Below are 144,179 nucleotides of genomic sequence, written 5' to 3' on the forward strand. Positions count from 1 at the left end.
ACCCAAATAAAATGTATGTTTTTTTTCCCCACAAATGGAGCTTTCTTTTGGTGCTAAAGACCAGCAATTTTGACATTTTTTTTTTTTTCCTTTTTTCTATAATAAAGCTTTTCTTTATCAGTTTAGGCCAATATGTATTCTACTACATATTTTTGATTTAAAAAAAAAAATCACAATAAGCTTATATTGATTGGTTTGCGCAAAAGTTATAGCGTCTACAAAATAGGCAATATTTTTATAGCATTTTTATTATTCGTTTTTTTTACTAGTAAGGGCGGTGATCAGCGTTTTTTAGCAGGACTGCAACATTGCAGCAGATACTTTTGACACTTTTTTGGGACCAACGACATTTATACAGCAATCTGTGCTATAAATTTGCACTGACTACTGTGTAAATTTCACTCGCAGGGAAGGGGTTAACACTAGGGGGCGATCAAGGCATTAAGTGTCCCCTAGGGTGGTGTTTCTAACTGTGGGGGGATGGGACTGACTGGAGGAGGAGAGAGATCGCTGTTCCTAATGCCTAGTGTAGCACTAACCCCCGAAGGAGCTGCTGGTTTAATTGGGCTTACCGTTACCTTCTTCACCTCGATTTGTGTCTAGGGGTTCCCTTGGTAGATGGCCCAGTAACTTTAGAGACTGGCGACAGATCCGGTTAAAAGGATTTTTATTTGCAAAAACTAACAAGGTGCTTAACTCAGGAACAAGTCTCTGCCACAGATGTTGTTGTAGAACATGTAGAAATAAGTCTCTGCCACAGACGTTGTTGTAGAACATGCAGGAAACTAAAACTTGTAGAACACTCGTGTAATACCTGGATCTTTCAGCCAGTTTGGCTATACCCACGAGATTGGATTCATTAGGTACTTCAGCCCCACCAGGCTCTTGCTAAAAAGCCAACCCGTACGTGGCCTTCTTCTGAAGAGTCCTCCCCTGTATAGCCACAAAGTTACTGGGCTTCTCCACGACCGGAGACAGTACCGAACCACCTCAGAATCCCTTCTTTAGTTTCCTTGCCTTGGGCTAGCCAGCCCCGAGACATAAAGACGGGTGGATCCGCAACCCAGGCCATAGCCTTCCTGGGGGCTGGTCAGGAGGACCAGGAACATGGAGTCAGAACATACTTCTGGACCGGAACCCCAAACCACGTGACATCCGCATCTTAAGTACCCTCTCCCAGAAAGCACAGCAAGAGTGACAATCCCACTGGATGGGCTCCGAGAGAAAGTAACCTTAAAGCACCCAACCAAACTGTGGTTCCATGCCTGCCATAAGAGACAGTGCCCCCCTATGGCCAGGCTGAACATCCTATAGTCCAGTCAGACTGAGACTGAGGTCCAAATTTGGAACAATTTTACCCAAACCAAACTGCAGTTCAGGTGTAACAATAACTTTCAAAACATATAGCGCATGCTCTTCAGGAGCTGGCGTTACACTAGGAACAGCAGATCTCTCTCTCCTCCCCTGTCAGAACGGGGATCTGTCTGTTTACATTGACAGATCCCCGTTTTGTCTCTCTGTGGAGCGATCACGGGTGGCCACGCGTACACTCCTAAACCTTATGGACAGCCTTTACAGAAAAGTTGAAGCTGTTATAGCTGTAAAGAGTGGGCCAACTCAATATTAAACACTGCAGACAGAGATGGGATGCCATTAAATTTCACGTGCGTGTAAAGGCAGGCGTCCCAATACTTTTACAATATAGTGTATGACATAATTTTGACCTAGGTTAGAAACAGGAAGCAATTGAAGAAATTACACTTAAATAAAAAAATATTAAATTTATTTACTAATGCTAGCAGCATAAAGGTTAAAAAATAATAAGTGTTGATTGAGAGACTTTAGTTCTGCTTTAGGTATCTCTATGAAGTAGATATAAACCCTAAAGCATGATTTAGCCTGCACAGAAAACCAGTGTTTAACCATGTAGGATAGTGTCAGTGTTTGCGTTCAGCGCATTACACTGCTTACCTTTTTTAACTTTAACTTTATTTGAAGCATAACATGTCTCCTTCATTCATTTCACTACACAGCAACATGGAGGGCAATTGTTTTCTATGTGCCTAAATGGTGGCCTGCGTTTATCCAATGCATCAACGTTTTGTTGCTAAAGTACTAAGTATCCAAAAAAAATAAAATTTTTGTTAATCAAATACCATTTTAGCTCACCATAGATGGGTAGAATTTCAAACAAAAACTCTTAGTCCCTGTACACACGCTCGGAAATTCCGACGGAAAAGGTCCGATCGGACCATGTTGTCGGATAATCCGACCGTGTGTGGGCTCCATCTGACTTTTTCTGTCGGAATGTCCGACCAACAAAGTTTGAGAGCTGGATATAAAATTTTCCAACAACATGATCCGATCAGACTTTGTCCGATCGTTTGTAGAGAATTCCGATCGGACAAAGTGCCATGCATGCTCAGATCAAATTACGAGACCAAAGCTATTGGCTATTATGCAACAAACGTTCCAAACAATCAGATTTTCTGACAACTTTGTCCAACCGTGTGTATGCAACACCAGTTTCAGGCAAAATCCGTTGGAAAAAATCTGATGGATTTTGTTGTCGGAATGTCCGACCGTGTGTACAAGGGCTTAGGAAAATAATGTTCTATGAAAGTTTGTAAATTTTTAAAATCATTAGTGGGGTCAAAATTGACATTCGTTTTCGACCACAGCGATATGAAAATTCCAAGGAGCACAATTTAAAGTTTTTCTCGAACAAACAAATTTCTAACAGTGTATGTGGTCTTCATCCGGTAAAGTGCATTAATTCCAAAATGAAACGTTAAAAGCAAACAAAATCTTTGGTGTGAGTATTTTTGGAAAAATTTTCCCAAGACTTTTTTTTTCCACCCTACGATGAGCCCACAAAAGGCATTTACTTCCCTATATGGGGTATATATAGACTTATTAATTCCAAAGGTCCCATCCTTGTATTGATGGACCATGGATTTGAGATCTGATACCCTTGTTTTTAAGTGAGCTGACAGCCTTTGGAAGTAGCAACCTCTAAACTCGATACACTTTGATTAAGCATTTGTTGCTCACAGACTGGCCTTCTGTCCATATTTTTTTTAATATAGACTTGTATTTTTTCCCCATTATTACTATATGCTATTTCCAGAGGGGAACACTCTGCCTTGAATGAAACTTGGCTGTTGAAAGCAAACTCTCATTTCCAGTCTGAGATTCCCAACACCTCCAGTTTTGGTGTGAAACATGTGTCTTATTTTTACATAAAAGCATAAGGTAATTGCATTTTAAGATATATTTATGCCATCCTACATCAATATATGCCTGTATTAACATAATTATATGATGCTTTACTAAGCTGAAAGCACCATTAGTCTTAACAATATGGCACACCTACCTTTTGCCTATTTGTTTAATCCCCCACCCAACATTGTGGTGATAATATTCATGGGGTTGGTAAGCTTGGACTGCCAGAGGCATCTCACCTATAAGAAATCAAGTGAAACCCACCCACCTGGGTGAAGACAAAGTGCTGCTAGCCCAAAATAGGATTCATTTGAAAAATTGCTCCCAAGGGCCTATAGGCAGCTATTCCATTTGTACTGTCTGTAACACTTGGGATGTTCTTTAGTAAACAAGTATTTTAATGGATCTTGGAGTGCAGCCATTTCTTCAGTGTTGCCTATGGGCAGCTAGAAAAATTTGGACTAAATAAAATATATAAAAAAAAGTTATTTATTGCCTACAGATATACGAAAAAGAAAAAAACATGAATTAAAAAACTAGATTGCCCTGTCCCGTTCCCCTCTGCACGCAGCCTAGCATGGCCTCCTGTGGGACTGAAGTGGGTCACCTTGCTGTCTCCATGTGATCATCAGCCAAGAAACAGTCCTAAATTTTAATTTCCTTTGCTCTGGTTGTTTCTTAGTTTATTTACCTGAAAGGTATGATATTTTATGGATAATAAAGAGACGCTATATATTGTATATTGTTACATGCTTATTTTAACATCATAGTTTTCCAATGTAGATGTCCTATTCCCCCAGGGGAAGATTTTTATCATTGCATTCGAAACACCTTGAGGCTTTTTGCGCAGGAAAATACATTTGGAAATTCCTATATAAAAAGTTTATTCACCTGCCACCATTTAAGGACATCATTGGTTGTATTTGGGGTTTGATATATAACAGAGCTCATATTTTAAAATGTCTTGGAAATAGAATTTTTAATAGTTTGTATCAATAAAAATATTTTTTGTATATTTTTTTGTGTAAATTTTCGAATCTCTTCTCTACTGCAATATAGTCCTTGGGACAAATCTTGTTCCATTTTGTGTATTTTGCCAATAATTTTCCTAAGAATTTTCATTCTAAATTCTATCCAGCTATGGCCAGTTTATACCCCTTTTCCATCCTTTTGTTGCACATATGCACTAATGATCTTTTGCAGCGTCTTCCTGTCTTCATGAGCTCCAGAGACTTCTGTATAATACTTCTAAGCTGGGAGACCAGGACATAGCATTTCCATCCCTATAACAGGGACTGAATGAACAAGGACCTTCACTGCATGGTCACCAGGAATTATTTCATTATATTTATGACGACTTTTGAAATTACATGAATTTCTTAATACTTATATAACATTTTAGTTATCGGATTTACATACAGTTTAAAGACCACACATCAACACTGAGCTAAAACATTATTTAACATTGTTATGAATACAAACTAAATTTTAGTGCACAGCACCTATCATGTATGGTATCTGTGTGGTATGGTAATGTATGGTAACGCACACATTATGTAACACATGCTCCAGAGGATGACCCTTACTCTCTAAGTGGAAACAGAGGTCTCTCTATAGAGGTCAGACACCCCCCTAGTGAATCAAACCTATGACTCAGCATAGGGTGTTTAGGGGTATTAACAAATGTGCCACTCAGTATATGACCACTTAAAGGTTAAGGAAATATTGTTTATGTATGGTATCAAGACACTAGGTTGGTGGCTTCTGCAAACCAAAGGCCTCCTTGGCTATCTTGGACTGTGTCTAGAAAGAGTTAATCTAGGACTGATTATCACACTATAATGTTATAGCCCAGATACAAATGTATTCCAATTTAAAATCAGATGTTCTATCTATTTTACATTGGAGCACTTTATTTCTAGATCAATTCTTTTCATCTTGGGGTGTGTCAGACCTCTGCAGAGAGACAACTGCTTTCACATAGAGAGCAAAGGTTCTTCTCTGCAGCAAGATGCAGCGGACAGGTTTTTCTACTTAGGCTGTGGCTGCTTTGAAAAAGGAAACAGACTTTAAGACTTTGTACCCCTTTTGTTTTGGTGCACCTGGAATGTATTTGCAGATTTAATCAAAGTTCAACTTGATACCAGCAAACAGTACAAAGTGTATGAAGCTGCCTGCACAAAAAAGTGATTGTATGAGCTTGATATGTTTTAAATCACTTGATGACTGACGTATTATAATGTCCTGTCAGCAAGTGGTTATACCAGGATGAGTTATACCAGGTACCGTTTTTCTCAGCCGGCAATTTACTTTTTTGTATAAGTGATCCGGGAGGCTGTAAACTTGATCCGGGTGGCTTTTGCAGCTCTGCGGAGAACCTCTCCTCTGATGGTTCCCAGGGAGCCTGGGATCAAGGTAAATGGCTGGTACAACTGCCCAGAGAAGATAAAGGAGCATCCATCTTCTGTTCTTCTCTGTTTTGAAAGAACCCAGAAGAGACAGTGATTTTGATACTTCCAGCTTCAGAGCTGCCATTACCTACGGTATCTGTCACAGCCAGGGAAGTGGCTAACAGAGCATGTTCTGTGCTCTGTTAGCTGCTTTTGAGGGTAAGGAAGACATCAGGGGTTTATTAAACCATAAAGGGTACCTGCTACCTGCCAAAGCTAGCACAAGAGGGCTTGTTCTCCCCTTTTGATATTAATAAAGTTTAATGAAAAAAAGAAAGTGTAAAAAATAAATAAATAAAAGTAATTTAAAAGCACCCCTATCCCCCTGACACATACAAACAAATATAAACACATATGTAGGTCCGGTGTAATGACATATTCGGCGACCCATCACAGTTTCCTACGGAAGTGACGTTCCGTCGCCGCCATCTTGCTACACACCACACTCGCCCACAGTAAGAATACACTAAGAAGGGGGAAAGTGGACATGTTGTTACACCCACCGGAGTTTTGCACTTCCGTAGCAAACTGCGATGGGTTGCCGAATATGTTGTTACACCGGCACACAACTGATTGCACCACATGTATGTGGTATCGTCCTGAACGTCTTGAGTGACAGCAATAATTGTAGGGTCTGAATTCACAATTCATTCTAAACTGATAACTTGGAAAGGCTTTTAAACCACCATCTATGAACAAGTTTAGGTAGGTACTGTAGTTTGTTGCCATTTCACACGGGTGTGCAATTTTAAATCTTGACATATTTAATATCTATTTATTTGATGCAACATCATCTATTATCTTTTACCAACATTTGGGTGTTATATTGTGTTTGTGTGCACTTAGATTCATTTAAGTGTATTTTTTCCTGAAAATTAGCATTTGATAAATGTCTGTGCAAATATCGTGTGACATAAAAACCTGCAAAAGCTACATTAACCACCATCTCCAGGGCCTCTGCTTTCAGAAAATATGTAATGTTTAAGGCCTCTTTCACACGAACGATCCGCTCAGGTCCGCCTGTCAGTTTTTCAGGCGGACCTGAACAGATGCTCCATAGACCTCTATGGAGTGTCGGATGTCAGCGGTGACATGTCCGCTGACATCCGACCCGCTCCGATCCGAAAAAGTGTGACTGAGGAAAAACCTACTTTTCCATCCGTCTGCAGATCGGACCGCAGAGTCCGTCGTCATCCGATCTCCCATAGGGGAGAGCGGCGCTCTGACAGGTCCGTCCCTGCACAGTGTGCAGAGACGGACCTGTCATCTTCCTGCTCAGCGGGGATCGACAGAGCGATCCCCGCTGAGCAAGCGGATGTCCACGGGGCGGATCATCACGGATCGGTCCCGTGTGGAAGAGGCCTAACAGTTCTAAGCAATTCTCTGGCAAAAATGCTGATTTTAATTGTGTAAAAAATGACAATATTACTCTGGTCAGCATGTGGTTATTAACCTGTAGAAGTCACTTGGTTTGTTGTACAGTTGTGGAATTCCTAGATGACTTTAGCATGATTACCTAAATCAACCTGATGACTTTAGGTCATCATGATGACCTAAATCGGGTACAATATCCTCATTTGAGCTGAAAAATTCTGGTCTTCTGAGAATCAGATGCGGATAAATTGTATGTGTATCACAGTGACCAATGAGTGCCACTATGCTTCTGCATATTCTGAGTCATTATATATGTCACAATTAAGTTCCATTTAGAAAACCTCAACCTTTCCTTATGCATGCCACCAAGATCTTGACGAACAGAAACTGGTATACAGTACAGCGAGTGAGACAGATTTATAATTTATGACCGAATTATTAAAACACACAGCCCTTTTTCACCTCTGATTTCACAGAAATAATAAGTGCCATGCTGATACAACAAGATCACAGGGACAGTATCAGAACAAACTGACATAAAAAATAAAAGGCTCACATGGGCACAATCAAAACTGTACTAACAGAAACAGATTCACAAAGCTACAGCTGCTGTCACATTTAAAGTTTGTGCAGATGTGTGGGGCTTGTGCCGAAGTGTGTGGCCAGCGGGCGTAATGACCGCCACCCGCGCGCGATCGTGGGCTTGAGAGCCAGAACAGGGACATGTGTGTGTGTGTAAACACAAATCCCTGTTCTGTGAGCTGAGGAGAGGCAGATTGTGAGTTCCTACTAGCTAGGAACAGCGATCTGTCATCTCCTCTAGTCAGTCCCATCTCCCTACATTTAGAACACACGCTAGGGAACACAGTAAACCCCTTGATCGCCACCTAATGTTAACTCCTTCCCTGCCAGCGACATTTACACAGTAATCAGTGCATTTTTATAGCACTGATCTCTGTATAATTGTCCATGGTCCCAAAAATGTGTCAAAAGTGTCCGATGTGTCCACCATAATGTTGCAGTCCCGATAAAAAACGCAGATCGCTGCCATTACTAGTAAAAAAAAAAAATAATAATAAAAATCCCATAAAACTATTCCCTATTTTGTAGACGATATAACTTTTACGCAAACCAATCAATAAACGCTTATTGCGATTTTTATTACCAAAAATATGTAGAAAAATACATATCGACCTAAACTGAGGAAAAAATAGCTTTTTTTAAAAAATTGGGGATATTTATTATAGCAAAAAGTACAAAATCTTGTGTTTTTTTTTTTGATCCACTATATTTGTCCTGGTTATCATTATCATTGAAAGTGCAAGTTAAAGAAAATTCCAAATTTTGGGTTGTCCCCTGAACGCTATTAGAGGGTAAATCTTCCAGTGAGGACATTAGTTCTGGTGACCTTGGTCACCAGTATTTCCTCACTTTGGAGAGATTTACTCTCACTTCCTGTTTTGGCTATGGGACAGAAAGGGAACAGAAAATTCCTCAATGGGTGTTACAACCCTATTCAAAATAAAAAAAAAAAAAAAAAAAAATTTGCCTTTTGTTACACTTTAAACCACTTTAAAATTTTCTTTTGGAAAAAAACATTCATAGTTAAAATAGACAGACGATACACTGCTAATCTGTGTATATAAATAGACAAACTACTGCAGTGCTTTCATTACAGTAACACTCCTCATAGTAATACTCTGATGGTGGTGGTGGGGTGATCTGTGTCAGGCTTACTATGAACAAAAAACAATCTTTGGGACTATTCATTTTATGCAATGAACAGAATAACACAGCTGCTTACGTTAACACTGTACTACTCTAGCAATCTCTTAGGACCTGTACACTCATTCCATGTCACACCATCCTATAGCACTCACTTTGTGTTTTGCATTTAAAGAAATGATTGGTAGGTGGACTATCTTTCTGTCTTTGCTCTTTCACATCTGAATCCAGAGGCCTTCACACTGGCAATTACATGCATTCACCCCATTCCAGCATCAATAATCAGTGGATTCTTGTGGCTGGAAAGGACAGTTGTATGCAAATAGAGGCAGCGCTGTACAAAGCAATAACATGCTGACAGGTGAATGTAAAAAAAATAGAAAAATGCAAAAATGCAAAAAATAAAATCATGCCAACCCCAAGCCTGGTATGAATTTTAATGACCTCCACAGAAAAAACAAAAACAAACAAACAGTGTTTGTGTGGTTCCCCCACAAAATCTATACAAGGCCCTTATCTGAGCGTGTCTCCTGCTTTCCCCCAAACCATATCAGGGCACATGCCCTCAACCTGGGGGAGGGATCCCCCTGGCAAGGACCTTGGCTCGGTGGTTGTGGGAGGTCTGCAGGCAGCAGTATCTGGAAGACCCCTTTAAAAATAAAGGGACCACCCAGGCCCATACTGATCCACAAAAAAAAATCAATAGTAAATAACACACAATTTTTCAACAAGGCCTTTAATAAAAAAAAAAAAATGTGCTATGAGACCTAGCCCCATTTAATGGCCAAATGCAATATTTTCTGTATAAAATCAATCATTTGCATTGGAAGAGCACAGAATATAGCCAATGTACATTTGTTTTTTGCCCCATTTACACAGAACGAATGTACATGCACTTTCACTAGGCAAATAACAAGGCAATTTTTTTATAAATGCATCCACATGTTGCTACAACATGCATTACTGTGATCTTTACCGCAATACATATTAATTGCATATGTGCAACCAAGGCAGGACTTAGGGTGCCCCTGGGCTTGAGTCACTTTCGGGCCCTACCTTCTATAAATTACTGTATATATCAGCCTTTAACGCGCGCCAGCATATAACACGCACCCCAAGTTTAGGAGGGAATTTTAAGGAAAAAAACTTTTAGGAGGGAAGCTTAAGGAAAAAAACTTAAATTTAAATGCCCATCAATTCAGCCTTATTAGTGTCCATCTGCAGCCTTGCCCATCCATCTGCAGCCCTGTCAGTGTCATTTGCAGCCTTGTCATTGCAGTCTTGAAGTTTAAAAATGGCGCCGCCAAGTTACAGAGTCCTGTGTATCTCGGCGGCTCTCGGGTTCTCTTGGCGGTGTAACGACATATTCGGCGACCCATCGCAGTTTGCTACGGAAGTGACGTTCCGTCGCCGCCATCTTGCTACACTCCACACTCGTTCACAGTATGGATACACTAAGACCCCCTTCACACCAGGGCATTTTGCAGGCGCTATAGCGTTAGAAATAGCGCCTGCAATCCGCCCTAAAAAAGCTGCACCATTGTTTGTAGTGTGAAAGCCCGAGGGCTTTCACACTACAGCAGTGCACTGGCAGGACGTCAGGGAAAAGTCCTGCCAGCAGCTTCTTTGGAGCGGTGAAGGAGCGGTGTGTTTACCGCTGCTCCACCGCTGCTCCCCATTGAAATCAATGGGGCAGCGCTGTAATACCGCCGGCAAAACGCCGCTATTGCGGTGTATTGCCAGCGGTTTTAACCCTTTCTCGGCTGCTAGGGGGTAAAAGCGCCCCGCTAGTGGCCGAAATGCGCCGCAAATCCACTGCAAATTCGGCTGTAAAGCGGCACTAAAAATAGCGGCGTTTTACCGCCCACGCTGTGGTGTGAAAGGGGTCTAAGAAGAGGTAAAGCAGACATGTTGTTACACCCACCGGAGTTTTGCATTTTACACATATTTATAACAGTAAAGTCAGTTTATATAGTGAAATAAAGGACTTAGAACTCCGTCTGACTACTTAGATCTTGAATTTTAAAAGCAGCGGCAACCCTGCTCATCTCACAGGTTTGCTAATCTGACAGAAGTTTGCCACTTTTAAAATTCAACATCTAAGTAGTCAGACGGAGTTGTAAGTATTGTATTTCACTATATACTAACTTTAATGTTACAAACACATCTAAAATGCAAAACTTCGGTGGGTGTAACAACATGTCCGCTTTACCCCTTCTTAGTGTATCCATACTGTGGACGAGTGTGGGGTGTAGCAAGATGGCGGCAACGGAACCTCACTTTCGTAGCAAACTGCGATGGGTCACCGAATATATTGTTACACCAGCTCTTGGGTCCTTTCGCAGCCGAGAGTAGCCGATTTGTACTTGGCTCGGCTCACGGTCATGCCCAGTCCCTGTGTTATGTCCATCATAGGGCAGGACTGGGCGTGACTGTGAGCGGAGCCGAGCCCAGCCCAGCCGAGTACACTTGGCTATGTATCTCGGTGGGGCTGGCGGGGCCCCTTATTGGGCGGGGCCCATGGGCTTGAGCCCAGTCAAGGCCAATGGTAAGTCCGGCCCTACGTGCAACGCATTGGTGTTTATTCTGAATGACACACCAACTCATATTCTGACAGTTATGTGTTGCAGCACAGTACAATGCATGTCCATCAGTAAAGTGCACTGGGATGTCTTTCAAAAAAGACACCACATTGGACCAATGTGCATTTCTGCGTTTTGCAGTATAGTAAACTGTAAGGCGCACTTTGCCGTAACCCATAGTATGAACAGGCCCTAAAGCTGATAAAAAACCCCACAAATTAATACAGTTTTCTTCATGTTACTACAATGACATTGTGTGAATGGACCATTGCATTTACATAAATATTTTTCTATTTCTAGCGCAGTACAGAAGAGCTAAGATATAACAAGTTGCCTTTCTATATGGCGTTTCATTTTATTGTGACTGTTTTGACCTCTGTAATATTGCTCAATAGAATTGCCGCTATGTAGTAACTGGGAATCATATGTTTAAAATATTAATGGTAAACAAAAAGTCCCTAAAAACAAAATGAGGCAATAAAAGTTAAAAGACTCTGCAGTTTCACAATTCTTGTTATCATTTGCATCATTGAATCCCTTTTGACCCTCAAAAGTCTATTCTTACAGTGGGGAGAGGAATGATCAGACTGCCATGGGCCTTGTGGACATGGTGGGCACAGCTGCTTCTCCTGGCTGCCAGCATTATCTCATCTAGGGAATTCAGCTGTTCTGGTCATTTCAAAAGTCAATGGCCGTGATATTCAGCTGTCACGACCATTACTTGTCCTATTTAAGGTATTGCAAGCAGAAATCCATTTTGATTTGACTCCAAGTGTAATTATCAGACAGACAATGACAGGACACATTTCAGCAATCGCATACCTAATCCATTGTCTAAAGCCCCTTTCACACGTGCGGACCGTATGTCCGTATTTCATCCATCCGTTTTTGGATTAAGTACGGACATACATGCATCCCTATGGGATAGCGGGTGTCAGCGGATGAACATCCGCTGACAACTGATATCATCCATCTCCGCTATGGTCCAATTCAGCAAACGGAGGAAAATCCTATTTTCCTATCTGTCTGCAGAGGGGATCGGATGAATACGGACAGGCGGTCCGCGTTCATCCGATCCCCCATAGAGGAGAGCGGAGATCTGACAGGGTGGTCCTTGCACAGTGTGCAGGGGCCGCCCTGTCATCCGCCGGCTCAGCGGGGATCAACGGAGCGATCCCTGCTGAGCAAGCGGATGTTCACGGGGCGGATCATCACGGATCCGTCCCGTGTGAAAGGGGACTAAAAACAGAAAAGGGTATTTTTGAAATTACTGACAATTTTTTTTTGATTTTGGTAGACATAAAGTGATATTAAAGGCAGATTTTTTTTTTCACATAACAACCATGTCATACCTACCTGCTCGCTCTGTTCAATGGTTTTGCATAGAGCAGCCCGAATCCTCTTCTTCTTGGGTTCCCTGCCAGCGCTCCTGTCCCCTCCCTCCTGGTGAGTTCACCCAAAGCAAAAAGCTTGCTCCCGATCCGCTGCTCCGTGTGTCTATTCACACATCGAGCGCTGCTTGGCCCGGTCCCTACTCTCTCCTCATTGGCTCACTGGCTGTGATTGACTTGCAATCAAATCACTTTAAAGCTTATGATGTGGAAACATGATACCAACATGTAAACAAAAAGGCCCTTATTTTGGATATTATACAGGATTTTACAGCATTCCTAAAGCAAAACTTAGTTCCAGAAATAGATTTTCACTCATATAGACATTGTACCAAAAGTTACATTTTCACAGCTTTACCTCTATTTTCATGTTACAGCAAGGGGCTTTAAATATTAGTGTGCAGCGTTAAGGGAACCAGATTAGACCTAGGGCACTCAGTAATAAACAATTAAGCTGGCCATATATTGATCAAAATTCAGCCGGTTCAGCAGGAACCACCTGAATATCTATTCATCTATTGCCATTCCTGTTCGAAAAGGAGTCGAGATTTACTTCTGTCAAACAGGAATGTTGGAAAACTTTTGTCTATCAGCAGCGGCACAGATTTCTGCTGTCAGAGTATAATATTCCTGGGGGGGATTCCTTCATCCTTCTTGTTTGTGTAGATAGAGGAATCTGTAATTTGCCACTTAATAAAAATCATATTAGGAAAAGTATATATAGCCCAACTGAAGTCTTGTACTGTTTTGCCTCTTTAAAAGTCCTGTACATCTGTATGTTATGATTTTACAATGATCTCACTCAGTATGCCTTAAAATACCATTCTCTTATTGTGTCAGAAACCTTGAAATCAGACCGAGATAGTTAAATCACACTTATTTAATAATAAAAGTAAATGGAACAAACGTAGTCAAAACATAGTGTGTAGTAAAACAGTGTAGTAAAACAGCAAGCAGGATCTGGAGCCTTAAGGGATGTCAGCCAAGCAAGTCTTTTAACAGGAATGCAGGAAAGCATCTCTGTGATGTTGACTAAGGCAAAGGCAGAGCTCCTCTGGACTGGACAGCTTAAGTAAGCAAGATTGACGAGCATGATATCAGCAACAGCTGAGTAACTGTGGAGAGCTAGGAGCTGGCAATTAGTCGACAGCTGAGTGGCCAGCTCAGAGAAGGAAGGGCTGAGCACAGCCCTGACAGTACCCCCTCAATGACCCCTCCCCCTCAGAGGACCAACAGACTTGAGGGGAAAACGTCTATGGAAATCACGGAGGAGGAGGACAGAGTCATGTACGTCCGAGGATGAGACACAAGAGCATTCCTCCAGACCGTACCCTTTCCAATGCATGGAAACTACGGGAGTCAACAATGGACTGTACTTCATACTCTTCATGGTTCTCAACATGTACAGGGTGAGGACGTGGCACCAAGGTGGTAAAGCGGTTGCAGGTCTAATGCGTAAGCCACTAGGTTAATCCTGCAAAGAATACGGAAAGGCCCAATAAACCAAGATGCTAACTTCAGTGAGGGAACATGAAGTCGGAGGTTGTGAAATGACAGCCAGACTCTGTCCCCAACCTGGTAGGAAGGTGCAGACAGGTGTCTGCGGTCAGCATGGAGTCTGTACCTCTCATTAGCATGTCGCAAAGCCTCCTGGACATGTGCCCAAGTGAAACGAAGGCCACGGAAAAGCTCCTCTAATGCAGGAATATTCTGCAGAACAAATGAGTCAGGCAACATGGAAGGTTGGAAACCATAATTTGCCATAAACAGGGATAATCGGGAAGCAGAATTCAAGGCACTGTTGTGAGCAAACTCTGCCCAAGGTAATAGATCTGACCAGTTATTATGATGGTCAGAAATATAGCAACGTAGGAATTGCTCCAAGGACTGATTGGTGCGTTCTGCGGCCCCATTAGCCTGTGGGTGATACCCGGAGGAGAAAGTAAGCTGAATTCCCAACTGCACCAAGGGCTCGCCAGAACTATGACACAAACTGACTACCCCTGTCCGAGACAATCACCTTGGGTAGCCCATGTAAACAAAAGATCTCCCAAGCAAAAATGGAAGCCAGTTCCTTAGAAGTGGGCAACTTTCTAAGTGGAATACAATGACAGATCTTTGAGAACCTGTCAACCACCATAAGGATAACTGTGTTGCCCTGGGAGCTGTGTAATGCCACAATGAAAGCCATAGACAGGTGGGTCCAGGGCCTCTTTCCATTGGGTTGTAGGGGGCCCAATGGAAAGTGTCGTGAAGTTTTACTCTGAGCACACATGGAACAGGCAGCTATGAAGGCAGTTACATCAGCATGTAGACTAGACCACCAGAATTGTTGGGAAATGGCACAAAAGAGTTGATTCTTCCCAGGATGGCCAGCAGCCAGAGACGGACTGACCATTCAGCCACTCGGGCACTGCCCGAGGGCCCTGGGCCACTAGGGGGCCCCATCAGGGTTGTTAGCCTCAGTAAAACCAGGGAAAGTATGTAAAAATCTGTGTTTTTTTTTACATCTGTCTCTGAAATGTCCCTTACCGACATCCTTTTGGTCTAAAAATCCCGAGATTATAGCTGCACCACCTCTCCAGTACCTTCTCAGCCAATAGAAGCATGTCTGTGTATACTGTGTGTACATGTATGTGTATACTGTGTGATTGTATACTGTGTGTGTGTGTTTTTGTATACTGTGCGGCCCCATAATCTTTGATTGGCTGGGAGCCCCATAATCTCCTATTGCCCGGGGGCCCCATGAGTTGTCAGTCCGCCCCTCCTCGCATTGTCTTCTGGGGAATGGGGCTCGCTGTGTTCTAGGAAATGTGTGTGTCCCAGAACACAAATGTGTGTGTCCCCATTCACAAAGAGCTGCGCGACTTGCGCATGTGCAGTAGGAAGTGGGCAGTGAAGCCACAAGGGTCCACTGCCTGTTTCCCTTAGTGAAGATGGCTGATACGTCCCTTAGTAAGGGACGTATCAGCCTTGGCGGGGCCGACATTGCGGGTGCCCTGGTCAGGTAAGTGTCCTTATTAAAAGTCAGCAGCTACAGTGTTTGTAGCTGCTGACTTTTAATAAAATTAATTTTTCTGCTGGAACACCCCTATAATGGACTTTCTGTCCTCTACTTTTAGTACTCTGTAGAAGGGATGAGCTTGGGTTTTGTATCAAATCCATGTTTGACCACCAAGTACCCGGCCAACGAGTGGTAGAAGAGAAAAGTGCAACAAGGCAAAATTTAAGGAGAAATTAATAGATCTCTATCAAACGATCAAGATATCGACTCCTGGCAAGTAAATTTGTGAGGAGCTCAATTAGAGCTGATTAAACCCCAGGGTGCTACACTAGGTTGGATGAAAAAGCGGACCATACACCCACATAGATGGGACCCCTCAGATATGATGAGGGGATCATATATTATACCTTAGAAATCAAAGTTACCACCCACTAAAACTATCCAATTGAATGGAATGTGCTGGCCATTGTATACTACCTAATTAGCATAGGTAGGATTTTGGTAATACCATCTTCAAAAACGCATAACTGTGTCCAGTTATGAATTATCAATCTGAAAGTACAAATAATTGTTCCAGCTCTTGTTCTGCTAGGCATAGTCACCTAACTTCAATGCATTACGCCTCACAGAACCAGAACCAATGTAAAAAGACCCAAATATTAATAACATCCTTTTCACTATATAACTAGCATATGTTAAGTCAAATAGCTGTTTGCACAACCAGGCTTTTACGGAAGGCTTTATGACTGCGCACTGCAAAGAATTGGAGTTATAAATTATTACACTTTTTCAGATTTTTATGAAGATTGAAATACATACAACTGGGAAATCAAGGATCCAGAAGGTCGTTACTTGATTCTTAAAGGACACCTACTTGATACCGCTATCACCATTACATCATACTACGCTCCTAACAAAAATCCTATTTCTTTTCTTTCTCATTTATTTCAAACTATAGAACACCACAAAATAGGTACTACAATTCTATGTGGAGATTCTAATCAGACCATATTCCCATTTTTGGATAAATCACCAATCCCACAGTCACATACAGCAGACAAACAACTCTTATCAAAACTAATTACAAAACATAACCTAGTAGATACTTGGAGAGAATTGAATCCAACCAAGAGACAATACACACATTACTCATTCCCTCATCGCTCATTCTCTAGGATAGACCATATATTTATGTCCATAGGGCTAATTCCAGAAATAATATCTACAAAAATTATTCCCATCCCATGGTCCGATCATAGTGCAGGCTACATTACTGTTGCCTCTATAATTCCAAAAAAAAAAGATCCAACATGGATATTAAGAGATTTCCTACTCAAAAATCCAGCTCATAAAAATAATATTGAAATTGCGCTCAAAGATTATATAAAATATAACTCCACACCTGACGTCTCTCCGACTACATTATGGGAAGCACACAAACCTGTTCTCCGTGGCATATGTCTACAGCAAGCAAACATATTCAACAGAGAGCGGAAAATCCTTTGTCAGACTTTAGAAACAAATTTCAATAAATGTCACACAGCATTCCAAAATAACCCTTCTTCTTTATCTAAAATAAATCTTGACAAAGCTAAATTGGAATTTGATCTATTCCTTACTGAAGCAGCGGATAAAACCATCAAGAGATCACAACACAATTTCTATATCAATGCGAATAAACCTCACACACTATTAGCCAGGGCATTAAAATCCTGCCAGAACCCAATGAAACCGATACGTCTGAAAATCTCTAGGGGGGTATACACAAATAATCCTTTAAAAATATTACAAAAATTCAAAACACAATTAAAAAATTTATACTCTTCTAATAATGAGTTGGACCCTTCTAGAGCAAATTATTTTTTCTCTCATATATCTTTACCGACACTATCTAAAACACAAATGGAAATGATGGAGGAACCAGTGTCAATTATAGAGGTATCTGAAGTTATCAAAAATCTGAAACTAAATAAAAGGCCAGGTCCTGATGGTTTTTCTGCGCTGTATTACAAAACGTTTGTAGACACCCTATCTCCAGTCTTGACAAACACTTTTAATTCCCTTTTGGAAGGTCATTCTTTTAGAAGAGAAACCCTAACTGCAATTATCTGTATGCTCCCTAAACCTCACACAGACGATTCAATATGGTCTAATTATCGCCCTATTTCGTTATTAAATTTGGACATAAAAATTTTAGCCAAAATTCTAGCTAACAGATTAAATACTATTATAGGCAATCTAATACATTGTGATCAAGTGGGCTTCATTCCATCACGTCAAGCAGGAGATAATATTAGACGTGCTACACTCCTGTCACATGCTGCTAAAAAAAGACGTATTCTCACTTGTTTTCTTTCTTTAGATATTATGAAAGCTTTTGACACAGTATCTTGGTCATATATGAACTATACCCTTTCCAAATGGTGATTCGGCCCTAATTTTTTACGATGGATCTCTAGTTTGTATCAAGATCCCAAAGCTTATATCAGATATGCAGGGTACAAATCGGACGAGTTTAATATACTGAGGGGGACTCGTCAAGGATGTCCACTTTCGCCATTATTATTTGCTTTACTCATTGAACCTTTAGCACAAAGAATTAGGATGGAACCCACTATAACAGGTATTGAAATGGGTGGCTTTCATCATAAGCTCTGTTTATTCGCAGACGATATTCTCCTTTTTCTATCTTCTCCACATGTTTCGGCCCCAAATCTTATGGTTGTACTACAAGAATTCTCATTTATTTCAGGCCTTAAGGTCAATATTCAAAAATCTTCAGCATTAAACTTTTCACTTGTCCAAAAAGATAAACAATCTTTACAAAATTCACTACCCTTTAAGTGGGTACATCATAGCCTCCCATATCTGGGTGTGCAGTTTACTCCTAACCCCTCCGATTTATTTGCAGCTAATTACCCAGCTCTATTAAAAAATATTACAAGGTCGTTATCTAATTGGTCATCAATGCCGATATCATGGTTTGGGAAAATCAATATCATAAAAATGTCTGTTGTTCCGAAATTTTTATATTTATTCAGAACTCTCCCGATTCATATTCCTGCATATTTTCTTAGGCTGATTCAACAAAAAGTAACGAAATTTACTTGGGGGAAAATAAAACCCAGACTTCACAAAAAAAACACTTGTTCTCCCCAAAGCTTTGGGTGGTTTGGGATTCCCAGACTTTAACATATATTATAAGGCAGCTCAATTATCTCAATTAACAAAATATCACTCTTCTACAGAGATTCCTTTATGGGTCCTCATTGAAGCTGTAGACTGTCTTCCTATAAACAATATATTATGGTTACAACCTGCGGATCGTAAGTCTATAAATAACCCAATTTCTAAGCACTCTCTATCTATATGGGATAGGTATAGAAATTCACATGGTCTGCAATCTCCACAAAATCCGCTAATATCTTTCCACAAGAATCCGACTTTTTACCCAGCCTGGAAATATCCCAAAACCTTTAAAGCTTGGTCTAAGGCTGGTATCACTTGTCTATATAATTTAACTTCAACTACATCAATAAAATCTTTTACAGATCTATGTGAATTATATAAGCTTCCACAATCAGAAATATTCAGATATCTCCAAATCAAAGATTTTTATACTCCTCTTCTCAATTTAAATGTAAACTTACATAATATTTCTCAATTTGAAAGATTTTGTCTCAAGGAACCACATGCTAAAGGTCGTATTACATCATTGTATACACAATTGATATCTAATTCTAATACTGTTATACCTAAATATGTGGCCAAGTGGGAAAAAGATTTGGATTGTACGATCGATTCTAGGTCTTGGTCCAACATATGGTCTTTCACAAAATCTTCCTCTATAAATATATTGGCGTCTGAATCATCATATAAAGTTCTCACACGCTGGTATTTGGTTTCTGCGAGAATCGCCAAATTCTCAACAGACAACACAGGCCTCTGCTTTCGTGGCTGTCCAGAAAAAGGTACCTATATACATACCTGGTGGCATTGCTCAATTGTACAATCATTTTGGAAAAAGATCTTTCTGATAATTACAAAATTTTTTGATCGTCCAATTTTTCCAGACCCAATTATAGCTCTCCTTAATTTAAAACCAGCCTTTCTCAATCAGAAACAATTCAAATTAGTTCTTACACTCCTGATAGCCGCAAAGCAGACTATAGCCAATGTGTGGAAAACAGATGTGGTGAATATTGCAGAAACCAAACGTAGAATGAATCAATCTTTCATCCATGCTAAAATGGATGCTATAGATAAAAACCAGATGACAAAGTTTCATATCATATGGAAACCCTGGATTAAATATTATACGTCAGATAATATTGACAACCGAGTTTTACTGTTATGGTGATTAAGATTTTTTATAGAATTACAACATTAGATGATATATAAAACCTCCTCCGGAGAATTATTCCCTCCCCTCCCCCTCCTATATACCTTTTATGTTCTTCCCTTACTATATAATACTTACTATAAACATACTTTAGAAGTTATGGTCAAAACTTTAAAATCATATATTTTCTTTTAGACATATTTATATTTTCTTGTGATTAAAATGTTTAAAACTCAGCTATAAGAATGTTTTCAAATTCTAAAATATATAAGGCCATTTATTGTCATTCCCACGAGAATATCTTGAAATTCTTCTTTGCTTTGTATCATCCGTACTTCAATATGTCTACTTTTTATTTCTGGTATCACATAATTTGTCTTATATTCTGTACATGTAATTTATTTTAACATAAAATAAAAAATTTTGAACGAGAAATACACACAACTGTCTTAGGCCCCTTTCACATGGGTGCCTCCGCTGGGTGGAATCCTCTTGCTCAACAGGGGATCTCTCCGTGGATCCTTAATGAGCAGGTAGATGACAGGAGACAGTCCCGCTCTCCTCTATGGGGCAATCAGATGGAAACAGACTGCCTGTTCGTTTCCAATGCCATCTGATCCGCTGGACGTATGGGGAATAGGACCACCATCCATCTGTTTTTGGCAGACATGATCGGATCAGATGGTGGCGGGTGTCAGTGGATATGTGTCACCTGACATCCGCTGCTCCATAGAAGAGACAAAAGAGTCCAATCAGGTCCTCCTGAAAAACTGACAGGCAGACCTGATCGGACAGCCCGTGTGAAAGGGGCCGTAGATTTTACACAAGTCTGTGCCATATTAGGATGTGGATGTATTGGTTGGATTCCAGTGAGGCATACACTGGGTCTAATTGACCTCCACTGTGAGGATATATAGAGTAAACATTTGACCTCTCCTTGCCACTGTATTGCTAAAATGCTTTGCATATCCTGAATTAACTTCTGGACACTGTATAGTTAGAATTTGATATATTATCTTAATTCACATTTTCCTGGCTGGATCAGGACTGTGATGTTGAAAATGTTTATTAATATAAGTGAAAATATGATCTAGACCTACCCTCATTAATTATATCATGATGAAGGAGAAGAACTTTTTCACGTGACTGCAGCCCAATAGGAACTATTGTTGACTTGGTGCTTCCCTGCAAGGAAATGTGGATGTATATGTGCTGTTGCCATTGTTAATTTTGCTTGTCATCCCACATTGGGGGTGTTGGTTTGGTCCTTTTTGGCTGCCCCCTCCCATTTTTGGGGTGGGGCTCATGGTCCTCATGTCATGGGAGATAATGTGAATATGTGTATATATTGAGCTGAAAGATTTCAGATAGCTTGGCCCTACTGAAGGAAGTGCATCCCTCTAAATGTGTCAGACAGGATCCCCCTGTACTGGGGAGGCTGCCAAGTCTAGGTCTACTGGGCTACGGACGTGTAGCTCGATCAGTGGTTTTAATACACACACACACACACGTGAGTACACTTGTCACATTTTTGTAAATATTTTATTATATCTTTTCATGTGACAACACTGAGGAAATGAAACTTTGCTACAATGTAAAGTAGTGAATGTACATTTTCTATAACTGTAAATTTGCTGTCCCCTCAAAATAACTCAACACACAGCCATTAATGTCTAAACCACTGGCAACAAAAACGAGTACACCCCTAAGGGAAAATGTGAAAATTGGGCCCAATTAGTCATTTTCGCTCCTCGGTGTCATGTGACTCGTTAGTGTTACAAGGTCTCAGGTGTGAATGGCGAGCAGGTGTGTTAAATTTGGTGTTACCGCTCTCACTCTTTCATACTGGTAACTGTAAAGGCAACATAGCACCTCATGGCAAAGAACTCTCTGAGGATCTGAAAAAAAATATTGTTGCTCTACATAAAGATGGCCTAGGCTATAATAAGATTGCCAAGACCCTGAAACTAAAGTAACAAATAGTGTAGCGCTGAATAGGTGAAAAAGTGACCGTACATAAATAAATTATGCGGTTACAGGAAAAAACAAAATGTAAATATACTAAAAAATGCAACATGAAAAATATGTAAATACTAGAAAGCTTGCATTTGGCACCCCACATTGCTTTTTTCTTCCTTTTAATATTTACTTTTTGTGATCACATGTCATAATTTTGTTAATTTTTATGACTTTTTAAAATAAAACCCAATGGTTACTTTCTGACCTGCACCATTTAGAGCCTTTTTTTCTTTCTCCCTTTTTTTGCGGACCATCTCCCACATTTGGGGCCGGCACCCCCAATGTGACCAATCTGATCCTGATACCTCGAGAGACGCTTCGAGAGACGCTCATCATAGCCTTACAACATCAGAAGTCTCTCCAGCCTACTGAGTCATCCATTTGGACTACTATCAATTCATCATTGGTTCCATGTTTGGACCCCAAGCTCTGTTGACTCAACCGTCGTATGACAGATGAGTCCATCCTCTCTGGTAAGAGTGTTTTATCCATTCTTTGAAACCACTTCAGACAAGCCGTTATCCCTGGTTTTATCTGATTTGTGGATTCCCTGATTTCCTTGTGGGGAAGATCAACCACAATATTTGTGCACCACTTAAAGAGGGATTCCGCCAAAAAAAAAAATATTAAAAGCCAGCAGCTATAAATACTACAGCTGCTGACTTTTAATAAATGGACACTCACCTGTCCCGGGTTCCAGCGATGCCGGCAGCCGAGGCCGATCGACCGCTCAGGCCTCGGCTGCTGCCGCCGCCATTCTAGGTGAGGGAATCAGGAAGTGAAGCGAATCGGCTTCACTTCCCGGTTCCCTACTGCGCATGCGCGAGCCGCGACGCGCAATAGGAAATCTCCGTGCTGTCACTGGGACCCGTGTGTGTCCCAGCAGACAGCGCGGCAGGGCAGGAAATGGCGTAGACTCCCGTGGGAGTCTATGCCCGGAAGTGGGTGAAAATACCTGTCTTTGACAGGTATCTCCACCCCCCTCCCCCCTGAAAGGTGTCAATTGTGACACCGGAGGGGGGGGTTCCGATCAGCGGAGGTTCCACTTTAGGGTGGAATCCCGCTTTAATATATGTGGACTATTTTCACTGGGACTCACAATTTAGTTATTAACACTTTCTAGTATTTACATATTTTTCATGTTGCATTTTTTAGTATATTTACATTTTGTTTTTTCCCGTAACTGCATAATTTATTTATGTACGGTCACTTTTTCACCTATCCAGCGCTACACTATTTGTTACTTTATATCCATTGGACTTTGTTTGTTTGAGTGTTGGCAGCTGTTTTGAAGTTTTCAGTGTTTTTCTATTTTAACGCAGTGTTTCCTCTCTAAAATTGTTAAGACCCTGAAACTGACCTGCAGCACGGTGGCCAAGACCATACAGTGGTTTTAACAGAACAGGTTCCATTCAGAACAGGCCTCTCCATGGTCGACCAAAGAAGTTGAGTGCACGTGCTCAGCGTCATATCCAGAGGTTGTCTTTGGGAAATAGACATATAAGTGCTGCCAGCATTGCTGCAGAGGTTGAAGGGTTGAAGGGGGGGTGGGTCAGCCTGTTGGTGCTCAGACCATATTCCACACACTGAATCAAATTGGTCTGCGTGGCTGTCATCCCAGAAGGAAGCCTCTTCTAAAGATGATGCATTAAAAAAACCCACAAAGAGTTTAATGAAGACCAACAGACTAAGGACATGGATTACTGGAGACATGTACTGTGGTCTGAGACCAAGATGGACTTATTTGGTTCAGATGGTGTCAAGAGTGTGTGGAGGCAACCAGGTGAGGAGTACAAAGACAAGTGTGTCTTACCTACAGTCAGCATGGTGGTGGGAGTGTCATGGTCTGGGACTGCATGAGTGCTGCCAGCACTGAGGAGCTACAGTTCATTTAGGGAACCATGAATGCTAACATGTACTGTGACATACTGAAGCACAGCATGGTCCCCTCCCTTCGGATACTGGGCCGCAGGGCAGTATTCCAACATGATAACGACCCCAAACACACCTCCAAGATGACCACTGCCTTGCTAAAAAGCTGAGGGTAAAGGTGATGGACTGGCCAAGCATGTCTCCAGACCTAAACCCTATTGAGCATCTGTGGGGCATCCTCAAATGGAAGGTGGAGGAGGGCAAGGTTTCTAACATCCACCAGCTCCATAATGTCATCATGGAGAAGTGGAAGAAGACTCCAGTGGCAGCCTGTGAAGCTCTGGTGAGCTCCATGCCCAAGAGGGTTAAGGCAGTACTGGAAAATAATGGTGGCCACACAAAATATTGACACTTTGAGCCCAATTTGGACATTTTCACTTAGGGGTGTACTCACTTTTGTTGCCAACCGTTTATACATTAATTGCTGCATGTTGTTATTTTGAGGGGACAGCAAATTTACACTGTTATACAAGCTGTACATTCACTACTTTACCTTTTAGCATAGTGTCATTTCTTCAGTGTTCTCACATGAAAAGGTATAATAAAATATTTACAAAAATGTGAGGGGTGTACTCACTTTTGTGAGATACTGTATGTATCTATAAGGACTCCATAACGAAATGCATGTATTAGTATAAGATTTAAAAAAATGTAAACAAACAACAAACCAACAAAGCAAATAGTAACCCCCCCCCCCCCCAAAAAAAACAAAAACAAGAAACACACAAAACATAAACACCACCACTGTATTTCTGATTTCTTATATAATCGAATAAAGAATAAAATAGCAGTTGTCTTGGTACATAAGTATAATATAGTAATAAAACGGCAACAATAGAAAGCTGACCAAACTAAGTTAAGGACCCTATAGATACCATTTTTTTCCTTAACCCATTCATGATCAGATTTTTTTTAAAGCTTAAATGCGTAGATCAATTTTTGTGTAAGTTTTTTCTGTTTTACATCAGGTCTGAGAACTAGGAACACGCACAGTTGCACTGTGAGTAACAGTTGGGTCCTCTTGGGACCAGATGAGGCCCTTATCCCTCAACATGGGGACAATGTGCTTTAAAAGAAGGGGAGGGTTGTCAGAACATAAAGTGAAAAGTAAAAAAAAAAATGCAGGTAAAGAAAGGGAATGACCTAGAGCTGTAAAATTAAGGATGTATGGCACATGTTGAAAAATGTTATGTTACGTGAACCAAAAATTCACTGAAAACCACAATGCTTTTTTATCTATACACTTGTCTTGTGATCTTTCCCAACTTTGCCTCCCAAAAAGTAAAATAATTTCATTGGTTGGCGAAAGCATCTTGGAAACATTTGAGGCTGGCCAGGTTGTCTGGGTTATTCATCACACTTTTAAATAATGATATACTGTGTGATAAGAACGTTTTTGACAGCAGTACTGATCTGATGATTCATAAGCTTCACCTGCATATAATATTACATCTTGCTTGTGTACAAAGGCCTGGGCCCACCCTAATCACCCCAGTGCTCTTGCTGTGCTTTCACTGTTCTGCTCAGCCTCCGCCTGCAAGATATAGCTCAGTTTGGGTCCAGGCCGAAACTGTACACAAATGGCTGCACTGTGTGATCTTTGAAGGGACAAGGGTCTGCCGCCACGGATCAACCAGCTGCATTTTCCGATGCGGCTTCTACAGTTATTATTATACAGGATTTATATAGCGCCAACAGTTTACGCAGCGCATTACAATATAAAACGGAGACAATACAGTTATAATACAATAACATACAAGAGGATAAAGAGGGCCCTGCTCAGAAGAGCTTACAATCTAATACGGTGGGGCAGGTTGTCCAAAAGATTGTAGCTGTGGGGAATGAGCTGATGGAATTTGTAAAAGATTAGTTGGAGAGGTGATAAGCTTCCCTGAAGAGATGAGTTTTCAGGGATAGCCTGAAGGTAGCAAAGTAGGGGATAGCCAAGTGTACAAATCTTTCTTGATCTATCTGACCTTGGCTTGGTATCAAGAGATCCCCAAATCTTCCACTTCTTAGTAAGTGATTGAACAGTACTGACTGGCATATTCAAGGCTTTAGATATCTTTTTATATCCTTTTCCATCTTTGTAAGATTCATTACTGTCAGGAACTGCGTCATTACTGGTTTCACCTGCTGGTGGCACTGTTACACTCAGCACCAAAGGGTGTAGTTCTGGTGGCCACCAGCAGGTGTCTCTCTGCTAAGACTACCAACCAGCTATCAAGCACACCTGTTATGGGTTTGCTGGACTACATAAGCCCACCCCTAACCAAGGCTCAAATGCTTCAGAATTTTATCTGCTAGCCTTGTCCCTGCCTGAACCTGCTTTTGTCCTAGATTCCGTTCCATGTACCCTGTCCTTGAGACCTGTTCACTGTACCTGCTCCCTTCTCTCATTACGACCTGTTTCCTCATACCTGGCTTCTGTTCCCCTTTTGCTTTTGTCCCTGCCTGGGTTATTTATGTTTGTTTCTGTGCTGTGCTTATGATTACATAATTATTAGTTAGATAGTTAGTTTGGTGTTTGGGGGGGTTTTGCTGTGTCTTGCACTTATTACTTGTTTATGGTTTGCTATTTGGTTTGCACATGTGTTTTTATCTTAAATAAACATACTTTTTTCACTTACTCGTTCCTGATTCCTTGGTGCAGCCCAATGATCTGATCACCTGTATTGGATGTCTGTGTATAGCATCCTCTAACAATTAGGGCCGGTTCACACAGCGAGGCGCGGCGAGGCGTCTCCGACTTACCTCGCCGCGACCTGCGGGGAGCTCAGCGGCGACTTGCAGAGGACTTCTGTATAGAAGTCAATGCAAGTCGCCCCCGAAGTCGCCCCGAAGTAGTACAGGAACCTTTTTCTGAGTCGGAGCGACTCGAGTCGCTCCTCTCAGAACGGTTCCATAGTACTGAATGGGGGCGACTTGCGGGAGCGAGGCGAGGCGAGCCGTGTCGCCTCGCCTCGCCTCGCTGTGTGAACCGGCCCTTACGTTGTTACGCAGGTCTTTGGATGGTTCTTTTCTACCTCCTCATGGCTCAGTGTCTAGTCTGCTTAGTGGGAGCTAACAAACTCATTGACTATTTATACACAGACACTAATTGTGATTTAAAAAGCCACAAATATGGGAAATTAACCTTTTAATTGCCATTTTAACCTGTGTGTGCCACCTTATGTGTCTGTACCAAGGCCAAACATTCCAGGTTATGTAAACTTTTTATCATATGGTTGGTTTCTGTTATTAGGATTTAAAAAGGATCCATAAAACTATGTGATAATAAATTGCTTCATGTGATTGCTACCTTTAACCTCCCTGGCGGTATGATTCAGTCTGGAATAAGGTGCTGAAAGCGGTACAATTATTTTGCATGGAAATCTGGCTTTTATTTTGTAGTCCTGTAATTCTTAGGAATAACGCTCTTAAATCTGTTCAAACCAGAGTCTAGCAGACATCCCGGGTATGATAAAGTTTATAATATAATAAAGAATAATAAAAATTATTCAATAATGTAATCAAATCCTAAAACACTAAAAAAGGGACACTTTTTTGTTGCTATGGACAATCTCCAAATTCCAGGCAGAAAAAACAGTATTTATAATATAAAAGTGCATGCAGGGCACTGCACAGACCACTAGGGACAAAGGGGGTGTGTATTTTTTAATACAACACTGTAATCTGTAAGATTACAGTGCTGTGTGTGTTTTGTGTGTTTTTACTTTTTTGAATTTGCCGCCGTTCTCCGCTCCCGTGCGCCGTAACGTCACAGGGAACGGAGCTCGGCGGCATTCGGCACTGTGAATCGAGCGGAGGACAGCTCGATCACACAGCGCGAAGGACATCGCTGGATCCAGGGGACAAGTTAAGTCTCCCTGCGTCCTCCCCTGCATTGAGCGAAGCGATCCCGAGTCTGGCTTGGGGTTACCGCTCCTACTAGTAAATTCCTAACCCGAGCCAGACTCGGGATTACCGCCAGGGAGGTTAAATAAAAGACAGTTTGTTGGCGTGATCAATCATTTTCAATATTAATGCCAATATTTCACAATCTTGCCAGGGTATGCAAACTTTAGCACAACTGTAAAAAAATAGAACAAAATAATTTTTTTTTATATATAAAATATATAAGAACTAGGGTATGTAAACTTTTGATCAGGGTCATTTGGGTAGTTTCTGTTGCCATTATGATTTAAAAAGTGTAAACACAGTTGATTGATAATAAATGGCTTCAGCCAAACACTAACCATGAGTGAAAGAAAAGTTTTTGTGTTATCATTCATATTCTCTGAAAAATGACCAAGAAATCATAAATTCTGCCAGGGTATGTAAACTTATGAGCACAACTGTATACTGTACACAAACACACACACACACACACACATATGCAAGTGTGTTTGAGCTTTGGTTTGGGGCACATACCCTAATGCAATATGCTGAGTATGCCTATGCTTGTGTATGATGCATGTTTTAAACAGGTATTACCACTTGAATATAAACACACCTAGATCCAATTAAAACTGCAACTGCTCCCATTCTTGTCTATGGTAGGCGTGCCTGATATTACAGCAATATTAAGTGTTTTCTTATGTGTCCCCTATTTGTCTATATTACTCAGTCTCATCATGATGTCTATGTCTGTCTGTGTATAAACTGGCCTGTATGCAGAAGTTATTTTAAAGTGAAGTTTTGCTTTATCACTGACCTGATGCTGCATAGTGTCCATAGCCAGGTTTTCAGTAGACCCATCAACATAGGTGTAAAAGTAATAAAGGTGTATTTAGTTGTGTTGGTTTCATTTATTTTCTGTTTTTTAATGGTTGACATTAAGTACATGTAGGCACAGGCATAGTACTACGTCTTTCATTATACATATTGTATATATATATTTTTTATATTTGTTCCCCTAGTCATGTAATCCCCATCTTCTATTTGCTGAATGCAATTCTCAGTGGACACAGTATATCTAACGATATCTAATGAGGAGAGCAAAAAAGAAAGATTTACCATAGCTTTCTTTTCATTTTCTTTCTTTACCATCCCATTTCCATCTTATTGCTTCTTTTTTGAATCGGGTAATATGTATTAAAGCTTTTTGCAAGAAATTACAAAGCAGAGAAAAGACTCTACAGTAGGCTCTACTGTAGAGTCTCTTCTCTGTAGACTCTACTGTAGAGTCTCTTCTCTGTAGACTCTACTGTGGAGTCTTTTCTCTGTAGACTCTACTGTGGAGTCTTTTCTCTGTAGACTCTACTGTGGAGTCTTTTCTCTGTAGACTCTACTGTAGAGTCTTTTCTCTGCTTTGTTATTTTTTTGCAAAAAGCATCACTAAATATTACCTTATTCAAAAAATAAGCAATAAGATGGAAATGGGATGGTAAAGAAAGAAAATGGAAAGAAAGCTATGGTAATTGTTTTGTTTATGATACATATCATCCAGGTAGGTTATGGTCAGCAAGCTACCATATTTTTCATACTAAACGGGTCTTGATGAATAGAGTAATATCATTCCTGCACTATCAAGTGTAAATGCAAATTAGATGGTGGAACTGCTGCAGACACCCGAAAAAAGGGTCAAACCATATCCTAAAAATGATTGGATAAAAGTGGGGTGGTGCTGCGCTGCCCCTGAGGGGTATAGTGCCAATAGGCTAATTAAAGGATAGAGGAGATAGCACTCCTAAATGTAAAGGTTACACTACTCCTAATGGTTAAAATGTCAAAAGCTTGAATAAATTAATATCACAGTACACTCCTGGTATAAAAGTATAAAACAGTGCATAACATGCTAAAGTATACTTCTAATAAACGGAATAAAAAACAGCGCATGGCATGCTAAAAATACTGTAAAAAATATATAGTGCAGCGTGCATAGAAAATATATATAAATAAATGTGCACTGGGTATAACCATCACAGATTTACCCCATCTGGTGTGAATAACAAATAAATTGTGCAAAGAATCAAACGATAAGTGCAAAGTCCAAAGAATGCTACCGTATGTGCCACATGAACTAAAAAAAATGCATGGGCAACAATAAAGCAACAAATCCTGGTGCAAAGTGCAATGTAATCCGTGTGAACACAGTGGCAAATGCTGTATATAACTAATGCCAGCATATATTAATACAGTCCATGAAATAAGTCCAAAAAGTGCAATATGCAAAGGAAATCCAACGGTGTCTAATCAAGCTGTGAGCAACAGGTCTTGATAACTACCTCCCCCCCTTACTCCCCTTACTCCTCCCCCCCTGTTTTCTTTTTACCTCCCCCACCAACCGCCCGAGATTGTCCAAGCCTTAGAGACAAAGGGGTACACTGGACACCCAGCACATAGCACAAGGGCAGCAAAGGTGTCCAGTGTGTCCCCTCACCAATATTACATCAGTAACAAACAACTGGCTACTGCCTCCACCTATAACTGGCCTTCACAGCAAAGAGCACACGGAAGGGCAACACATACAAGACAAAACCAGAGAAATTCCCAGCTTAACTCACTAACCAGTCTGCTTACCAACCGAATTAACCTGTCTTAACAATATGCGTTAAAACACATACTGTTAGGTTAATTCAGTTGGTAAGCAGTCTGTATACTCAATGCATTTTTTTTTGTGCTCTTATTCTGTATGTATGTACTATGCACAGTAGCACTTCTCTTTTTCTGTTTTCTGGGTGTAATTATCAGTATTTGTTCTTATTCTGTATGTATTAACTATGCACAATAGCATTTCTCCTTTACTGCATGCTGGGATTGATTCTCAGTATTTGTTCTTATACTGTGTATATGTACTATGTACCAAAGCATTTCTCTTTTTCTATATCCTGGATGATTTTCAGCATTCATTCTTATACTATATGCATGTACTATGCCCAGTAACACATCTCTTTTTTGTATGCTGTGTATAGTTCTTAGTATTTGTTGTTATACTGTATTTATGTACTATGCACAGTAGCACTTTTCATGTTATGTGTAGTTGCGGCCGGTGCTCAATATTTTGGGGGGGCAGCAAACAAACCTCTCCCCCTCACACCGCACCGCCATCACCAACATCCCCCTGGGCGATTGGAGGCCGCGATACACTGCGCCCTGAGTCCACTCTTTCTTATAGCCAATTAGAGCCTCCAGCTCTATTCACATGCTTAAAAAAAAGCCTTGAAATCCATGTGTCATGTGCCCTGCATGTAGATTGGGGGCTGGATGCATGGATAGGGGGTGCCGCGCGTGCGCCCCCTAAGGATGGACTGTTGCTGGTTGTGTGTAATTCTTAGTATTTGTTCTTATACTGTATGTACTATGCACAGTAGCATTTCCCTTTTTATGTATGCTGTGTGTAATTCTCAGCATTCGTTCCTTTACTGTATGTACTATGCGCAGTAGCACTTCTCTTTTTTTTATGCTGGGTGTAATTCTCAGTTCTTGTTCTTATACTGTATGGTTAGACGATGCAGGGCCACACTTCTCTTATTAAAGCTGAACTCTGGATACAACATTTTAATATATTTGTCAATAATCACAAAGAATTTAAATCGATTTTGTGTGCACCAAATGTCTTTTCAAACCCAGATATAACCTTGTAAAAGCAGCAGTGACATCACCATGTTGAACATGCCTGTGCAGAGAACAGAGCTGTGGGAAGGGCCCAACAGGCTCAACCCACTGCAGGCTGCCTGCAGAAAACGACAGAATGGGGCGGATACAAGACCAGTCTATCTGTACAAGGAGAGAGAGCAGCAGTGATTGGTCTTTATTACTGGAAGCTTGGGCACAGAGGCACATTTTCACACTGGATTACTGCACAGGTCTGGAAGAATAAAACAAAGCACATCAAGATTCAACTAAGAATACACATAACTCTTGTATTTAGACAATATTTGCTTATTCCAGATTTCAGCTTTAAGTATGCTGGGTGTTTTTTCTTATACTGTATGTATGGATGTTGCAAAATCCCATTTATCTTGTTGTGTATGCTGAATTTATTCCTCAGTATGTTTGGCGCGATGTGGGTTTTCCCGGGCATTTTGTCGCAAAGCATGTTTGTTATGGTGTCAGGAGGATTGAAGCACATTATTTCTATTATTACATTGTAATATAGAATGAAATAGTTCAACTCACCATAATGTAGAATCAGAGGAAGCTCTGATCATGTTATTTGCCCCCATCGCCTAACACCAGATGCAGCTTGTCACATCACTTGCCACCAGATGCAGCTTGTCACATCACCTGCCACCAGATGCGGATTGTCCCTTGCCATGTCACCTGCCACCAGATGCAGCTTATCATGTCACCTCCCACCAGATGCGGATTGTCCCTTGCCATGTCACCTGCCATCAGATGCAGCTTGCCACATCACCTGCCACCAGATGCGGATTGTCCCTTGCCATGTCACCTGCCACCAGATGCAGCTTGTCACTTGCCACATCACCTGCCCCCAGATTCAGCTTGTCACTTGCCACCAGATCCAGCTTGTCACTTGCCACCTCACTTGCCACCAGATTCAGCTTGTCACTTGCCACCTCACCTGTCACCAATTTCAGCTTATCACATTGCATGCCACCAGATTCAGCTTGTCACTTGCCACCTCACCTGTCACCAATTTCAGCTTATCACATCGCATGCCACCAGATGCAGCTTGTCACTTGCAACGTCACCTGCCACCAGATGCAGCTTGTCACTGTTACCTGCCACAAGATGTGGATTGTCACTATCCTGCCACCAGATGTGAATTGTCACTGTTACCTTCCACCAAATATCAGCTTGTCACTAATTTATTTAAATGTAAAAATCATGTTTGCCCCCCCCCCAGCATTGCAGAGTACAGTACAGGTGCCGACAGCCTTTCCTCAGCATGGGTAAACTAGCTAGCGGCACTATCCCAGACTGAGGGTGGTCAGTGAGAGATGATGGCATTCTCTCTGTGCTCGGCCATGGCTACTCCTCTGTGTAGAGCAGCCTTCACAGCCCTGTAAGTAAGGGCAGAACAGTGGTGCGGGCAATGAGAAATGTAGTCATCTCACTGCACGGCTGCCGCACCACTGACGGAGTCTCCTTCATGGCGCGGCCTGGCAGGAGAAGCACCGCAGCCCGGGGTTGGGCCATGGCCCAGGGGTTGACAACTTCTGCTGTACATTATCTGTACACAATGAAAATTTTTTCACTAAGGCCCATTTCAGACAGGCGGAGTCTGCCAGCGGATCCACCTGCTTACTAAGGAATCTATATGCTGTCCCCGCTGAGCAGGTTGATGACATGTCCATGTTCACTCGCTGATGCAGAGGTCTGATGAAGGAGCCGCACATGCTCAGAAACACGTTACCGCCCCTTTCCCCCCACTGACACCATCAGCCATGTGTGTCCCGCAGTAAACCGGGAACACAGGCTTCCCTGCTGCCTCCTCTCTCCAGCATGTACGAGAACGCTTTACAGCTGCTGGACGGCTCTACACTGCTCTCTACCACCATGCTGAGGATGGACACATGCCACAAATGAGGACTCCTGATTTTATCAAGTTTTTTAACACTCAACCATCTTGTAAGTGCTTTTAACCCTTTGTGCACTTTATTACATTTTGTGTACTGCACTTAGAGGCGCCTTTTTCCTTTTTTTTTCGCTTTCCTCTATGGGTGGTTGGATGGAAATGGACCGCTTCTCTAACTGTCATTTGATCCACCAGATGGATGGGAAATCCCATCTGCCTGCTTTTAGTGGACACGATCGGCTCGGGTATTTGTGGGTGTCAGCAGACACATGTTTGTTGACATCCACCACTCCATAGAGGGCAATGGGTGGCGCGATCGGTCCACCTGTGTAAAAGGGGCCTTAGGGGTTTTGTTTTGCCCCTGGATGTGCTGACAGTGGATTTTGTTTTCTGCCTCTAAACTTCTATGGAGGGGTGTTTAGAGGAAGAAAAAAATGCTTTAAAAATGTTGTGTATGCATGAGCCCTTAGGCATGCGTAAATATCATCAATAAGGTTCTGGTTATAAGTCCTCATATGTATGATTAGGTGTGACTTGATGAATAAACTGCCTCCATAATTATGGAAGTTACAGGAAGACAATAAACCAGGAAGAGAATAAACCGGTAAGACACAAGTTTTTCCGGGCAGAATTGGGCTGTGTGCATTCTTACATAACAAAATAAATTCCAGCATGAGCTGTCTCAACATATAAATGTGTGTGTGTACACCCAATAGTACAGGTGATTGTCTTCCCAGCAAAGGATCAGACGGTTCAGGACGCTCTATAGTAAACAGGTAGGTGTCTGATTTAACATTGTTTTTGTTGGTAGATTCAGAAGCAATGGTGATGATTTACTAAAGTAGTAAAGAGAATGTTGGCTTTGAAAACAGTATGTTCAATGTGTAAAGTGTATTCCTATTCTTAAAGGGTAACTCCACTGTTGTGGGAAAAAAATTGCTTATAAAAAAAAAAAATTAGCACATACATTTGTTATACAAGCCATGTTGTAATTGAATGCTATTAAAAATTACCTTTCCTTTTCAATCTGCAATGCTGTGATTTTCGATAAAATTCAATGAAACATTGCAACCTGCAGGCAGGCTATACAAAGTTGGTAAATAGAACTTCCCCAGATCTTTAATGTCCTCCATCTTGCCTAACAGAAGCCTTGTGTCTTCACTGCCGGTTTCCTACTGCGTATGCGCAACTTACGCTCCGCTTTGTGCATGGGTCGAACTTCTGGCTCATTTCGCCACGGCGGTTAAAACCAGGTACCCGCTTCCTCCCCCCAAAAGGTGCCAAATGTGGCAGCAGAGGGGGAGGAGGCAGACCAGCGGAGCTTCCCCTTTTGGGTGGAGCTCCGCTTTAAGTGAACAGTCTGGTGAACCAAAAAGCTATTTCTTCACAGCAACGAAAAGTATGAATCTTCTGTTAAAATCCTTGCAATGTACATTGATTACCCAGATGGGTTTGTAGGTTAACAACAAAAGCGGAGTTACCCTTTACCATATAAAATCATACACCTTGAATAGGAGTGATTGCTAAAGCAGGCTAGGTTCTATGACACCAGATATTCCATGATTAATTCAAACCATATTATGTCACTATATTACATTCTATCCATATTTTTAACTAAATCTTTATTACTTGTAAGCCATGCCCCCACTGTTACCTTAAAAGCTGAAGTTTAATAAAAATGTTCTTGGTAACATCAGGGAAATATATTACATCATAGTGCAGAAGGCATCTTTGCACATATTTAACAGTTTAACTCAAATCCTATGAGATTTCATAAAACAGTCATTACGGTGATCTGACAATCATTTCTATGTATCCTTATTTCATATGCACATGATACATTCTGACCACAAGTTGAGAATATGTATCTCCATATTAACAAACCTATAGATTGTTTTCCCCAAAGTTTGAATGCCTTTGTCTCACCTTACAATCCCTATAGAACTGGGGTAGGCAATCTTTCAGAGGTTGAGGAGATCTACCTGGGCAACATGTGGGAAAACAAAGTTCCCCAGTATTTACCCAGTATTTAGAAGTCCATAACACTGTTTTGATGATACATTTTAAAAGCAGCAGTGTTTGGTCACATCAGCAGGCTTGCCACTGCATTTACAATTCAAAATCAAAACAATGTTATGGACTTCTGAATACTGCATTCCACTATATAAGCTGAGTTTACTGTTAAAAATAACTGTGAAAAGCAGGACTCTGGTGGTATAAAGATGTTCGTTTGCCGACATCTAACTCTAGGCTTACTGCGGACAAGTGCGGGTGTACCAAGATGGCCGCGAGGCAACGTCATTTTCGCCTGCACAGGGGCAAGCAGACATCTTGTTACACCTATCAGAGTTTTTCATTTCACACTTATTTTTAACAGTAAATGGAGCTTATAAGGTGAAATACAATATTTAGAAATCTGACTGACTTTTTACATGTTCAATTTTAATAGCAGCGGCAAATCTGCATATCTCACAGGTTTGCTAACACCTCTGATTTTATAATTCAACATGTAAACAGTCTGGCAGATTTTTATATACTGTATTTTTACCTTATGAGCTCTGTTTACTGTTAAAAATAAGTGTAAAATGCAAAACTCTGGTGAGTGTAACAATATGTCCGCTTGCCCCCATTTTCAGTGTATCCTTACTGTGGAGGAGTGAGGGGTGTAGCAAGATGGCGGCGAAGGAACGTCACTACCATTACAAATTCTGACTGGTTGCCAAATCTGATGAAACACCGGCGGAAACAGGGAGAAGCATTGGCACAGCCCTGATAGAGATCTACCCGTCAACTTCCTGCGATTGACGGGTTGCCGAACGGCTAGAAGGACCATCAGTCAGGCTCCCAAAAGCCACCACTAACCAGTTGATCCTGGTTAGGGTTTTATATGATATGTAAAGTGAACGTTATTAAATAATGTAAACTTTATTCACTTTGAATAAATCATGCGCATTGAAAATTAAAAAACAAACAATCATGTGTATGATTGGATGACTGAAATACAGCTTCGTCCAAGTCACTAAGATCAGTGGGCACTCAATTTGCTAAGTGAATATTCTCTATACCTTTAAGAAATCAACCCTTTTATTCTTTAAGTCTCACTCTCACAGGCGTGTCTGATCAGTACACTCATGATATGGCCAAGTCTTCCAGCCCAGTCTGTCTGTGTTTGAGCCATGTTTCTGTCTGGTACAATGTACACTCAGGGATGCACGTAAAGACCCACAAAGATCTGTGCGGTTGTCTGCTTGTCATTGATTTAAACAGTCTGGCTACGCGCATCACCTGTGCATTCTGGGTGGGTTAATGTGGCACTCTGCATCTGTGTACTGGCCAATATGCCTATGTGAATGAGGACTTGCAGAGGGTTTTTGGAAGACAAGTCTTATTTTAAAAAGCTAAAAACATTTTCATTTTTTTCTTTAAAGCTTTTTTTTAGCAATAGAAAAATGTCTTCCATTCAACCAGAGCTGAATTATTTGATGGCCTACTGGAATATGCCTCGTGTAATCACATACCCAACTCCTCCATACTTAACAATTCGGATGAACGTAGGTCTTCATCAGGGTCCTCCATTACCAAGACCTAGATTGTTGTTGGATATGATCAGAAAGTTTTCAGCAAGAGGTAATATAATGACTTATACCATATATACACACACACACACACAGCCACACACACACACACACACACACACTCAATAATTCATGAAAATATAATCACACAAATAATGCTATGCTTTTTAGTGTTATTGTGCATTTTAAAATGAAATTCCAGCCAATGACATTCTTTTGTCTTACAGTGTAAAGTATGCCCAACATGAAAAACTTAAACTACCTCTACTATTAACCTGCAGCTGCAGTCACTCAAAAACAATATTGCTAAAATCTAACCAAACTTATGTGAGGCTGTGCTATAATTTAAAAAATACCCTAGTGTATTCATAAGTAATATCAATAAAAATACTCAATGGGCAATGAAAATTTAAAATAATAATAAAACTTATCAATGGTGTCCTCTGTCATACAATCCATTTAGTGTAAGTCTCCAAGCACTTTTTGGAAAAACACTGGCATTACAGGCATTATCTTGGTCCTTTGCTTATCAATATTAGCACGTGTGCAATGTGTACGAGCATGAGCAGGTATCTGCACTGGCCTTTTAGTGGTGGAGGTCCAGTTTACCTTACAGTTCCCCTTAAAATCCATATGAGACCCAAAGGGCCTGGTATGGACTGGGGGGACCCCCACACCCTTTTCTTTTAAACATTTTTGTATTGCTGGCATTCATTTTTCTATTGCTGGTGGGGAAGCCCGCTGACAGATGATGACTCATCGGTTGTTAAGGACTCGGGTGGCCAGCTTCCTGGCCCGCTGCTTAATAACCAGCTATTCTTCACACAGAATTCGAATTGTTCTTAAAAGTTGGAATTCATTAGAAAACGAATAAACAAAACTATTTTTAATTGCCTTCAGAGATTCGGATATATCCGAATTTCTGAATGACCATAAATTTGTCTGAATTTGTATTTGGACCGAAACAAATTGCACGTGTCTTATTTCTAATACACAGCATGTACATACAAAAAAATGACACCCCAACATACAGTCTGCTACTCCTGGTTATGGTGATACCACATGTGTGAGACTTTTACAAAGCCTGGCCACATAGAGAGGCCCAACGTGGACAGAGCATCGCCAGGTGTTCTAGGAACATAAATTACATATTACACTTTTGAAGGCCCTGGAGCGCCAGGACAGTAGAATTACCCACAAAATTACCCAATTTTGGAAAGAAAACATACCAATGTATAGTCTATAATAAATCTTCTGAACACGTCATTTTTTTCCTTACGTTTTTTGAAAATGTGGAAAGAAAATAAAACCACTTTTTTTTACGCATTTTTTACAGCACAGGAACTGATGAAGATCCACTGATAGGGTGGCACTGATGAGCACTCACTGATGGGCACTGTAGTGGCACTGGTGAGCACTCACTGATGGCACTGTAGGGCACTGATGGCACTGTAGTTCACTGATGAGCACTGATAAACACTCACTGATGAGCACTGATAAACACTCACTGATGTGCACTGTAGGACACGGATGTGCAGTAATGCACTGATAAGCACCCACTGATGGACACTGTGTGGCACTGAAGAGTGTTGTAGGACACTGATGAGCACTGTAGTGGCACTGATGAGCACTACAGTAGAACTGTAGTGGCACTGATGAGCATTGATGAACACTATAGTAGAACTGTTGTGGCACTGAAGAGCACTGTAGTGACACTGATGATCAGTGTAGTGCATTAATGTCCAAAGTCCTGCCCGTGGGCCAATTGCAGCCCGCGTTCTGGATTTGAACGGCCTGCCTGGTTATCTGGACATATATATCGTTTGTGGCCCCCCACGATCTCCCAGCGCCAGGGCCACAAAAGATATGCATGTCCAGATGCCTTGGAGGGGACAGGGAGGAGGCGGGATGAGAGCCGTGCAACAGGAGTATTTCCTGTTTACACAGCGGCCTCTGTAATAGGAAGTCCAGTTTCCGGAGCTGCCATTGGATGACTGTTCTGTCTATCAAAGGAGGCAGGACTTCCTATTAAAGAGGCTGCCGAGAAAATAGGAGTTTCTCCTGTATGTTATCTTTTGTTTTTTTAAATCTTTTATTTATTTCATAAGACAAGAAAAACACATCTTTTCCTGATATTTGAAAATATATAAAGTAATAATGTCAACAGTTCAAATATATATATCAGACTTAAGTCGATCCTCTAAGTCATATAATTTCAGTCCTATATATAACATAATGGGCCTCACCACCATTTCCAGCGATCAACTAACACTTTTGCTCTATTTCTCCATACCTAGGTGTCTATTCCAACAAATTATACCCTGTTGCCACATATGTCCCAGTACTTCTTGCCTCAAATTTTTCCCCCATTTAATACCCCAAAATAAAAAGAAAGAGGAAAAAAGGGGGGAGGGGTAAAGACCCCTCCCTCTCTCCAAATAAAAGAAAGTGGCGGTGGCGAACGTGCTCCCGTCATAATACTACTCAATCTCAAGAAATTTCTTCAAATCGTTTTTCTAGATGGTCCCCTTTAGGTTACCTTTGTTTAGTCTACCATATTGCTTTCAAACAGGGTTCGTCCCTCATTGGAAAAAATATATATATTCCAAGGTGTCCAAGTCTTAATATATTGTTCCTTTTGATGACGTTTTGTGAGGATTAAATCCTCCATTTTATTAATTTCCTCTACTTTTTTGAACCACATACCAATGGATGGTACTTGTGCAGATTTCCAACATAGAGGAATACATGCCTTACCAGCATTAAAAAGATGACAAAGGATTGATTTTTTATCATTTCCGCTTGGTATATTAGATGCATGAAGAAAAAAAAGAGCTGGGTCATTTGGAATTAAGCATTCCGTAAAGTTTTGAGACATTTGTTGGATCGTCTTTCAGAAATATTCTAATTTTGGACATGACCAGAATACATGTAGAATTGTTCCCCTATCCTCTTGACATCTCCAGCACTGATCCGATAGCAAGGGATATATCCTTTGAAGTTTTACAGGGGTTTGATACCATCTGGTAACCACTTTAAAATTTATCTCTTGTATCCTGGTACTTAGGCCGCGTACACACGCGCGGACTGTTGGCCCAACCTTGTCCGCTGAACAGTGTTTGGGCGGACAGTCCGCTCGTGTGTGGGCTTTCAGCGGACAGTTTCAGCGGACAGTTGGACGGACAAGGTTTTACGGAAATTCCGAAAAACTGTCCGCTGAAACCTTGTTTCAACGAACAGTCCGCCCGTGTGTAGGCTTGTTCGTCAAACAAAGTTCCGCGCATGCTCAGAAAGGATTTTCAAGCCGAAAGTTATAATGCAGTGTATAGGACGTCGTATTTTGCGTCCCGTCGTACGTGCCGTTCACGTCATCGCGCACGGTTTCAGCAAACTGTTCGTTCGTCGTGTGTGGCCATGTCCGTCCATGCTAAGTTTGAGCGGACTGTTCGCTCAAACTGTTGGACGGACAAAGTTGGGCCAACAGTCCGCGCGTGTGTACGCGGTCTTATAGTAGATCCGTGTATAAGACTGATAATGTGTGCTGTGAACTTACAACCAATATCCATCTCCCATGCCCTAAGGCATGGCAGCTGATAATTCTCCGATGGAGTGATCAATAGCGTATATACAGCCGATAATGCATGTGACATTGCCCCCTCATCTGTACAATAGGTCTCATCAGTGCTGGGACAAGGCCATCTGGTGCCCAGGGCAAAGATGGCAACCTGCGCCCCCCCCCCCCGGGTATAAAGGAAGAGTCAGTGTCCTTTCATAACCAGAAAATGCTTAAAACAATACAACACTACAATACAATACTGTAGCTGCAGCCCGTCGTAGTATATGTACTGTGGCGGGTCGGCAAATGGTTAAATTGTAAGTTCACTGCACCTCTGGATCCCTTTACAATACACATCACCCTGCACCTCTGGACCCCTTTACATTACATAGCACCCTGGACCTCTGGACCCCTTTACATTACACAGCACCATGCACCTCTGGACCCCTTTACATTACACAGCACCCTGTACCTCCTAGACCCCTTTACATTACAAAACCCCCTGCACCTCTGGACTCCTTTACATTACAGAGCACCCTGAAGCCTTTGGGTTCACACTGGTGTCCTGGAATTTGTCACAGTTCTGGCATATGCAGTTTTTCTGCATTTTATCCCCATTTTTAGCTGCAGTCCCACATACTTCTATTAGCTTGTGTAATTTTACTGTGTTTTCTCAAAGCACACCAAAGATTCGGTATAGAGGACAATTGGTGCGCTTTCAGAAAATGTTGCAAAAATGTGTAACCTAATAGAAGTCTGTGAGACTGTAGTGAAAATGGGGTTAAATGCAGGAAAACTGTTTATACACCAGCACCGCAACACATCAGTGTGAATCCACATCCTGATTCACATATATGCGATGCAGGAATCAGCGCAATTCCAGTGTGGATTCCTGCATTGCATGTTGCTTGTCGGCCATTTGCGCTGCCCTTTGCAAACTGCTACAATTGTCAATGTAAAATTAATGACACCCCCAGATCGGTTTGCAGATCGCAGTGAGAACTGTAAAATGGTGCAGGAATCGGATTGCATAGGTGTAAACACCCATCTAATCCGATTCCAGTGCAGACCAAAAAAGGGTCCTGCATTGTTTTGGTGCAAATACGATTTCAGCCATACAGTTTGTATGGCTGAATTCGCACTGCACAGACATCGCATGTGATTTGTACAGCAATGCGGTGCAAATCACATGCATGTGATTTGCACCGCATTGCTGTACAAATCACATGCGATGTCTGTGCAGTGCGAATTCAGCCATACAAACTGTATGGCTGAAATCGTATTTGCACCAAAACAATGCAGGACCCTTTTTTGGTCTGCACTGGAATCGGATTAGATGGGTGTTTACACCTACACCTATGCAATCCGATTCCTGCACCATTTTACAGTGATCACACTAGTGAAAACCCTTGCTAAAGGAACATGATGGGGCCAACTATTAGCATAGAGTTAATGAAAGACTCTGCTGGAGGACAACAGAGGAAAGAGGGGGAGTGAAAGATTTGGGAGAGAGAGGGCAGAGTCTGGACACAGGGACAGTGCTGATAACTCATTTGGATGTTCCCAGGCTCACACTAGTTCCGTCGATGGCTACTTGTTTAAATAGTCCTGCTCCCACATTCCTTTCAGAGGCAGTACATGGGCTGCCTCTGAAAGCATGGACAGGACACAGAAACAGAGGGGAGGGAGGGGGCAGAGCAGATGCAGCCTCTTCCATCTCTGTGGAGGGGGGGGGGGGAGGGTTGTACTTGCTGGGCTGTTAGAATTTAACAGAGAGTGAGACGCACAACATTGTGACTATGGTCAGTCCGCCTGAGCTCTCTCAGCGATGTCAGCATGTCACATCACCGCTGCACTACCAAGCCTGTCCCGCTCTCACTGTTTCATACAGGGGAGGATGGGGGAGCCACCTGACACCCCCCCCCCCAATGTGTGGCACCCAGTTAGTACACCCCTGCTGCGCCCCCTTCCTACAATAATTTGCTCGGCCCAGGGCATCTGTCCCTTCTGCCCACCCCTTGTACCGGCCCTGGGTCTCATACCTAGTATGATTTTGACTGAAACTATCCAGGGAGGGCAGAGATCTTAAGAAATGGGTCAACTGTAAGTCTCTCCAATGATCCAGTCCATAGATACCCGTTTTATCCATAAGTTCTATCATGGACGGCCACTTATTATTAGACAGGAAATGAGATGCCTGAAAGTGACAGTTTTACTTATTGAGTGAAAAACTGGATCTTGGATTCCTGGAGGGAACACTGGGTTCACCGGGATTGGGTACAATAAGGAATATGCTGACGTGAGAGAGTATTCTGTAAAAAGTGACCTACATATCCACACGGTCAGCCCTACCAGCGGATGTTTTTTTATATCATTTGGAATTAACTAATGGCACCATGGTGTCCTGGTGAGTAAGATACTACTCTGGGCTTGTTCCAATCTTGGCCATAGTTTCGTTTTTTGATGACGATTCCAATCAATTCGCCTTGTTAAAGGTATCCCTTGTTGGTATCTCCGTATATCGGGTACTGCCAGGCCACCATGAGTTTTAGGGTGTGAAAGTTGTAGTCTGTTCAATCTCAGTCGTTTATGAGCCCAGATAAATTCAGAGAGCATTGTTTCCACCTGATCAAAGTATTTAGAAGGGATGTGAATCGGTAATGCCTGAAGGAGATATAAGAATTTGGGAAGGATACACATCTAAAGCCCCATACACACTATCAGATTATCTGCTGACTTTTTGCCTTCAGGTTTACCAAAACCATATAATATGAGGACAAACCTTAGGAGTTTCAATGTGTATGCAATCAGGCAGGCCCTTCTACTACATGGTTTTGGTAAATCTGAAGGAAAAACTCAGCAGATAATCTGATAGTGTGTATGGGGCTTTAATGATGTTGCACCTCCAAATCCACAAGTGTAATCCCACATGCCATTTATTAATTAGTACCCTTGTATCTTTTAACAGGTGGAAAATGTAATTAGAATATGAGACATTTTGGGAGGTATATTTGTCCCCAAATATCTCAACGCGGTTGTTGTCCACTTAAATTGGAAACTACTCTGAAATTTTACAAGCTCAGGATTTCCTATCCCCACTCCCATCGCCTCTGATTTATTGAAATTAATCTTTAAATTTGACAAGGTACCGTATTTATTGAATTCACGGAGGAGCATCGGTAAGGAGATTATAGGATTCGTGAGTGAGAACAGCATGTCGTCTGCATATGCTGATACCTTCTGTTGGGTGTCCCCAATCGTCACTCCCCCTATGTCCAGATTTAACCAGACCGTGCATAGAAAAGGCTCTAGTGACAGAGCAAATAGGAGTGGCGATAGAGGACATCCTTGTCTCGTACCATTTTTAATCATAAAGGGTTCCGATAGTAACCCATTAGCTCTGAGGGTTCTGAGTACAATGTGCCTATACAGGAGATCATGGCCTCTCCAATCCCCATATATCTCAAGACCGCCACCATAAATTGCCAATCAACCCTATCGAAGGCCTTCTCCATGTCAGTTCCTAGAAATATGCACCAAATATGATCAAAGTTGGAATGTGCCCTTGGATTCTGGTAGCTATCATTTTCGTGAAAATTTTAAGATCGGTATTGCGCAACGAGATCGGCCTGTAGCTACCACAAGCAGTAGGGTCTTTCCCCTCCTTATGTATTACTGCTATGTATGCCATAAGTGTATTGTGAGGGAGTGTCGTATCGGAACCCAGGCCATTAAAGAACTTCAGCATGAATTTACCAAGAGACGTTAGTAGGGTCTTGTAATACTCAATGGTGAAACCATCTGGTCCTGGGTCCTTTCCTTTTTTCATGTATCCAATCGCTTTTTGAACTTCCTCCAATGTAAAGGGTTTGCCTAATAGTTTACTTACCTCAGATGTTAATTTAGGCATTTGAGATTTAGCTAAGTATTCTTTTGTCTGAGTCAAGGAGGGGGGTCTTTCTGAAGATTATATAAAGCTGAATAATATCTTTGAAACTCCTTCACGATATCCTTAGGGAGGGAACGTTTTTGTCCATTTGGTGATATTATATGTGGTATATAATTTCCCAAGACCTGCTCTCTCAACATCCTGGCCAGTACCTTATCACATTTATTGCCGGACTCATAAGATATTCTCTGACAGATTTGTATATGTGCTTTTGCTTTGAATAACATTAGATCTGCAATTTTTTTCGTAGGATTAATAATTCGGACTCTAATGAGGGTATTTGGGCATGTTTATGGTGGGTGCTGCATTCCTGGCAATTGTGGGTGCTATATTGCTGGCCATACTAAGTGCTGCATTCCTGGCCATACTGGGTGCTGCATTCCTGGCAATGGGCACTGACCCTTATTTTGCTTCATAGTTCTTTATTTAAAATGTAAGTTTTTTTTTCCCTGAAACTTCCCTCCTAAAGTGAAGGTGCGTGTTATATGCCAGTAAATACGGTATATGCAAATAACACGCCCGAGATCAACTCTTTACTGACACACAGCCACAAAAGAAAGATAATTCTTGTTGGGAAGTGTATTAGTGCTTGGACGAACACACAGACCAAATTTTAATGGTTCAAAGAATGTCAGGCAAAATGGTCAGCCCTCACGCATATTCACTTCATCAAATCTGGCCCTTGTTGAAAAAAAGTTTGGACACCCCTGGTGTAGTGGCACTAATAAGCACTGTAGCAGCACCGTAGGACACTGATGAGTACTGTAGTGGCACTGATGAGCACTGTAGTGGCACCATAGGGCCCTGATGAGCACTGTAGTGGTACATTTGAGCACTGTAGTGGCACTGATGGACACTGTAATGGCACTGTAATAGCACTGTTGACACTGTAGTGGCACTGATGGCACTGTAATGACACTAAAGGACACTGTAGTGGCACTGTAATGGCACTGATGAGTACTGTAGTGTCACTGATGGACACTGTAAAAGCACTGTTGGACACTGTAGTGGCACTGATGGCACTGTAATGACACTAAAGTACACTGTAGTGGCACTGTAATGGCACTGATGAGTACTGTAGTGGCACTGATGGACACTTTAGTGGCACTGATGATAGTGTAATGACACTGATGGACACTGTAGTGGCACTGTGATTGCACTGATGAGCACTGTGGTGACACTGATGGGCACTGTGATGGCACACAGGATCATGCCAACTCACATTGCTGCAGTGTTTCTCTCTCCTCTCCTCACACTGATACAGCATATAACGGTGTCCCAGAACTAGCCGGCCACGCTACAGACATCATAGTGCAGTCGGCAAGTGGTTAAATAAAAAATATTACAGGGCTGTGTTAAATTGTGTCGATTATATCTGCCTACAGTTCAGCTTTAAAGCGTCATGATTATTACTGTTGTTTTTTTTGTTTTTTTTAAATGATGGGTATCATCATCATATTATTTGCAAGGGCCCTGTTTGAAGCAGATTCGTGTTGGATTTTAAAAAAACATTTAAAAATTGTTAAGATTTATAAATTTGTTACTAAAAATAGGCCATCATAATGTGGAATTATTAAACTGAGTACTATAACTGTTGTATGTACAGTATGTATTAAAAGAATAATTACTTAAATGACCACTATTTTTTGCTCATTTCATTTTAGATAGGACATATTATAGGCCCGATGAAGAGGAAAAAGGACAATCTCTATTACCTAAAGAGGAAGTCTATAAAATAGGAGCCAGTCAATCATCTCAAATTCATGATGATGGAAACAAATGGATACTTTATAATGCCACATCTGGACTACTGGCCTTGCCAAAAAAAAATTCAGAAAATGGAGGTCAGTTTCTTTTTTTTATTTTAATTGCTTTAAATATGAAATTAATGTGGTTCTAAGGATACAAAGTCTCCACAATAAACTCCCATGATAGGTTCTCTTATTGGGCAATGTGTGTTTGTTTTTCAGCAATATAATCTCTAAATACAGGCATACCCCACTTTCAAGCACACAATGGGGTTTATTTACTAAAGCTGGAAAGTGCAGAATCAGGCTCACTTCTGCATAGAAACCAATGAGCTTTCAGGTTTTATTACTAAAGCTTAAGGCCGCGTACACACGCGCGGACTGTTCGCCCAACCTTGTTCGCAAACAGTTTCGGCAAACAGTCCGCTCAAAATTTGCATGAGCGGACTTGCCCACACACGAGCGGACTGTTTCAGCGAACTGTTTGCCAAACAGTCCGCTCAACTTTTGAAATGAACGGACTCGCCCACGTAAGGCGGAGGCAAATCCGCCCATTTCGAGCGCGTGTACAGGTAGGCGGGGCCCGCGAAGGAGACGTCGCGGGCTCCGCCGCCTGGAATGGGCTTAAAGGGGAACCCCAACGCCGAAAAAAATCGGCGTGGGGGTTCCCCCAAAGTCCACACCAGACCCTTGTCCGAGCACGCTACCCGGCCGGCCAGGAAAGGGGGGCGAGCGAGCGCGCCCCCCCTCCTGAGCCGTACCAGGCCGCGTGCCCTCAACATGGGGGGGTGCCTTGGGGAAGGGGGGGCCGCGCGGCCCCCCCACCCCAAAGCACCTTGTCCCCATGTTGATGAGGACAAGGGCCTCTTCCCGACAACCCTGGCCGTTGGTTGTCGGGGTCTGCGGGCGGGGGGCTTATCGGAATCCGGGAGCCCCCTTTAAGAAGGGGGCCCCCGGATACCGGCACCCCACCCTATGTGAATGAGTATGGGGTACAATGTACCCCTACCCATTCACCTGTGAAATAAAGTACAAAAAAAAACACAACACAGGGGAAAAAATATTTTATTGCACAGCTCCGGGGGTCTTCCGTCTTCGGGGGTCTTCTCGCCGGACTCCTCCGCTATGTGTGTGTAGCTCTTTTACTAGCGGAGGAGTCCGGCTTTCTTCCTCCCCGCCGCCGGCCTCTTCTCCCGACTTCGGGGGTCTTGTCCCCCTCTTCGGTTCTTCTGCCGGGCCACCGCGCCTTCTTGTAGCTCTTTTGCAGGCGGTGGCCCGGTCTTCTGTCGCCGCTGCCTTCCGTTCTTCTGTCGCCGCCTTCCGTTCTTCTGCCGGGCCACCGCGCCTTCTTGTAGCTCTTTTACAGGCGGTGGCCCGGTCTTCTGTCGCCGCTGTCGCTGTCGCCGCCTTCCGTTCTTGTTCTTCTTCTTGTTCTTCTTCTTCTTCCCCAGGAGATGTTGACACGTCGCTCCCTCCGGCCGGAATGCCAGAGCCGCGCTGTGCGGTCACTTATATAGTGACAATGGGGCGGGGTCACATGGTATATGTCACATGGGTTGGTCACATGGGTTGATGTCACATGGGGACTATGACATCGTAAGGGGGCGGGGTCACCATGTGACCAACCCATGTGACATATACCATGTGACACCGCCCCATTGTCACTATATAAGTGGCAGCGGAGCGTGTCCCTGGCATTCCGGCCGGAGGGAGCGACGTGTCAACATCGCCTGGAGAAGAAGAAGAAGAACAAGAAGAAGAACAAGAACGGAAGGCGGCGACAGCGACAGCGGCGACAGAAGACCGGGCCACCGCCTGTAAAAGAGCTACAAGAAGGCGCGGTGGCCCGGCAGAAGAACCGAAGAGGGGGACAAGACCCCCGAAGTCGGGAGAAGAGGCCGGCGGCGGGGAGGAAGAAAGCCGGACTCCTCCGCTAGTAAAAGAGCTACACACACATAGCGGAGGAGTCCGGCGAGAAGACCCCCGAAGACGGAAGACCCCCGGAGCTGTGCAATAAAATATTTTTTCCCCTGTGTTGTGTTTTTTTTTGTACTTTATTTCACAGGTGAATGGGTAGGGGTACATTGTACCCCATACTCATTCACATAGGGTGGGGGGCCGGTATCCGGGGGCCCCCTTCTTAAAGGGGGCTCCCGGATTCCGATAAGCCCCCCGCCCGCAGACCCCGACAACCAACGGCCAGGGTTGTCGGGAAGAGGCCCTTGTCCTCATCAACATGGGGACAAGGTGCTTTGGGGTGGGGGGGGCCGCGCGGCCCCCCTTCCCCAAGGCACCCCCCCATGTTGAGGGCACGCGGCCTGGTACGGCTCAGGAGGGGGGGCGCGCTCGCTCGCCCCCCTTTCCTGGCCGGCCGGGTAGCGTGCTCGGACAAGGGTCTGGTGTGGACTTTTGGGGGAACCCCCACGCCGATTTTTTTCGGCGTTGGGGTTCCCCTTTAAGCCCATTCCAGGCGGCGGAGCCCGCGACGTCTCCTTCGCGGGCCCCGCCTACCTGTACACGCGCTCGAAATGGGCGGACTTTCCGAGCGGGAACAGTCCGCTCATTTCGAAAGTACAGCGGACAGGCCCACACACGGGCGGACTGTTCGCTCAAACACAGTTTCAGCGGACAGTTTTTCGGAATTTCCGAAAGACTTTGTCCGTCCAACTGTCCGCTGAAACTGTCCGCTGAAAGCCCACACACGAGCGGACTGTCCGCCCAAACACTGTTCAGCGGACAAGGTTGGGCGAACAGTCCGCCCGTGTGTACGCGGCCTAATTGAACAAGTTGGGGTTAGAAGCTCATTGGTTTCTATGCAGAAGTGAGCCTGATTTTGCACTTTCTAGCTTTAGTAAATAAACGCCATTGTGTACTTAAACGTGGAGTATGCCTGTACCTTTTCCCAGCAGTCAGGGTCACTGATAAGGCAGTACAGCCAGCCCTCCTGTCCTGGGCCCTTTCAGTTTAACCACTTCAAAAGCAGGCATTTTCACCCCCTTCCAGCCCAGGACAATTTTCAATTTTCAGCGCTGTTGCACTTTGAATGACAATTGCGCAGTTGTGCAAAACTGTACTTTTTTCCCCACAAATAGAGCTTTCTTTTGGAGGTATATTATCACCTCTGTGGTTTTTATTTCTTGCGCTATAAACAAAAAAGTGTGACAAGTTTGGAAAAAAACAAAACATTTTTTTACTTTTTGCTATTATAAATATCCCAATTTTTTACCCTCAGTTTAGGCTGATATGTATCCTTCTACATATTTTAGGTAAAAAACAAAAGACAAAAAAAAAACACAATAAGCATATATTGATTGGTTTGCGCAAACGTTATAGCATCTACAAAATAGGGGATAGATTTAGGGCATTTTTATTGCTTTTTTTTTTTTTTTTTACTAGTTATGGCGGTGATCTGCAATTTTATTATGACTGTGACATTGTGGCAGACATATCGGTCACGTTTTACACTATTTTGTGACCATTCACATTTATACAGCGATCATTGCTATAAATATGCACTGATTACTGTATAAATGTCACTGGCAGGGAAGGGGTTAACACTAGGGGTTGATCAATGTGTTACCTTGGGAGTGACTCTAACTGTAGAGGGAGGGGACTCACAAGGGGAGGAGACCGATTGGTGTTCTTCTGTACTGGGAACAAGCGGTCACTCTCCTCTCCCCTGACAGGAAGTGGACCTGTGTGTTGACCTTTTACCATGTTTAATGCATTTTCTGCATTAAGGTAAAAAACCTTCTGTGCCACAGGATCAAGCAGTGCTGTGTCTATGGACACAGGCAGCATGGCTTGGGATCGAGCCTGCATAAGTGCCCCTATAGGGAGAGATTTCATATGGGGGCACTCACTAAAGAGTTGGAGCCAGGAGAACTGGCAGGGAACCCCAGAAGAGGAGGATCTGTGCAAAACCATTACAGAGAGCAGGTAATTATTACATGTTTATTATTTTGTGGGGGGAAAAAAGTTTACAATCACTTTAAACTTTTTGTTTTGGATTGAGTAGGGAATGGTTAAATCACGTCTTTATTTTTATATTTTGTTTTGTTTTGTTTTTCCATCTGTGTCCCAGAGGGGAGATTTACTTTAGCTTTCTGTTCTGTAGACTCAACAGTAAGAAAAAGAAAATCTCCAATAATAGTTAGTTACAACTGGATTTGTTCTGTAGTATTGAAGATGTATCGTAGCTTCTCCAAGTCAGTTCTAAGCCAGTTCTCCAAGCCAGTCAGAAACAAATCCCAACTTTTATATCCACACAGGTAGCACCAGCACCTTGAAAAGGCTTTGGAAAGGCTTTTCCCATCTCCAAGAGCAGGGGTCTCCAAACTATGGCCCTCCAGATGTTCAGGAACTACAATTCCAATCATGTCTGTGAATGTCAGAGTTTTATAATGCCTCATGGGATGTGTACTTCCGCAACAGCTGGAGGGCCGTAGTTTGGAGATCCCCATCCTATAGTGAGGAGAAATTAAAGTATATGTAAACCCTCACTTTGTAAAAATGACCCATTCAGGTTAAAACAGAAATGTAAGGCAAAACATTTGTGTAAATAAATATACTATATTACCAAAAGTATTGGGGCACCTGCCTTTACACACACAGGAACTGTAATGGCATCCCAGTCTTAGTTCGTTGGGTTCAATATTGAGTTGGTCCACCCTTTGCAGCTATAACAGCTTCAACTCTTCTGGGAAGGCTGTCCACAAAGTTTATGAGTGTGTCTATGGGAATGTTTGACCATTCTTCCAGAAGCGTGTTTGTGAGGTCAGGCACTGATGTGGGAGAAGTCCTGACTTGTAGTCTCCGCTCTAATTCATCCCAAAGGTGTTCTATTGGGTTGAGATCAGGACTCTGTGCAGGCCAGTCATGTTCCTCCACCCCCAAACTTGCTCAACCATGTGTTTATGGACCTTGCTTTGTGCACTGGTCCAAAGACATTTTGCACAATTTCATGCTCCTCAACTTTGTGGGAACAGTTTGAGGCTGGTCCCTTCCTGATCCAACATGACTGCACACCAGTGCACAAAGCAAAGTCCATAAAGACCTACAGAGGAGGAGAGGGAGAGGAAATTAGGGGCGGAGAGCTGCTATTTGAGCAGAAAACTTTGGGGCCAAAATCGCTTGTAATCTGCCAAAAAGAAGCTCATGAACTTTCTTTTTGCGCTTCAGGCATTTTGCTTCAGGTGACAGAACACTCATATTTGAACAGGGGGCATTGAAATTAATGGGATTTGGCTTTTTGAGAGTTTTAGAGCTACACGCTTCAAGCAGAAAATCGCTCAGGTGTGAAGGGGGACTAAATGTTAAGTTGCATTGAATTCATGACCATACGTTATGACTTGGATGAAAAAAGTATACAACATTTTTTAAAAACACAGAGCCTCAAAACACATGGTGTATGCGTTGTGGTGGACTCTAGTGTACAATGGTTGGGGTGCCATACAATGAATGGCACCGCAACAACGCACATAGAGCAGGTGATTTGCAGTAACGCACATTGTCACAAAGAAAAAGTGTGAATAGGCCCTCATACTTTGGTATTCTGGTGCATTGCAATTGCATTGAAGTGGATGCTTCGGCTCTAAACTAACTAAGACTAAAATGACTACCTAACTAATGACTACCTAACCTGACTAAAATAACTACCCTGTAGAAGAAAGATGTGTATATTTACCTATTCCTAGAGCACTGCAGTCCAAGCATATCTTCCTAGCAGCCAGCTTCAGGGGAGAGGAGAGATCACCAACATTGGCTGGAATGCCTGGGCGGTGATGTCACCCAAAGGCTTACTATGGGTCATTCATTTGGCTGTCCCTCCTCTCCCCTGAAGCCTCCACTGGGAGCTGATGGCGTGACTGGACCAGAATTCCCTGAGAATAGGTAAGTATAAGCATCTTATTTCTACAGGGTAATTAGAATAGGGATTAAGAAGGAGGGTTGGGTTTTTTTTTTCTTATTAGTTAGAGCCTGGACTTCTACTTTAAGGCTACATTCACACAAGAGTTTGTGAGCAGTCAGGGGTAGCTGCCGGCATGTATCAGTACAGGCATACCCCACTTTTAAGTACACAATGGGGTTTATTTACTAAAGCTGGAACATGCAAAATCGGACTAACTTCTGCATAGAAACAAATGAGCCTCTAATCCCAGCTTGTTCAATTAAGCTTTGGTAATAAAACCTGGAAGCTTATTGGTTTCTATGCAGAAGACTGATTTTGCACTGTCCAGCATTAGTAAATAAACCCCATTGTGTACTTAAAAGTGGGGTATGCCTGTACATCTGACAGCTGGAAGGTTATAATGGTGCACAAAGAAAAACTGTGGCTTTGGGGTGTAATTACTTTTAGTAGATTACAAATAGACTGCACTTATCTTCCTTAACATACCATATTTATTGGCGTATAACATGCACCCCAAGTTTAGGAGGGAATTTTAAAGGAAAAAACTTTTAGGAAGGAAGTTTAAGGAAAAAAAATTAAATTTAAATGTCCATTAATGCAGCCTTGTCAGTGTAATTTGCAGCCTTGTCAGTGATTTGCAGCCTTCCATTGCAGCCTTGTCGGTCATTTGCAGCCTTGTCAGTGTCTTTTGCAGGCTTGCCTTTTAAAAATGGCTCCGCCGAGATACAGAGCGGATGTCCTGTGTATATCGGCGGCGATCGGTAGCTCTCGGCCATTCTCGGCGGCTTTCGGCTATTTTCAGCCGCACTTTCGGAAAGCCAAAAGCCGCCGAGAACGGCCGAGTGCGGCCGAAAATAGCTGAGAAGCTGACAATTGCCGGGGATTGGTGAATAACATGCACCCACCATTTTCCCCTTATTTTAAGGGGAAAAAAGTATGTGTTATATGCCGATAAATAAGGTATGTAAATGTGGTAAAGCTTCACTTTGTAAAGAGTACCCAATCAGGTGCAAGGAACAAATGACATTTTTGTTTGCACATGACTGGATGATGGAAATCAGCAGAGCTTTATTACCGCATTTACTAAGCTCAGAGAAAAATAAGTGCAACTGCACTTGTAAAGGGCACAGTCTATTTGCTGTTAGTAAATCCACCCAAGTGTGTAACTAAATCGCAGGCCTGGTCCACCCACTGATTTGTATACAATTTTTGGGAACATTTTAGGCATTTTGCCAAGGCACCCCTGTATAAAATCTGAAGGCACCCTGGTTGAAAAAGGTTGATCTAGATTATGTACAAAACACAAAGACGTGGATCCAAAATCTTGAGAAAATTCACCCCTGAACACATATATGTAGGGATTGTTATCATTAGTAAAGTAAGACTAACACATTTGTTTTTTATTTAGTCAATTTACTTTACTAATGGGTGTATTTTCTCATATATTGATTTAACTGTTTTTTTTTTTAATTTTAGCTGGAGTTGGGCTTTAATTTTACTGCAGAAAGAACAGCATTGTCACCCTGTTATGGGATATTAAAAATCAACAGATCTCTAATGCACTTTGCCAATCATTTCACATTTTTAATTTCCAGTGCTTACAGTAGCTTTGACTATGTTCCAAATGCTCCAAAGTATTTGCAAATACTAATATATAGGTCATAAAGAATTTAACATTTTTGTACATTTGTTTTTTACATATTTAGCAAGGTTTGTAATTACAAGTTATCGTCAAGCATCCAATACAGACAAAGTGCCAGTTACTTTGAAAATCGTTGGAACAAACCTTTACCTCTCCTGCAGTAATGGAGAACTGAAACTAGAGGTGAGTCTTAACAGCCTTTTCTATCCATGGATACAGAATGATTGCATGTTCCAACTGCTGAACAATCTGCTTTTCTTAAAATGGAACTGAACTCAAAAAGTGAAAATTTGCTATGTTATAAAGAACATATTGAAATAGTATTGTGCATAAACACTATCCTAAAAAAAAGTACCTAAAATTCCCAATGAAAAAAACTCTGTATGAACAGACAATCTGTAAGTTCACTTCTCAGAGAACCGGAAACTGTGTTTATAAACACCACTCCCGGTTTTCCATATGCCCCGATCGATCGCGGGAGCCCGGCAGTGATCGAGACTGCTGGGCACTTGCATCAGCTCGGGAAGTGGCCATTTATGTTACCGACATAACATAGCGGCGATTCGCTCAGCCAAGCCATGTTGCCGCAGTACAACTGCGACGGCGGGTCGGCATGCTGTTAAAGCAGAACTCCAGACAAATTTTTGCTGATCTCCTACCTTCACCAACTTTGCCATCCACGTTCTTCTGAGGTCTGTAGTTCCTCTGTAGTAGGCTGCTGAACTTGCTGAAAAAACGTTGTTGCCTGCTGAAATCCTGACACACCCCCTTGTAGTCCTCTGAAAGAAGAGGGAGGAAGCAGACATGTTGTGGGCGGAGGGGGTTTTACAGCCCCCGGTTTGTGTGCCCATGGAGGAGGTGTCCTCCTTCTCTCTCCTCCCCCCTCCTCCTCCCCCCTGCCAGCAATCCGCCCCTCCACTGCCCCCCCCCCCCCCCGAACAGAGCGGGGATTATTATTAGAAATCAGTTTTATGACACAGCGTGGATGTTCCCTGTGTCAGGTATAGTATATCAGAACACCAAGCGCTGATGTCCGACCTCCCTCTGGTATTGGTACAATGCGCGGTCATCATAATACTGGAGGGAGACGGAAAATCAGCGTTTGGTGTTCTGATATACTATACCTGACACAGCCGGACATCCCCGCTGTGTCATACAAGCGATTTCTAATAATAATCCCACTCTGCACTGGTGGTCCCTGACAAGCTGCACTGGTGGGACAGACATGCTGCTCTTGTGGTCCCTGGCATTTGGCACTGGTGGTGGTCCCTGGCATTCGGCTCTGGTGGTGGTCCCTGGCATTCGGCTCTGGTGGTGGTCCCTGACAGTCGGCTCTGGTGGTAGTCCCTGACAGTCGGCTCTGCTGGTGGTCCCTGACATTCAGCTCTGGTGGTGTCTGACATTTGGCTCTGGTGGACACTGACACGTTGCACTGGTTTACATTTATAAGGCTGTAACCTATCATACCATTTGTTATGTATGGCTTGCTGGCTGCAGAATAAGGAGTGTGATTTATGTTGAAGCGGGAGAGTTCACATTTAGATGTACAAGCCTAGTGTACCTCCCACATTCACTCCCACTTTCATTGCGCAGAAGTTATAGCGTCTACAAACTAGGGGATAGATCTATAGCATTTTTACTTTTTTCACTAGTAATGGCGGCGATCTGTGATTTTTATCAGGACTGCGACATTATAGCGGATACATCAGACATTTTTTGACACATTTTTGGGACCATTGGCATTTATACAGAGATCAGTGCTATAAAAACGCACTGATAACTGTATAAATGTCACTGACAGGGAAGGGGTTAACACTAGGGTTGATCAAGGGGTTAACTGTGTTCCCTAGTGTGTGTTTATAACTGAAGGGAGAGAGGACTGACTGGAGGAAGTGACGGATCGTGGTTCCTAGCTAATAGGAACACACGATCTGTCACTCCTCTCAGAACAGGGAAGTGTGTGTTTACACACACTCGTCCCTGTTCTGTCTCTCCTGCTCGCGATCACTTGTGGCCAGCAGTCATCCTGACCATTGGCAACAGGCATCGGCACCCCCTCTGCGCAATGTGCCTGTGCGTGCCTGCTATCCCGACTCCTGAGCCAACGTATAGCTACGACGGTTTGCGGGATCGTGCCAACCTGCCGCAGTAAAATGATCGCGGCTGGTCGGCAAGTGGTTAAAGGAGTGCAGCTAAAGTTCCTCTGGCTGTATTTCTCCTGTGAATCACAGGAGTGCAGTCCTTTCTGCACTCCTGTGTGACCCATTTTTAGCTGCTGAAGCCCGCTGTGGGCTGATGTCACAGAACCGGTCCAGGCTGTGGAAAGATCGTAACCATATGGTCAGGATCCACCTACATGCCTGGACCTGCACTCGGCTGCATCCACTTAAGTATCATTCTAAAAAAACATTTAAAAAAAAACATATTTCTCTTTTAAAATGGAAGCTCTGCCTCTTCGAAGATAGCCACCTCCACCCAAGGATAAAATGCAGGACAATACATTGTAAGTGAGTAAAAGAAAAATATCAGCTGCAAGGAGATTACAGGAATACTGGAGACTATTCTTTTGCCATCTAGCAGTTTATTTTGGGAAAGATTCCTCTTTAGGGCTACACACGCTTGAAATAAAAATGGCAAAGAAGCCAGCGGATAAAGAGGATGGATTGCTAAGTTCAACATAGAACAAAACTGATGGAATTCCCTGCTGTGATTTAGGTCTCCAGTTCTACCATTAGGGTTCCATACTTGAGAGCTGGACTTCCGTAAAAAAGGGTTAAACATTATTACTTATTTAATTGTTTGTTAATAAGTTCCTATGTTAAACCTCTCAGATATCTGGATGTGGTGCAATAATTCAAATAACTCAAAAGTCATATAATAATAAAAGGAATTTACATAGCTTGGTTTATAGATGTATTACAGATGATAATATAAATACAGCAAGTCCAGGGGGGCCTATAATTTCATTAGAAGAAAACAGAAAAGCGGCTCTAAGTTTAATAGATCACACAGACAAGGGGCCTCTCACATGGGCAGTAAAACACAAGGCTCATCTAGTAGTGGTCAACATCCCAATGAAACAACAAGCTCCCAGGGTCTGAATACGAAGGAGCCACAATGTGGAAAGAGAAGACTTCCGTGTCGCTCCACGCAGACCCCATGATGAAGCGCATCTTCAACTCTCAGTGAATGTAACTTGAGAAAGAAGCGTGTATGCTGGTTATCCCCATTGCATATGCTCCGAAACACGTTGTTTACTTTCACTTCTTGTGACGTCACACACTGGCGCTGCGGACCATGCTGTAATTCATTGAGAGGTCTGCCCGGAGCGACACAGAAGAACGGTGGCCTTCTGCTTCCACATAGCAGCTCTTTCATATGCAGACCTTGGGCGCTTGTTGTTTCATCGGGATGTTAACTATTATCAGATGAGCCTGATCTTTTACTCCCCATGTGAGTGGCCCCTCATCTGTGTGATCTAACATTTTATTAAACTATTGCACTTAGAGGCGCTTTTCCGTTCCGGGCAGGGCACAGATTTCTATTAGAATGTATATTATGGACTTTTAATGGACTGTTTATGAACTATTTAACATCTCAATTCTATGCACACGCATTTTCTCTCTTTTGCATAATTTCATTAGGAATGTAAACGACAGTCCTTTTTTCCCAGGCACTCTGTCAAAGTCCTAGATGAGCTCTGTACTGTATACCTGTCATATTGCAAGGGCCCCTACTAGGAAAATAGTTAAAACCATTTTCAGCAAAAGCAGTAAAAACAAAGAGAGGTCATGCATTTAGTATGGTCAGAGGTCACAGCTAACAGGAGTAAAATCAACAGTAAGCATTCCTGCAGTGTTTGGTTAGTTGAGTGTAAAATGCTACCCCTCCAAGCCCCTCAGTCCCCATTCACATTGAATACGGCTTTGAAAATTTGCAACTTCATCTAAAATTGCATGATTTCAAACCCGCATGTCAGTGCGACTTCAGCTACGACATTGAAGACATCTGTGCAGCTTCATGCACAGATGTCTATTCAAGTTGCACCTGAAATCACCAAAAGTAGTGCATGTACTACTTTTTCAAATTGAGACGGCACATCAAAATCGTTGTTGCACCAATTTGAACAGTGCGATTGCCGGCAATAGGATGCGACCTGTCAAATCGCATGACAAATCGCTCCAATGTGAACAGGGGCTCAATCAGGCTTGGATACATTCTTCCATATTAGTGAGCCATGACAAGGAAATATTAAAATTTTTCCATCAACCACCAAATGATTTGTTTATTACAGATGATAGCCAATCCTAGAAAATCAATACTTAAAGCGGGAGTCCGCCGGGACTCCGCGTTTTTTTTTTTTTAAAGTCAGCAGCTACAAATACTGCAGCTGCTGACTTTTAAAATAGTGACACTTACCTGTCCAGCACGCCCGCGATGTCGGCACCCGAAGCCGATCTCTAGATCGACACTCGAGTGCTGCCGCCGCCATCTTGGGTATGGGAATCAGGAAATGGAGCCTTTCGGCTTCATTTCCCGGTTCCCTACTGCGCATGCGCGAGCCGCGCTGCGCAATGAGGACGGTCCCCGCTGCCTCTGGGATCTGTGTGTTTCCCAGCAGGCAGCAGGGCACTTGCGGAAGGGGGCGGGCACTTGCGGAAAGGGGCGTAATGTACGCCCCTTTCCGCAGAGAGCTAGCCCGGAAGTGGGTGCAGTTACCTGGATTATCCAGGTAACTGCACCCCCCTCCCCCCTGAAAGGTGCCAATTGTGGCGCCGGAGGGGGGGAGGAATCCGATGAGCGGAAGGTCCATTTTAGGGTGGACCTCCGCTTTAATTTCTTGCTTTGTTATAGCCACAGCAGTTTAGTGTAACTAAGAGTTCCTGGGGTGCAGCATTTTTGTTAGTGGTACTTAATAAAAAATGACTTTCAGCTTACCAAAAGCCACACTGACCAGTGGAAGTAGCGGCCACAACAGATCTAAGCCCTTGTACACACGGTCGGACATTCCGGCGGAAAATGTCCGTTCGGACCATGTTGTCGGATAATCCGACCGTGTGTGTGCTTCATCGGACTTTTTCAGTCGAAATGTCCGAACAACAAAGTTTGAGAGCTGAATATAAAAAAAGTACCTACAACATGATCAGATTGGACTTTGTCCGATCGTTTGTAGAGAATTCCGATCGGACAAAGTGCCACGCATGCTCAGATCAAATTTCTAGACCAAAGCTATTGGCTACTAGCCTGAACGTAGTCCTGTCATAACTAAATAACGTCATCATGTTACGAAAGATCGGATTTTCCGACAACTTTGTCTAACCGCGTGTATGCAACACCAGTTTCGGACAAAATTGGTCAGACAAAATCCGACAGATTTTGTTGTCGGAATGTCCAACCGTGTGTGCAAGGGTTAAGACCACAAAATTACAGAAGGGAGCGTCAGACCAAAACTGAATGAAAGAGTCCAAGATCATTTTAAATGTTGGTAAAAAACAAAAAAAAAGTGACGTACAATCACCAATACAAGTGAATGGCTGTTTGTGGCTCCCTGGGTGCCAAAAATGCCTGAGATTTTACATCTCGGCACACAGGAGCCACTAAGCAACTGTGTGCATGAAGCCTAAAGACAGGATTCCTATACTAACTTTCATGAAAATGACAGCTGGTAATCAGGGCCGGTGCTACCACTAGGCAAACTAGGCAGCTGCCTAGGGCACACTGCTGCCTAGGGCGCCCAGCCCTGGTGTTCCTACTCTCTTTTCTCTGCAGCAAGCAACTAAGTCTCAGCATCATCAGGCAGCCACCGCTCTGTGTCCCGACTCCCGAATGAATGGAAGTAAGCAAACATTCATCGATGGGCATTGGTAGGCTGCATTTGATGGATGCTGGTGAGGCTGCATTGATGGACGCTGGTGAAGCTTCATTTGATGGCCCGCTGGTGAGGCTGAATTTGATGGGCGCTGGTGAGGCTGCATTTGATGGGCGCTTCATTAAAAATACATGGGCAGGGTAAAGGGGGTGGAGTCAGGGATGGAGCAAGGGGTGGGGGGTGGCAAAATGAGTGACAAAAACCCTTGCACCAGCCCTGCTGGTTATGCTGATAGAAACGTTCATTGTTTGGGCGCATTGTGTTATGGGGTGACAATGCTCTTCCCCCTATCTCCCAGTCTCACAATATCTAGCCAGTAAATCACTATCAATGGAATCTTAACACTGATGCCCAGGTATTTTCCACTGTTGTCACTATTAAAAAAACAAAAAAACAAAAAAAGGGACCTGAAAAAAACAATTGCAGCCAACAAAAAATAGGAAATATGCCCTATGAAAAAAAATGCAGCCTGTTATCACTGTAGTGATTGTGGACTGATATAGGTTGTAAAGAGGCTGCAAGATATCAGCAGCATTAAAATGTAACAAAGAATGAAAAAAGGGTAAAAAGACAAAAATATATCCCTTAAACTGAGCCTGTGTTGTGGGTGTGCGTGGAACTGCATCTGTGGCAGGCTGGTTCTACATACCGCTCAACTTTTTGAGATAGGAACCAGGGACACCTATTAGCAAAAGTATGTAAGCACAGGACACATCCTCTGCCAACCCCCCTTAAAGAGGAAGTAAACCCTGATGAGTTTACTTCCTCTTTCATTCCCTGCAAAGGCAAAGCATAATGGACTACTATGCATAGCATAGTAGCCCATTATGTGTCACTTACCTGACACAGGAGCCAGCGAAGTCGCCGCTGTCCCCTGTAGTCCGCCGCATCCATCTTCTTGGTGGGGTCTCACAGCTCCGCCACTGTCATTCGGCGAAGCCGCGATGACGTCACTCCCGCGCATGCGCACGGCAGCTCCGTCGTTGAGAATGCCGCGCTCAGTGCGCCTGCGCGCCGCTGTCCGGTGCCTGTTTTCGGGCAAATATCTTCTAAACCATATAGGTTTAGGAGATATTTATTGGACCTACAGGTAAGCCTTAATCTAGGCTTACCTGTAGGTCAAAGTGGTTTGTAAGGGTTTACAACCACTTTAAAGCAGAATTAAAAACCACAAGTACTTTATATTTTATTTTATTTATTTAATTATTGTCCACAGCCAGTATTCATTTATACTGGCTTTTGAAATTTACAAATGCACCAATTTAGAAACTACATGAAAACGTTTAGCACTGAGAAACACTTTTTGAAAGTTAAGTTAGTACATTTTATATATAACTACATAGATCAGACCAAAATGAGTGACAAATGAGGAAGAAAGAGGAACAGATGGACTTTGTTCCAAATCAGAACCCAACCCTCAGAATCAGGGACAGTTGGGAGCTATGGCTTCTGTACTATTCTGGATGAACCTGTGTATTTCAGGGGGCCCCTCCAGGGGTGAGCACTACATATTCATTCACATGAAAAGCTAATTCCTGTTTACTTATTTCATCAGCACATGACTAGGTATCCAACGTCAACAGGAATCTGCTATTCATGCAATTGGATAACTGAAGTTAATACTCACACAATTTTTAAGGTGAAAATTCGCTAACTCATTAGTAAATCTTCCTCCCGGTCGCCAACTCCAGAAAGATATAAAAGGAACAAGTTGATGCAGCTCTTAATTCATTTATACAATATCAAATATATTCAATTTATTGCAGGCATTGTAAGTACCTGAATTTGACTTGGTTCCATTTTCCTGCAGTCTACTGCACAGTCCATACAGCAGAGCTCAGAGAGGAGGAGATAAAAGCAGCACAAGGAGACAGTTATGTGTGCTAAAAACCAGCGTGAGCACAGGGCAACGCAGTGCCAGCACTAAATGCACTGTATATGCCAAGGGTGCTGAGGGATCTATTGATGTTACCTGCTGGGGACTCTATTGTCGCTAGAGGGATCCATTGTTGCTGGGAAGCTGTATTGCTGCTGGTGGGAGATCTATTGCTTCTGGAGAGTTCATCTTGATTGGAGGTAGTGGTCTACTGTTGCTGGCTGCTGGAGAGTTTGTTTATGCTGGTTACTGCTAGATCTTTTGTTGCTGGGGGATTTAATGTTGATGGGGATCTAATGTTGCTGTGAGAGTTCTATTGTTGCTGGCAGCAGGGGACCTATTTTACTGCCTCTCATTAGCAAATTCAACACAAGTTACTTTGCACGAAAAAAGAATACATTTCTAGAATACTTTTCTGCAGTTGCAGCTGGTGGGTATTTTCTTTTGGGAGGCGGCAAACAAACCCTCCCCCCCCCCCTCCGGCGACACGGCACTGAGACAGCACCCAACACTCCGTGCGGGCACTTACTCATGTGGCAGAGCCATGGTGTCCTCTCCTGGAGTGCAGGCAGCAGCTCCGGTGTCCACTCCTCATGCTTCCTCTGCCATGTGTCTCCTTTTCTGCCAGGCGCTATGCATCCAATAGGATCCCCTAATGCTTTAGCCAATCGGGAAACAGGTTTCACAACTTGCCTCCTGATGGGGGGGGGGACTTTAGTGTGAAAATAGCGAAAATCGCTATCGTCACACAACTAGATGGGCTTGGAGCACAATGCTCTGTGCCCCGAGGCCACCCATTTTTGAAGCCTATTAGAGCTTCTGGCTCTAATCAGGAGCTTAAAAAAACACCCCCCGCTTTTGAATCCATGGTCTGGCGCTCTGGTATGTAGATCAGGGGAGGCGGTGCCTGTGCACCCTCTATGGACGGGTTGCCACTGCAATCACAATCCCCCCTAGAGGCTACTGTTATTATAAGCTTAGAATTCTGACTTTCATTCTGAGAATTCTGAGTTTTATTCTGAAATTCTGATTTTGAAACTCAGACTCCTGACTATTAATCTCAGAATTCTGACTTTGAAACTGAGAATTTAGTTTAAAAATGTTAGGATGTCCCCAGGGTGCTTCTGTACACACCAGAATAATGAAGAATTGTCAAGTGTTGAAACTGGCATTCAGTGAATGAAGCAATTTGCTTAGGGCTTGTTTACACTTGAGGTTGGGGTTGGTAAAAACCAGTGGCGGCTGGTGCTCAAAATTTTTTGGGGGGCACAAACAAACTGAAAAATACTGAACCCCCCATCAATTGCAGCCTCACTGTGCCCATCAAATGCAGCCATTGTGCCCATCAAACACAGCCACTTGTGCCCAAAGGCAGCCACTTGTGCCCATCAAACTCAGCAACTTGTGCCCATCAAATGCTGCCAGGCGCATCCCCAGGCTCGGCTGTCAGTTCACTAACTCCCCCCCCTGCGGCCGGTTCGGTGGCATTTGCCGAGTGACGGGGCTTCCTCCTCCTCTTCTGTAGTGGCGGGAAGCGGTGGCTCCTGTGTCCGCTCAGTTCCTCAGGCTTCCTCCACCGTGTCTAGTCTTCATCCATAGCATTAGGCATCCAATAGGATCGCCTAATGCTTTGGCCAGTCGGGAGACAGGTCTCACTGACCTGCCTGCTGATTGGCAAGGAGGAATGTTAGTGTGACAATAGTGAAAATGTATTCGCTATGCCACACAACAGGGTGGAATCGGGACGCAGTGCTCTGTGCCCCGAGCCCACCCTATTTTGAAGCCTATTAGAGCCTCTGGCTCTAATCACGTGCTTCAAAATACACCCCCTCCGCCATAGTATTTCAAGTGTCCAGCGTCCTGAAAGGGGCCAGGCACATGAATAGGGAGGGTGGCAGAGGTGTCGGGCGGGGGGCGGCGCCCATGCACCCATAATGCACGGGCCGCCCCTGCTTTTCTGTATTCCCTAGGTAAAGGGTGGAATCAGAGGGTGGTGCTCAGAGGTGGGTAGGGAGCAGAGAAAAGGGGGTTACTGGGAAAGGAGGACTACCTGCACCTATTCTCTGAGAATAAAAAGCCCTGGCTACAATGCAAGGAGCCATGTCAATAGGAGAAAAAAGCATTGACTATGATAAGATCTTGAGTGTGCTGCTTCTTCTGTCACTGTCCAGTTGCAGTGCGGGGGTGGGAAGAGGTGTCCTGTAAATCAAAGTGAAACTGCAGCAGATAAAAAAAAGATCGGATCCACTCTTCTGCTAAACAAGATTGTGCAGTGGGGTAGAATTCTGTAATGCATTGTATTTCATCTGTGTATTTATCCGTTTGCCTGGATTTCAGCTTTAAGTGTTTGAAAACTGGTCTGAAATGTTTGCAACATCTTCCTAGGCAGGAAAGCTGACAACCTATAGTAGTCTTGTGACAAATTAGAATATGCCATGATTTCCAGTCGCCACTTATAACATTTTCTGAAAAATGGACTATCTCCTACAACTTTGAGACTCAATCCTCATTATTACTTTTCACAAAACTGTGTTAAAGTGGTAGTAAACTCAGTTACACTACTTGTACCTACAGGTAAGCCCATAATAAGGCTTACCTGTAGGTACTGTGAATATCTCCTAAACTTGCACAGTTTAGGAGAAATTCAGAGTGCATGCAGTCGGTGACAGTGCCGAACCTTCTGAGCCCATGCCGTAAACAGCGGCTCCCACACATATGCCCGGGGTGATGTCATCACGCCCCCGGCCACTCATGTAACCAGAGGCCGTGAACCCAGAAGGAGGACCGGGGGGGAAGATGTCAGCCTTCTCAGCTGTGACAGCACGACGCTGGAGGGCTTCGTTCTAAGGTAAGTTTCTCATATTGTGCTAATATGCGATGCATACTAGCACATTATGACATTGCCTTGCAGGGAATTTTTTTTATTTACTTTTTTTTTTTTTAACCAACTGCGGTTTACTACCTCTTTAGCCATTTAACCACCATACAGTGCACTTACACCCCCTTCCTGCCCAGACCAATTTTCAGCTTTCAGCGCTCTCACAGTTTGCATGACAATTACTCAGTCATGCAAGACTGTACTCATATGAAACTTGTGTCTTTTTCCCCACTCAAATAGAGCTTTCTTTTGGTGGCATTTAATCACTAGTGTTTTTTTTTATTTTTTGTGCTATAAATAAAAAATAGAAAAACATACGTTTTGTCAAAAAAATGCTTTTTTGTTTATTTCTGTCATAAAATTTTGCTAATTAGTAATTTTTCTTCATACATTTTGGCCAAAATTTATACTGCTACATATCTTTGGTAAAAATAACCCAAATTAGTGTATATTATTTGGTCTTTGTGAAAGTTATAGAGTATACAAACTATGGTGCCAATCACTGAAAATTGATCACATCTGATCAGGCCTTCAGTACATCAGATGTATCTCATTTCTTGAGACACCAACAAGCCAGGAAAGTACAAATAACCGCCAAATTACTCCTTTTTAGAAAGTAGACATTCCAATGGATTAAGTAAGTAGCATGGTGAGTTTTTTTAAGTTGGAATTTTTTCCACAATCCTTTGCAAAATGAAGATTTTTTTTCTATTATTTTTTTTTTTTTTTTTACAAAATTGTCCTATTATCAGGTTATTTCTCACACACAGCATATGCATACAACAAATTACACCCCAAAATACATTCTGCTACTCTTCCCGAGTATGGCGATACCACATGTGTGAGACTTTTACACAGCCTGTCCACATACAGAGGCCCAACATTGAAGTGGCACCTTCAGGCGTTCTACGAGCAAAAATGACGCATCTCATTTCTCAACCACCTATTACAATTTTGATGGACCTGGAGCACCAGGACAATGGAGTTGCCCAAAAAATTACCCCATTTTGGAAAGCAAACACCCCAACGTATAATATATGAGGCATAATAAGTCTTTTGAACGGTTCATTTTTTTTCCAGAAGGTTTTTTTTTTTTTTTTTTTTACACAAAGTTGTCAATTTAAAATATTTCTAACTCATAGCATGTATCTAGCAAAAATGACACCCCAAAATACATTCTGCTACTCTTCCCAAGTATGGCGATACCACATGTGTGAGACTTTTACACAGCCTGGCTACATCCAGAGGCCCAACATTGAAGTAGTACCTTTAGGCGTTCTAGGAGCATAAATTACACATCTCATTTCATTGCTACCTATTATACTTTCGAAGATCCTTGAGCACCAGCCCAGTGGAATTACCAACAAAATGACCCCATTTTGTAAAGCAAACACTCCAACGTATATTCTATGAGGCATGGGCTGGAGACAGGTACTCTGGTACTCTGATGACCTGGTGACAGGTACTCAGGTACTCTGATGGGCTGGTGACAGGTACTCAGGTACTCTGATGGCCCGGTGACAGGTACTCAGGCACTCGGTACTCTGATGGACTGTGACAGGTACTCTGGTACTCAGATGGACTGTGATAGGTACTCTTTATGGGGGGAGTGCAATCAGTGTGATTGGTGTAAACTGTAGGCGGCAACAAGATGTTACTGCAATCTTATTATGTTAACTTGGCAGAATTTTTTATTTATTTTTTTGGGCTGATGACCAAACAGTTTTGATTTCCCAGCCTGTGTTTCTTTTCTGGCCACTATTACTGTTCATTTAATTTCATTATTATTATAAAATAATTTTGTCATATTGAGTGGATGTCAGATATGCTACGAATATCTCATTCCTAATCATTTTTTTATTATATCTCAATTTACTGTTTAATGTAACTTAAAGCAGATGCAAATCCTCACATATACTCAGTGAAGTGCTACATAGAAATGAAACAAATCTCCCTACATACGTTTTATATGTATATCTGCTGTCTTCAGCTTTATATATCCTTTAGAAAGTGCACATGTTACAGATTTTCTCTTACTGTTCAGCACTGAGTGTGAGGTCTGGGCATACAGCCAAGACAGCCGATTGGAGGAAAGGAACACACCCCCTCTCCACACTGCCAAAGGAAGGAAGTAATGTGCAGAGCTCTGCTGTGAAAAGGCAAGCTGTCTGCTAATCTATTTATAGCACCCTCCCGCAACACAAATTTGAGGTTACATTTATCTCCTGTGTCTGAAAACTTGTCAGACATTATCAGGCTGATAACAGAGTTACGGGGCAGGAGAAATCCACAGGACTCAGTGCTTGGGAGAGAGATTAAAAAACACTGCAGATATATGTGCCCAGCTCAAATTTCATGAATCGGGTTCACATCCACTTTAAGCTGTAAACATAGTGTTTAGCAGGGGTTCTCAGAGACCAACAAGTTATTTTAAGGACGCCTCGGTTTTAAAAGGGTTAGGAAATGCTGCACTAGTGACAGGGAGGGGAGCAACACATGCAAGAGCATAGAAGAAAAAATAAATAAAAAATAAATACACACATACATACATACATACATACATATACAGCGCTACACCCAATTTGTTATATAGCTGTATATCAAACACAAAATTCAACTATGATTGTGAAGTGACAAGTCTAATCTCTCCTGCAATATTACACAGAACAATATAATGTGAATTGAAAAAAAATAATAAAATCAGTCCTGCTGAAAATTATATATATATATATATATATATATATATATATATATATACACTTCTGCTTATAATTTGGGGAAGTATCTCCAGTGGTACACTCCGCTCCTCCTACGCTACAAAGTGCTTCGCTCAAGAAATGCTGTCACATTAAAAACATGGCCTGCACATTACAGAGGTCATTTAAAGCCTTTTTCTCCTTCCTGTGGTCTATCCACTGCCTCACAGTCACTCAAGGCAAGCATAAGCATACCTCATAGTGTTTTACTGTTTAAATAAATAATCACCTTTATTAAAAGCTTTTTAAAACACACTCACATTTGTCAGTGTACCATCTCCTACATGCACCCAGGTAAATCACAATGTTAACCACTTTCAGACCGGACTATTTTGCTGGTCAATGACCAGAGGTCTTTTTACAATTTGGCACTGCGCTGCTTTAACTGGTAATTGCGCGGTCATGCAATGTTGTACCCAAACAAAATTTGCGTCCTTTTGTTCCCACAAATAGAGCTTTCTTTTAAAGGTATTTGACTGACTCTGCGATTTTTATTTTTTGCGATATAAACGTAAAAAGACCGTAAATTTTGAAAAAAAGTGATATTTTCTACTTAACCACTTCAGCGCCGGACCAATAAACACCTTAACCACTTGCTTACTGGGCACTTAAACCCCCCTCAGTCCCAGACCAATTTTCAGCTTTCAGCGCTGATGCACTTTGAATGACAATTGCGCGGTCATACAACATTGTACCCAAATGAAATTGTTATCATTTTTTTCCTACAAATAGAGCTTTCTTTTGGTGGTATTTAGTTACAGCTCGGAGTTTTATTTTTTGCTAAACAAACAAAAAAAGATGCAAAAAAAAAAAAAAAAATCATGTTTTAATAGTTTGTTATACAATTTTGCAAACGGGTCATTTTTCTCCTTCATTGAAGTGCGCTGATTAGGCGGCACTGATGGCTGCATTGGTGGGCACTGATGGGCTGCATTGGTGGGCACTGATAGGCTGCATTGGTGGGCACTGATAGGCATAGTTAAGGCGGCACTAATAGGCACAGATAAGGCGGCACCGATCGGCACAGATAAGGCGGCACTGATGGGCAAAGATGGGCACAGATAAGATGGCATGGATGGGTGGCACGGATAAGTGGCACGGATGGGTGGCACGGATGGGCACTGATAGGTACCACTGATAGATGGGATTGATGGGCACTGATAGGTGGGGTGGCACGGATAAGTGGCACGGATGGGTGGCACGGATGGGCACTGATAGGTACCACTGATAGATGGGACTGATGGGCACTGATAGGTGGCACTGATAGGTGGCTCTGATAGGTGGCACTGCTGGGCACTGATGGGCGGCACTGCTGGGCACTGATGGGCGGCACTGCTGGGCACTGATGGGCGGCACTGGGGTGCAGCACCTTTAAGGAAGATTGTGGGCACTGTGGGTGGCACTGTTGGTAGCACTGCTGGATGGCACTGTGGGTGGCATTGTGGGTGGCACTGTGGGTGGCACTGTGGGTGGCGCTGTGGGGAGCACTTACTTTCATTCAGGATGGCACTGCGGTGGGCAGGTGGGCACTGGCAGGAGGCAGGTGGTCAGCTGTAATGCTGGCCGTGATCGGGACTGATGTCCCGATCACGGCCGCCGGTGATCGGCTTTTTTTTTCTCTCCTCGCGCTGTCAGCGCGAGGAGGAATAATAGCCGATTACCGGCTCCGTTCTGTCACATGATCAGCTGTCATTGGCTGACAGCTGATCACGTGATAAGGGGTCGGGATCGACCCCTTGCACGGATCGGTGATCAGGCGAGTCTCGTGGACTCGCCGATCACAGAGCGCGCCGCGCGCGCCCCTCAGGGGGCGCGCAGGCCGCTCGTAACCGGGACGACGTCAATAGACATAGTCCCGGAAAAGTAGATCCGCGCTAATGTCGTCATTTGGCAATAGCGCGGATCTCAAGTGGTTAAGGACCAGAGGTCTTTTTCCAATTTCGCATTGCGCTGCTTTAACTGGTAATTGCGCGGTCATGCAATATTGCACCCAAACAAAATTTGCGTCCTTTTCTTCCCACAAATAGAGCTTTCTTTTGATGGTATTTGATTGCCTCTGCGATTTTTATTTTTTGCGATATAAATGGAAAAAGAGCGAAAATTTTGAAAAAAAAAGATATTTTCTTCTTTTTGTTATTAGAAAAATCCAATAAACTCAATTTTAGTCATACATTTAGGCCAAAATGTATTCAGCCACATGTCTTTGGTAAAAAAAAAGTCAATAACTGTATATTTATTGGTTTGCGCAAAAGTTGTCACATCTACAAACTAAGGTACGTTTTCTGGAATTTACGCAGCTTTTAGTTTATGACTGCCTATCTCATTTCTTGAGGTTCTAAAATGGCAGGGCAGTACAAAACCCCCCCCAAATGACCCCATTTTGGAAAGTAGACACCCTAAGGAAATTGATAAGAGGCATGTTGCGCCCATTGAATATTTTATTTTTTTACACAAAGTTGTCACTAAATGATATATTGCTCACACATGCCATGGTTGTATGTGGAATTGTACCCCAAAATACATTCTGCTGCTTCTCCTGAGTACGGGGATACCACATGTGGTCGACTTTTTGGAAGCCTAGCCGCGTACGGGGCCCCGAAAACCAAGCACCGCCTTCAGGATTTCTAAGGGCATACATTTGTAATTTCACTCCTCACTACCTATCACAGTTTTGAAGGCCATAAAATGCCAAGATGGCACAAAACACCCACAAATGACCCCATTTTAGAAAGTAGACACCCCAAGCTATTTGCTGAGAGGCATGTTGAGTCCATGGAATATTTTATATTTTGCCACAAGTTGCGGGAAAATTACAAACTTTTATTTATTTTTTATTTTTTTTCACAAAGTTGTCACTAAATGATATATTGCTCACACATGCTATGGGCATATGTGAAATTACACCCCAAAATAAATTCTGCTGCTTCTCCTGAGTACGGAGATACCACATATGTGGGACTTTTTGGGAGCCTAGCCGCGTACGGGGCCCCGAAAACCAAGCACCGCCTTCAGGCTTTCTAAGGGCGTAAATTTTTGACTTCACTCCTCACTACCTATTACAGTTTTGAAGGCCATAAAATGCCAAGATGGCACAAAACCCCCACAAATGACCCCATTTTAGAAAGTAGACACCCCAAGCTATTTGCTGAGAGGCATGTTAAGTCCATGGAATATTTTATATTTTGTCACAAGTTGCGGGAAAATTACAAACTTTTATTTATTTTTATTTTTTTTCCCAAAGTTGTCACTAAATGATATATTGCTCACACATGCTATGGGCATATGTGAAATGACACCCCAAAATAAATTCTGCTGCTTCTCCTGAGTACGGGGATACCACATATGCGGAAATTTTTGGGAGCCTAGCCGCGTACGGGGCCCCGAGAACCAAGCACCGCCTTCAGGCTTTCTAAGGGCGTAAATTTTTGACTTCACTCCTCACTACCTATTACAGTTTTGAAGGCCATAAAATGCCAAGATGGCACAAACCCCCCCCCCAAATGACCCCATTTTGGAAAGTAGACACCCCTAAATTTAGGGGTACACTAGTGAGACTCACAGGTAAAAAAGCACCTAGGCTGTCAGCGACTGTATCAAAACGCTACAAAAAAAACTGTTAGCGATCGCAGGGATCAGGCCTGACTCTGCGAACGCTGCAGTTATGTGTGTTGTGTTTTGTAAGTGACAGTGATCGATCGATCGATACTGCACTTGGGTGGGCTGGGCTGGGCTTGGCGGAGGGGCTAAACGCAGGTGCTAGCAGGTATCTGGGCTGATCCCGCTAACAATGCGTTTTGGGAAACCTAAACTGATGGCGACGCTAATATAGATCTGATCAGATACTATATTACTAAGGGAGGTGTATGCTTTGCGCGTGGGTGTTAGCGGTACTGGCACTAACCTGACGCTGTCTGGGGCGACGCAGACCTTATCTGACCCTCAAACTTATATCACCCGCCGGGTGATCAGGGGGTTAAACCTTTATTAAGTAATAAATGGCGGGTGCCCTGAAACTATAAAAAAATAACTAACCAACCAGCGTCACCTGTAACAGTTATATGGTGATCACTGGTGAAAGGGTTAACTAGGGGGCAATCAGGGGGCTTTATGCGGTAGTATATGGGGGTCCCTGGCGCTATAAAAAGCTGCGGCGAACCTAAATACCTACCTGCCTAACTAGCGTCACCTGTGACACTAATACAGCGATCAGAAAAACGATCGCTTATTAGGCTGGGTTCACACTGGAGCGATGCGGGAACGCCACAAATCCGCGGCGGGTTCCCATATCACACTTCCCTATGCGAACTGCTGGGAGTGTCAGTGAAATGTTAATGACACCCCCAGATCAGTTCGCATATCGCAGTGCGATCTGCAAACTCGGACAGGAATCGGATCGCATGGTGTGAACACCCATGCGATCTGATTCTGCTGCGGACCAAAAAAAGGGTCCCGTGCGAGTTTGCGGCGGGTGCGATGCGAATTCAGCCATACTATCTGTATGGCTGAACTCGAATCGCACAGAGATCGGATGTGATTTGCACTGCAGTGCGGTGCAAAATCACATCCGTTCTCATAAACCGCTGCAATGTGAACCCAGCATTAGTGACACTGGCGACGGGGGGGTGATCACGGGGTTAAACCTTTATTGGGGGGGGTAGGGGGGTACCCTAGAACTAAAGGGGGCTAACCCTAACTGCCCTAACAGTTATTACAGTCACAAATGACACCAATGCAAAAAAAAAAAATGCAATTGGTGTCACTGTAAATGGGGGTGCAGGGGTGATTGGGGGGGTGATCGGGGGGTGAAGGGGGGGTGAGAGTGTGCCTGGCATGTTCTACTGTATTGTGTAGTGTTGGTGCAACTCACCGATCCTCTCTCCTCGGTGCCGGAACGAAAAATACCGACACGGAGGAGAGATTACATCACTTCCTCTGCCTGTGTTTACATTACAGGAGAGGAAGTGATGTCACGCTTCACTTCCATTCGTCAGGAGCGATCGCGAGGAGGTGGCCATGAACGAATGGCCGCCCCCTCATCCCGGATCGCTCCTGAACGGATACCGACCGCCGCTGGCACCGGGGGGGGGGGCCCGATCGGGCCCCCCACTCGCGGGAAGGCAGGGACGTACATGTCCCTTTCTGTCGACGTACATCGTTGTGCGGCGGTCGGCAAGTGGTTAAACAAGCATCACTGTTTGATATACAGCTTGTATCAGCACATAATCCTGCAATTTCCGGCTACTTCCTGGTCCGTGTGCAATGACGTCATCAAGCCCGCCCAACATACTTCATCATGGTAATGTGTCTTCATCAGGGAATTTAGAATAAGTAATCACATCCATCGTTTTATAGTCCATCATTCAATAAAAAAAAAATCACCCTGACAATTTTGTTGAAGATTGCCCTATACACTGTGCACGTATTCCTCCACTCAGATATTTTGATGAAAATCTGATTGCCTCTCGGGGGATCAGGAAGGAATTTTTTCCCCTGCTTTAACAAATTGGATCATGCTCTGCTGGGTTTTTCTGCCTTCCTCTGGATCAACTCTGGGTATAGAATTGGGTATATGGGATTGTATGATATTATTATTATTATTTTTTTTTTTTTTTGTGGTTGAACTAGATGGACTTGTGTCTTTTTTCAACCTGACTATGTAACTATGTAACTATATTTTATAGCCGCATAATATTCATTTATTATATTACCCTAATCTATATCAGACTAATAAATTATTAATGGAGAACCTCTCCTGCAACAGGGAAGGGAGCAACACATACAAGAAAGAGCAAAGAGAGTACAGGGCCCAGAGCCATAGAGTAGTGGAAAGAGCAGCAGTTGGCTGGAATGGGGACAGGAAATTGGACCATTCAGGTGGATCATTGGTCATTGGGAGAGCAATAACTGAAAGTACAGACCCAGAGCAAGAGCCACAAAGTAGGAGAAGTGGATGGAGATTTTGGGGTTTCAGACACATAGAAGAACATATACAAGGTAAGATGGCATGTAGGTACTAGAGCAGATATAGGTGATGGGACTGCACGTGATGGACAGGTTTATCTATAGCACGTTTTTGAGTGAAATACATTTCATAGTGCAGTGTTTCACAGACAGTGAATTTTCTGGAAGAGGTGAGATTAGGTTATTGACATGTGTCTTTGAGATGTAGTTAATGCTAGTAGAATAATTCTCCATTGTATTAACACATATTGCCTTCTCTCTTTATACATACTACAACCAGAACAACAATGAAAACCTTGACAAAATACAAGGCTCAACACAAAGATTTCTGTTTTTACGAACAAGATCCATAAAAAGTGTTACGTTTCAGTCAGTTGCGCTCAAGGAAATGTTCATCTGCACCGAAAACATCAGTGGACCATCTCCAGTGAAGATGTCAAATTATTCGGATCCAGAAAAGATCGTCAGTTTTACAATTGATGCAGAAGTAGGTGGCAGTTTTGTTAGGGTTGGAAATAATCGATTTTCTCTGCCAGTACCACAGGAGACACTGGAGCGCTTACAAGAATATAACCAACTGTTGGCAATGGCAAATACTTCAGAAAGGTTTACATGCAGACCCTATGGAATTCTGTTTGTGGGTAGACTGGACATTTAACCATAAACGCCCCGCTTTATTAAATCTGGAGGAAAGCAGCTAAACCAACAAACCATCAAATTCAGACGATTTCTCAGGTTTATGGACAGATCTGTGAATAATAAAGTTTTCTTAATTCTGTTTTTATATTCTACTATATATTATATTTTATATAAGTACTTTTTTTTATTCAAGAAACAATAAGGTTATGCTGTGATTAAATCAAATAGCTTATTTTCATCCTTTTATTACATACATAACTACAACTATAATATGTAACTATGGCCTTAGCAACTCATGGGGCTCTGCACTGGAGTCCAGAATTATCGACCTACATAATATTACGTATAGGTAGCATAGCAATAGCATTTGCAAATATATTTGGACACATTAAATGTATATTAAAGTGGAAGTCCAACCTAACAACTAATGTGAGCTAAGTTCAGCCTTATGTCTCAAAATGAAGAAATCCCAGCTTTTCTACCTTTATTTTACAGTATCCCGTGCGGTCACATGACTTCAATTCTACTTCCTTCTGAGACTAAAATCAGCATGTGGGCGTGGTTACTGAAAGCTAGTGACATCACTTCCTGGGAGGGACACTGTTCCTGTGTAGCCAGTGGATGGGAGGAGCTAATCATAGGTTCCCGCCCATTGTTCTCTCATTATACATCTTAATACATGAGAACATTAAGAAATAAAAAGTCCCATCCACACGATGGGGGGCGGGACTGTCAGTGTAACTGGAAGTGCTCTGAGGTCTCGGCTCACAGTCTACAATGATCATAGTACAGGCAACTACACCAAGGCTCTGTTTCCACTAGTGCAACTTGTCATGCCACTTTGGACACATAAAGTCGCATGACAAGTCACAGCCCATTGATTTTAATGGTACCCATTCCCATCTATGCGACTTTGAAAATCAGCAACTTTGAAAAGGTACTTGCAATGCTTTCATGTGACTTTTGATGCGACTTTGATCCAGAGAGTGTAAAGTTGGATCAAAGCTGCACTCAAAGTTGCACAAAAGTCACAATCCAAAGTCGCATGACAAGTCACAGCCCGTTGATTTTAATGGTACTCATTCCCATCGATGCAACTTTGAAAATCAGTGACTTTGAAAAGGTACCTGTAATGCTTTGATGCGACTTTAATCCATAGAGTGTAAAGTTGGATCAAAGCTGCACTCAAAGTTGCATCAAAGTCATACTCTAAATCATGCAACTTTGGTGTGGCAATAGTGGAAACGTAGACTAAGGCTCTGTTTCCACTGGAACGAGTTGTCTTCCGACTTTGGACACAAAGTCGCATGATGAGTCACAGCCCATTGATTTCAGTGGCACTCGCTCCCGTCTGTGACTTTGAAAATTAGCGACTTTGAAAAGGTATCTGCAATGCTTTAATACGACTTTTGATGCAACTTTGATCCAGAGAGTGTAAAGTTGGTTCAAAGCTGCACTCAAAATTGCATCAAAGTCACACTCCAAAGTCACACTGTAGCCTTAGGCTACGTTTCCACTAGTGCGACTCCAAAGCTGTGTGATCTAGAGTTTGACTTTCATCAAACTTTACACTCTGGATCAAAGTCGCATCAAAAGTTGCATCAGGGTAGTACAGGCACCTTTTCAAAGTTGCATAAATGGGAACGCTTGCCATTGAAATCAATGGGCTGTGACTTATCATGCGACTTTACGTGTCCAAAGTGGCATGACAAGTTGCACTAGTGGAGATGGAGCTTTAAACCCATTACTCACATCTAGCTCCCTCAGCTGGGCGTGCACCACACCATGCAAACAGGGCGCGTCACGCCATGCACACAGTGCCCATCACAATACCCATCACACCATGCACACAGTGCCCATCACAATACCCACACCATGCACACAGTGCCCATCACAATACCCACACCATGCACACAGTGCCCATCACAATACCCACACCATGCACACAGTACCTATCATACAATGCACACAGTGCCCATAACAGTGCCACACCATGCACACAGTGCCCATCGCACCATGCACACAGTGCCATACAGAAACAACCACACGGTTGTACACTGTAGAAAATCTGTAGCATGTTGCATTGTAATCTATATTACAGTTTTTTGACAAACAGAACAGAACATGCTTCCAAAGCCTGCCCTCCTTCCCCTCTCTCAGGAGAAACTGCTATCCAAAATGAGGCTATGACAACAGGAGGAGATCTGAGAAGGCAGGATGGGGGCGGGGCTAGGCAGGTCTAGGCATGTCTGTCTAAAAAGGAGAGGCAGGATGGGGGCGGGGCATGTAGAAGAAAAGGACAATGTTTTCAGGAAGTGAGGGGCCCCATGCAGAATTCAGAAATAAGGAAGTAACGTTGTCCCTGAAGATCAGAAAGAAGCTGATTGTCTGGCTTTGATAAGCCTTTCTAAGCTTGTCAAGTTAGCTCCACAGAAAATGAATGCTGTCAAAGATAAAGATATTTTACATAGAATTAATGGAAATTTTTTCATTTTTGACTTCGACTTCTACTTTAATGTTGGAATTCTCTGCAAGGCACCCTCCCTCCCTTGAGGACTGAAAGTAGACAATCAGGGGCCCTTTAATGGTCTTACTAAGGTGCCCCATCATGCACAGTTACACCCCCAGTTGTATTTGTTGTAATTTAACTTTTACATTGATTTTGTTTATTAAACCAGTTGTTGGAATTACACTGACTGAGAGGAGAATAAATAAAGTGAGCTATTGTGCCTTTAGAGATTTGTATGCAAATCTGTATCTCAAGAAAATCATGTCTCAAACAGAGTACAGCAGCTTTGTGAACTGAGCCCATATAATCGCACACTGAACAGTTCTATGTTATGTATATTGAGATGTTTTCTAAGTTTCTTGTGCCATCGAACACCGCTACGTTGAAGAGATATCACCATCTCAAGTCTTCTACAGAAACAACAGCTTCTTGGAGAGTCGATCATCTGGTCCCCCACCACACTTAATGGTTCGTCCCACTGCATGCTGCGATTTTTTAGGAGATTGGCACTCCCCAAAATGTCACATATGATCAGGGACTGGGTCTAGAGTTACAAAGGAGGTCTAGTGCTATAATTATTGCTCTCGCTCTAACGATTGCGGTGTATGTAACCTGTGTGTATCTGGCTCTGATACCAGCCACTGACTTCACCACACGTCCCTGATATGGATATCATATTATATGTGGTTAAAAATGTTTTTAAATAATGAAAGTTGTATTAAAGACCCTGCAAAAACATTTCCTCCTGCGTGTGAATAACATTAGTGCACAATAAATGGAAATGAAACTATCTCCAACCCTGACATACAGTATTGCATTCTAAAAACAGAAGTTATTTACATTCAACACATATCCAAAGGATTAAAAGGTGCATTCACACCTGCAAAAGTACCTGCACTCTGGTTAGATGTAATCGCTCGTGCATCAATAAAAAATGCAAGTGATCAGCCCTGGATCCAGGTAGTCTGTGTACAGTGCCAATCACAGGCTTGTGGTCTCTGCATGAGAGTTTACATGTGAGTGGACGTGATTAAAGGGGTTGTAAAGGTTTGTTTTTTATTTTCTAAATAGGTTCCTTTAAGCTAGTGCATTGTTGGTTCACTTACCTTTTCCTTCGATTTCCCTTCTTAGGCCTCATGCACACGGACGTTTTTACAGCCACTTTTTTGAGCTTTTTTTGCAGCTTAAAAACGTCTGTCCATGTTAGTCTATGGCTTCATGCCCACCTAGGCGTTTTTGAGCTGCAAATGGCATAGGCGTTTTTAAGCTGTAAAAAAAACCCAGGATCAGTGCGTTCCGTGGCGTGGAGCTAGAGCTGTAAAAACGCGAATCGCGGGAAAACGCGCAAAAACGCGCATAAACGCGCAAAAACGTGCATAAACACGCAACATATTTTCTTTGTTTTCTGAGTGCTATAGCCAAGAGATGTGTTTTTTAAAAAACGCTACTTAACGCTAACGCTAAAAAACGCGCAAAAACGCCAATGCAAAACGCGGTAAAAATCAAGTTTTTAACAACGATTTTTCCAGGCATCGGAGCTAGCTTTGCAGCCAGTTTTTTAAAACGTCCGTGTGCATGAGCACTAAATGTTTTTTTTTCTTTGTCTGAATTTCTCACTTCCTGTTTCTCCTCAGTAAACTTCACACCATCATCCGAGCGGTGTTTAGTCAGCCAGAACAGCTTACTGAACAGCTTACTGAGGAGGAACAGGAAGTGAGAAATTCAGACAAAGAAAACAAAGAAAAAAAACATTTAGAAGGGAAATCGAATGAAAAGGTAACTGAACCAACAATGCACTAGTTTAAAGGAACCTATTTAGAAAATATAAAACGAACCTTTACAACCCCTTTAACTGTGGAAATCGTCAGTCTCCCATTGTTTTCATAGGGCTGCCTCCAGTTCATGCATCTAATCGGAGTGAGAGTGTATTCCCAGGTGTGAATGCACCCAAAGTGTGCTCTCACACTGCTCCGCTGAGTTTCCAGTGCGATTTCTGGGTGTCTCACTCCCAGCATGCACCTGTGAAACATGGACATGTGACTCAAAAAACACAGCAAAAACTCAACCGTGGTGCAATTTTGATGCATTTTCTATTCATTGCAATAGGAAGTTGCATTTTTGGTGCAGTTTTGAAAAGCGAACCAAAGATGCAGAATACAGGACTTTTCAAAATACACTGCACCCTCTGCGCAGTGGTGTGAAGGGTCCCATAGGATTTAAAGAGATATATTTTTGTTAGGTCTAGCAAGGTAAAAACGCATCAGTTTGTAAGCAGTTTAAGAGGTTTGTTCTTATTTGCAGCAGTTGGAACCTTGCAAATCATTCCTGATGACAGCTATGCTGCTGTTGATTTATGGCAACTTATTTTATTGATTTCTATTGACATGCAATTATCTTCTTGCTTAAAGCTGTTGTAACTCTCCAATATTCAAAAAAACTGCAAGGCAATAGCATAATGTGCTAGTATGCATCGCATACTAGCACGTTATGAAATACTCACCTTGGAACAAAGCCCTCCAGTGCTGTAAAGTCATCAATGAGAGGTGTGAGGATCAAGGTATAAGAATAAAAATGGTTGACAGTATATTTCTTTTAAATGCTTATCTCGTCTGTTTTCAGTTGTTTTAAAGACATCATTCTTAAAGGCCGGATGGGTGCAGTCACGTACACACAAAGAGGAAGCCATGTCATAAGGGTCAACTGCTGCATCAGCTCTAAAAGCAGAAGACACTTAGAAATTGCCTTTTATAGAAGTTGTTTTGTTTCAACATTTTTAACGCCTGTCTTTCCTTTGTGTATATAAGACCTGTGTTAATAAAGAGTCTCAGAGTGAGTGAGTGCGACCGTCTGAGCAGACATACTGAGAACTTTTTCCGTGTCTCCTTGCTTAGATAAGACTCTAATAATAATTGGGAAACGGTAACATAACTTATGAATAGGTGACTTGCAGTAGTCACACCTAACATTTTTGGCGCACGAACAAGGGACTTCGCTAAAGAAACTACAAGAGGCGAACGAACATAAGGACGGAACAAAGAGGTCGGGCACATCAGGAACCACAGACAAATCCTGCGCAGGTAAGAAAAGCTTTATTTTCTTATAAACTCTGTGCTTCTTAGATTTGTGCCCACCCGATCTGTCTGTATTGTTCTTCAGGTAAAACCAACCTCTGTAGTAAGCGAGTCTTGAATTTAATATTTGACTTATGTTACCGTTGTTTCTTGTCTGTCTCCTTGTCATCTGTCTGTTGTGACTGAGATAAGCCCTGATTGTATGGTGTGAATTGAAACATATATCATCCCAATGGGTAACGGAATGCGCCCTTAACTCGTAAGAGTACTTGGGGGTCCGACACTTAAGTTTGATATACGCTTTTTGATTCATGAGCCTAAAAACGGGTTGAAAGTATAAGTCCTGACTGCCTCAATAAAGCAGGAATAAGAAACGATTGCTGAGAGATTCCATGGTAATGGGAAGGGAATAAGGTCTCCACAAAGTCCGGAGATCTAGTCATATGTGTTTGGCCACCAAAAGGAATGCTTGTATATGTTGTAGCCGTCAGTCTGGTCATAATATTTGTCAGTTGGCTAGCATATAAAGTAATTCGATTTCAGAAATCTCATCCAGGAGAGGTTTTTAGTATTTTGGCACCCTAGGAGGAGAAGGCAACGAGACACTTAGTAAGTGATCCAAACGCCACCTAGGCAGGACTGTCAAAATGGGCCAGACACATGGTAAACCCCAGGAGGAATCTCAGAAATGTTATGCTGTTAAAGACATAATTACAATGTTGTATGGGAAGGACAAGGCACAGGGCACGAATAGGGTTCTCAAGAAATTTGGAATGGATGGAGAAAATGGGCTAAGTGTAGAAGGTTGGGAGAATATAAAGAGAGACAGACAGGGGGAGGTCCTGCAGAACAGATGGGTATCACAAATACAATGTTTAATTAAGGTTTCCAACAGGGCTAAAGAGGAGGGATGGAAGTATTGTCATGAACAGGGTGGATGGGATATGAAGGTCCGACGCAAGAGTCTCCCTTCTGCTCCCGAGGATGGAGTAAAAACGGAAGGTACTCCACCTCCTTATACCACTACCACACTAGGTAGCGAAAGACCAAAACTTTATCCTTCCTTAAGAGGAAGAGGATGGGTATGCCGAGTATGCGGTACCCAGAATACAGACTGGGCACAGGAATGTGTACATTGCGGAGCTCAAAGACCAGAGTCCGTAGCTCCAGTCCACAGCCGGACTAGGGTAATACAAGTAAATAATCCAAATGCGGGTCAAGCAGGACAGCCACCTACAGTGACTCGACAAGTCGTTCTGAGGACATGGACACCTTGGTCGGCTGACACTCTTATGGCATTAATACAGAATGCTCCTGATCCCGTAGCAAAACCTGCCGCATTCTGTAGATTCGTGACACAATTACTAGACACACATGAAGCAGCTTGGCAAGATGGGGAAGATTTGTGTAGACATAAAATGACACTGACGATGTTTAATCAATTTATGAATGAAATTGCTCCACATAGACCACAAGCGGGATCCAGCGGCAGATCCACCAGGAATACACCCCCGTCATATAGACTCTAGACTCCTGTTTATTAATCAGTTACGAGAATTTTGCCAAGGGAAACAGCAGGAAAGGGGTTTGACAGCGCCCATAAAACAGGCCCCAGGTCAGACTGTTACAGAATTTTACCTCAACATGGAAAGCATGATGGCTGACGAAGGTCTAGATTTAGCCTTACCCGTCACCATTAGGGCTTTCAATCGACAGTTTATGGAAGGACTAGTACCCCAAATAGGTGACAAACTGAAGGCATATACTCCCGAATGGAGAGCCATACGGGACAGAGGAACATTGTTGCAGAAAGCACAAGGCATAGAGGCTGATTTAGCAGAAGCTAAACCCAGAAGGACACCGGGAGTTAACACTGTTGCCCGGGTCAATGAAGGAGGGAATTCCTCCCGTAAACCTCTTACCTGTTATTACTGCAACAAGGTGGGACATATAAAAAGAGACTGTAGGAAAAGAATAAAAGACGAACAGGAAGGAAACACGGACAGAGACACGAGGGACTACAGACAGAGGCGTACCAACGATAGGGACAATCCGACCGCATGACTTGCCCCAGTCCTAGCTGAATCAGAGAATAAAATGCTCCACATGTTGATGAAGGTGGAAGGTAAACATATTCCTTGTTTAGTTGACACGGGAGCATCACGCAGCTTATTATCTGATTCAGTAGTCCCTCCACACATGACATCCCGTGACACCATACCCATAAGTGGTTATGACGGTCTTTTGTCCGATGCCCCACTGACTAAACCTTTAAAAGTAAAAATAGGGAATGGCAACCACCTGACACTTGTGTATTGTTGCAATATGTAGATGACCTATTGTTATGTTGTCCGGATAACGATACTTGTTTAAAAGCCACTCTATCATTGTTACAATTCCTGGCTGAAAAAGGGTGCAAAGTGAATAGAACTAAGTTACAGGTATGCCAGAAAAAGGTTGTCTTTTTGGGCCACTGTATATCCCAGGGTACTCAACACCTCACTGAAGAACGAGTCCAGGCCATAAGACAAATGAATGTCCCACGCAACTTTAAGCAACTTCGTATGTTTCTGGGAATGGTATCATATTGTAGACAATGGATACCACATGCCAGTTCTCTGATGCAGCCATTATATGATTGCTTGAAAATAGTACCCTATGTACTCACAGAAGCAGGTCATAAGTCTTTTAGCACCTTAAGAAAGTTACTAATTTTGGCACCTGCGATCGGGATCCCTGACTATACCAAAACATTTCATTTGTACATTGCTGAAATCAAGGGACACGCAACAGGGGTGTTGACACAACAACACATCAAACAAAGGCCGGTAGCATATTTCTCAGCGGCTCTCGATCCTGTCTCTAGAGGATCACCGTCCTGTGTACGAGCAGTCGCAGCAGTGTCAATTATCATTGACAAATCCTCAGAAATTGTCTTAGACAATCCTGTAGTGGTACATACCACACATGACATACACGCCATCTTGTCACAAGTTCAGCCAAAGCACATATCAATGGCGAGGCAGCTGCGTCTGCAATGCACCTTGCTCCTACCTCCCAATGTTACCTTCCAGCGATGCACTTCCTTTAACTTAGCACAACTTCTACCCTTACAGACAGATTTGACAGGGGGGAGTAATGGTGAAGGCACAGCACAAGAAACTCAGGATTCTGACACACTTTCATTTCATGACATAACATCTGATGAACACGATTGTTTTCAACTTATGGAACAAGAGATCACGGGGTTCCCACATGTCACAGACACACCCATTGCAAATGCAGAACACACACTGTACATAGATGGTAGTAGATTTGCCGATGACAAAGGTAAATATCACACAGGTTATGCTGTGGTAACGGACACACAGGTAATTGAGGCAAAGTCATTACCAGCACACATGTCGGCACAAGAAGCGGAACTAACGGCCTTAGAAAAAGCCTTAGAACACTTAGAGGGACAAGAAGGGAACATTTACACTGACTCTGCCTATGCTTATGGTGTTGCACATGATTATGGCCACATATGGAAAGCTAGAGGTTACCTTACAGCAGCAGGCACACCTGTTAAACATGGTGAAGGAATCAAAAGAGTCCTGAACAATCTTCAAAAAGTTAGAAGAGTAGCCATTATGAAGATAGCGGCACACACGAGCGCAAAAACAATTGAGGCAAAAGGAAATGCATTTGCAGATTTAACTGCAAAACAAGCAGCTCTAGGGGAAGTAAGCCCTGAGACCTTAGCTACGGTAAAGGTGAGCATCCCAGAACCAACATGGCAGCAGATGAGTAAACTACAGGAGCAAGCAGGAGAGAGCGAGAAAGATAGATGGGTAAAAATGGGAGCAGCACCAGGCCTTGACAATATATGGAGGGAAGGAGGCAGAATATGCCTACCTGCCTCTCTATACCCAGCAATGGCAGCGGCTGTCCACTTGCCCACTCATGTCAGCTCCAATTCTATGTATAGGATTGTAAGCCAAGGATGGCTAGCCCCTGGATTCAGTAGTACTGCAAGGAACTACTGTGCTGCATGCCAAATCTGTCTGTTAAATAACCCAGGACAGAGAGTGAAAACCCCACGTAAACATCAGGTTTGGGCCCAGTATCCCTTTCAGAGACTGCAAATTGACTATATCCAAATGCCTAAGAGCGGCCCATTTGAATTTTGTCTCGTGTGCATCTGCTTATTTTCAGGCTGGCCAGAAAGTTATCCAGTGAAATCAGCTACAGCGAAAGCCACAGCGAAGAAACTGATCACAGAGTTAATACCTAGGTTTGGTCTTCCTGAAACCATAGAATCAGATAGGGGAACACACTTTACAGGAGAAATCATGCAGAATGTAATGGCTATGTTAGGGGTTCAACAAAGTTTCCACACCCCTTACCACCCACAGAGTTCAGGATCAGTAGAAAGAGTAAATGGGACAATAAAGTTAAAAATACAAAAAGCTATGCAAGAGTTAAATAAACCTTGGCCAGAATGTCTGCCTTTAGCTTTGTTCTCCATAAGGTATACTCCAACGGGAAAAACAGGGTTATCCCCATATGAAATACTTTTTGGGAATGCACCCAGACTAGGTTTATACTTTCCACAGAGTATGCAATTGCAATGTGATAGTTTGACTGCATATGTGATACAATTACAACAGCATCTAACTAAGATCCACAAAAGTGTGTATTCTTCTCTTCCAGACCCTAACTCAATAGCAGGTACTCATTCGCTGAGCCCCGGAGATTGGGTCTATGTAAAGAAACATACCAGAAAAGCTTTAGAGCCACGGTTTGAAGGACCATATCAAGTACTGCTGACCACTCCCACATCGGTCAAGTTGGAGGGTAAAGCAGCCTGGATCCACGCTTCACACTGTAAAAAGGAGCCAGTTGGCAAATGACAACATGTATCTTTTTATTCTTTTTGTTTCAGTAATCCTGACCAATAGTTTGGTTACCTCACAGAATGAAATTCACAAGGATGAAGGATTTTCTAAAAAAATGTTATTACTGAAGTTTAAATATGCTTATGCTCGGAAGTCAGGATATGAGAAATGTTGGATTTGCAGTAAATTACACCCCAGTACAGCAAACATACCACTGATGGCAGTTCCTATAAATTATACTGACCTTGCTAACAGTAGCATTAACATAACTGGAACAAATACCAGCAAGACAGTAATGTTTAAATCAAATGGTCTCGCCTTTCCCCCTGCCTGGTGTTTCAACTTAGGGAACACAACGGGAGGAAATAGAGAATGCCAAGACAGCAAGTTTAATTTGTCCATTGTCGTATTAAATGGAAGCTTCTACCCCAGTAATTCCAGCACACACCAGACATTATCTGACTTCCTCACTAACATTGTGGATAATAATGTTAGGTGGTTAGTATCCAACTTATCCCTCTATGGATACACCTCTCGTTATAGAAATGATATCAGTTCAAGATCAGTAGCTCTAGGAAACAATATATACATCTGTTGTGGGGATAAGTGTTATACCTGGATACCTAGAAGGGCTCAGGGATGGTGCTACCTCGCAAGTTTGGTACCAGTAATGGGAGTAGTGGGTGATGAACGAGGTGATCACCTACTAGAAGCTAGTATACACCCCAGATATCCCCTCAGATATCGTAGCAAGAGAGAAATATTCTTAGAGCAGGACATGGCATGGGCTTGGTTCCCGTCCTGGACAGGATGGGGTATAGACTTAATGAAGCGACTAAATAACTATACTGGAATAATTAATGATATTTTGGAGAAAAACTCTGATGACATTACTAAGTTAAATCTAGAGACCAGAGCCATCACAAAACAAATAGAATTACATGATTTAGCGATTGAAAGTATGAGTGCAGCATTAACAGGACTCTGTGAGGCTACAGAAGACTATGAATGTTGTACTTGGATACATAACACCAGCATCGAGATACCCGACTATTATGACATCATTGCACGACACCGCACGGAAGTAAAGGATCTACAGGAGAAGGCCCGTAATATTGGCCGTGACTGGGATCCGTTTGGTGGAACTTTTAGCTTCTCAGGGTTATTCTCTGAGCTTAAGAAGGCAGCGATGACGATTATAGTGGTGCTTTTATTTGTATTTCTTCTTTATGCGTGCTTTAAACTGCTCATGTGCTTTTGCAAGAAAGCCAAGGTAAATGCTGTAGAAAAGATGGAACTTTTGTAAGTTGATAAGTTGGATAAGATAGGTGGATTTAGTTTCTTGACATCACCCATCTTTCAGAAAGGCCACTCTTCCTGAATTTTAGATGTTGGTACTATCCAGGGGGATGGGTGTATACCCCTCTGACAACTCGCGGTCAGGGAGAGTACTTTGGACATAGGCCGACTAGAACTTGTTCAGGTGGACCCAGGGTAAGAGGGAGGGGTGATGTCAAAGGGGGAAGTTGTGAGGATCAAGGTATAAGAATAAAAATGGTTGACAGTATATTTCTTTTAAATGCTTATCTCGTCTGTTTTCAGTTGTTTTAAAGACATCATTCTTAAAGGCCGGATGGGTGCAGTCACGTACACACAAAGAGGAAGCCATGTCATAAGGGTCAACTGCTGCATCAGCTCTAAAAGCAGAAGACACTTAGAAATTGCCTTTTATAGAAGTTGTTTTGTTTCAACATTTTTAACGCCTGTCTTTCCTTTGTGTATATAAGACCTGTGTTAATAAAAAGTCTCAGAGTGAGTGAGTGCGACCGTCTGAGCAGACATACTGAGAACTTTTTCCGTGTCTCCTTGCTTAGATAAGACTCTAATAATAATTGGGAAACGGTAACATAACTTATGAATAGGTGACTTGCAGTAGTCACACCTAACAGAGGACTGACATGTTCCCCATCGCTGTCTCCTTGGTTCATGAGCTCCAGCTATGTGATTGGCCAGAGCCGCGATGATGTCACTCCTGCGTATGTGCGTGGGAGCCACAGTTTCCGGCTCCGTCTCTGAAGTAGATGTAATTGGCTGCATGCACTCTCTGAATATCTCCTTAACAGTGCAAGTTTAGGAGCTATTCACAGTACCTACAGGTAAGCCCTATTATAGGCTTACCTGTAGATAAAAGTGATAGCATAGAGAGTTACTACCTCTTTAAGAAGGTAATGTAGATAGTGGTGTGTCAACCCTTGCGCGTTATGGCTCAAAACCTAAAAGGTGCATATTGGTAAATATTAATGAATAAATATGTAGCCATACCCCCTTGCGGGTTGCTGAATGATGTGGTTCACCTGTCACCCTGCCCAGCCCAATATCCATCTCTCAGACACTCAGAGACATAGAACAGTTCATAAACTTTGTTTTTATTGAGGGGATTGGCTTGGATGGGAAAATGGGAAATTATGGGATGCTCAGGAATATTCAGCACAACTTGCTCGGGACTTATATACACTCTAGTATATACACTCCAGTCTTCTCTCCAGCACAAACTCTTACTTAAGAAGTCTTATCCATTCCTCCAGCACTTCACTTGCTGCATACCGTTACTCCTCCAGCACTTCACTTGCTGCAGATTGTTACTCCTCCGGACTAGCTAGCACCGCATGGTTAAGCCCAACAATAACTCAGCTAGCATAAATTGCCTCAAAATACCAATGAGACTAGTGAAACATTTAAACATTAAATATAGATGAAAATATTCAAACCAGTCAGTGGAATGACATAACCTGAAAACAAATAAACCAATAAATGAATAGTACAGTCCTGAAAAAAAAACAGTTCAGAATCAAAGTTCCACTAGATGTAATTGGATCCTTAATGGTCTGTTTAATGGTGACACCATGCAAAAACACCCAAGAAGCAGTGACAAGTTCCAATAGAAAGAGTCCTCCACCACTATGGGAGATCTGCAAAAGCTTGTGGCTCCTTTCCCAGTCAAGGATTCTATATGAGGTTAGAAGAGTGGTCCCCGCTATAGCAACTCAGGTGATAGCAAGATGTTCTAGGCAATGCTCATCCCCCATGTAAAAGATAGAAGAGCCTCCATAGTGTAACTCTTATAGAAAATATTTTTTAAAGGATAAAAATATTGCACTTACAAACAATCGTTCTTTATATGCTCATTAAAAACATCAAGCCAGCTGGCTCTTGGACGCTGCCTGTGTCTTCCGGGACCAGCGCGATATGCGGTGATGAAACGGCGTAGGGAGGAGCGACATGCTGATGTCACCGCATACCGCGCTGGTCCCGGAAGACACGGGCAGCGGCCAAGAGCCAGCTGGCTTGACATTTTAATGAGCATATAACGAACGAATGTTTGTAAGTGCAATATTTTTATCCTTTAATAAATATATTCTATAAGAGTTACACTATGGAGGCTCTTCTATATTTTACATGGGGGATGAGCGTTGCCTAGATCATCTCGCTATCACCTGAGTTGCTATAGCGGGGACCACTCTTCTAACCTCATATAGAATCCTTGACTGGGAAAGGAGCCACAAGCTTTTGCAGATCTCCCTAAAAAGAGATCTCTAAATCTGGTAAGCGGCAGTGTGAATAGTGGTGGAGAACTCTTTCTATTGGAACTTGTCACTGCTTCTTTGGTGTTTTTGCGTGGTGTCACCATTAAACAGACCATTAAGGATCCAATTACACCTAGTGGAACTTTGATTCTGAACTGTTTTTTTTTTCAGGACTGTACTATTCATTTATTGGTTTATTTAAGTTATGTCATTCCACTGACTGGTTTGAATATTTTCATCTATATTTAATGTTTAAATGTTCCACTAGTCTCATTGGTATTTTGAGGCAATTTATGTTTTTAATTTTTCAGCGCAGCTAATAAGTATTTGTATTGTTGTTTTGGTGTGGGTATCTCACATAATTTAGTTGCAGCTGTTAATTTTGTTTTTGGTTTGTTCAGTTCAATTTTTTGGTCAGTGCAGTATTACACTTTTTTATAATAACTCAGCTAGGCCTCAGTGAACTGCCTTTTGTGGGCAAGGACCTTGGGTCCCTGTGGTGTAGAAATAGTTCAGGTGCTAACTGTCCTCTGCACAGCTACCAATCCCAGATAGCTTCAGGCCTTGCCAGCCAGCCTAGCTGCAATGACCTCTTTCCAATACCTTCCTACAGTCCTCTCTTTTGTTTCTGCACCCATCTCAAACTGCAATCTCCCAGTTCTCTAAGGCGTACCTCCCCAGTCCTCTGCTACCCAAAGAAATCCCCTAGTGGCGGACTTTAGAGACACATACAAAAAGTGAAAAGTATATAAGAAACAACACGTATTGATTAAACTGTCATAAAAACATTACATAAGAAAACTACTTAAACAACATTGGTATCGATGGTAAATAGTGCAATACACTATAGATTTTGTCACTCTACGTGTTTCGGAGCATCGAATTTGCTGTTTGAATGCCAGACTCTGCCACCTACTTGCAGCAAATTACATCTATGAGCTTTCTTTTGCTATCATCTATTTTTGGGAACCCTGGGAACCTTGGAGACTAGGAGATCTTCCGCAATGCCTGACCTGTCTCGCTGCTTTTAATTATAACAGCATGGAATATTTGTGTAGTTTTTCTTTTTTAATTAAATGTGTTTTTGCTATATATACACCCTGAAGAAGGAGACATTTGACGCTCCGAAGCGTGTAGGGGGACAAACTCTATAGTGTATTGCACTATTTACCATCAATACCCATGTTGTTTAAGTAGTAATGTTTTTATGACAGTTTAATCAATACATTTTGTTTCTTATATACTTTTCACTTTTTATACGTGCCTCTAAAGTCCACCACTAGGGGATTTCTTTGGTTAGCTTTCAAGTATTGGATGTGGCAGAACAAAACTGCAGAGAACTGCCATTCATTATAAGCTTCTCCCCAGTCCTCTCGACTGTGATCCACTCACCAGCCCTCCTGGCTGCGAACAGTTGTCCACCCTGGAGTCTCTTAGCAGTGTGCTCTCCTGCTGTCCTCTCCTTGCTCTCCTATGTACCTGGGGAGCTCCCCGTCGGCCCCTGACAGACTCCACACTCTCTTACTCCACCTGACAACTCCTCTCCAGCTGGACTGACTCTGGGTATTTAAGGAGGCCTGTTCCCTACTAATCCAAGTTGGGGATTGGTCAAGGCTCCTTAAAATACCCCAGGCAGCTCCCCTTCTCCTCCTTTCTTTCTAGCACCTTCTAGAAAGAAGAGGGAGGTGACAGTGATGCTACCTGTGACTCACTCAACCCTGCCCTGAGCCACTCCACTAATTGGGCCCAAGTTGGACATTTTCACTTAGAGGTGTACTCACTTTTGTTGCCAGCAGGTTTAGACATTAATGGCTGCGTGTTGAGTTATTTGGAGGAGAAAGCAAATGTACACTTCTATAAAAGCTGTACACTCACTACTTTACATTGTAGAAAAGTGCAGTTTATTCATTGTTGTTACATGAAAAGGTATAATAAAATATTTACAAAAATGTGAGGGATGTACTCACTTTTGTGAGATACTGTATATGTATCTATAAAAGACTCCGTAACAAAATACATTTTAATAATGTTATACTAATATATGCAAACAAACAACAAACCAACAAAACAAATTGCACCCCCCCAAAAAAAAGTTAGTACATAAGTATAACATAGTAATAAAAGGGCGATAATGGAAAGCTCACTAAACTAAGTTAATGAGTTTTTTTTTAATGTTTTGCCTCGGGTCTGAAAACGAAGAACACGCACAGTTGCACTGTGTGCAACAGTTGGTCCTCTTGGGACCATATGAGGCCTTTGTCCCGGCACATGGGGACAAGGTGCTTTGAAAGGAGTGGAGAATTTGCCAGAACATAAAGTCAAAAGTCAAAAAATGGAGGTAATGAAAGGAAATGACATAGAGCATGAAAATTAAGGATGTATGGCATGTGTGGCAAATGTTACATGAACCGAAAATTCACTGAAAATCACAATGCTTTTTTTTTTTTTTATCTATACACTTGTTTTGTGATCTTTCCCAAATCGCCTCCCAGAAAGGAAAATGATCTCATTGGGTGCAAAAAGATTTTGGAAACATTTTGGAGGCTGACTGGGTTGTCTTCTGGGTGATTCATCATACTTTTAAATAAATTGTATATTGTGTAGGGATGGGCTGATCCCCCCCCCCCCCCGGTTTGGTTCTAACCAAAACATGCGAACAGCCAAAAAAAAACAATAATTTGTGCGAACATGTGAACCCTATTAAAGTCTATGAGACACGAACATGAAAAATCATAAGTGCTCATTTTAAAGGCTTATATGCAAGTTATTGTCATAAAAAGTGTATGGGGACCCAGGTAATGCCATTGGGGAGATGTATCAATGCAAAATAAGTTTTTAAATCAATGTTTTTTCAGGAGCAGCGATTTTAATAATGCTTAAAGTGAAACAATAAAAATGAAATATTCATATATATCTGGCTGGGGGGGGGTCCCCTCAGCCTGCCTGTAAAGTGGCGCATCTGTGCAATATATAGAACGGTGCCGCAGCAAAATTACATTTCTAAAGGAAAAAAATGTCATTTAAACTTGGCGGCAGGGCAGCTGTTATGTATTGCCAGCTCCCTGGCAATATAGATGAAAAGTCAAGAAAACAATTGGCGTGGGTTTCCCTCCTCCAGTCCATACCAGGCCCTTTGCTTCTGGTATGGATTTTAAGGGGAACTCCACGGCAAAATGAAAAAAAAAACTGTGTGGGGTCACCCCCAAAATCCATACCAGGCCCTTTGGATCTGGCAAAGATTTTAAGGGGAACTCCACAGGAAAATTTTTAAAAATTGGCATGGGGCCCCCCCAAAATCCATACCAGGGAGTGAGCGGGCTCCCCCCCGGAACCATACCAGTCCCCCCAAAAGCACCTTGCTCCCATGTTGATGGGGACAAGGGCCTCATCCACACAACCCTGGCCCGGTTGTTGTGGGGGTCTGCGGGAGGGGGGTTTTTTTTTGGGTCCATCGGGCGGCATGATTGAAGATAAATGGACCTCACGGGAAACTTTTTTTTCTTTTTTAATAAAGGAATTATCAAAAACTGTCTATTGTTGTTTTTTACTTTTTGACACTTTTTGGTGAATGGGTAGGGGTACAATGTACACAATACTCATTCACATGGGGGGTGGGTTCTGGGGGCCACATTGTTAAAGGGAGTGCCTAGATTCAGATAAGCCCCCCGCCCGCAGACCCCCACAACCACTGGGCCAGGGTTCTGGGGACTCTGCCCTTGTCCGCATCAACATGGGGATAACCTGCTTTGGGGGGGACCCCAAAGCACCCTCCCCATGTTAAGGGCAAGCGGCATGGTATGGTTGGGGGGCACTTGCTCATCGCCCCCCCTTCCTGGCCTGCCAGGCTGCTTGCTTGGATAAGGGTCTAGTATGGATAAGGGTCTAATATGTATTTTGGGGAGACCCTAGGCCAATTTTTTACAAAAATTTGGGCGTGGAGTTCCTCGTAAAATCTATGCCAGACCCAAAGGGCCTGTTATGGATTTTGGGGGGACCTCATGTTGTTTTTTTATTTAAGCATGGCATTCCCCTTAATATCTATAACAGACCCAAATGGATTTTGGGGGGACCCCATGCCATTTTTTTTCTATACACTTCTGTACACTATACACAGCCGCCCTGTAAGCTGCCTTATACAGTGGGGGGTGTGGACTTAGCACCCTGACTTTGGCCACTCATGGATCTCACAGCAGATCATGCTGTGATTGGCCAAAGCATGCAGGTCAGGTGTATAAGGGCCTACCTAGGTTGGAGTCCATAGTGCAGAGATGTACGCTCACCCTTGAAAATACTTAGAGCCCATGGTAACAAGGTAAAAAGATACCTGGGCTGTGAATCTGTGCACGGTGGGGGGGCTTAACAGGAATTTGCCAAAGGATAGTTGAAGTAAAGCCATAGTCAGGGATTCCAGAGGTCAGGATAAATGATAAATAGAGCCAAGGTCTGAAGCCGGGGTCAGTGTTGGAACACTGCAGCTAGAAACCAGGCACGCTTGGCAAAACAGGAGACAATGAACTGATAAAGCCCTCAGAATGAGGCAATGTTTTATACCCAGCTGATTAGGTAACCTGCCTCAGCTCATCCAGGAGTGACAGGTACTAATTGCAAGGAAAGATCCAGAGAAAAGACCTCAGTACTTCCTACAGCTTGGCTGGAAAGCAGCCAGAATTAAGAACTAAGGAGTGCCTCAGAGGCAAAGCAACAGGAGCGCTAAAAAAGCAGTCATGAGTTCAATACCTTCTTGAGCCACTTGGGGTGTGACTTACGTTCGAAACTAACATCGGGACCATCCCTAATACTGTGTCTTAAAGCGGTAGTAAACCCGCAATTTTTTTTTTTTTTTTTTAAACCTGCAAAGCAAAAGGCATAATGAGCTAGTATGCACCGCATACTAGCTCATTATGAAATACTTACCTTAGAACGAGGCCCCGACATCTCGCCCGATCCACGCCGAGGGAGCCGACATGCTCCCTCGGCGTCTCTTCCGGGTATCGCGGCTCCGGCGCTGTGAGTGGGAGATTTAAATCCGGCCGGACGAGCGCTGCCGGATTTTCACGGAGAGAACCCCCTTGTGCGCATGCGCCGCTGCAGTCAGCGGCGCATACCGAGGGGAATATCTCCTAAACCGTACAGGTTTAGGAGATATTTTTTTTACCTACAGGTAAGCCTTATTATAGGCTTTCCTGTAGGTAAAAGTTAAAAAAGTGGGTATACAACCACTTTAAGGAAGTTTTTAGTTTTTGCCAGCAGTACTGATCTGATGATTCATATGCTCTACCATAACATTACACCTTGTGTATGATATATGCTTTAAACAGGTATTACCACTTCAAAAGAAACACCCATAAAACTGCATCTGTTCCCATGCTTGACTGTGGTAGGCGTGCCTAATATTACAGCAATATGAAGTGTTTTCTTATGTGTCCCTATTTGTCTATATTTATCAGTCTCATGATGTCTGTGTCTGTGTATAAACTGGTCTGTTTGCAGAAGTTAGTTTAAAGTGAAGCTTTGCTTTATTACAAACTTGAAGCTGCATAATTGGCCGTTGTCCAGTACACCTATGAACATAAGTGTGAAAGCAATAAAGGTATTTTTAGTTTTGTTGGTTTCTGTTTTTTTAAATTTTTGTTTCTAAATGGTTGACATTATGTACGGGTAGGGATCAGCATAATACTTCTTCTTTTATTATATACATTGGATATTTATTTATTTTTGTTCCCCTAATAATGTAATCTCCATCCTCATCTTCTATTTCCTGGGTGCAATTCTCAGTATCTGTTTTTAAAATATATGCATGGAGTGTGCATAGTAAAACTTATATTGTCCCATTGCTGAATTTAATTCTTATTATTTATTCTTATTCTGTATGTGTGGATGCTGAATTCTCTGTTCTGTATACTGAATGAATTTTTTTTTTGTGTTCCTCTTCTGTGTCTATGTACTATGCACAAGTAGCACTTCTCTTTTTGTGTATTCTGGGTGAAATTATCAGTATTTGTTCTTGATCTGTATGTATTTACTATGCACAATAGCATGACTAGGGTAGGTAAGAGCTCACTTGAGAATGACCCCCTACCATACCTCCCCTTAATTATAAGAATTACCACACAAAGCATAAATGAAGTTAATATGCCTGAAAACTGCCTTTTATTAATCAGGTATTTTCACCCCCTTCATGCCCAGGACAATTTTCTGTTTTCAACGCTGTCGTGTTTTGAATGACAACTGCTCGGTCATGCAACATTGTACCCAAATGATTTTTAGCATTTTTTCCATGCAAATAGAGCTTTCTTTTAGTGGTATTTGATCATAAACAAAAGAAGAGTGACAAGTTTGAAAAAAACACAATATTTTTTACGTTTGCTATAAAAAATATCCCAATTTTTTTTACATTTTTTTCCTCAGTTTATTCTGATATGTATTCTTCTTTTTTGTTAAAAAAATTGCAATAAGTGTATATCGATTGGTTTGCGCAAAAGTTATAGCGTCTACAAAATAGGGGATAGAGTTATGACATTTTTATTATTATTATTTTTTTTTTAATAGTAATGGCATCAATCTGGGATTTTTATCGTGACTGGGACATTGCGGTGGACACATCTGACACTTTTGACACTATTTTGGGACCATTCACATTTATACAGGGATCAGTGCTATAAAAATGCAGTGATTACTGTATAAATGTCACTGTCCCATGTAAATGGCGCACACCTGATCCTCCAACATTGATTGAATGGTTTAATCGAATTGACGCAATCATGACAATGGAAGACCTCATACATCAAGCTCATGATACCCCTACAAAATTCACGACCATTTGGGCGTGTTGGATTCATTTTAAAACCACAGATCTCTACAAAAGTATTATTCGGCACAACTCTCCTTGAACACTACTGGGGAAATTTTTTACCCTTTTTTACCCTTTTTCTCTTGCATATCACTGCTTTGCTGTACTGTGAGAAGTGCATTACTATACACGTTTAGAACACCTGGATATCACTCAGGCGACTGTTTTAACACTGACCTAGAAAACCTTACTCATTCTTCAATTGGCTCTACAGGCATAAGCTAGGTCTATATAATGGGTCTTATTCACATCCGACAACTTACATCACCATGGTCGTCCCAACACGTCTTCAAGACATACGGGCATTTATAGCTATATTTTTATTGATTGTCATACTCACACACATATGGTAACTGAACTGAGATGGGCTACTAACTAATATACGGGAGGAGAGGAAGCCCAAACACCGAAGTTGGAAATCGCATTGTATAATGTCAAAATAAGATGTAATTTGATTCAGCTTAATCTACGTGGCCGTTCGGCCTTTGTCTTTTACATTCTTCAGTTGTATCTCCTGCTTTTTCTTTGTATTCTTATGGTATTCTGAAATAACGAATTTTTTCAGCAGCGGCTGCGTCCGCAGATGTCATGCATTTCATGTAAACCGAACATATTACTGTTATGTATAAGCTGTTCTACCTGTTTGTACTGATATAAAACTTTCAATAAAAATTGTTTTAAAAAAAAAAAATGTCACTGGCAGGGAAGGGGTTAACACTAGGGGCAATTAAGGGGTTAAATATGTTACCTAGGGAATCATTCTAACTGTAATGGGAGGGGACTCACAAGGGGAGGAGAATAATCAGTGTTCCTATGTACTGGGAACACACAATTGTTCTCCTCTCCCCTGACAGGAAGGGGATCTGTGTGTTTACACACACAGATCCACGTCCCGGCTGTTACCGGCAATCACAGGTGCCTGGTGGACATCGCAGCCACAAGGCACGTGCATCGGCTCCTGAGTGACGTGTGCCCCCCAGACGTCCGGGAAGCCGAGGACGTCATATGACGCCTGCCCAGGATGGGAGATCCTTCCTGTGGACGTCATTTGACTATGGGAGGAGTAGGAAGTGGTTAAACATACAATTTCTTCACATAACTCTACATAATTTAATCCAGATAGCAACCCCAGTTGCAACCCCAGCCGCAAAACACTGCCTTGGAGCATAACCTAGGTGATCTCAGACACCCACCGGTCTTAACACCAATATGAATTGTACTGTACACACTCGAGGACTCCATACTTTTAGATAGAGCTCCACCGTTTTCCCAATAACCATAAATAGGAAAACGGACCCCAACCGACACAATGACACAAGTGTAAAGCCTTACACTTGTGTGTCCCTCCACACACAAAAAGCGCATTGTATCACATTCTTCGGACTCAAAAATCATAGGTCAGTACCTATGGCATTAAGATGAACACCATCACCTCTAAGGAACTGCCATGTCTCGGACTCCGAATCCAAGTGTCGAATAACCAGACCCCCATTCCTGACAATGAACTTCCCCACCTCCTTATTAACCTTGATACGAGCCTTATTATTTTTTTTGACCGATCTAGCCATCCGCCAAGATGTACGTGACACAGTGTCTGACCATAGTATGAGCATGTCAACGAATGAAGTCTGAAGTATAAGAACATCAAACTTAACGTCCCCGATAAGCTCCCCACAGGAGAGGAGGCCCAAATCATTGCCCCCCACTTGAAGATTCAAGATATCGGGGGGCCCTGTCCAACCTGGCAATGTGGGTGACCTCTGGAACTACTCGGCCACACAGCATACCTGGGACCATGATCCATCTAATGGAAGACTTCCCAAGTCACGAGGCAGACCTAACAGAATTGCCATTGGGCCTAACCTCTGCCCTCCTGGCCCCTGTAGATCACCTCTACAGCTTCCTGAAGTAGAGACACTGTAGGTGCTAGGCAGAGGCCAGCGGCGCTCTGTCCTGTTGCCAGTGATTCAGCTGGGAGTAGAAGCTTTACTTCATCAGCTTGTCACTGGAGAGAGGGGCCGACTATCAGAAACCATGAAATCAGATCGAGACAGAAGTACAGTTAAATCACACTTGTTTAATAATAAAATTAAATAGAACAAACGTAATCAAAACATAGCCAGAGTTTAGTAACCGGAACGGATAGTCAGACAAGCCAAAGGTCAGGGAGCCGGAGATGAGAGTAGTAAAACAGCAAGCAGGATCTGGAGCCAGAAGGGATGTCAGCCAAGCAAGTCTTTAAACAGGAATGCAGGAGAGCGTCTCTGTGATGTTGACTAAGGCGAAGCCAGAGATCCTCTGGGCTGGACGGCTTAGGTAGGCAGGACTGATAAGCAGGATATTATCAACAGCTGAATACCTGTGGAGATATAGGAGCTGGCAATTAGCCAACAGCTGAGCAGCCAGCTCAGAGAAGGAGTCAGCTGAGCCCAGCCCTGACACATCCCAGGACACAAAATTCAGGCTGCTTTTATCTCCTGTGTCTGAGAACTTGTCAGAAGTTATCAGGTTGATAACCGGGCTACGGGGCAGGAGAAAGCCACGGGACTCAGTGCTTTGGAGAGAAATAAGAAAACACTACAGATATACGTGCCAAGTTCAAATTTCATGAATCGGATTTACATCCACTTCAAGCTGGAAATATAGTGTTTAGCAGAGGTTCCCTGAGACCAACAAGTTATTTTAAGGACTCCTTGGTTTTAAAAGGGTTAGGAAAGACTGTGCTAGAGAAATGACAGGGAGGGGAGCAACACATGCAAGAGCATTGAAGATTCTCTCTCTCTCTCTCTCTCTCTCTCTCTCTCACTCTCTGTATATATATATATATATATATATATATATATATATTTATATATATATATATATAGTGTAGCGCTATACCCAATTTGTTATATACGTGTATATCACAAACACAAAATGTAACTATGATTGTGAAGTGACAAGTCTAATCTCTCGTGCAATATTACACAGAACAATATAATGTGAATTAAAAAAAATTATAAAATCAGTCCCACTTGCTGAAATATATATATATAAAACTTCCGCTTATAACTTGGGGAAGTATCTCCAGTGGTACACTCTGCTCCTCCTATGCCACAAAGTGCTTCACTCAAGAAGTGCTGTCATATTAAAAACATGGCCTGCACATTACAGCGGTCATTTAAAGCCTTTTTCTCCTTCCTGTTGTTCAAATGTCTCACTATCCACTTCCTCACAGTCACTCAAGGCAAGCAAAAGTATACTTCATAGTATTTTACTGTTTAAATAATGACCTTAAAAACACGCTCACATTTGTCAGTGTACCATCTCCTACATGCACCCAGGTAAATCACAATGATAAACAAGTATCACTGTTTGAGATACAGCTTGTATCAGCACATAATCCTGCAATTCCGGCTACTTCTTGGTCCGTGTGCAAAGACATCACCAAGCCCACCCAATGTACTTTGGTATGGTCACGTGTCTTCATCAGGGTATTTGGAATAATAAATCGCATCCACCTTTTTATTGTCCATCATTCAATAAAAAATTACCCTGATGCCATTTTGTTGAAGAACTCCCTATACACTGTGCACGTATTTCTCCACTCATCAGATATTTTATAGCTACATAATATTCCTTAATTATATTACCCTCATTTTATAACTACATCTAAACATAAAAAAATCTATCTATATCAGTCTGTAAATTATTAAAGTGGAACCTCTCCTGCAACAGGGAAGGGAGCAACACATACAAGAAAGAGCAAAGAGAGTACATGATCCAGAGCCATAGAGTAGTGGAAAAAGCAGCAGTTGGCTGGAATGGGGACAGGAAATTGGACCATTCAGGTGGATCATTGGTCATTGGGAGAGCAATAACTGAAAGTACAGACCCAGAGCAAGAGCCACAAAGTGGATGGAGATTTTGTGGTTTCAGGCACATAGAAGAACATATACAAGGTAAGATGGCATGTAGGTACTAGAGCATATATTGGTGATGTGACTGCACCTTATGGACAGGTTTATCTATAGCACATTCTTTGAGTGAAAAACATTTCATAGTGCAGTGTTTCACAGTTAATTTTCTGGAAGAGGTAAGATTAGGTTCTTGACATGTGTCTTTGAGATGTAGTTAATGCTAGTAGAATAATTCTCCATTGTATTAACACATATTGCCTTCTCTCATTATACATACTAGGACCAGGACAATGATGAAAAACTTACACAATACAAGGCACAACAAAAAGATTTCTGTTTTTACGAACAAAAAGCATAAAAGGTGTTACGTTTGAGTCAGTTATATACTCGGAAATGTTCATCTGCACCGACAACATCAGTGGACCATCTCCAGTGAATATGTTAAAGCTTTCGGATAGCAAAAAGATTGTCAGATTTACAATTGATGGAAAAGTAGGTGACAGATTGGACACTTTTTTCTGTAGGCAGAGTCTTATTATAATTAGGGGGTGATGCATTCATTTGTAGGGGGTCATAGTGGGGGGAAATGCGGTGCGCAATGGGCATGGATTAAACAAAATATTGGGCGTGGCTTAAAGGGACGTCGCAAAGGGGGTGTGGTTTGAGTCTGAGATGAATGACGGATGGAGGGAGAAAGAAAGAAAGAAAGAAATAGGGAGGGAAGGAGAGAGAAGGAAAGAAAGAGGGATGGAGGGACAGCAGGCCCAGATCCTACACCACAATAGAAATATGTGTATTCCATACAATTTAACAATCAGCAGATAAAGATACTCCAAACACCTGGTGTTAGCGCTTTAATAATCCCGGAAGCATGGTTGTTATGGTGTCAGGATGATTGAAGCACATTATTTCTATTCTGATATTGTAATATAAAATGAAATAGTTCAACTCACCATTATGTAGAATCAGTGGAATCCCTGAGCGTGTCACTTGCCACGTCACCTGCCACCAGATGCTTTCATGTTTCCCCAGCAGAGTCCCTCCTTACATCAGGTGTCCCCAACAGAGTCCCTCTTTACATCAGGTGCCCCAGCGGAGTTCCTCCTTACATAAGGTGTCCCCAGTGGAGTCCCTCTTTACATAAGGTGTCCCCAGCGGAGTCCCTCCTTACATCAGGTGTCCCCAGCGGAGTCCCTCCTTACATCAGATGTCCCCAGCAGAGTCCCTCCTTACATCTCAGGTGTCCTCAGTGGAGTCCCTCTTTACATCTCAGGTGTCGCCAATAAAATCCCTCCTTACATCTCAAGTGTCCCCAGTGGAGTCCCTGCTTACATCTCAGGTGTCCCGAGTTGAGTCAATCCTTACATCCCTCCTTACATCCCCTTATGGTCTCATTTACAGAAGACCAGCTCCTGAGGCAGAAGGGATGAACCAAGAGGCAGAGCTTGAGTTCCACCTCTTGTTTCCTCCTCGCGAAAGCTGGTCTTTTGTAAAATGGCGGCCGGCAGAGACAATTCAGTGCTGGCTGTGGACCTCTAGCGGCGGCAAAAAAAAACTGTGATTTCCTGGGACATTTCCCGGGAAAAGGTAAAGCCCCATACACACTACATGGTTTTGATAAATCTGAAGACAAAAATCAGCAGAAAATCTGATAGTGTGTATGGGGCTTTAAAGAGAAAGGAGAGGGAGGACAAAGTTCATCACATGACATTTAATCCATATACAAACATAGCATCTCAGACATAGTTTTAACTAGCATTTTAGCTGACAGTTCTGACTTTGTCTAGAAACATCATTTCAAAACCAGTTCTTACCAGACCTTATCTATCCTGTGGTCATTGTGACATACAAGACCCTAAAATAACAGATATTCCTCTGTCAGCTATATTAAAGTTTTAGTCATGTTAACTCTTTCTCCTCCTTCAATCCCCTCTTATATCACAAATGTAATTTCACCATGATCACTTAATGTTCTCTGTGTGGGGTCATTTCGTTGCATTGTATAATTACAGAAGATGGAACCAAACAAATCACCAAAACTTCCTAGTCTCTTAAAGGTGTTCCACCCATCTTTGCCAATATCTCTAACTTCAGCTTGGAGATTTGACACCTCCTTTTGGTGTTTATCAATTATATCATAATAATCAGGTATTTCAATACTGGTATTATGAATCCATGTGCAGCACTCATAGTCCTCTGTTACTTCAAAGTCCAGTCAGAGCAGCACTGGATTCGATAGCTACTTTGTGCATATCTAGTTGTTTACGAATAGCCCTTTGTTCAATACTTAACAGTCTGATGTCTACAGAATTATTTTTCATAATTTCATCCATAATTTTGGAGTAGGTATTCAATCTTTTCATTATTTCTGTTCCCCATCTTATCCACGAGGGAAACCATGCCCAGGCTTGGTCTTTATCAGAAAACAACTCTCTTTTCTCTTTGTGTTTAAGGGGGGTACCTGGGGTAGGCGCTAGCTCTCAAAAGATGTTGGTGCTTTCCTTTTTCATCCCCTATGATTTCCATAACTGGAATCAATGAGGCCAAATAACAAAACCCACGGGTACCAACCTTTATCCATGGATAGCATTCTTTGCCCTAACATACATATACACTATTCCCTAGGGAAAATGATCATTGGCTTATAGTTTCCTGAAAACTTTCAGAAACGGTGGATATGGTCAACTGATTCAAAACGAAACTCACAGGGTTGTTGATTGTATTAATTTTTGTATTCATTTGTCATAATCTGACCTCTGAGAAAAAGAATACTTATACTGAAGTAACAACATTTTATCAGTAAAGGGGTATGAGTCCTTTGGGCCCTCCACGTTGGATTCCCTCCTTTGTCTAGTTAATGTTCTTTTAGGCAGGGCTGCATATGTTTTTAGGGTGCCCAAGTCCTCAGGATGATAGATACAGTTAGTGACGATCCATGTGGCTAGAAACACAATCATTGTCAGCATAAAGAGTAGGCACAAGGCTTTCCCAAAAGTCTGTGGTGAGAGAAGTGAGGTCATCTTTTTCAGAGTCTTATTATCACCAGTTTCCCTCGCTCTTTGAGGATTTGCATCACCTGTTTGACCTCCTTTATCTGTGTCTTGCTTCTGGGTCCTTTGTGGTACTTTCTTTATCCTCTCGTCGTGGATTCAGGCTCCGCATTGTTCAGTGAGAACAGTGGTTCTGGTCACTGAGACTACGCAAGTGGATGGGCCAAAAGGGTAATCTTGCTTCTTGATCCGGTTCAGCTGGCGAATTATGACCACATCTCCAGGTTGGAACTAGTGTGTTGGTTTCTGTGAGGGTAATGGAAAAGAATACTTTACCATAGATGCCATTCAACTTCATAATCAAGTTTCTACAATATTCTTCCTGTATCAAACTTAGATCTCTCTGCTCTATTACCAAGGGTTTCTTAATCCAGGGCATGGGAAAAGGTCGACCCATCAGGATCTCAAAAGGGGACAAGTATTTGGTCTTGGAAGGGGTCATTCTTATTTCTGCTAAAACCACAGGCAGCACTGTTTTCCATTTGGCAAATGTGCAACCCATAGCTTTCCTTATTTTATCTTTAATTGTTCCGTTCATTCTTCCCACTATACCTGAACTCTGTGGGTGATATGGAATTTCCACTGTATTTGCAGTCTTGTGTTAACATTTCAGATGTAGCTTTCCATCCTTTTGTCCTATGCCATGGTACTGTGAGATGAATAAAGGTGCACTTGCTGGTTTCCCCTAAGACTGTAAGGGGGCCTGGAGAGCTATTGAGTAGACTGCAGGTGTGTCTATATAGCCAGGGTAAGCGATTCCAGGTTATCTGGTGCCTTCTATAGGAAAAAAGCTAGTAGTAGTAGTGTCCCTTTGTCAACAAGGACAGAGAAAAAAATATTACTTAAATCAATAACTGAAAAACACACTGGCGAGGCAGATATGGAGGTAATGAGAGATGGCACATCAGGTACAATAGGGGCAATTGTAATCACAAGGTTATTTATGACTAAGAAGATCCTGCACAAACCTGTATGATCCATTACTCTTTTTGAATGGGTTTATGGGAGTGTTATAAGGTGATATGTTGAGTCTTAAAATTCCTTGTTTCAGGAATTGCTCAATAATGGGTCTGATGCCTTCCTCCTTTTCTTTGGAGAGATGGTACTGCTTGTGGTAAACTGGGGATACTCCTCGTTTTAGTCTGGCTTTGTAAGGAGTACATGAAATGTATCCCACATCAAGACTGTCTTTATCCCTGAGGAGGTGGTCCTGTGGAAATGGGGGAGGGACTTCAGCTTGAAAGAACAGTGGTAAATCTATGACTACTCCCCCTCTTCGAGTCAAGAAAATTTCAGTTTCTAAGACTCCTATTAAATCTCTTCCCAAAAGATTTACCAGGCATGAAGGTATTATCCTTAATGAATGATGTAAGAGTAGAGTTCCAGTGACAAAGTCACTCATTATCAAAGATCGTATCTGTTGAAAAGGTATCTTCCTCTTGGATTATTTGAGTGGTGGGGGTCCCTGTTTCCTTCATGTACTTTATGTCCCACTCAGGGTCCCCTGTGTACCATGGGAAAGCTTTCTTATCCCTCAGAGTCCCCTGACCATATCCATATGGAATTGGTCATTTGCACCTGTGCGTGGGAAGGGTGAGCTACTGCACATACTTTCAGTCCATCCAGTCAAATCGTATATGAAAGGATTTATCAAAAAATAATCTGTTCCACATACTCTGACCACATAGTCTTTACATGTCTCTCCGGGATTAGGTGGGGGGTACTCTTTATTTTCTCCTTTACCCATTCCTAATTTGGTTACAAACAACTTATACAATCTTACCAAAGGGTTGTTGTCTTACCTTACAAGACCCTCTTGCAATGTACAACAATAATATAAGCTCTAAACAATATTTTTATACAGTACAATAATCTTATACAGTACATCACAATATTCTTATACAATATAATACAATATTCAGCAATAGAAAGAAGAAGCGAAAGATTGGTAGAATACCACTGATTGTCCAGCTCCTTCCTCAAGAGCCTCGATTTTACTATTTTCTAATTAGTCTCCCAAAGACTATCTTTAATGTGCTTGCCAAAAGCACATGTGCTTCCCAAAAGCACAGCAGTTTACAATTAATCTCTCTACAATTTTGGACTATAATGCCCTGTACACACGGTCAGACTTTCCGATGACAAAATCCGTCTGATTTTTTCTGATGGATTTTGGCCGAAACTTGTCTAGCATACACATGGTCGCACAAAGTTGTCAGAAAATCTGATCATTGAACGCGGTGATGTATAACACAGACAGGACTATAAATGGGCCAATAGCCAATAGTCTCGTAATTTATTCTGAGCATGTGTGGCACTTTGTCCGTCATAATTGTCTACACACAATCGGAATTTAAACGATCAGATTTTGTTGTCGGAAAATTTTAGATCCAGCTCTCAAAATTTGTATGTCGGAAATTCCAACGGAAAAAGTCAGATGAAGCCCACACACATTCGGATTTTCCGACAATACGATCTGATCGCACATTTTCCATTGGAAAGTCAGACCGTGTGTACAGGTCAAGACTACTGACTATTGCCTTAATGTGCTTGCCAAAAGCACAGCAATTTGCAATTTTGCACTATCAGTCTACCAAAGACTTTTGCCTTAATGTGCTTGCCAAAAGCACGTCAGTTTGCAATTTTGCTAACTGAAGAACAGTGAAGGCAAGAAGGCAAGAAGAACAGTGTCAACAAAACAGACACATTCCTACATACCTCTGATGAACATTGCATAACACACACTACCACCATGCTGTAAGGGTTAAATCTGCTTAGACCTGGACCTGAAGCTCTGGAAGCATCCAATGCACACAAGAGAGTCGTTCAATGAATGCTTGCTTTTAATGGTAGGAATTGCATCTTTAATACAAATTATGGACAAAGAATATTGCATAACTTAAAGAGAAAGGAGGGAGGGAGGACAGAGTTCATCACATGACACATAATCCCTATACCAGTGATGGCGAACGAGTGACACGTGTACCGCTGCCGGCACGCTGAGCCGTCTCTGTGGGCATGCCGTGACAATTGAGAAATTATACAAATCATTGAATCGTCCACATCGCACCCGTGAACTACATCTCCCACAGTTCTCTGGGGCTAGCGGTGATGTGTCAGAGTGGGTGTGACGCATGCTCTGAATGCAAGTGCTGAAGCCACGCCCCCCCATTCTCAAGCATCTGACGTTCCCTGCCAACTCACCTGCTGACATGCCTGCGTGGGAAATCCCTTCCTCAGAGCTACGGACACCACCGGAGCGACTGGAGACTGACCCCACACAGATTTAAACTATTAAAATGTGAGTTTAATAACCACTTGCCGACCAGGCCATAGCTGAAAGACGGCTACAGAGCGGAGGGCGTCCATGGATGTCCTTCCAGAATCTTGCTCCCGCGCACCCTACAGTGCGGGGGGGGGGGGAGAGGGGAAGAGATCATTTGCAGAGTATGGGTACTGAGCAGCGCTGTGGGCACTACAGATCCAGCCCACGGCGCTTCTCAGTACCCATACTCTGCAATACTCTGCAGTACGCTGCCCATACTATGCAATATTCTGCAGTTCTCTGCCCATACTATGCAATACTCTGCCCATGTTATGCAATACTCTGCCCATGCTATTCAATACTCTGCCCATGCTATGCAATACTCTGCAGTACTCTGCCTATACTATGCAGTACTCTACAATACTCTGCCCATACTATGCCCTACTCTGCTCATGCTATGCAGTACTATGCAGTACTCTGCCCATACTATGCAGTACTCTGACCATACTCTACAGTACTCTGCTCATACTCTGCAGTACTCTGTTCATACTCTGCAATAATCTGCCAATGCAATATTCTGCCATAAATTTTAACAGAAACAAAGACATTTTTTGACTGAATTTTCAGTCTTCTTTGATTTATAGCGCAAAAAATAAAAACCCAGCGATGATTTAATACCACCAAAAGAAAGCTCTGTTTGTGTGAAAAAAGGACAAACATTTCATATGGGTACAGTGTTGCATGACTGAGTAATTGTCATTCAAATTGTGAGAGCACCAAAAGCGGAAAATTGGTCTGGTTAGGAAGGGGGTTTAAGTGCCCAGTGGTCAAGTGTTAAACTTTTAAACTGAATAAAGCCTGTTTTTAACTAACTTACTACTCTTAGAGCGACGCTGCTCTATCTAAAAAAAAAAGGGGCTCATTATTAGTGTCATTGTGAAACATTTTCTCCATCTCTTTGGTGTGCATTATGCCTCATTATAGGTGTCAATTGGAAACATTGTTCCCCATCATTGGTGTAATTGTGCCTCATTATAGGTGTCATTGGGAAACATCATTGGGGGGTAATAGTGCCCCTATCTTTGGTGTCATTGGGAGGAATGTGTGCCCCATCATTGGTGTGAGTGGGGGGATTATAACCTATTGTTAGTATCAGTGAATAAATCAGTGCCCCATGGGCCTAATAACAGCAAGTCAAGGGCCACATCCGACCCCCGGGCCACAGTTTGGAGACCAATGGCCTAAAATCCAATTCACCTTAAGGTGGCGCTATATATAACATAGTTATTTGAACCTGTGTCCTGGGCTATGGACAACAATTTGTTTTTCATTACAGCCCTTTGTATCTACAGCGGCTTTTAGACCCAGCAGAGTGGTGTCAGCGGTTTCACAGGACATTGGACGATGTGTATCTGTCTACAAAACTGTGAGTTGCTCTTCTACAATTCTGTGTTTATTTTTTGTAAAATGTTGCAATAATATTTTTAGTATAGGTAGGTAGGGATAGATTTGTATTGGGTGTTTCTTCTGTCTTTATTTTATAAAGACAGATTCTTTATTTTATAATTTTGTGTTTTTTGTAGACTTGAACACCCAAAAATGATTACATCAAAGAAAGTAAAATTAAAAACATAGTGGAAAATCATTCTAAGAGGCCTGGACACAGTCATTTGGAGTGACTGAACGCAATGGGAAAGCATTATGTGTTCTGTGTAGTGAAAGTGGTGTATCTCGTAAATCAAGTTTCAGACGTCATTTTGATACCAACCACAAAAGTGTTGCGGAACTTGGTAAAGCTGAAAGAAAAGAGTTTATTGATGGGAAATTGAGGAAATATCACTGCCAGCATCATAGTATTTGCAACTATCTTTCTAAATCAAATTATCTGGCAACTGTCAGCTTTGAGATTTCACTCTGCATAGCAAAACATGGTTTTACAATACACTTCAATGTACAGAAATGAACAAAAAACTGCAAGGTTTAGGGAAAACAGCAGAAAGGATGTTTTCTGATATCAGAACATTTGAGAGAAAACTGCAGGTTTTTGAAAGAGAGAAAAGGTTATTCTCCCTTTCTGGGCTCTACTAAGAAAAGAGATGTCCAGAAAGGGACAAAGGTAGCTACTAAAGGCTATAGCGGACAAATAAGAGATTTGGCAATGATATCAAGTAACCAAAACTAGTTTATTCCTTTTATATTAAAAGTGAAACTGACCCAGCAAATTTGCTTCACCAGAAATCAATCCTAAGTATCTCAATAAATGGTCCCTTAAACATCCTAATGTTCCCAGAAAAGATTCTCAAACATCACAACCCACAAAAAAAACATATAAAAAACATACACGTAACAATAAAAAAACGGACAAGGTACCTCTATAACCACACACATGTCAAATTGCCGTCATATAAATACAAAAATCCAAATGCTTATAATAAGCAATATTTGATGGGAGATTGACACGTGTGTGGTCCCCGGGTTATTGTAATCAGTGGCCTATTGGTTGCCGCTGGAGATTAAACTTCAACAAGCTACACTGGCCAGATGAATTATTTGATTAGATCAGGTTGGGAATAAGTTCTGGTAAAATTTTACGAGAGTTCCTTCTAAGTCCAAGATTTTCTTTATGAATATACCAGGAAATGGTTTTTAGGATGCACACATTATTCTCTTAAATGATTTTCCTTTTTTATAAACACAATTCTTTTTTTTAGAAAAGCGAGAAGTATATTGATGAAGGAAATCCTTTCAATGTGTGCTAATAAAGTTCCAAAAACAACAACTCACTTCCATTATTAGTAAAGCCCCATACACACTATCAGATTATCTGCTGAGTTTTTCCTTCAGATTTACCAAAACCATGTAGTAGAAGGGCCTGCCTGATTGCATACACATTGAAACTCCTAAGGTTTGTCCTCATATTATATGGTTTTGGTAAATCTGAAGGAAAAAATCAGCAGAAAATCTGATAGTGTGTATGGGGCTTAACTCGTATCTTTATCTCTGATAAATGCTAAATGTCAAACAGTGCATAGAAACATATAAGTTGTTAATTTCGGTCTCACAATGGGATGCAGCCAAAAACCAGCAATAAATCATACGATGAACAGATAATGAGCAAAGGTTGCAACCGATTTGTTACATTACCGCTCCCGTGTATCTCCTGACACAGGTTGATTAGTAGCAGTCTGTTCAGCTGATATCAAACGTGATGGTATCTCCTTATATATTCAAACTGGTAACTTTAGCTGTTAGATATTATTTCCATGTTGCAGAGAATCATCTGTCAAACTTTTCTAGTCCCGGAGATAAGCTGCTGTCTTTCTGCCCTCTCGGGGTAACTCTCATATTATACAGTATTTATAATTATATTTGTTTTTGTAGTGCCGGCTCCTGAAGAGCACGTGCTATGTTTTTAGAATTTGATGTTACACCTGAACTGCAGTTTGGTTTGGGTATAATTATTCCAAATTTTGATCTCAGCATCAGTCTGACTGGACTATAGGGTGTTCAGCCTGGCCATAGGGGGCATTGTCTCTTCTGGCAGGCATGGAAACACAGTCTGGTTGGGTGATTTAAGGTTGCTTTTTCTGGGAGCCAGCCCAGTAGGAGTGTCACTCTTGCTGTGCTTTCTGGGAGAGGGTACTTAAGATGTGAATGTCATGTGGTTCAGGGTTCCAGTCCAGAAGTATGTTCTGACTCTATGGTCCTGGTCCTCCTGACCAGCCCCCAGGAAGGCTATGGCCTGGGGTGCAGATCCACCCGACTTTATGTCTCGGGGCTGGCTAGCCCGAGGCAAGAAAACTAAGGAAAGGATTCAGAGGTGGTCTGGTGCCATTTCCAGTTGTGGAGAGGCCCAACAACTTCGTAGCTATCCAGGGGAAGACTCTTCAGAAGAAGGCCGTGTACGGGTTGGCTTCTTAGCAAGAGCCTGGTAGGGCTGAAGGACCTAAGTGAATCCAATTTCGTGGGTATCGCCGAACCGGCTGAAAGATACTGGTACCACACGAGTGTTCTACAAGTATTCAAGTTTCCTTGTTCATGTTCTACAACAAAGTCTGTGGCAGAGACTTATTCCTACGTGTTCTACAACAAAGTCTGTGGCAGAGACTTATTCCTCATTTAAGCACCTTGTTGGCTGCTAGGCCTTGTGAGAAAGGGACCATCCAACTAAAGTGAACATCCAACTGTGAATGGCTATTGTCTGGATTTAGTCAAAGTAAGCAAGTTCTTTATTATTGACTTTTTTTTTATAAATTCTTTATTTTTTCATCTTTTCTTTCCATAGATTTCACATTACATTTCGTTATACATCTACAACTTCTTTAACAGCTATAACAGTCTTATAATATTTCAATCCATACCTCAATTCCACGTCATCCTCCCCCCTCCCTCACCCTTCCCTCCCAGAAAAATAAATAAATAAATATACAAAAAAAAAAGAAAAAAAAAGAAAAAAAATGTTTGAATTTTCACTATAATCCCCCCCCTCACTCCCCCCCCCCCCCCCCCCACCACCACCCGCCTGCTCTATCATATTTCAAAATGTTTCACATCATACTTTCTCTATAATTTAGATATGGAGCCCAGATCTTCTGATATTTCTCATCTTGATCTCTCATTGTCATTGTTAAATTTTCCATTTGTTGGATTTCTGCAATTCTCTGAAACCACTGTGCTCTAGCTGGAGGGTTGCTTTTTTTCCACAGAACCGGGATACATGCCCTTGCTGCTATCAATAAATGTCTCAGCAAAGAATTTTTGAATCTTTCTATTGCCATTGGGATGTCCAGCAGCAGAAAAGTTGCCGGTTTATCTCCCAGGTCAATTCCTGTAATCCTTACAATAGTATCGGCTACCATCTCCCAGAACACTCTAATTTTTGGACATTCCCAAAATATATGTAATAATGTTCCTTCTGCTCCATGACATCTCCAACATGTCTCTGATATCTGGGGGTAAATTTGATGTAACACTTTTGGTGTTCTATACCACCTAGTAAGGATCTTGTATCCCCCTTCTTGATATCTGCTTGCCATCGAGGCCTTTTGATTAAACAACAGCATCTTATCCTTTTGTTCTGGGGAAAACGTAGTCCCTAAATCTCTTTCCCAAGCCTGTAAAAAGGGCAAATCTTGTGAAGTCTCCTGTTCTATTAACATACTATAAAAATAAGACATCAGATGTCTCAGTTCCTCTCCTTTCAAACAGATCTCTTCAAACTCAGTCAATGCCCTTATTTCTACGTATACCTTTGATTTAGATCTAATAAAGGCTTCTAATTGCCTCATTCTGAAAGGGTCTAGTCCTAATGTCATTCCTTTTTCAATATCTTTTTTAGTCATTAACCGATTGCCTACCGAGAAATGACAAATTCTACTCATACCTCTATCTTGTATTGTTTTAAACTTTGGATCTGTCATTCCCGGTAGAAATGCTGGGGTACCAAGGATAGGAAGGAGCGGACTGGGAATTCTTGAAATAGATGTTTTCCTGAATACTCTTTTAGTTATTCGTAATGTCTCCCCTAGTATTGGATGTTTTCTCAATCCCATTGGTATTTCTGTATCTGGAATCCACACTAATCCTTCCAATGGGATATCTGTCGCTGCTTGTTCTGTCTGTATCCACGGTTTTTCGTTTTTAAGCCTACACCATTCCACTACTCTAGTTAAGTGTGAAGCCTCCTGGTATTTTATTGGATCTGGAAGTCCTATCCCTCCTTTTCCTTTGGGGAGTACTAAAATATCTCGACGTACTCTTGCTGGTTTCCCAGCCCAGATGAACTTCATAAATCTTGATCTAAGATCCTTAAACAAACTTGAAGGGATCTTAATTGGTATAGTTTGAATTATGTATAACAGTCTGGGCATCACATTCATCTTAATAATATTGGTTCTCCCGAACCATGTAAAAATCTCTTTGTCCCATTTTTGAAGATCACTTTTGATCTGTCTTACCAGTGGGATATAGTTAAGTTCGAACAGTTCATTTAGATTTTTTGACATTTTTGTTCCTAAGTAACTTATATATGAATTCGTCCATCTAAAATCAAATTGCGTGGACACTGCTTGCAACTGAGGCGAATCCATCTCTACTCCCATTGCCTCCGATTTTCCATAGTTTATTCTAAAGTTGGATATTTTCCCATATTCTCGTAGCTCCATTAGTAAAGATGGGAGAGATGTAATTGGGGACGTTACAAAAAAGATCAAATCATCTGCATAAGCTGCCAACTTCTGATCTTCATTTTTTATTTTTACCCCCCTGATATCCACATTGGCACGTATTTTCCTTAAAAAAGGTTCTATTGTCAAAATGAATATCAGGGGTGAGAGGGGACATCCCTGGCGTGTTCCATTTAAAATGGAGAATGGCTCTGATAATCTGTCATTCACTTTCACCCTAGCACTTGGTTTTGAATATAAGTTTAGGCTCCATCTCAGCATCCCCTCCCCCAGGCCTATATGTTGTAGTACTGCTTTTAAGAATATCCAATCCACCCGATCAAACGCTTTTTCTGCATCCGCAGATACTATCACCATTGACTTATGCAATTTTTGTACCAGGTAAATTGTGTTCACCACTCGTTGCGTATTTTCTCTTCCTTCTCTCCCTGGGACGAATCCCACTTGATCTGGGTGTATTAGTTCCGGTATCAAATTTATCAATCTCATGGCTAATATTTTTGTGAACAATTTAAGGTCCACATTCAACAACGAAATAGGTCGGTAGCTGGGACACTGAGAGGGATCCTTTCCTTCTTTCGGTATTACTGTTATATGCGCCAGTAACGTTTCTGTTGGAATTTGCTTCCCTTCCCGTATTGAATTATAGGCTTCCACGAATCTCGGAGCCAGTTTCTCCGCGAACATTCTATAATATGACAAAGTAAATCCATCTGGACCTGGTGATTTACCTAATTTCAATATTTTTAATGCTTTTGCAACTTCCTCTAGAGTGATTGGTACATCTATTTCTCTGGCCATTTCCTCTGTTATTTTTGGCATTTCTGTCCTTTCAATATATTCTCTAGCGATCTCTCCTTTTTTTAACTCCTCTGCCAACGTAGACTTCTTTTCCAACTGATATAGCTTCTCATAGTATTCTTTGAATACCTGAGCGATTTTCTCCGATGTATTAACCATTTCATCTCTCTGTGTCTTAATTTGTGTAATTGAATTCCTAGTTGTGCTTTCTCTGAGGGCGTTTGCCAACAATCTCCCTGGTTTATTCCCAAATTCATAGAATCTCCGTTTCCCTCGAGTTAGCTTTGCTTTCGCTTTATCTATTAATTGGAGATTTAATTTTTCACGCAGACCATCTAATTTCTGTTCTACTGATTGTGCTTGTGATTTTTTATGTACTGTTTCTAGTTCCCTAATCTCTTTAAGCAAGTTATCAATCGTTTCATTCATTCTGCGTTTTCTATGTGCTCCCATGGATATAAATATTCCTCTCATGACACATTTATGTGCTTCCCATATACAAAAAGGTGTTGTTTCTCCTACTTTATTTGTTGCAAAAAAAACATCCAGTTCTTGTTCTAATTTTACCTTATATTCATTATCCTTTAGTAATGTTTCATTTAACTTCCATTGCCATTCCCTTGGTTCAGCTTCCCCTAATTCAATCACACAACTCGTCGGGGCGTGATCTGATAGTGTAAATAGGCCAATTGAGGCTTCCACTAGGGATGTAATCACATTCTGGGAGATTAAAATATAGTCAATTCTAGAGTAAGATTTATATTTTGCCGAGAAAAAAGTATAATCTCTGCTCTGTGTGTGAACAGCCCTCCAGCTGTCGATCAGCTGCAATTCTTGCATCATTCTGTTTACTTTCCTTAATTTGACATAAGATAGATGAGACGAGCCTTTTGATGTGTCTTTTATTGGATCCAAAGCCATATTTAGGTCGCCTCCTAACACTAGTATTCCCTCTTTATGTTGTTGAATAATCTGTAAATAGATTTCTAGAGAGGTTACTTGGTTTTTATTTGGCAGATATATATTTACCAATGTCACTTTTTGGCAGCCCAATGTACCTTTTACTATCAGGAGGCGACCTTCCTCATCCATGTATACCCCTTGTTCCTTCCATGGTGTCTGTCTTGCTATTAAAATAGATACCCCACAGGATTTCGAGTTCTGTGAGGTGCTATGATATACCCAGGGGAAATAGTGACCTTTACTCCAAGGGATCCTATCCTTTTTAAAATGAGTTTCCTGTAAGAAAACTATTTGAGATTTAAATCTTTTCAACTCCATTATTAATCGTGTACGTTTCTCTGGGGTGTTTAGTCCCTTAACATTGTATGATGTAAAACTTATTTTAGTCATTTTTATTGTCAGTTCGGGGGGGGGGGGGGAGGGAAAAAGAGAGGAGACAAAAAATAAATAAATATATAAAAATAAAACCCAATCCACGCCCCAAAACAACCCCTTCTTTCAGATAAATGAGAGACAGATACTATATCCGGAGCTGTCCCCCAAGAAAAAAAAATAAATAAATAAAACCCAACGCCTCCGACTTTTCCTCCACCTGGAGGAGAGGCGTTTAATATGGGGGTGTTAGTGAGCAAAAGAGGAGCAAGTGAACCGCGCCCACAACCAGCGTTCTCCACACTAACAATAATTATTTTTCTACCACATTCATCTTTTTCTTGTTAACATAGACATGATGTTTATCATTATCTTTACTTAATCCTTTACTTTTCACATATTATCTCTATTCTTCACCTTTATTTCTTTTCCCTTTCTCTTTCTCTTTCCCATCTTCTCTCCCTTCTCTCCCTCCTCCCCCTCATCATTCATTTCTACTGCTACCCCTCTCTTCTTTTCCTTAAATAAATTACTCTCCCCTCAACCCCCCCCCCCCCCCCCCGCTATCAACAGGAAAGGGAGGGCAGAAGGGGAAGATGTGCGGGGGACACAAAAAAACAAAAAACAAAACACAATCTCCCCCTCCCCTCCCCTTCCCCCTCCAAAACCGAGTAAACCTTCACCCCCCCTCTTTATTCACTCTACTTCCCCATCCCACCTCTCCCCCCTAAGGGAGTCCTATTAAATCAATCCACATTTTGTGTCATTTGTGTCATATCCATGCAATCAAAAAAAAAAAAAATAAATAAAAAAAAAAAAAAATATATATATATATATATATATATATAAACCATAAGGATACTTATAATTTCCTTTCCCATCCCCTCCCCCTACCACATCCCCTAACATAAATCCAAAACCGTGTATATCAGAGTGCCCACATTATCTCACACTTCCATTTTACCATCCCACCCTCCTCCCAATCCCTTTAACCTACCATACCCACTTCTCCATTTGTAAGAAGTCCTATTAGATCACTCTACTAAAAAAATAAAAAACAGGAAAAAAAAAACCAAAACAAAACACAATCTCCCCCTCCCCTCCCCTCCCCCATCCCCTCCCCTTCACCCTCCAAAACCGAATAAACCTTCACCCTCCTCTCTATTCACTCTACTTCCCCATCCTACTTCTCCCCTCCAAGGGAGTCCTATTAAATCAATCCACATTTTGTGTCATTTGTGTCATATCCGTGCATTCACAAAAAAAAAAATAAAAAAAAAAAAAAATAAAAATAAAAAAATACATATATATATATATATATATATACACATACATACATATATATATATATATATACACATATATATACATACATAAACCACAAAAATACTTATAGTTTCCTTTCCCATCCCCTCCCCCTACCACATCCCCTAACATAAATCCAAAACCGTGTATATCAGAGTGCACACATTATCTCACACTTCCATTTTACCATCCCACCCTCCTCCCAATCCCTTTAACCTACCATACCCACTTCTCCATTTGTAAGAAGTCCTATTAGATCACTCTACTAAAAAAATAAAAAACAGGAAAAAAAACAAAAACAAAACAAAACACAATCTCCCCCTCCCCTCCCCTCCCCCATCCCCTCCCCTTCACCCTCCAAAACCGAATAAACCTTCACCCTCCTCTCTATTCACTCTACTTCCCCATCCTACTTCTCCCCTCCAAGGGAGTCCTATTAAATCAATCCACATTTTGTGTCATTTGTGTCATATCCGTGCATTCACAAAAAAAAAAAAAAAAAAAATACATATATATATATATATATATATATACACATACATACATATATATATATATACACATATATATACATACATAAACCACAAAAATACTTATAGTTTCCTTTCCCATCCCCTCCCCCTACCACATCCCCTAACATAAATCCAAAACCGTGTATATCAGAGTGCCCACATTATCTCACGCTTCCATTTTACCATCCCACCCTCCTCCCAGTCCCTTTAACCTACCATACCCACTTCTCCATTTGTAAAAAGTCCTATTAGATCACTCTACTTTTTATATGTGTATCATACAAACAAAAAATAAATAAATAAATAAATAAATAAAAAAAAATAAAAAAATAATTATATAATATACTCTATTATCGCCCTTCATCTACGTTTCATATTCCTTGTTCGTGCACTAAAAAAAAAAAAAAAAAAAAAAAAAAAAGAACTTTCCAACCCCTTTTTCCTCTTCTTTCTTTTTTTTCCTTCCCCTTTCTCTTACCCCTTATCCATGCTTTTGCGTGTATGCACATCTATATATCTAAAAAAAAAAAAAAAATTATAATAAAAATAATAAAAAATAAAAATAAATGAAATGAATCCACATTGCCTCTTTCCACCACACAGCAATACATGCCACCATCTACCCCTCTGAGACGCAGGGAGGGAGGAGAAGAAAAAAAAAATACAAAAAATACAAAAAATAAACACACAAATCCCAGAGATAGTATTTCTCGGGGAGAAAAAAAATAAAAAAAATAAATAAATAAATAGAAAAATAAAGAAAGGGGGAGTCCCAAAAGCAAAAAATTAATTGGGGGAGGAGGTCCTTTGCCTCTTAATACAGGGTCTATCTTTTCTTCTACTTCTTCTACTTCAGCTTCACTTTGGTGATCCACAGCTTGGTCCCTCTGATTGGTCCCTCCTTTCTACCATTCTGTTCTTCCTTTTATTCGGGAAATCTTTCTCTTCTCCTATTATCAAGGGGTCTTTCCAGTTAGGTATCTCAATCATCTCTGATCCCAGAAATTGAAACAAATCGGGTAACTGCTTATGGTCGTATAGAGAAAACATTAGTCCTTCTTTTTTAATTATCAATGAAATTGGGTACCCCCATCGATATGTTGCCCCCTTAAGTAGCACATGATCTAATAATGGCTTCAGCACTCGGCGTCTGTCTCTCGTCTGTCGGCAAAGATCTGAATAGATTTGTATCTCATGTTTATCAAACTCGACTGGGCTCTTTCTCCAAGCCGCTCTATTATCTTTATTATTGACTTTGACACTAAGAGTACCTGGACTTTCCTCCTAACCCTATGATCCTATACTGAGAGACTGTTTGTTAAAGTGGGGTGCCCCCTAAAAAAAAAAAAAATTAAAGTCATCAGTAGGGATGAGCTTTGAGTTCGAGTCAAACTCATGTTCGACTCGAACATTGCCTGTTCGCCTGTTTGGCGAACAGTGAACAATTTGGGGTGTACAAGTCTATGGGAGAAATCTAAAGTTCTAATTTTAAAAGCTAAAATGCAAGTTATTGTCCTAAAAAGTGTTTGTGGACCTGGGTCCTGCCCCAGGGGACATGGATCAGTGCATTCGTACTGTGGGCACCCGGCTGTGGCTTCACAGCCGGGCACCCACTGCGCAGGGCGCCGTGATACACCGCACAGTCACCTGTGACAGGTCCCAGGTGACTGTGCGGCGCGAGGGGAAGTGATGTCACCAGCCCGGGCAAGGAAGAAGGCAGACAACAGGTATTTAGAGGTGAGTAAAAAAATTTTTTTCACATTTTATTTTATTTTTTAAAGAATTTTAAACAATTTTTTATTTTTTGGTGGCAACACACTTAACTACGTTTTTGCAAATAAAAATCCCTTTAAGCGATCTGTCGTCAGTCTCTAAAGTTTCTGGGCCATATACCACGGGAACCCCATAGACACGCAAATCGAGGTGAAGAAGGTAAGCCCAATTAAACCAGCAGCTCCTTCGGGGGTTAGTGCTACATATTTATATATGTATTTAAACTGTAATGTTTACCTTACTATATAAATAAAAAATAAATATAATTTTGAAAATAATTGTAAAAATAGTGTCAATCCCCACGAAGACCTATTTTAAGATGATGCAAGGCTGTATGGGTGGCTGATATACAGTAATCTGTTGATCTTGAATTTCCTTACCTCCTCATAGAATGGTTCTTCATGACATGCTTACAAAACTTCTTCTGTAAGAACCGGATGCAAACAGTTGTGCAAACAAACCTTATTTCATAAATGTAAACCTGGTTAAGCCCACTTGTTTAACCACTACAGCTATGGAAGATTCCACACCCCCCCTCCCCCCCCCCCCCCCCCCCCACCCATGACCAGGCCATTTTTTGCAACCCGGCACTGCATTACTTTAACTGACAATTAATTTGACAATTTCACGGTCGTGTAACACTGTACCCAAATAAAATTGATGTCCTTTTTTTACCCAAAAATAGAACTTTCTTTTGGTAATAAATTGATCACCTCTGCGTTTTTTATTTTTGCGCTATAAACAAAAAACGATCGACAATTTCAACAATTTAGGTAAATATGTATTCTGCTACAGGTTTTTGGTAAAAAAAATCCCAATAAGCACATATTGATTGGTCTGTGCAAAAGTTATAGCTGGGATATATTTATAGAATTTTTATTTTTTATTTTTTTTAGTAGTAATGGCGGCGATATGCGATCATAGCGGGACTGTGATAATGCGGCGGACAAATTGGACACCTAATGACACTCTTTTGGGAACCAATGAAACTAAAAAAGTGATTAGTGCTGAAAGTATGCACTGTCACTGTACTAATGACACTGGCAGGAACGGGGTTAACATCAGGGGCGATCAAAGGGTTAACTGTGTGCCTAGCTGGTGTTTCAGTGTAGTGGGGGAGGTGTTTCTGCTTTACAGAAACATAGGATCCATGCCTTCTGTACTGATAGAACGGCAATCTGCCTTCTTTACATAGGCAGATCGCTGTTCTGCCTGTGTACAGAACGATCATCGGGTGCCAGTGGACATTGGGTTTGTGGGACCCATTGATCAGTTCCCGCTGTGCAGAATCACAAAATCCTCTGAAATCGCGCACTCGTGCTCGATAACTGGAAGTCCAAGGTCATGTATATATACGTGATCCTATGCAGCACGGCCGCCCTGTAGCAGTAGATGTGTTATAGGGTGGCCAGCAAGCGGTTAAAGCTGAACTCCAGGAAGATATAAAAGACATATATGAATGCAGCACTGTATTTAAAAATGCATCCCTAGGCTACGTTCACACAGGGCCAATCGCGGCCCGTATTCTGGTTTAATCCCTGGTGATTTGGTGATTTTATATATATATATATATATATATATATATATATATATATATATATATATATATATATATATATATATCTTTTCTGGCCCACATGGCAAAGGAAAGGCTGCATTCATGACAATGGTGAGGCTGCATTGATAAGACTGCATTGATTGCAATGGTGAGGCTGCATTCATGACAATGGTGAGGCTGCATTGATAAGACTGCATTGATTGCAATGGTGAGGCTGCATTCATGGCAATGGTTAGACTGCACACTGCAGATAGGCACTGATTAAATTGCATTGATGGGCACTGACCCTTATTTTGCTTCACAGTTCTTTGTTTACATTTTTTTCCTGAAACTTCCCTCTTAAAGTGAAGGTGCATGTTATACACCGCTAAATACGGGAAATACAAATAACATGCCCTCACTCATCCTTAGTTTTGAGCCACGCTCATGAATTCACTGGGGGCCACAAAAGATATATATATATATACCGTATTTGCCGGCGTATAAGACGACCTTTTACACTTAAAAAAACTGAGCAAAAAGGAGGGGTCGTCTTATACGCCGGGTCCGCTGCTGGGATGCCTTCTGGCTGTCCGGTAATACTGTATGTAGCTTCGGCTACATACAGTATATACCACTGAACCAATCCCAGTGAGCGATGTATTCAAATGAATACAGAGCCTGCTCGGATTGGAGCAGCAATCTCTGCCAATCCGAGCAGGCTACACACAGTAGCCTGCTCCGATTGGCTTTGAGAGTGAGGCGCGGGCTGATGATGTAACAGCCTCCGCCAATCCCAGCAGGCTTTGTATTCATTAATAGAATACATTGCTCGCCGTGATTGGCTCCAGCACCAGAAGGAAGAAGGAAATGGCTCCAGCAAGAACGAAGAAGAAGAGGGATATGAAGCGTCGGAAGCCTCGGAATCGGGGGTCGTCTTAAACGGTGAGTACGGGCAAAACATTTTAACTGTGCAGGTTTTTAGGGGGTCGTCTTATATGCCGGGTCGTCTTATACGCCGGCAAATACGGTATATATATATATATATATATATATATATATATATATATCCAAATAACACGCCCAAGCTCATCTCTTCACCACACACACACACACAGCCATAAAGGCAGGAGAATTCTTGTTAAGGAGTGTATTATTGCTCAAACGAAAACACTGAATTTTAATGGTTCAAAGAATTCAGACAAAATGGTCGGCCCTCAGGCATGTTCACTTCATCAAATCTGGCCCTCTTTGAAAAAAGTTTGGACACCCCTGGTGCAAATCATAACTATTCCCCCACCCACAACCACCTTCACCAAAACGCGTTATTCTTCTGCAAATACGCGGGCTGTCATTCATTCTTATCAGTACCCACATGTATCTGAAAACACAGCACGTTTTCTGGTATAGCAAGTTGCATGGTACAAAAAACATGCAATTTCCCTGCGGCTGCATTTTTAAAAAGGTGCAGGGAATAACTAAGTAAAAATCACACAATCCCCTGGCTTTCATAATACTAAGTGTCCTGTATATGTGTATTATTAAAAAAGTAATTCTATACCTGACCGGCCAGCCCTCTCCTCTTCTCCTCCTCCTGACTGACGTCAGCAGGAGGAATATCGGCCCCTTCCACTGTACCTGTCAGATTGGGAGAGAGTACAAAGTACTAAAGTAGTATGGATGTAGAATCTCTGTACAATAACATCCCTCACAAGGATGGGTCATCTGCATGTCACAGACTCTTATCATCCTTACCAAACCACAAATACACTGCAGAGGATGTTACACAGCTCAACTACTTCACTTTCAACAATGACATCTACAGTGCCTTGAAAAAGTATTCATACCATTTAAAATGTTCCACATTTTGTTACAACCAAAACCATAAATGTATTTTATTGGGATTTTATGTGATAGACCAACAAAAAGTGGCACATAATTGTGAAGTGGAAGGAAAAGGATAAATGTTTTTAATTTTTTTTTACAAATAAATATGTGAAAAGTATGACGTGCATTTGTATTCAGCCCCCTTTACACTGATACCCATAACTAAAATCTAGTGGAACCAATTGCCTTCAGAAGTCACCTAATTAGTAAATAGAGTCCACCTGTGTGCAATTTCATTTCAGTATAAATACAGATGTTCTGTGAAGCCCTCAGAGGTTTGTTAGAGAACATCAGTGAACAAACAGCATCATGAAGGCCAAGGAACACACCAGACAGGTCAGGGATAAAGTTGTGAAGAAGTTTAACCACTTCCCGACCAGCGCACGACGATGTACGTCGACAGAATGGCACGGGCAGGCATATTGGCGTACATGTACGTCCAATATTCGATGCCGCCCTGCCATCGGGAGCGCGCCGCCGGCGGTCGGGACCCCCGTGAGTCCGGTCGCGGGACCCGCGGACTCGATCGCCGTGGGCATCCCCGCGATCGTCTCACGGAGCGGCCGAATGGAGGAAATGCTGTATAAACAACATTTTTCCATTCTGCCTAGCAACTAGTGACGCTGATCTCTGCTCCATGTGATTGGAGCAGAGATCAGTGTACACTAAATGAAAGCCCAACCCCCCCACAGTTAGTAACACACCCCTAGGAACACTTAACCCCTACACTGCCACCCACTGGTTAACCCTTTCACTGCCAGTGTCATTTACACAGGAATCACTGCATTTATATAGCACTGATTACTGTATAAATGACAATGGTCCCAAAAATGTGTCAAAAATGTCCGATGGGTCCCCGACAATGTCACAGTCACAATAAAAATCGCAGATCGCCGCCATTACTAGTAAAAAAAAAAATAATAAAAAATTATTAATAAAAATGCTATAAAACTATCCCTATTTTGTAAACGCTATAACTTTTGCGCAAACCAATCAATAATCGCTTATTGCGATTTTTTTAACCAAAAATATGTAGAAGAATACGTATCGGCCTAAATTGAGGGAAAAAAATGTTTTTTTATATATTTTTGGGGGATATTTATTATAACAAAAAGTAAAAAATAATGCGTTTTTTTCAAAATTGTCGCTCTATTTTTGTTTATAGCGCAAAAAATAAAAACCGCAGGGGTGATCAAATACCACCAAAAGAAAGCTCTATTTGTGGGAAAAAAAGGACGTCAATTTTGTTTGGGAGCCACGTCGCACGACCGCGCAATTGTCAGTTAAAGCGACGCAGTGCCGAATCGCAAAAAGTGGTCTGGTCTTTGACCAGCAAATTGGTCCGGTCTGAAAGTGGTTAAAGCAGGGTTAGGTTATAAAAAAAATCCTAAGCTTTGAACATCTCACAGAGCACTGTTCAAGCCATCATCCGAAAATGGAAAGAGTATGGCACAACTGCAACCCTACCAAGACATGGCCGTCCGCCTAAACTGACAGGCTGGGCAAGGAGAGCATTAATCAGAGAAGCAGCCCATTGTAACTCTAGAAGAGCTACAGAGATCCACAGCTCAGATGGGAGAATCTGTCCACAGGACAACTATTAGATGTGCACTCCGCAAATCGGGCCTTTATGTAAGAGGGGCAAGAAGAAAGCCATTGTTGAAAGAAAGCCATAAGAAGTCTCGTTTGCAGTTTGTGAGAAACGAACCTGTAGAAGAAGGTGCTCTGGTCAGATGAGATCAAAATTGAACTTTTTGACCTAAAAGCAAAACACTATGTGTGATGGAAAACTAACACTATACTTCACCCTAAACACACCATCCCCACTGTGAAACATGGTGGTGGCAGCGTCATGTTTTGGGGATGCTCTTCTTCATCAGGGACAGGGAAGCTAAGCAGAGTTGATGGGAAGATGGATGGAGCCAAATACAGGGCAATCTTAGAAGAAAACCTGTAAGCCTTTGTACACACGGTCAGACATTCCGACAACAAAATCCGTTTGATTTTTTCCGCCGGATTTTGTCCGAAACTGGTGTTGCATACACACAGTCGGACAAAGTTGTCGGAAAATCCGATCGTTCGGAATGTGATGATGTTCGTTGTTGGGATTACGTTGCGGCTAGTAGCCAATAGCTTTGGTCTCGTAATTTGATCTGAGCATGCGTGGCACTTTGTCCGATCGGAATTCTCTACAAAAAATCTGTCAAAGTCCGATCGGATCATGTTGTCGGAAAATTTTATATCCAGCTCTCAAACTTTGTTGGTCAGACATTCCGACGGGAAAAGTCCGATGCAGCCCACACACGGTCAGATTATATGACAACATGGTCCGATTGGACCTTTTCCGTCGGAAATTCCGACGGTGTGTACAGGGGCTTAGAGTCTGCAAAACACTTGAGACTGGGGCGAAGGTTCACCTTCCAACAGGACAACAACCCTAAACATACAGCCAGAGCTACAATGGAATGGTTTAGATCAAAGCATATTCATGTATTAGGATGGCCCAGCCAAAGACCAGACCAAAATCCAATTGAGAATCTGTAGTAAGACTTGAAAATTGCTGTTCACAGATGCTCTCCATCCAATCTGAAAGAGCTTGAGCTATTTTACAAACAAGAATAAGCAAACATTTCACTATCTAGATTTGTAAAGCTGGTAGAGACATCCCTAAAAAGAATTGAAGCTGTTATTGCAGTGAAATGTGGTTCTACAAGTATTCAGGGGGGCTAAAAACAAGCACTTTTCACATATTTATTTGTAAAAAAAAATTGAAAACTACTTATCATTTTCCTTCCACTTCACAATTATGTGGCACTTTGTGTTGGTCTATCACATAAAATACATTTACATTTTTGGTTGTAACATGACAAAATGTGGAAAATTTCAAAGGGTGTGAATACTTTTTCAAGGCACTGTATCTTCAGTATGCAAACTTATTTGTAGCAGACCTGGAGGACAAATTCCTGAACAGCATGCAACAAAAGCCATACAGATACTATCGCTATATCAGGGATCAAATCCTTGAAAAAAAAGTGTGGGAACTTACCCAAGATCCCCCAAAAATAAAAAAATGTTTGTGTGTGTGTGTGTGTGTGTGTGTGTGTGTGTGTGTGTGTGTGTATACAGTATACTGTATGTATATAATACGTACCTCTTTTTTCAACAAATAAAGTGCAACATTTAAGGTAAAGTGACAGTTTATGAGGACACCTCCAAAATCCACATGCATTAAACACATAAATATAGAACAGATGTAACAACAAAATAATTTAACCTGTACGCTATACTAAGAAAAAGAACACCACAATGTGTGATAATGTTTTCCTCGCAGGGAATTTCTAAACAAGTTAAAATGACTGGGGGACCCTTCTGTACCATGTCTCTATGCAGGGTCTTTCTGAGGTCTGGGGGGCCTCTTCTGCACTATGTTTCAATGCAGGCTCCGATGTGTGGGGCCTCTCTTGCCCAAAGGTGGCCAAACACATGTGTTGGTCTGTGCAGAGGAATGAGGCCGGGAGTGCTGAGTGTTCCGGCTCAGGGCCCTCTCCTCAGGCTGCCTGTATTGATTGTGCAAAATGGAGCCGAGGCCCTGGGCCGTTCACTCCTCAGTGCCCATCAAATGCAGCCTGATCAGAGCCCATCAATGCAGCCTGATCTGTACCCATCAATGCAGCCTGATCAGTGCCCATCAATGCAGCCTTACCAATGCCCATCAAATGAAACCTGATCAGTGCCCATCAATGCAGCCTTACCAGTGACCATCAAATGCAGCCTGATCAGTGCCTATCAAATGCAGCCTGATCAGTGCCTATCAAATGCAGCCTTACCAGTGCCCATCATTGCAGCCTTGCCAGTGCCTATCAAATACAGCCTTGCCAGTGCCCATCAAATGCAGCACGATTAGTGCCCATCAAATACAGCCTTACCAGTACCCATCAATGCAGCCTGATTAGTACCCATCAATGCAGCATTACTAGTGCCCATCAATACAGCCTTACCAGTGCCCAGCAAATGCATCCTCATTAGTGCCCAGCAATGCAGCCTTACCAGTGCCCAGCAATGCAGCCTGATCAGTGACCAGCAATGCAGCATGATCAGTGACCAGCAATGCAGCCTCACTAGCGCCCAGCAATGTGGCCTTACCAGTGCCCATCAATGCAGCCTGAGCAGTGCTCAGCAATTCCGCCTGATCAGTGCCCAGCAATGCAGTCTTTCCACTGCTCAGCAATGCAGCCTTCCCAGTGCCCAGAAATGCAGCCTCATCAGTTTCTGGATATTGGATTTGTAATATCCCGGCGTGCCTGTCCTCCCATACCTCCATCCTCCTCTTCCAGCAGCGCTGTAACAAGGTCCCGCCTCCTAGACTGGCTCCTATAATATACGTCACACTGATTCAATTTGTCAGCATTGGATGAGTGTTCTGCCTATCACTGGAGGTGGGACTTTGTTACAATGGGTGCTGGAGGAGGAGGAAGGGGAGGATGGGCGCTCCAACAGAGTGCCCCATCAGAGAGCAGGTTTCCTCATCAGAGTGACCCTATCACAGTGCCCCATCAGAAAGCTGGTTTCCCCATCAGAGTGCCCCCATCAGAGAACAGGTGCCATAATTGGACTGACCCCCCCATCAGAGTGCCCCCATCAGAGAGCAGGTGTCCCCATCAGAATGCCCCCATCAGAGAGCAGATGTCCCCATCAGAGTGCCCCATCAGAGAGCAGGTGTCTGCATCAGAGTGACCCCATTAAAGTGCCCCCATAAGAGTGACCCCATCAGAGAGCCCCCATCAGAGTGACCCAATCAAAGTGACCCCATCAGAGTGTTCCCGTCAGAGTTCCCTGATCAGATTGTCCCCATCAAAGTGCCCCATCAGAGAGCAGGTGTCCTCCATCAGAATGCCCCATTACAGAACAGGTGTCCCAATTAGAGTGTGCCTATCAGAGTTCCCCCATCAGAGTGACCCCATAAATCAGAGTGTCCACATCAGAGTGATCCCTTCAGTGTGTCCCCCATCAGAGGGTCCCCATAAGAGTTCCCCCATCAGAATTCCCCCCATCAGAGTGTCTGCAGCAGAGATTCCCATCAGTATTTCCATCAGCTCTCCCCATCAGAGTGTCTCCATCCGAGTTCTCCATCAAGGTGTCCCCATCAGAGTGACCCCATCTGAGTTCTGCCATCAGAGTGTCCTCATCAGAGAGCCCCCATCAGAGAGCCGCATCAGAGTGCCCCCATCAGAGTTCCCTATCGGAGTGTCTTCATCAGAGTTTCCCCATCAGAATTTCCCCACTAGAATTCCCCCATCACAGTGTCTACCTCAGAGTTCCCCTATCAGAGTTCCCACATCAGAGTACTCCAATCAGAGTTCCCCTATCAGATTTCCCCCATCAGAGTGTCTCCATCAGAGTTCCCCCATCAAAATCCCCCCATCAGAGTTCCCCCATCAGAGTTGTGAGCCATCACAAAGTAGAAAAGTGTACCTGGCTATGTCCTTCTAGCCAGCAGGCAGGATGCAGGTGCGAAGCTTGAAGAAGAAGCGTTCTGCAGGGGGCAGGAGCTGGGTGGAGGAAATTGCTGAAGAGGGCAGGGAGCACAGGTGATGTCATTGATTGTTAGGACAATGGTGGTCCTAGCAACCAATGACAGTAGTGCAGCAGGGAAATAGCACTGCAGGTTGGCAGGCAACTGTATAGTATGAAGGAGGAGGGCCGAGGGAGTGGAGGACAGGCCTCCAATGTGTTGCACTTGGGGCGGACCTCCCCCATTGGCATGGATGCCCTCTACACAGCCACACTGCCTGCCACCGCTCACATGCTTGAAGCCAGTCCTGCAAGACATGGCTTCTAACGGGAACGGTGTTCCTGCTGTGGAAAAAGTACAGGAACGCCATTCCCATGCGTTCCTGCAGTACTCGAGCGCTGCGCTATATTGATGATATTTTCATCATGGACAGAAGGTGAAGAAAATCTAAAACAGTTTTTCTCATTGATCAACACTTTTCCCCTATTTATCAAACTAAAAATAGATTATTCAGACACAGGTCAACTTCCTAGACACCACAGTATACATCCAGGATAACAAACTTCACACTGTGATATACGGAAACCTACTGACAGATGCAACTATATTCATAGTTCCAGTTTTCTCCCCCAACACACCAAACAGGCCATCATACACAGCCAGGCCATCGCATACCATGAATATGCTCAGACCCAGAAGACAGAGATAAACATCTCAGAACACTAGCAGACTCTTTCCGTAAGAATGGTTACAGAGACAAAACTATCAACACCAGTATAAATGCAGCCTTGACACCCCTAAGAGAAAATCTCCTTCAATACAAAGAGAAAAAAAACAAATAATCGTGTACCTCTAGTAACCACATACAATCCAGCACTAGAAGGGATAAGAAATATAATTAAAGATTTACAAACCATCATAACAGAGGATGAAACTCTGAAAGAAATATTCCAAAAACCCCATTATTGGCATTCAGAAGTCACCAAACTTTGGACAAGTAATCAGCAGGAAACTTCATTCCAATTATGAAGTCATAAATAATGGAAGCAAATCCTGCAATAAAAAAACGCTTCAAACTTTTCCACCATCTAAAAAGTATCACAAACACATGCCTTTGGAGCACAATTCCCAACCAGTACCCCTCAACGGGACATTAACACCTTTATGGAGGTGATACGCAGCTCAGACCACAAAAAACTGATCTCTAATTTCTATAGCATGTTGCTGCTACCCTCTTCTTCCACGTCAACTTATGCACTGAAAGCTAGATGGAAGGAGGATGCAGGGGCAATGGAAGATGAGAAATGGAGTGATGCTCTTGACACCTGCAAATTTGTATTTCCCAAACTTTCTGAGCGACTTATGCAGATCTATATAATATACTTAGAGTATTTAGGTATACAGTGCCTTGCAAAAGTATTCACCCCCTTGGCTTTTTACCGATTTTGTTACATTACAGCCTTTAGTTAATTTTTTTAATCTGAATTATATGTGATAGATCAGAACACAATAGTCTAAGTTGGTGGAGTAAAATTAGAAAAATATATACATAAATCTATATTTCAGAAATAAAAAAATGATAATTGGCATGTGCGTATGTATTCACCCCCCTTGTTATGAAGCCCATAAAAAGCTCTGGTGCAACCAATTACCTTCAGAAGTCACGTAATTAGTGAAATGATGTCCACCTGTGTACAATCTGTCACATGATCTGTCATTACATATACACACCTTTTTGAAAGGCCCCAGAGGCTGCAACACCTAAGCAAGAGGTACCACTAACCAAACACTGCCATGAAGACCAAGGAACTATCCAAACAAGTAAGGGACAATGTTGTTGAGAAGTACAAGTCAGGGTTAGGTTATAAAAAAAATATCCAAATGTTTGATGATCCCTAGGAGCACTATCAAATCTATCATAACCAAATGGAAAGAACATGGTACAATAGCAAACCTGTGAAGAGACAGCTGGACACAAAAACTCATGGACCGGGCAAGAAGGGCATTATTTAGAGAGGCAGCACAGAGACCTAAGGTAACCTTGGAGGAGCTGCAGAGTTCCACAGCAGTGACAGAAGTATCTGTACATAGGATGACAATAAGCCGTATGCTCCATAGAGTTGAGCTTCATGCAGTGTTAATTTCGTCGACTAAAATGACTAAAAGATTTTAGTGGACTAAATGAATACTATTTTAGTCAACTAAAATATGACTAAAACTAAAAAAATTGAGATGACTAAAATATGACTAAAACGAAATGGCATTTTAGTCAAAAGACTAAAATGGGACTAAAATTAAAATGGCATTTTAGTCAAAAGACTAAGACTAAAACTAAATTGAAATTGGACTTGAAAATTAACACTGGCCTTTAGTGCATGTTCATACTTCAATACCTTAAATAATAACATATGAGATTTTTCACTCCAGCAATATATAACGAGTTTGGAAATTGTAGAGAAATGTTAACTAATGCATTACAATTTAATTACACCCATTCGATTTCAGACGACTAAAATTTGTTTTAGTCGACTAAAATGTACAGGAGATTTTATTAGACTAAAAGGTAGGACATTTTAGTAGACTAAAATGTACTGGAGATTTAGTCGACTAAATACAACTAAAACTAAAACAATTGCAGAAGACTAAAATGGGACTAAAACTAAAATGCCATTTTAGTCCTAAGACTAAAACTAAATCAAAATTTGCTGCCAAAATTAACACTGGCTTTATGGCAGAATGGCCAGAAGAAAGCCATTGCTTTCAGCAATAAACAAAATGGCACATTTTGAGTTTGCAAAAAGGCATGTGGGAGACTCCCAAAATGTACGGAGGAAGGTGTTCTGGTCTGATGAGACTAAAATTGAGCTTTATGACCATCAAAGAAAACGCTATGTCTGGTGCAAACCCAACACATCACATGACCCAAAGAACACCATCCCCACAGTGAAACATTGTGGTGGCAGCATCATGCTGTGGGGATGTTTTTCATCAGTCGGGACTGGGAAACAGGTCAGAGTTGAGGAAAAGATGGATTGTGCTAAATACATGGATATTCTTGAGCAAAACCTGTACCACTCTGTGTGTGATTTGAGACTAGGATGGAGGTTCTCCTTCCAGCAGGACAATGACCCCAAACACACTGCTAAAGCAACACTTGAGTGGTTTAAGGGGAACCATGTAAATGTGTTGGAATGGCCTAGTCAAAGCCCAGATCTCAATCCAATAGAAAATCTGTGGTCATACCTAAAGATTGCTGTTCACAAGCACAAACCATCTAACCTGAAGGAGCTGGAGCAGTTTTGAAAGGAGGAATGGGCAAAAAATCCCAGTGGTAAGATGTGGCAAGCTCATAGACACTTATCCAAAGCGACTTGGAGCTGTGATAGCCACAAAAGGTGGCTGTACAAAGTATTGACTTTATGGGGGGTGAATAGTTATGCACATTGACTTTTTCTTTTATTGTGTCTATTTGTTGTTTGCTTCACAAAAAAAAAATCTTCAAAGTTGTGGGCATGTCCTGTAAATTAAATAATGCAAATCCTCAAACAATCCATGTTAGTTCCAGGTTGTGAGGTAACAAAACATGAATATTGCCAAGGGGGTCAATACTTTTATAAGGCACTTAAGCGTCAACTGCACAATGTGCAACCAGGCAATGGGAACGTTCTATCATCTACTCTGGAGTTGCCCCAGGATCTACGGCTTTTGGACACAGATTGTACAATTTCTCCATGACACAATGGATTCTCCTCTTACCTTGCACCCTCTACCTTAGGGTAAGAGGCAGTGTGTTTGAGTGATGGTGGTGGTGTCCTTGCAAGCGGATCTGACAAGATTTTTCACTGTTATGGACTTTTAAGTGAGGATGCTATCCATAGCACAAAATTTGATAGCAACAAAATGGATATCCTCTAGAACTCCTACATATGAGGAATGGCGGATAGAGGTAAATGATACACTCTAAAGCCCCATACATACTATCAGATTTTGTGCTGATTTTTGTCTTCAGATTTACCAAAACCATGTAGTAGAAGGGCCTGCCTGATTGCATACAAATTGAAACTCCTAAGGTTTGACCTCATATTATATGCTTTTGGTAAATCTGAAGAGAAAAATCAGCAGAAAATCTGATAGTGTGTATGGGTCTTTAAAGGAATGGCATCAGTATAAGAACAGGGTCAATAGACTATTTACTAGCTACAGAGTAGTTAAGGAATGATAGCTAAAGCATGAAGGATTGGTAGAGAGGGCTCATGGAGGGGAGGCCTCCCCTTTTTTTGAAGAATGTAATATTTTATTGTTGTATTTTGTATTTTTTATGTGTGTTTCACGATGTTATTATAATGGAGAAAAATTTTAATAAACAGAGATTTAAAAAAAAAAACAGCCTTATAATGGTTCTTTGTAAGTGCGTCTGTTCTAGACTTGCTGTCTCTAGTAGTCCCACAGACCAGCTTTTTTAGTATAATTAGTGCATGTCTGTGCAGTACCACCCCAGGCCTTGGGAAGGAGCTGATGCTCCGAGCGCGTAGCCAGCCTTTCATGTTAACCCATCATCTCCTGTGCTTCCTGGCCATCTCTTTCTCTCCGGTGACATCACATTATCTTCTGCGGTTCATGGTGTCCACCGGATATAGCACGATGTCCGTGAGATGGACCAGGGGAGCCTCACATAGCACCAGATGAGCTATATTCCACTTTACTTTTGTGAGTCTTTTTATCCTTTGCAATAAATTGTGCATTAACCTACACTCAGGTCGGCACCTCCTGTCTCTTTCTCTAAACAGCTTGGCTCCGTTTTGTACCTAGTGTCCCACGCCGGCAGGCAGTATAACCCTGTTGTGAAAATTTAAGAACTATATTTATCAGCAAATGAAAGCGAAAGTACCTTTTATTATTGGGAATGTATTATTTATTTATTTTTTTGGGAATGTATTTTGAGTGTACTATTTTTTATGAACATACATTTTTTTTTTTTTTAAGTAGATCTAAACTCAGTCACAAAATGTTCACACCAGTTTTCGTGGTAATCCTGCTATGAAAGTTCCTGTTCAGATACTTCTTGTTATAGGGAGACAACGCTAATTGAAAGAAAAAAACTCAATCATTGGTAGGAAATTGTAACAAGTACTTACCATCCTGTCTTCTGTCTACATCATGTAGGCACCCATAATGCACTGGGGCTCCATGCTGGATCCTGGCAAAGCTAAGGATACAAATCTTGCCAGAAGTTCCAGCACTGTGCAGGATCCCATACAAAGATCCTCACCTAGGCTGGCAGTAGGTCTACAAAGAAATCCATCAACAGTTCTCTTTAACAGCTTTCCTCAGAAATCCATCCCAAATCTGGACAACATGGGACAAGCTTGGGACCTTTGTCAGCATTATATTGCTGTTTGTAGCCCCTTTGAATTTCATCTCATGTCTGTGATTGAGAAAATATCAGACAAGACAGAAATGAGGGAAATCAGATTGCTTTTTTATTGTCTACTGAAGGGTTGGAACCACTGTCAAGTTAATATTGAAAATATTTCTGCTCACTTTTTGCTATGGTGGTAAGTCAATCTGGGAAAGGATGTGAGAAGTTGTGAATTTGTGCCTTTACGTTCTCAAACTCTCTTTATACACGTAGCTTCATCATTAAACAACTTTATATGTCTTAATAACCAACCTATTAACCAACTCTATGTCTGTAGTCATTTAGCGAAATACTGCAGGCGTGGTGACAAGTTCTCATTAACAGCGTTCCCCTGAAAGCAGAAGTAGTAGGTGATAGGGATATAGACGTACAGAACATGGAAATTAATACATTTATTTATTAATTCATTATGAAAAACTTCTGTAGTTTCACAGACTGCAGAAAACCCAAAACTACATTTAACCACCTCAGTTCCATAGTCTCTGTAGGAAAGATCCATTTGTTTGTTGTCTATGCTATCAAATTATGCATGTTTTTTGTGGATCATAATAATTTTTCAAGCAGATCTGAATACAAAATTGTTTTTATGTTATGGTTATTTATTAGACAGAAATAAAGAAAAAATGCAATTGTTTGTAATTTTTTTTATTTTTTATTTTTTGGCCAATTGCTACTGTAAAGTATATCTAAACCCAAGAATGAAAAATGTATATATTATAGCTTATCAGTTCTATGATAGGGTGTCTGCATTAATTTTCTTCTTTTTTTTTCAGGCTTGTTTTTCTTTTAGTAATAAAGAAAAAAAAAAGGAAATGGTTTGTAAAAAAATGTCTTTTGTTTTTCTTTTGGCTAATTGCTACTGTAAAGTATATCTAAACCAAAGAATGAAAATGTAATATATTGTAGCCTATCTGTTCTAAGATACTACTACTGTAAAGTATATCTAAGCCCACAAATGAAAATATCAGACAAAATAGGAATTAAGGGGAAATCAGACTGTTTTTTTATTGTGTAGAAAAGGGTTGGAACCACTGTTAAGTTTATATTGAAAAGATTTCTGCTCACTTCCTGCAATGGTAAAAATTCTCGCTGGGAAAGGATGTAAAAAGTTGTGAAGTTGTGCCTTTATGCCCTCAAACTCTTTTCATGCCAGTAGTTTCATCAATAACCAACTTTATATGTCTTATTAACCAACTTATTAACCAACGCTATGTCTGTAGTCATTTAGCAAAAGACTTCGGTCGTCGTTCCCCTGAAAGCAGAAGTAGTAAGGGGATAAGGAAGTACAAAACATGGAAATTAATTCATTAATTATGAAAAACTTCTGTAGCTTCGCAGACTGCAGAAAACGCAAAACTACATTTAACCACCTCAGTCCCATAGTCTCTGTCGTTTCTATCCTACCAGTTTTTCTCTTTCTCTTTAGGTAAGGTCAGTTGCATTCCAATAAATTCGATTTTTACACTATCATATTATGCATCTTTTTTTTTGTGGATCATAATAATTTTAACCGGTTCCCGACCAGCCACCTCAGTTTTACTGGGGCAGAATGGCATGGGTGGGCGAATCAACATTACCTTACATCAGGCGCGCCCCCTGGGTGGTCGTGATGATCTTATTCATTTCAGAACCGATCAGTCTCCAGGCCAAGGCCGATGATTTCTGGCCTGGACCTGCTGATCGGTTCCGACGAATAAAATGCTTTCCCTGCCTTTAAGTGTAAACAGGGGAAGTGATGTCATTTCCCTCTCTGGAATTATTTTCTGTTCCAGAGAGAAGCGAGAGGACATCCAAATGTGAGTTGCACCAACACTACCCTGGCACAATACACGTAGGCACACATTTCACCCCCTGATCAATTAACCCCTTCACTCCCTGTCACTGTGTTACCCAGTGCAGTGTTCATATTTTTCTTTGATCGCTGTACTGGTGTCATTTGTGACAATAATCAGCATTAGGGTACTTAGTAGTAGGCCCAGATAGGTCTAGGGACCCCCTAAACCCCCCTAATAAAGTTTTAACCCCTTGATCACCCCCTCTCACCAGTGATCACCATATTAGTGTCTGGTTAGTTACCGTATATACTCGAGTATAGGCCGACCCGAATATAAGCCGAGGCCCCCAATTTACCCCCAAAAAACTGGAAAACTTATTGACTCGTGTATAAGCCGAGGGTGAGACATGGCTGTCCATCCCTGTGTGTCCGTCCATCCCTGTGTGTGTGTCCGTCCATCCATCCCTGTGTGTGTGTCCATCCATCCATCCATCCATCCATCCCTGTGTGTCCGTCCATCCATCCCTGTGTGTGTATCCATCCATCCCTGTGTGTGTGTGTGTGTGTGTGTGTGTGTGTGTGTGTGTGTGTGTGTATTCATCCATCCATCCATCCCTGTGTGTGTGTGTGTGTGTGTGTATCCATCCATCCATCCATCCATCCGTGTGTGTGTGTGTGTGTGTGTGTGTGTGTGTGTGTGTGTGTGTGTGTGTGTGTGTGTGTGTGTGTGTGTGTGTGTCCGTGCAGCCTTGTGTGTGTGTCCAGCCTACCTGTGTCCCAAGCCTCCGTCCCGAGCCGCCGTCGTCCCGAGCCTCCTCTGTCCCGTGCCTCCTCTGTCCCGTGCCTCCTCTGTCCCGTGCCTCCTCCGTCCCGTGCCTCCTCCGTCCCGTGTCGTGCCGATGGATCGCCGCTCTTCTCGGCGGCCATTCTACGATTCAAAAGCTGCGCCTCCGTCCTCCGCCTGTGATAGGCGGAACACTCAATTTCCCAGCAGCCTGTGTTCCGCCTATCACGGACATCCTCTCATACTCGTCCGTAGTATGAGAATGAACGGATGTCCGTGATAGGCGGAACACTGACTGCTGGGAAATTCAGTGTTCCGCCTATCACAGGCGGAGGCGGAGAAGGAGGCGCGGCTTTTGAATTTTAATGTCCGCCGTCTGTCTGCTCGATACGCTGATCGAGCAGTCAGACAGCGGTGACTCGAGTATAAGCCGAGGGGGCACTTTCAGCCTCAAAAAAGAGGCTGAAAATCTCGGCTTATACTCGAGTATATACGGTAGTTATTTTTTATAGCGTCAGGGCACCTTCCTTACATTACCTAATAAAAGGTTTAACCTCCTCATAACCCGGCGGGTGAAATCAGTTAGGTTTTAGCATCAGTTAGAGTCTGCATCGCCCCAGGCAGCATCAGATTAGTGCCAGTAGCACACCCACGCACGCACCATACACCTCCCTTAGTAGTATAGTGTCTGAACGGATCGATATCTTTGATCTGATCAGAACTATATTAGCATCCCCAATAGTTTAGGGTTCCCAAAAACACAGCATGAGCGGGATCAGCCTAGTTATCTGCAAGCACCTGTGATTAGCCTCTCTGTCCAGCAAATCCCAGCCCACCCAAGTGCAGTATCAATCAATCACTGTCACTTACAAAACACTAAACACATAACTGCAGCATTTGTAGAGTCAGACCTGATCTCTGTGAACACTAACAGTATTTGGTAGCATTTGAAGCAGTCGCTGACAGTCATGTGCTCTTTTTTTCTGTGAGTCTCACTAGTTGTACCAGTAAATTTAGAGTCCAAAATGTCCAATCGAAGGTCCTCCTCTGTACCGGCTTTGACTATAATTCATGCATTTATTTAAATGAATAGAGTGACTATAGCCTCGTGGAATGTTTGGGGCTTGGGCGATCAAAAAAAAAGAGCAGCGGTCTTACTAGAGTTGGAAGGGAGGAGACCTGGTATAGACTCCTCCAGGAGACACATCTAACCCCAACAACAGCTTCGCAGTTAACTAACTGAAAGTTCCAGGCCTACTACCACTCCTTCTACTCCTCCTATTCTAGGGGAGTGAGTGTTTTGGTTAGGAGGGGAGTGGAATTTTTTTGTAGGGAGTCTTCTATTGACAAGGAGGGTAGATATGTATTTTTATATTGCCAGATTGGCAAACAACCATATATATTAGCAAATATTTATATACCCCCGCCTTTTAAACCAGAGGTCCTGCATAAGTTATTTGCCTTTGGCCTGGACAAACCAGGAATCCCAATACTAGCCCTAGGTGATTTTAATGAGGTACTAGACAGATGCCTGGACAGATTTCCTAGACCGAATGGGTTTAAGTTAGAGGGGGAGTGCCAGCTGCAGCGCCTTCTGTTGGAACTAGGATTGAGTGACTTATGGCGAGCACGGCATCCACAAGAAAGGCAGTATTCATGCCTCTCAGAATAGACATGGCGCTAGGGAGTAGGGAGGCGATTTTGCTAGTACATTCCCTTATTACCATGATTGGAATATGCTGTAATATGCTGTGCCCCTTTGTCCTCATGCATGGTGGAAGCTTTTTGTCCTTCATGCGTATTTGCCTTCACTAACCTCCCCAGCATGCTCTTCTGGGCCCATACACCTATAGCCTAGTCACTTAGCAATGTATTTTGTCAGTTCCATAGTAGTGCTTTCCACTAAACACCCCCTAAAATGTGTACAAATGTTATGTCTGTCCTTAAATTCATGCAGAGTGCCAGAGTATTTTTTTTTTTGGTGGGCCAAACTCATTAGGAACCCCCCTCCCCCAACTGCAATCCTCTATCTGCTGACTTTGCCAAACCCATACACACTATACCTACCTCTTTTGTGGTCAGATTTATAGATTAATTCACCAAAGCATGTAGTGCAAGGGCCTGCCTCAATACTTTCAAATGCTACTGTTTAAAGATTTTTTCTCCTATTATTATCTTGATAGGTAATAGCAGAATGTAAAAATGTAAAAATGTGCTTCCATTTGTTCATTGTTTTTTTTTTTTTTGGATTATGACACTTCTTACCTGTCCAGTGGGCTGCCAATAGTGTAAGTAAGGAGGGGCCAAAGTATCACACATTATTTCTGCATTCAGCTCTCAATGAAGTGGAGAGGGTTACCTGTCCAAAACACCCCCCCCTCTAATTTTTTGCAATGGGCCATCAGATAGGGTGAGGAATCTGATAAGGGGACCTTATACTTTTGGCTTTAAATACTCATTTCCAAAATGTTATACTGATCTTGGCCAAAAATGTTTGTGTCTAATCTGCTTGCAATGTTGATGTGCAAAATTACTATTTTTTTTTCTTGTTTGACTTAACAGTTTCCTTCATTGCCACAGAAATGGCAGACTGTGGCCTGCCACTTTACCACCCGTTGGGACTTTCCCAATTGCGGAGGTGCAATTGATGGGAAACACATCCATATCGTCCCACCCCCCAATGCGGGTCCTACTATTATAATTACAAGGGGTATAATAGTATTGTGATGTTGGCGGTGGTGTCAGCGACATACGACTTCCTGTATGTGGGCGTAGGGAAAAATGGCTGGATTTCGGATGGTGGAGTGATCTCGCAGACGGAGTTCTACTGGCGTCTCCAGAGTGGCAGTCTGGGCTTGCCGCCTCCAGAGGAGAATGTGGAAGGACTCCACTTCGTCTTCGTTGCGGATGAAGCGTTTGGGCTGGGAAACCATCTGATGTGGCCATTCCCGATGAGGACCCTCACCCTGGACCAGAGGGTTTTTAATTTCTGGCTGGCCAGAGCCAGAAGAGTAGCAGAGAACACTTTCGGGATAATGGGCAGCCGGTTCCACCTATTTTTGACTCCAATCCAGGTGGCGGAACATAAACTCAATCATATTGTGCTTTTCTGCTTCATTCTGCACAATTATTTGAAAAAGTACTCTCCGAACTATGTGGCCTCAGTTGGCCTGACGCAGACTTATTACCAGAACATGTCAACCCGACGGCCTTTGAATCTGGAAATACTGGTTTGCCCCCCCAAAGCGCCCGCGAGGTCAGAAACTGATATATGGAGTACTTTGCGGGTAGGGGGGCCATTGATATGCCAGACAATGTCTGAGAGGCATTTTTTCAATAGATTTCTCTTTCAAACTGCAATAATATTTGTTTTCATTTACTGCTTGGGTTTGTTTTAGGTGTCTCCTAGATTTTTTTTTTTTAGCCTTTTTTTTCAACAGTGCAAACCAAATTTCTGGGCAAGATGAAGTCACAGTCTCCTCTTAAGATGATATTATTATTATGTTGTGGGTCTGCTACACACACACCTTGTTTTTGTTGTTAATGTATGTATGTAGTACATTACTGACAAAAATATTGCTAATTTTCAGCACCATGACAGAAATGTGTGGAGTCATGAAAATGGCGTGATTGGGGCAAATTAAAAAGCACTGTGGGTGTTATTTTCTAAAGGCAAATCCACTATGCACTACAAGTGCACTGCAAAAGTACACCTGAAACTGCACTTGGAGTGCAAAATGGATTTTCTTTTACTAAATAATACCCATTTCCACAGAAAACAACTTTACTGCAAATACTGCTTTTGCGCACATTGTTCATAATTCAACTTTTGACTCAAAGCCCATTCACATGTGCGTTTATATAAGGGTTTTACAACAAACCAACATATTTGGTGTATATAACATTATTTTTGGTAACATTATTATAACTTGCCGTTTTTGTGGAAATAGGCATGTATCAAAGCGTAACATATAGAACACAGGAACTTACAAAGTTCAACTTTGAAAAGTGAAGACAATATCAGACATGAGCATGTCCAAACTGTGTTGATATTGCCTTCGTCACATGGGGTGTCACCCCTGTAAAATCCAAATTTGGAAGATGCACACAAACTGTGAATCAAACTGGGCATTTTCCTCCTGATCCCATGCCTAATGTCAACATGTGCTATCTCCCATCATGGGGGATCAATGTATGTGTTTTGGGGGTGCAATCCCTTCATCTCAGCCACTTTAGTAGCAAGGAAGGGGTTGCACCCACAAAACGTGTACATTGATTCCCTGTGATGGGAGATAGCACATGTTGACACGCTGTGTGCATCTTCCAAATTTGGCTTTTCAAAAAATATAAAACTTGTTTTAAAAAATGAAAATGGATGCTGGTTAGTTTTGGGTGATTCAGATTCTCACTAAAACATAAATGATGTTCTTCATTTTTTGTTGAACATCATTGATGTTTTTCTGAGATTATCTTGCGATTGCACCCCATTATCTCCTTGATGATAATCTGGGCACTTTCACTGGTAAAATGTGATTCTTCTTCCACAACATCCACATCACCTAAAAAAAAACCAAAAAAAAAACACAGTGTATTATAAATAAGCAGGCATACATTGATTACCTTACCTGAAGGTGAGGTCTCAGACACTCACCTGTTGTGGTGCCAATTTCGCCAATTTCAACGATCTCTCCTTCCTCCTCCTTCTCTGCTTCTGGTGTTGGTATTTCTCCTTCTTTGGGAGGAGTGGGGTCCCTGGTGTCCTCAGACGTCCCGAGTCTTCTCTCCCCTATGAGAATGTAAAAAGGAATACTTAGCACACTGATATTTGAGGGCAGAAATAGGAATATGAAACATTGCTTGGAAGTGTCGTACAATTGTCTTTTGTCGAGTTCAAAGCTGAAAACATTATTTTTGACACTTTCTTTTTTTTTTTTCAAACTTCTTTTTTTATTAGTAATAATTGGCACAGACAGGTAAAATAAAATAGACAGCATACATCTTTGTGTAGTACAAACAAGACATTATAAACAGTAGCAAGTCTTACAACAGTAATTTCCCTGTGCTTCATTTATACAAAAAGTGTGTACTGGTTTTGCTTTTATTCCCCCCCCCCACCCCCCAAGTAACAATAAACAACCCCGCAAGTAACAGATGCACGCATAAGTAATACAGCATTTTTGACACTTTCTAAAGCTGGAATACTTAACTGTTTTGTGAAAGTTTGACAGATGGAGACACCCCTATAGTATCCACGTGTGTGGGACACCCGAATAAAAAGGGTGTTCTGGTGTCCCACACTAGTGAGCCTGAGGCCAGATGTGTAAACAGCTACTGAGTATCCTCTCCTTTACACTGAATCAAGTTTGCATTTCATTCTACTACAAAGCCCTCTAGACAACAAACTTCCCTTGACTAGAAATAGGCCGGAACAAATGTAGTTAAGTGCAACTTGCCAAAACATTGTCTTTGAAGTGGGCGAATGAACGATGTTTACTACGAACGATTGAACCCATGAACATGAAAGTGGTCATTTTAAACTGTACAACATTAAATAAAAGCACATGGAGCAGTATGCAAGCAATAATAATAATATGAATAATAATATGAATAATAATATGAACAGACGACAGCTACTTACTTTTTTGAAGAACTCGCTTGATCCTTCTTTACTGATCGTGCTCCCTTAGGTTTCAGGTCTGACCGGCATTTTCTTAGTTGATCCTTAGATCATCGTACCCCTGAAGACTCTTCACAACTTTAGCCATGATCTTGGCCTTTCTGACATTTGGGTTTGGGTAAGTTCCATACTTCCCATCATAGTCGTTCCTCTTCAATATGTCCATCATCTCCAACATCTCTCCAAGAGACATGTTTGAGGCCTTTAATCTTCTCCTCCGGGATTGTGACGTTTCTGGCTCCGGGCTTTCCTTGTCCTCCTCCTCGTTACTGGATTAATTAGTGTGCACCTGCTGTGTCTCCACCATGTGCTCTCCCTACTGCGCCGAAAGACAAGTGGTGGGGAATAGACTAGAAAGAATGTCAGGGGCGGGCGGAGTTTCACGCATGCGCACTGTATATAAAACGCAACACGCGTGCGTCGTATGTACGATCTGTGAGCAGGGGGAAGGAGGAACTGAAGTGCTGATCGTTCAAACAAAGGAAAAAATTTTAACTTGGTACATCACTAGCCTATACCACTTCTAGATTGAGGTTTATATTGGGACAAGATTAGAAGAGTTTAGCCTGATATTAGGGTTGTCTTGTTGTCTTGTGTTGTGTCTTGCAGAGGATATGGATCCCTTCAAGGAACCACATTTTCTGGGGCTAGTCATTGATATGACCCCTTTTATAAGGACCTAAGAAAGAGGAAGGCAGCGCTCAAGAAACTGCTTGCTTTGGTGAAGACGATGGTCCCCACGGCAGACATCACCTATGTGAAGGCCAAAATTGGTTCCCTGAGGAGTACATATCTGAGGGTGAACAAGAAGGTCCAGGAGTCCATGAGATCAGAAGATCCAGATGACATTTATGTCCTCAGGATGTTGTACTATGATGGGCTGCAGGCCACCACTCATCATCCTTCAAGGCTTTCTCCCCCCCAGCTCCCCCCATAGGCTTCCAATGTCCAGCTTTGGCCTTCCAGGCAGCAACATGTGGAGGGGCCCAGCTTGAGACCGGTATAGCATTGTTCAACATATTTATTGTCGTACATTTAATGATGTTAACTAGATGTTATTATTGATCAGTAAGTTCTGATTTAAAGAGGAGGGCCAGCTTTAAAAAAAAAAAAATTAAAAGTCAGCAGCTGCAAACACTGTAGCTGCTGACTTTTAATAAGCAGACTTACCTGTCCAGGGCACCCGCGATGTCAGCTGCCCGAGGCTGACCCGTCCCTCGGCTCTCGGGTCCCGGCGCCGCCATTCTATCTAAGGGAAACAGGCAGTGGAGCCTTGCGGCTTCACTGCCCGTTTCCTACTGCGCATGCACGAGACGCGCAGCGCTTTGTGAATGGGGCGCGCTGTGTTCTGGGACACACAGTTCCCAGAACACAGCCCGACCCATTACCCAGAAGACACCGCACGGAGGAGAGAAGACAGAACATCACCATGGAGGAGGAAGAGGCAGATTAGGATGATATGCCTAGCAACAGGCATTTCTGGTAAGTTTAAAAAAAAAAATTTTCATTTTTTTTTCTGATTTTTTGCTAATTTTTAATGTACTTTTGTTTTTCAGGGTGGCCCTCCACTTTAACAAATTGGTTTTTGAGAACTGACAATTTTTATTGATTATTTCAAGAAAAAATAAATTTCCAACATACTGTAAGGTACAGGGCAATACACTGTGTAGTGATGAAAGTACTTCTGGTATCATATCAACAAACATTTTGGTCAGTGGCCTAGTTCAATGTTAAGGTGCATAGCTTACAACCAATGGCGGTATGCAGGATCTTCTAGTTACTCAGATAGTACAACAGTTCCTTGCCCGTGTAAACAAATGGAAAAGACGGAGAAATAATGAAAATGCTGAAGAGAGTCAGATAGGAGAGAGGGAAAGAAGCTAGAAAGGAGGTAGTGAAGTAGAGAGAGGAAGAGAGGGCAACCACCCGCCCCCAGAGCCGGCGCCCCAAGGAGGGCACCAGCCGAAGGTACCGATAGCCTCTGAAAAAAAAAAAAGGTTGAAGACTACAGAGCATTAGGTTTTGGAGTCTCCAATAGGACCCAGGGCTCTCATACTCGATCGTGTTTATCAAGAGTATCATTTAGAGAGGCATTCTCCATTCTTTTCACATCTCTGATCCTTGAGTGCAACTCGAATAGCGAGTAGGGTTCCCTCTTCTTCCACCTCAGGGCCACCAAACACTGCACTGCAGTTAGCACGTTTGCCAAGAGTTTTTTGGATAGCTTGGAGAAGGGGGTGGGTGGGAGGTGGGGAGGCCCAGAAGGAAAGTTTTCGGGTCTAAGGGCACTCCTATACCAAAGATGTATTCAAGCAGGGAGTGCACCATCTGCCAATAGGGGGTGAGTAGAAGGCATGTCCAGTAAACATGAAATAATGTCTATCTATCCTTACAACATCGCCAACATCGAGGATCAGCCGAGGGGTATATGGAGGGGAGCAGGTCCGGGGTCTGATACCAATGAAATAGAATCTTATATTAATTCTCTTTATAGAGCGTACAAATGGAACTCTTAGAGGCCTGCAACCACATGAGCTGCCACGTGTTGAGGGGTATGTCCACACCCAGGGCCCGCTCCCACTTGCTCATATAGGCATGGCGTGGTCCGGCTGGTGAGAGATCCATGGTCAGGAGCTGATAGGTGTGCAAAATCATACCCCTAGGAGATAATTTTTCGAATTCTGTTAAGGGGGAGAATTGAAGATTCATTACTAAAGATTGTGCATAGTGCCATATTTGCAAGTAGCTAAAGAAAGCCTGTCTGGGAATATTAAAGGCGTCTTATAGATTTTGGAAGGATTTTAGGGATCTGGTTCTGGGGTCTACCAATTGACTGTAACGGAATAGGGCTTTATCCATCCAGAAGTGAGACATCTGTGATGTCAAGCTATCTGAAATATTGGGTGTGAATAAGAATGAAGTGGCTAGGGAGGAAGTAGTGGTGAGCGGGTATGTCAATTTTGCACGCCGCCACAGCGTGCGCAACAGCGCCATTGACCCTAGCAGCTGGATGCCACCTGAAGCTACATCCGAGATCCATAACATGGAATTTGGATGAACGGGGGCTAACCACAATTTCTCAATTTGTGTCCACCGATTATAACTGTAACTGGGCAGCTAAATAATACTTGGCTATGTTAGGGAATGCAAGGCCGCCTTGATTGCGGGGAGCATACAGGACCAATCTAGCGATACGGTGTCTCTTGTAGTTCCAGAAAAAACTTATCAAGTCAACCTGGAGTCTCTTAAAGTGTGAGGATGGGATGGGGATGGGTAACGTCTCAAAAAGATATAAAAGTTTAGGTAGGAATGTCATCTTTAAGGTCGCAAGGTGGCAGAAAAGGGACAATTTTAGAGATTTCCACTTGGTCAGGGAGGCCCTAATGGAGGTGTACAGTTGGGGGAAGTTGGCTTTGTAAAGAGTGCCGTATGTGGGTGTGAGGTGGACCCTGAGGTATTTTAAGGAATTAAATGTTTGCGAAAGGGCTGATAATGTTTGGTGGGGTATATTAAGGGGGGGCTTCCGTTTTTGAATTATTGATTTTATATCCTGAGAGGGCACTGTCCCGGTTTAGCTCTACGTGTAAATTTGGGAGAGAGACATGGGGTTGTGTGAGAGTGAGGAGGACATCATCCACAAATAAAGAAATCTTAAAGTCTCTGATACGGGAATGTCATATCGCAGTGATGGCGAACCTTGGCACCCCAGATGTTTTGGAACTAAATTTCCCATGATGCTCAACTACACTGCAGAGTGGCTGAGCATCATGGGAAATGTAGTTCCAAAACATCTGGAGTGCCAAGGTTCGCCATCACTGTCCTATCGGATACCTGAAGCTTTTGCAATATACAAGGTGAAATCATAGTGGTACAGTCAAGTTAGGTGAGTCCAGGCTAAAGGATAAGGAGGCTGGCAGGTCCCGTTCAGGAGCCCTATGTGGGGGGGTAATGTGGGGAGAGCCGGATAACAGGTTACCAATGTGAGAAGGGACTCCAAAAGGGCAGAGGTTTATCTCTGGTGGGGTGGCAGGGGGAGGCCAGTGGGGTGCGACCTCGGGTGCTTTCTTCCGGTGACTTGAATCCAGGGATCTGGACGAGGCGGAGGGGCCAGCAGGGGGTCCCAGCCAGGAGTGGGTAGGACCGGGATATTCAGTTCTCTGCAGAATGACTGAAGATCTTCAGGATATGTGAGGGTGGTGGACTTCCCGTCTCTCTTTGGTGTGAGACTGAAGGGGAAACCCCAGTGTTATCGTAAGTCGTGTTCTCTTAATAAGGTGAGAAGTGGTTGTAGGGAGCGTCGTTGCTGGAGGATAATCCACAACAGGTCCGGGAAGAGCTGCATGGAGGCGACATCAAATTCGATGGTATGCATGTTGCGCGCTTTTGTCATGATGTCTTCCTTGAGGGTGTAGTTGTGGACCTTACAGTCCCGCCGGACTGTCCGCCGGACTTTCCGAACGGGCTACTTGCCGACACACGGCAGTTTTTCAGTGGACTAATATGGCGTACTAAGTCCGCCGGACTATCCGCCGTACTTTTGAAATGAACGGACTCGCCCACACACGCAGAGGAAAGTCCGCTCATTTTGAGCACATCTCCAGGTAGGCGGGGCCCGCGAAGGAGACGTCGCTGGCCCCGCCACCTGGTATGGACTTAAAGGGGAACCCCAACGCCGAAAAAATTGGCGTGGGGGTCCCCCC

The 144,179-nt window shown here is 42.3% G+C and overlaps 1 protein-coding gene across 1 annotated transcript; it reads left to right on the forward strand.

The window, feature by feature from the left end:
- The first annotated feature begins 34,172 nt into the window (after positions 1–34,172).
- On the forward strand, positions 34,173–79,246 carry LOC143960748 (uncharacterized). Its single transcript, XM_077469589.1, has 5 exons — positions 34,173–34,286; positions 36,939–37,137; positions 46,255–46,434; positions 53,956–54,074; positions 73,512–79,246. The coding sequence occupies exons 2-5, from the start codon at positions 36,960–36,962 to the stop codon at positions 73,887–73,889; spliced, it is 855 nt and encodes a 284-aa protein (XP_077325715.1). The 5' UTR covers positions 34,173–34,286; positions 36,939–36,959; the 3' UTR covers positions 73,890–79,246.
- Positions 79,247–144,179: the final 64,933 nt, after the last annotated feature.

Source organism: Lithobates pipiens, unplaced genomic scaffold (genome assembly GCF_037356315.1).
Source record: "Lithobates pipiens isolate NorthernLeopardFrog02 unplaced genomic scaffold, aLitPip1_a1.2 Scaffold_8, whole genome shotgun sequence".
In the NCBI taxonomy this organism is placed as follows: Eukaryota; Metazoa; Chordata; class Amphibia; order Anura; family Ranidae; genus Lithobates; species Lithobates pipiens.

Excerpts from the sequence above, each read along its gene's own strand:
- LOC143960748 (XM_077469589.1), top strand. The coding sequence starts at position 36,960 with ATGTCTTCCATTCAACCAGAGCTGAATTATTTGATGGCCTACTGGAAT. Across the intron at positions 37,138-46,254 it reads CAGAAAGTTTTCAGCAAGAG|ATAGGACATATTATAGGCCC; the intron begins GTAATATAATGA and ends ATTTCATTTTAG. Across the intron at positions 54,075-73,511 it reads ATGGAGAACTGAAACTAGAG|AACAACAATGAAAACCTTGA; the intron begins GTGAGTCTTAAC and ends TACTACAACCAG.